This window comes from Puntigrus tetrazona, chromosome 22 (genome assembly GCF_018831695.1).
Source record: "Puntigrus tetrazona isolate hp1 chromosome 22, ASM1883169v1, whole genome shotgun sequence".
Classification (NCBI taxonomy): domain Eukaryota; kingdom Metazoa; phylum Chordata; class Actinopteri; order Cypriniformes; family Cyprinidae; genus Puntigrus; species Puntigrus tetrazona.
In genome coordinates, this window is record NC_056720.1 from 3,693,948 (window position 1) to 3,838,126 (window position 144,179).

Here is a 144,179-nt window from a genome sequence, read left to right on the forward strand (position 1 = left end):
CCGAGAATAACCGCATTAATAAAAAGGCGGTGAAAAGGCAGTTTTAGGAGATTGAAATCTACCAATAAGATCCAACTAAAGTAGTTTGAAGTTTACATTTGAAATACATTTAAAAATATCCTAAAGAACACAAATATTTGGATTAATAACTGAATCTCTGTAAAGATCAATCAGAAATGGTTTTCCTCACGAAGGTCTTTTTATTTACAATTTGTTTCAAGGCCATAATGTCGACTAATATTATTAATAATTATATTTTTGAGTCCCCTTTGGGCATTTTGGCCACTAGGTGTGAATAAAAATATGGCTTTTATTTCAGTTTTCCTAATGTTAAACTAAGAAGAGCTTTTCAGTTAGCTTATCAAAAGCGTCTGGCTTCTCTACTGAGACCACAAGAGGCGCACCAGGCGAAATATTCTTCAAAGCCTAATAAAAATAGGGACTATAGCTTTGAAAAAAACGCTAAATTTAAACTAGATCATATCTCTCCATTCGTTTCGCGCTAAAACTATCAGGAGGCTAAAAAAACCGGGAAAAGTCACGTGACATTCGATCAAGACAAACTTACTACAACGAAAGTAAAATACAACAGACCTATCAAAGTTATGAAACTGCACATTTCTGCAGTTTTCCCATTTGCCTTTGCGTTTCAATATCGTCAGTCTTTCCTCAAAATAAAGAAATCTTTTTCATTTAAAATGGGTATAAAACACTTTCCATACCAATAAACTCAAAGTTGGCAGCCTTGACATGTGTCCAAAAAGGCATATTCTGTGTTCGCAATATAAAATCAATACATGTAAAATAAAGACCTTTTTTTGGAACACCGAGAACGAAGAGCGCGGGGAAATCAGACAGGACTAATCTCTCCTGATAACAGGCTGATTCAGACTGAACCAGTAGATGATGTTGTTGATCCGCGGACAAACTCAGAGATTTAAAGAGTCATGTGAGCGGACTGCTTTGCATTGAAAACACCAATAGTACCCATAACAGCTGAAATAAATAGTTAAAATATCCATATACTTTATAAAGGAGGCTCTCCTGTTGAAAAGAAGAAGAAATATAGCTAATAAAAGATGGAAAGGCTCTGATCTTGTGCACCAAAAAAAATGACATTTCATGACACAATAAAAGTAGTATTTTTAAAATGTGCAAAATAAGTGGTGTTTTTCCACAGCAGCATGTTTTATTAATTAATTTATTTAGCCTCATAATAGGAAGAGTATGTAGACAGCAAGTGAAGAGGGCATGGGACATTGGGGCATTGGCACGTTCGCAAAGAGCTTGATTGATGGATCAGAACGCAAATATTATGCACTGCTGTTTCTATCCGCCATCTTGCCGAAAAATACTTAGAAATCCATGTTAAAATGGGACTAGTATGGCGCTTAAGTTAAAACACGACGTTAAATATTAAAATAATATGTTAAAATGTGTGATCTCATCACTCTGTGACAAAATCCTGTGAACTTCAGCCCGATCGGCGTCTGTTTATGCAGATCTGTTTTCTTTAAAAATGAATTTAAAAGCTGAAGTCTCGAGACCTTGTTTAACATCAGAAATAACCAGTTCGGTTTCCTCTTTGCGATGTATTTTTCACTGTGTGAGAAGCGTGTTGTGTGAGATGCAGAGATGTTTGAAAGCGACCCTTCTTCAGAAAGCCACATTTTGTATGCGTTAGTAAAACCACATATTTCCATCTCGAAAACATCTCTAAATTCGACAGAGCGCTTTCTTCGTCAAAAGTTCATAATGAGATCTCTGGCTTCTGATCGACTTTGTTACATACTCGTTTTCCGTAACTTTATCTAACTTCAAACCTGCAGAGCGGGTTTATCAAAATGTAATCTTTAAATCACGTTAAAAATACGTTTAATGATTTAAACGTTAAGATAATATTCTGGAGATATATATATATTCTATATATATATATATATATAAAAATATTTAATATACAACACAAAAACTTTATTGTAGTGGTCCAAGAGACGTATATAAAGTATATATAAAAGTTTTCATCTCAACTTTTATTCAAAACATTTTTCAAATGATATAATTCCTGATGTTTGTCACATATTAAAGCTTTACACTTTACACTTTATCTCTCACCGTCTGTCTCTTTATCATCACGAAAATCTGCTTGCGCTTTTGCCCAGATCAGACATTTTCAAATGTATTCTGGGCCTGTATGAAAGCTAATATCAGAAGAGTAAAACATTAAAATAGATATCAGTATTTGCTGATGTTATTTATATTTACATGTATTAGCAGAAGAAAACAAGAAACAGTTCACACACAGCGTCCAGCAGAAGCTGTTTAACAGATCAGACCACGATGTTGAAACCATGAAACAATAACATTAACTGAAAAGAAAAAATTATATATTTGATATTTATACCACACCCCTGCGCTAAAACCTACCCACCCCTGAACAATATAACACACACACACACTGGTAAATATGCGTGAAGTCACAGGTATTTATTGCAAAAACTGACCATAAGCAGTATAAAAGCATTACAAACAAATTAGTGTTGCAAATGTTGAAAAACGATCCGCTCTTTTACTACGCGCCCTCACGTCTCATTCAAAAAGATCATATTCATCATATTTGCATATAAATTATGCAAAAAGTGACCCGATCAAGCAGCTATATGTGAGATGTTGTGTGCTATAAATAATTCCACAATAAAAAAATTACGGTAACAAAATACGATAAAATTTAAATTTACAGTTAAATACCGTAATTTCATTAACTAATGTAATGTTAATATACCGACCTATTGAAGGATTGAAATCTGTTTTGTACCATTTTTGATGAAAGTCACACGATGAACCAAAACCCATCACAAGCAGCTTTTAAACATGAGCGTATATAGAAGCTCATGTCATTCACGCAAACACTAAACACCATCACGGTGAGCAACTGAAATATGCAATAAATATTCATTTAAAAACATTAGATGTAACATACAACCTTAATAAACATAACTGATAAGAAAAACATAGACGAAACATAGATTTTAAAGAAAAAACTTGCAATGCAGGGAATCCTGGGAACTTCAGTTTAAGTTTTCCCCTTTTAAATTTTACATTACCATTAAATTTTACATTTACCATTAATCATTTAACAGGTTTTTTCCTGTTGCATTTTCACAGTTTTTCTCTGATAAAACCAGTTATTAATACAACTGTAATAATAGAATTATTACACAAATGAACAGAGGTCTTCAACCCTGTTCCTGGGGACCGTCCCATACAGTTTAGCTTCAACCCTAATCAAATACACCTGATGCAGCTTGATGTTGAAAGAAAGAGTACAAACTCAGTCATTATGACAGAAACACTACAAGAATAAAAAAACACACATGAAGAGCCAATAAAGAGCAGCGTTCTGCTTTAGATTTCAATACTTTCTGAAAAAGACAAACATATAAATTAAATGTCACAATTTATAATGCAAAAACAATTGAGAAATGCGATCATCGGTCACGTACCTGTTGTGTGAATATGTGTTTGATGTTGTTTATCTCTTCTGGATCTTATGTCATAAACTAGAAGAAGGACGGTAGCCACGCCCACCAGTGCAGAGAGGGCCAATCGGATCACAGCTTCAGTAGAACCACAGCAGTGTTCAGAAACTGAGGAAAAAATACATCAATCTGAGATTAGCTCAGACAGTAAACACTAATATCAAGAATATTTAAAAAACAGGATAAACCGGGACACAGATTACACAGGGGACGGTATATATCATATAATTTAATACCATGTAAATTCGTCCTCTGCACTTGGTTTTTAAGAGGAAAGTGGCTTTTTGCGCTAAGTGTAAGTAGCATTTAGATGTGTTTAAGGGCTAGCCAAGGGCACTTGGGACAAAAATTCCACTTAATTGGACCAAAATGCCCCTTCTCAACATTTAGGAAATTTTAGTGAGGATGGGTAACTATTAATAACACTACTTTGTTTACATTTGCCATATGGTTTGATCCTCAAGATAGCACCCACTAGCTTCATATCCTCATTTACTACATCCATATACCTCCTCTTTGCCTCCTGCCTGGCAGCTCCATGAAACGTCAACATATCACTCTGATGTGCTCCTTCCTAATCCTGTCCAACTTTGTCACTCCCAAAGGAAAACCTCAACAATCTTCGGCTCTGCTACCTCCAGCTCTGACTCCTGTCTCTTCCTCAGAGACACTGTCTCTAAACCATACAGCATATGTCCAGTCTTAGCACTTTCCTTTAATTCTTGCTGATGTTTTCCTATAACACAGAACTCCAGAAACCTTACTCCACCCATTCCAACCTGCCTCAACTTGCTTCTGTACCTCTATCCCACAGTCTCATTACTCTGGACTGTTGACCCTAAGTACTTAAACCCCGTACCTTCTTCACCAGTCCATCACCAAAGCAAACAGGAAGGGCTCAGAGCCGATCCTTTTGTCTGACCTACAGCAAACCTCCCCACTGTCCTGCTCGTCTCATACATGTCCTGAATCACTCTGACATACTTCTGCTACTCCTGACTTCCTCGAACAGTACCACAGCTCTTGTCTTGGCACCCTGTCACACGTTTTGTCCAAACACACAGTGCAGCTCTCTCTCACCATCCCTATACTTCTTCATCAAAATTCTCAGAATTGCATCAGTTGTGTTCTTTCTGTCATTGAAGCCATACTGCTGCTCACAAATTTTCACTACCTTCCTTAATCTAGCCTCACTACTCTTTTCCATAAGCTTCACTGTATGGCTCATCAACTTTATCCCCTATAGTTGCTGCAACTCTGCTCGTATTCTTTAAGATCGGCACTAATACACTTCTTCTCCATTCCTCAGGCATCTTTTCACTGTCTATAACCCTGTTGAACAAACTAGTTCAAAATTCAGACACTTCCAGACCTCCACCAGAATGTCATCAGGATCTACTGCCTTTCAACTTTTCATCCTCTTCAAAGTCTTCTTGACTCATTCTTTCTAATCCATTTTCTGTTCCACAAAGTTCACTCCTTCTACTCCTTTTCTCCCTTTTTCTTCATTAATCAGCTCTTTAAACTACTTCTTCCAGCTCCTCTGTACACTCTCCTCACTATCCCTATCTTTCTTCACATCCTTCCCATCTTGATCCCTTTGCATGAAAACCTGTATGGATTAGTCTGTCTTTCCCTAGTGTCTAACCTAGTGTACAACTCATTGTATGTCTTCTGCTTCATCTTAGACACCTCCTCTTTACTCTGCGCTGTAACTCTTTGTAATCCTATCTATTCTACTCAGTCCTGTCCATGTCCCACTTGTTCTTGGCTAACCTCTTCCTCTGGATACTACCCTGAACTTCTTAATTCCATCACCAAGTCTCCTATCTACTTTCCTCCTTCCAGATGACACACCCGTAGCTTTCTTCCCTTTCACCTTGATATCTTCCGCTGTAATTTATCTATAATTTCTATACTGACTGTAAACTTTTAATTTTATAGTGTATAAAATTACCAAAGCCTTTATTCAGATAAATGCTGATCTTTGGATATTTCTATTAATCAAAGAATTCAGAAAAATGTTCTCAACCGTTTTACCATTAATAACAATTAAAATATATATTTCTTGTCGAACAAATCAGCATTTCAGAAATGTTTCTGAAGGATAATGTGACAAGACTGGAGTATGATACTCACCATAAACAGAAACTCTGAAATCTTTTAATGACTGTTCTAGTTTAAATATCTGCAGTTTATAATCTCCAGCGTGTTGAGTTGTGGTGTCTGTGATGGTCAGAGATCCAGTTTGATCGTTCATCTTCAGTCTGTCTCTGAATCTCCCGTCAAGAACATCATCAAATACAGTCATGCTGTCGGTCTGTTTGTTGATTTCAGCGATTATAGTATTTTCATTCCCAAACCTCCACTGAATCTCATCATCATCCTTTATTTCTGTACGACCAGAATTGAGAGTGACTGAATCTCCCTCCATCACTGATTTTATTTCTGTGTCACCAAAGACACACCGAACAGAGAGAGTCTGTTACAAATTCAGACATTCTTGGAAATAGTTAAGGCAATTTCAAATGAATAATTCTATAATAAAAACAGTACAGTCTCGAAAAGCAAAATTATGTTTTAATATTGCATCTGGTGATAAAAAAATAAAACAGGTGGGATAAATATTTAACTCACCATAGACAGTGAGAGAGAAGAACATTTTTATATACTCGATCTCTTGTTCATAAGTTCCAGTATGTTTTATTGTGGTGTTCATGATGGTCAGAGATCCAGTTTGATCGTCCATCTTCAGTCTGTCTCTGAATCTCCGTCAAGAACATCATCATATACAGTCATGATGTCAGTCGGTTTACTGATTTCAGCGATTAAAGTGTTTTTATTTCCAAACCTCCACAGAATACGTTTATTATTATAAATTTCAGTTTGCCAAGATTTGAGAATAGCTGAATCTCCCTCCATCACTGATATTTTTTCTGTTTAATCAAACACAATGAACAAACAGTCTGTTTATAAATTCCGACTCTTAAAATTCTTTAATTCTTCTTAAATAGTTTGAAAAAGTAATTTTCAAAAAAATAAAACAATAGGACTGTCACAAAAAAAGCAAAATGGTTGATTAACATTGCATTTTGTGATGAAAAATTAAAACAGGTGGGATGAATATTTAACTGACCATAGACATTGAGAGTGAAGAACACAGTTATATGGTTGATCCAAAGATTGTAAAGTCCATCATGTTTCATTGTGATGTTCATGATGGTCAGAGATCCAGTTTGATTGTCCAGCTTCAGTCTGTCTCTGAATCTCCGTCAAGAACATCATCATATATAGTCATGATGTCGGTCTGTTTATTGATTTCAGCGATTAAAGTGGTGTCATATGACTTCCACTGAATCACATCATTATCCGTTACCTTAGTAAGACCAGAGTTGAGAGTGACTGAATCTCCCTCCATCACTGATATTTCATCTGTATTAACAAACACACACACATACGAAGAGAAACAGATAACAGACTGATGCTATTTACCAAAGTACGTAGTTCAAACTTTAATTTTGAAATGAATGATATCATAAAATAACAGAAGTGGTGTTTGGATTCATAACTGTAATTGACCAGCCGTTGACCAAACAACAGAAACCAATGGTCTTTTATAAATTATTGTAAAATTCAGACTGATATTATTAATTTTAGTTTTGTTTAGTCTCTGTTCATTCGTAAAGGATTCAGTCATGAGCAGTTGAATCTGTTTCTGTCACTGTTTCTCCAGATTTGTAGATTTACTGAGTCATCACACATGGTTTCAGCTTTTGTGAACGTTCAGGGATTTTGGTCTTAATATTAAAATATAAAACAATTAAAAAATATTTAACTTACCGTAGACAACAAAACTAAAAGTCTTGTCCACACGGTTACCCTGCAGTTTATAGTTTCCGCTGTGATGAATTGTGGTGTTCATGATGGTCAGAGATCCAGTTTGTTTGTCCATCTTCAGTCTGTCTCTGAATCTCCCGTCAAGAACATCATCATATACAGTCATGATGTCAGCTGTGACATTGATTTCAGCAATTAAAGTGTTTTCAATCCCAAACATCCAACGAATCTCTTCACCATCCTTTATTTCAGTAAGAGCAGAGTTCAGAGTGGCTGAAGTTCCTATTTTCCTCAACAAGCTGTTAACATTATTGACATTCTCGTAGTTATAACCTGGAGAAAGATTAAATCTTTAACATCATTTGATGCTGATTTAATGAAACTCCACTGATATACTTTTAATGATTTAAATATGAAATTAATAATCTGGAGATGCACAAAGAGAAAACATATTGTATGAAAATATTTTGTTGCTGTACAGACTGGTGTCATTGTACAGAATTTTGTTGAGTTTTCTGCATTTTTATGAAGATGGAAAGGCCTGGTAGAGTTTAATCCTTTAATATTTAAAGTTATTTTGAACATTTAAAAGTGTATTTAATATAAAATAACATTTGTTAGGTGATTAGGTTGTCATTGTTTGTTATAAAGCGTAGAAATGCTGACCATGTAGACTGTCACAAGTCACATACTCAACTGGTTTATTTGGGGTTTTTATCTTATGGGAAAATATCAGACATATCAACACTTGATGACATGCTAAACAATACATCTGCAGTACACATAACGATTAAGTTCAAATGTTCTCAACCTGGCACATTCACAGCCTAACAACAAGGTCAACTGATCAACTCTATAACTGAACATCAAACTTTGAAAGGTCTTTCCTTTACTAAAAACACATTAAATAGCATTTAATTTCAACATTGATTCTACTGAAGTATGCTGGGAACTAGAAATACACTGCCCAGTTTCAATCAGTATAACGTAAATGATTTGTAAAAGATTTTTCATTTGTTTTAACTTATTTTATTCAAGTAAACTGAGCAAAATCAATGGTACCAGAACAGGAACAACTGAAAGAATAAAAAGCGCATATCAAACTCACCGGCCTCCAGGCGCCACAAACACAAACAGAAGAACACTAAGTTCAGAAACGTTTTCATTATTTCGCTAAAAAGCTTGAAATGTCTGAAAACACTCAGGACCGAAGTGAGATATTTATCTGCTGAATCCTCCCTCAAGATCAGTTGGTTTCCTCTCACACGTCTGTCTCGTTTATCATCACAAAAATCTGCTAGCTTTTGCTGATCTTACATTTTCAAATGAATTCTGGGCCTGTATGAAAACTAATATCAGAAGAGTGGGTAACACTTCATTTTAGAGTGTCATGATAGTGTTTAGGTACTTAGTAGTAGCTATCGGTTAGTAGCTATATATTTGTTGCAATTCGGCAACAAGCTGCGGTTTGCTTTTAATTCATTAGAGTTTTCCCTCTTTTTCTTCGCTTTCCTTTGCTTTTAAATGCCGTAGTTTAAAAAAAGAACTATGCGTATTTTACTTTTACTTTAGCAGAAATGTGACATCAAATGCTTGAATTCAATTCAAGATACAAAATACAGTGTAGAACACAGAACTTTTATCAACAAAACTAATAATACCCACTGGCAGATCAAACCAGACACACTTATGTTTGCAAGGCAAAAAACCCCCAAAAAACATCACAGGATATATCTTAATTCATAAACCGGTTTTGCCTCTGTGTCGCCATCCATGTTTGAAAACCTGAAACTACAGTCCCTTGTGGAATTATATCCCATATGCCGGGTTGTGCTGAATCTATCAAACATCTTCAATGGTTTCAATCCACAAAGAAGTCAGGACAAACTCTTCAGAACTGGTTCAGTAATAAAATAACAGATCAATAATCTGTTGTGAAGTCAGTCAGTCATCTTTAATAGGTTTGATGTGTTTTACATCATGTGATGTGTTTACATCAACTGAATTTCAACAATCACACAAATCACACAAATCAGTGGCAAAGACAGGGGCGAGACCCAAAGGCACTCGAGACATCAGACTATCACGAGTATCTCATATTGCCGCTGTGGCATCATCTACTGAGACATGGCCATGAGAAGGCTTGGAAAAACTGGTATTTACCACCCCTGTACAGCTCGAGAACAGATTTGAATCTTTAACGAATTTGGGTGAGGAATCCCCGAAAGTGACTGAGCAGGAGTCATATCAGCCAGTAGCTAACACCGCTACAAACAGGCACTCAAGGTCGAGCAGACAGCGGCGTTCAGATCACAGAGCAGCCGAGCCCAGAACTCTGATAGTCGGAGACTCCATTATCAGAAACGTCAGGAGCAGAACGACAACTACATGCTGCTTTCCTCAAGCGGCCGTCTCTGATGTAAACAATGGACTTCAGAACGTTCTAATGAAGCACAAGACTGCAAAACGAGTCATCATCCATGTGGGGAAGAATGACATTCGTAAGGAGCAGTCAGAACTCCTGAAGAGGGACTTCAGTGAACTTATCGAAACACTTCAAAGAGTTGAAGTCCAGTCGTTCATCAGTGGACCACTCCCAGCAAGGGGAACAAACATGTTTTCACGGTTGCTTGGACTGAATACTTGGCTACAAAGAACCTGCAGTCAAAAAGGAGTCAACTTCATCGACAACTTCAATCTGTTCTGGGGACACAGACAACTGGTTAAACTGGATGGCCTTCACCCAAACAAACTTGGTGCGAGAGTGTTAAAGGACAACATCTATTTTTCACTCCGTCATCCATCAGCAGAGTGTGCCAGTCCACTCAACATGAATGGCACACACACCCTGGACAAAGTATGGATGACGACAGGACTTCATATCAGCCTCAGAGTCATCATCTGGTCGACACATCCCACAAGGACACTGAAAAACACCACAGAGCCACAACAAGCACTGTTTGTGGACACTATCACGGTTGAGCCCTGCCCGCAGAGCCCATCACAGACACAATGTGATGCACAACAACGGCTCAGAGCCGAAGGGCGACTCTCTGGTAATCAGCCAGGGAAGCCAGGACAGCATAATTCTGCCACCAGAAACACCAATGCTCTGTTTACCAGAGACATTATCCCTCTCTCAAGCATCGCCACTTCTCAGCTTCTCACAAAAATGGAGGAACTGGTGGCTAAAACCAGACTCTCCCACTCCTTTGCTGCGAGCCCCTAGTTATCAACTACAAAGCGGCGGGCACCACCGCCTCCCAAGGCCGCTGGGCCCAGCTCGCCCTCCTCCAGCGAGAGCTCTTCGGCTGCAACTACAGCAAAAACTTTCAGAGATGTTTAGAAAACAAGCGGGAACCCAGTGTGTCTCTCACTATCTCCGTCTTATTACAGGATAGAAAGTCTAAGGCCTTCTCAAGGCGTACAGCTGACAAATCTAATCTATGGCCCATTAGACAACAAACTCAGACTTCTATAGAAACAAAAAGTACTACCATCAAGCTAGCATTATTAAATGTTCGATCACTAAAAACAAATCATTTGTGATCAATGATTTAATAATTACAAACAATCTGGATTTTATGTTTCTAAATGAAACATGGCTTGAAGAAAGCTGCAGTGCAACAGTGCTCAATGAAACAGCCCCTCCCAACTTCACTTATATGAATGTTTGCAGAGTTGACAAGAGAGGGGTGGGGTTACTGCTCTCTTTAAAGATGTCTTAAAGATGTCTTTCAGTGCAGACAAGTGTCATTTGGTCAGTACTTGTCATTTGAATATCTAGGGATTGTGTTGAAAGGTGCTCCACGCATCCTGTTTATCATTATTTACAGGCCTCCAAAATATTCTCAGCCTTTGTTGAAGAGTTCACAGAATTGTTATCAATGATTTGTTCAGAATTTGACTGTTTTGTGATTGCAGGGGATTTTAATATCCACATAGAAAATGCAGAAATCAAAACTACAAAAGAATTTGTAACCGTTTTAAACACTTTTGAGCCGATTCAGCATGTGCATGGACCTACACATCACCATGGGCACACGCTAGATTTACTCATCAGTAAGGGTTTACAGCTTTCGTCCATTGTTATCAAGGATGTAGCACTGTCTGATCACTTCTGTATTTTCTTTGATATATTGATCTCTGCTACCACTGAATCCAGATCTGTCACTGTCAGAAAGAGATGCATTAATGAGAACACAAGTGTGCTATTTATGAAGGCTGTTTCTTCAATGCCAAGCATTTCTGCCGACTGCGTTGATCTTCTCCTAGAGTCCTTTGACTCAAAAGTTAAGAATGTCATGGATGACATTGCACCTGTGAAAGTCAGTAAGAAGACTGGCAGACAAAAGTCATGTTGGAGAAAATCAACAGCAGTGCAGATCATGAAAAGGCAATGCAGAAAGGCTGAGCGGACGTGGCGGAAGACAAAACTTGAAATCCACTATAGCATCTATAAAGACAGCCTGCATGCTTTTAATGTGGAATTAGCCACAGCACGACAGAAGTTTTCTCAAACCTTATAAATAGTAACCTGAACAACACCCGCACTCTTTTTGCTACGGTTGAGAGACTGACAAACCCCACAAGTCAGATTCCCAGTGAAATGCTTTCTGACAGCAAATGCAATGAGTTTGCCTCATTCTTTTCTGAGAAGATCGAAAATATCAGAAAGGCAATTAAAACATCAGATGATGTAGAGATATGTCAGATTCAACCACAATCTCAAAAGGAGTCACTATGTGTGTTCTTGAAGCAATTGATAGCAAAACTTTGGAGGAAGTAGTACAGCACCTAAAATCCTCAACCTGCTGTCTAGACACACTCCCCACATCCTTTCTTAAAAGCGTGTTTGACTGTTTAAAAGCTGACATCTTAGAAGTGGTGAACACATCACTTCTTTCTGGGACTTTTCCAAACGCCCTGAAAACTGCGGTTGTTAAGCTCCTCCTGAAAAGAGAAATCTTGATAACAGTATATTGAGTAACTATAGACCGATATCAAATCTTCCGGTCATAGGCAAGATCATTGAAAAGGTAGTTCTGAATCAGCTGAACAGCTACTTGAACTCAAATGGTTATCTGGATAATTTTCAATCTGGTTTCAGACCGCACCACAGCACAGAGACAGCGTTAGTTAAGATAATAAATGATATTCGCCTAAACTCTGATTCTGGTAAAATATCAGTGCTGGTACTACTAGATCTTAGTGCTGCATTTGACACTGTCGATCATAACATTCTTCTAGATAGACTGGAAAACTGGGTCGGGCTTTCTGGAATGGCTCTAAACTGGTTCAGGTCATATTTAGAGGAGGGGTTATTATGTGAGTATAGGAGAGCATAGGTCTAAGTGGGCGTCCATGACATGCGAGTCCCACAAGGCTCAATTCTTGCGCCGCTCTTGTTTAGCCTGTATATGCTCCCACTAAGTCAAATAATGAGAAAGAATCAAATTGCCTATCACAGCTAAGCTGACGACACACAGATTTACCTAGCTTTATCTCCAAATGACTACAGCCCCATTGAATCACTCTGCCAATGCATTGATGAAATCAACAGTTGGATGTGCCAAAATTTTCTTCAGTTAAACAAGGAGAAAACTGAGGTCATTGCATTTGGAAATAAAGATGAAGTTCACAAGGTGAATGCATACCTTAACTCAAGGGGTCAAACAACCAAAGGCAAGTCAAGAATCTTGGTGTGATTCTAGAGACCGACCTTAGTTTCAGCTGTCATGTCAAAGCAGTGACTAAATCAGCGTACTATCGCCTAAAAATATTGCAAGAATAAGATGCTTTGTGCCCAGGCAAGACCTGGAGAAACTAGTCCATGCCTTCATCACCAGCAGGGTGGACTATTGTAATGGTCTCCTCACTGGCCTTCCCAAAAGACCATCAGACAGCTGCAGCTCATCCAGAACGCTGCTGCCAGGATCCTGACTCGAACCAGAAAATCAGAGCACATCACACCAGTCCTCAGGTCCTTACACTGGCTTCCAGTGACATTTAAAATTGATTTTAAAGCACTTTTACTCGTTTATAAATCACTCAATGGACTAGGACCTAAATACATTGCAGATATGATCACTATTTATACACCTAACAGACCACTCAGATCACTAGGATCAAGTCAGTTAGAAATACCAAAGGTTCACACCAAACAAGGAGAATCTGCTTTTAGTTATTATGCTGCTCGCATCTGGAACCAGCTTCCTGAAGAGATCAGATGTGCTGAAACATTAGTCACTTTTAAATCCAGACTCAAAACTCATCTGTTTAGTTGTGCATTTACAGAATGAGCACTGTGCTGCGTCGAACTGTGCTACTTTGCTTCTTTTATTTTAAACTGTTTTAAATCAATCCAGCTAGATACAGATACATCTACAGATAAAGTGACAAACCATAAGAGGTTTTAGTTTCACTCTCAAACCAACCCTAAAACTGAAGATTCAAATTTGTGTCTCGTCGCTGAATGTCATTGAAAGTCATCGATGTATACGAGTAACCCTTCTGTCTGGAATTGCCTTCTCCTAAAGGAGAAGTTCAGGTGCAGGGCTGATGACTGTGAAGATGGCAAGCTGAAAACAGGCAATTAAATCATTACTGCTTAGTTTTTTATTGTACCACTGACTGACATTCTACCTCTCAGCAAAACCAGTTTGCTTTTTATTTATTACTAAAATCTTACTATAAGTACTTCTAGCTTAGCTACTGAAGTCAGTTTTACAACAACAACTATTACGCGCATGCAACAAAGATTACAAGCACAGAAGAACAGTCTACAACATATAATTATAGGCTATATAAAAACGGTAAAAACTCTTCTAGTTAAAACATGACTTTACTTTTCTTCTGGAGAAACCAGATAATTCACCACAAAATGCACATTTGGTGTTATTGTTCTCAGCATAATAAACATAGCAAAACATGCAAAAATTCTTGAAGCTCTTTATTGATAAAGACAAAATACAGAAGACAAATGAACACCAGTATTAAAGAGAGATCTGTGTCTCTTTAGTCATCTGTTTTATGAATCTGAAGGAAATACAAACAATAAAGGCCCTGTGATGAAGAGAGAGTGCAATACTCAAGCAGTTATTATGACAAAAACACTACAAGAACAAATAACATCTGAACAACCTATAAAGCTTTAGAGTCCAATACTGTCTGAAAAGACAAACACATAAAGCCAAAAATTAGATGTCACAATTTAAAAACAGTTGAGAAATGTCATCTTTCACGCATTACCCGTTGTGTGAGCGTGTGTTTGATCTCGTTGAGCTCTTCTGGATCTGATGTCATAAACCAGAAGAAGGACAGTAGCCACGCCCACCAGAGCAGAGAGAACCAATCGGATCACAGCTTCAGTAAAACCACAGCAGTGTTCAGAGTCTGAGAACAAACACATCACACTGAGATCAGATCAGACAATAAACACTAATATCAAGAATACATGAAGAACACAAATGATCTCTACTCACTAGAGACAGAAACTCTGAAAGCTTTTAATGATCCATGTATCAGTAAAAGATAACGTCCTTCATGTTTCATTGTGATGTTAGTGATGGTCAGAGATCTGGTTTGATTGTCCAGCTTCAGTCTGTCTCTGAATCTCCCGTCAAGAACATCATCAAATACAGTCATGATGTTGAGCCGTTTATTGATATGAGAAAGTATGACGGTGTTTTCATTTATATACATCCACACAATCACATCATCATCCATTATTTGAGTAAGATCAGAGTTGAGAGTGACTGAATCTCCCTCCTTCACTGATATATCATCTGTGTCACCAAACACACACAGAACAAACAGAAAAGTGTCTGTCACTCAATAATACTGTTCAAATGCTTCATGTTTTTTATGTAATTACTTTAAAATCTCATTTTAAAATAACAATATAAAACAACAGAAGAAGTGAAAGCAACAAAACAGTGTGTGTATTAATATTGAATGTGGAGATAAAAACTATTATTTAACTCACCATAGACAGTGAGGAAGAAAAGCATGCTCATAAGGTTGAACTGCAGTTGATAAGCTCCAGTATGTTTCATTGTGGTGTTCATGATGGTCAGAGATCCAGTTTGATTGTCCATCTTCAGTCTGTCTCTGAATCTCCGTCAAGAACATCATCAAATACAGTCATGATTGCAGCTGTTGCATTGATTTCAGCGACTGCAATTATTTTAAATTCAAAAATCCACTGAATCTTATCATCATCCATCATTTCAGTAAGATCAGAGTTGAGAGTCACTGATTCTCCAATTTTCACAAACCTTATTTCTTCATCAAACCCACCTGAAGAAGAGTTTTCACAGATTAATGTTTTAAAATCATGATGTTGAATTTCACCAAAATACTTAAGATAGTGTTCTTCAGCAATAGTGGCCAAAAGCGATGTCAGGTATAAGTATTCAGAATATTTAATAAATGGTTTGTTACCGATTTTGCATATTTTTGTTACAGAAATGCATATGCATATACACCGAACAAAAACCCCCAGCATGTTTGTATGCATATTAAAAATAAATTTGAATATGCACACGAAAAGCCTTTTTAGTAACAGAACAGAATAATTATAGATGATGGTTAAACATGCAAACGTGAAAGAAAACCAAATCAGACACAAGAGCAGCTGTTCTCACACCTCAAGCTGCTTTTGCAGTACACTTCCTGTAGATCAGTGGTGTAGGAATAAATAAACGCATAACATGATCATTGACTGAAGTTAAAAGTGTCTGTGTCTTAAAAGTGAGCAGCGTTTGATCTGCTCATGAGATGCTGAGAATGTTTGAAAAAATACAAAAATATCGTATGTTGGAGAGTTTGTGTATGTGTGAAACACTCAGACATATAGCGGAAATACTGGTGCTGACTCACAAACAGGACATAAATACAGTAGATAACTTGAGATAACAAGGGGAGGAGTTAATCGGTTGTCAAGGGAACTAACAAGGGGCAAGGGAACATGAGGAACAAACACTTTGTCTTAAATTTTTATATAAGTGGTTTTAAAAAGGTCTGCAAAAGGTCTTAAATATATCTTGTACATATCTGTAAGCACCATGATGAAGTCCTTGAATTTGAGGGTACAGGACCTGGAAAGTCCCTGAAAGGCCCTTGAATTTGAAGTTAACTAAAGTGTGTGAACCCTGGTTCAGGCTTGTCAAAGAAACAAGGAACTAAAATCTGCATTCTGAGTCGGTTCTAGATCGTACCGTTTACTTAGGTACCGGTGCCATATTGGTACCGGGTTTCGGTAACCAACTCTACCTGGGACTGATTCTGGGTAACAATCATTAGCCAACAAAATATTAAAATGTTAGTTATTTTGTATTCATATGTCAATATGACGTGAGGTTCAGCTACCAGCGAGACACTAAAACAGGCAGTGATGGGTCTTCTTCTTCTTTTCTACTGCTAATGAGCGTATTGGCTGACTAGAGCTTTCCTTTGAGCGCGATCCAAGGCGAGGACTTCATCCCAGACAATTTCAAGAGCTTTCAGGGCCCCTGGGTGGGATCCATCCAAATGCTTTCTTTGGTATATGGGTGTCGTCCTCTGCAGCTATTCAAAGACGACACTTGATGTTGATTTCTGCATCACCAAGAAAACGAAGGGTGAGAGAACACACCCCTGCCTCAATGGTGAAAAAGTCTGAAGGATGCCATACAAATGGAGAACAATCCATAAGGAGTCTTGATGTTTTCTGTCAAAGGCCTTCTTGAAATTGATGAAACTGATAGACCGAGGTCGCTGGTATTCATCTAATTTCTCAATGATATTCTGAAGCACAAAGATTTGATCCACGCACAACCGTCCTCATTGTTTCTCCGACTGATGCTGATCGACAGCTGCTTGTTTAGTAATGGGTACTTTTAGTTAAGAACATGTCAGAGCTTATCCGTCTTTAACTTGAGTAAAATAAAGTGTAGTCAGTACTTCTGCTTTCACTGCAGCATTTTTAAACACGAGCATCTGTGAATTTAAGATGTGTGTATTCTTGCCATGTCTGTTACTGTTATAGTGACATGTTAAAGAGATCACTAAACATTTAAAAGTTTATTTTAAAATGCAAAGTAGCAGATAAATGTGATTCAAGGAGCCGGTTTGTACAGATGAACACATATAATGCTTTCCCTTTTGTCCCCTTTCCTCCTTTTTCTTTCTTACAGTTTTTAAAACTAACGGTCTTGAAAAATATTCTTAAACATTTTCCACTTTTGTCTGGACATTCAACTTTTCTCGGTGTCCTATGCGCCAAATGAAGAGTATATGCAATTTTCTTAAAAATGATTTAAAGTGTATTAATTTAAGGGACATGTTTTTAAATTTTGTTTTCATAAAACTCCTTACTCTTTTAATAATATTAAGTTGTGACTATGATCAGAAAACATATTTTAAACTCACCGACCAGACGCCATAAACACAAACAGAACCAAAATCTGTTAAACATCTTCAGGTTTCGGTCCACAGATATGACAAGACAAGCTGTTCTGATCTTGATCAGTAATAATATGATCGACGAGCTGATGTGAGGTCGAGTTTTAGAAAAGTCATGACAAAAACTTTTTTTTTGATTATTTCACAACATGTTAAGCTGCTTTTTCACCTGTAAACCACAGCTTCCTCTTCTATTCAGCGTTGATGTTTTAGTAACAAATGACTAGAGAAGTTAAAAGTGTCTTAAAGAACCCTTCGATTTCTCAAGAAATCCCGAGAGCGTTTGGCTCTACTCTCTCCTGTAACTGTATTCAGCTTATTTATTGTTTATTTATCATAAAATATGTAAATTGTTTCTCTTTTCAGTCCAAAAAAACAAAACTTGAGACTGTGTGCAATGATGTGTCACACGGCTTAGACAAGCAGCTAATGATGGTGACTTCTGAGTGGACAAAGATAAACTGTTTGTCTCTCTCTTGTATTCAACAGAAAACATAACACTGTGCATTATGGGAAGTGTAGTTAAATTAACAGCACTCATTTTGATTTCAAATGAAACCGTACCACCCTAAATCAAGACGTTATAATATAAGTTTACCTTGTTACCTTATTAGTGTTATATTAAAACTCCGAACATTCAAGGAATTGATTAAATATATGAACATAACTTTCAACACAAAGTTTGTGATGATAAGGAAGGAACGGTTTCACCTCTCAGATTGGCCTTTCATGATTCTGGATTCTGTTGTGTGTTCTGTCTTTCATCAAAATGAAATGATAGTGACATTTGTTTGGAGAAAGCTTCAGCCCGTGGACTCATAGCCTTCCATCATCTTCAAACGGTCAAGTGCGGCCTGCTCATACTTTCGGATGAGATGTTAGAGGTCCTGACTCTTTGTGGTCATTAAAAAATTCCCAGGATGTCCTTTGAAAAGAGTAGAGGTGTGACCTCGGCATCCTGGCCAAATTGTTAAAGAGTAAGCGAGTGAAATCACTATAGAGTTGCAGTCACTTTGCACTTCAGGGTTAGCCCTGACGAACGTCCTGTTGTACTGGCTCGCACTTCTTGCACAGCTAAGGCTCTATTGAAGGGGCTTCAAGGTTTAAAGTGCTTCATTACCGCAAAGACTGAGTCTCTGAGGGCAGCTTAAGTAGGAGAGCTGATGAGGAAGACTTGTGCGGGTGATTAGTCTCAGGTGCGGGGTATTGTGGGTAATGTAGTCCAAGGTGTAGTGCAGCTGAGGAGGTGAGGAGTCATCTAGTGGTTGCAGGCGGAAGCACAGAGATCAGATCATGACACTGAGAGAGGAAATACTTAAAGATTGAGTTAAAATGTCATATTTTACTGTCACAATGACTAAGTATTGTAGATGTATTTCACACTAAATAGTGGCTAAAACAACCCATTAATAGCTATGTTAACTTTATAATCAAGGTATAGTCTGATAAACATTTAATAGCAGCTATGTGGTGGTTTTGGATATAACCTTAGACCTAGTTTTGTCTCACGTAGTGCACCGTCTGCGTCTAAAAAAAGAGCTTTGTATAATATTAACAAACACGCACCAGGGGCGGCCATTTTCCTATATACCACCTGCGAGATGTATACAGTTTTATATTGAAGCATTGCTCGTTTTAAACTGTGAAAATCATCAAAGGTTTGATTGATGGTCCACGTGTGTGAAACTGATCTGAAGTCTAGATCTGGGCTGAGGTAAGTCAGTTGAATGCCATCTTATGCAACATACTGAGACGAAGTGTTTGGTACAGAGAAAAGTGAATCTTCACTGTAGTATGCTGATTGTTTTTGTTGGCATTTAAAAAACATACCATTAATTTCATCTGCAGTATCTGGGTCCAGGGTTGTATCTTCTCATCCTCGCCGTCGCCATCATCATCATCATCTGTGAAATCTAGTACCAATTAAATCTTCAGTCAGAATAAAATCAAACGTTCATATATTTCACTGGGTAAAATTAGGTTCCCTTCCGAGGGATCTTCAAGCCGCGTGCTCTATGGGTCTCTAAGGCACGGAGGGGAACGATCTTGTGGGGATCTCAGGTGGACTTGGCTGATGAGTCTTTCCTCTTCGCGCAAGTCAGTCAAGAGCAAGAGTGAGCTTCTGGATGATCCAGCTAGTTCTCTTACATCGTCAGATCTGCTAGTGCAGCTAGTGTTCTGCTGGCTCCAAGCCAGGAAGAGCAGATGTCTTAAGGATGAGGAAGTTGAGACTGAGTCCTCTCTGTGTACGCTTAGAGGTTATAAAATGTGCCATGTACAGTATATGAGGACATGAATGAACATGCATATAGGCATATTTTCATTATTTTTATTTATTTACTTTTACTAAACTTTGTATAAAGTTGATTCTCAACTGTTGTGAAATAATTATTTGACGATTTTAATTTCAAAATGCGTGTAAAGTGATCATGAGCAGATTCTCTCATCACGTACAATGTATCTATAAACTAAATGTGAATCTGCATGAGTAATGAAAAAAAAATTGCAAGTCATATTTTATTTAACGTTTTTTATTGGATGTTTATTTATGACACACAATTTAAAAATGACACATATTCATGTCATAATTACTTCATTAAATTAATTTCAGACATTTTAAAAGATGAAGCAAAGAGAACGATTCTGGTGAAGCAACCTATCATATAGTCTCAGAGAAATATAATGTCCTCATATGAGGTTAAACTTGATCGCAATAATAACAATATTAGAAGACATTTACATTGTACTAAATAATAAAATTAAATAATACCGGTAATCTGCATTTAATATAACAAACCACACGTGAAGAAGCTTTAAAGTTCAGCATCTGCTTTACATTTCAATATTTCCTGAAAAAGACAAAACATATGAAGCCATAAATTAATAAACTTTACAAATGTTTAAAAATGCAAACATATTTTGTCAGAAATGATATCATCGGTCAGGTACTTGTTGTGTGAACGTGTGTTTGATCTCGTTTAGCTCTTCTGGATCTGATGTCATAAACCAGAAGAAGGACAGTAGCCACGCCCACCAGAGCAGAGAGGACCAATCGGATCACAGCTTCAGTAAAACCACAGCAGTGTTCAGAGTCTGAGTCTGAGAATAAACACATCACACTGAGATCAGATCAGACAATAAACACTAATATCAAGAATACATGAAGAACACAAATGATCTCTACTCACTAGAGACAGAAACTCTGAAAGCTTTTAATGACTCTGTTGATCCAAATATCAGTAAAAGATAACGTCCTTTATGTTTCATTGTGATGTCTGTGATGGTCAGAGATCCAGTTTGATTGTCCAGCTTCAGTCTGTCTCTGAATCTCCCGTCAAGAACATCATCATATACAGTCGTGATGTTGGCCTGTTTACTGATTCCAGCTATTAAAGTGATTTCATTTCCAAACCACCACTGAATCTCATCATCATCCATTATTTGAGTAAGATCAGAGTTGAGAGTGACTGAATCTCCCTCCTTCACTGATATATCATCTGTGTCACCAAACACACACAGAACAAACAGAAAAGTGTCTGTCACTCAATAATACTGTTCAAATGCTTCATGTTTTTATGTAATTACTTTGAAATGTAATTTTAAAATAACAATATAAAACAACAGAAGAAGTGAAAGCAAATATTTAACTCACCATAGACAGTGAGGAAGAACAACATGAGCGTGTTGTTAAACCATAGCTGATAAACTCCAACATGTTTCATTGTGGTGTTCATGATGGTCAGAGATCAGTTTGATTGTTCAGCTTCAGTCTGTCTCTGAATCTCCGTCAAGAACATCATCATATACAGTCATGTTTCTAGAGCTCTGTCTATAAATGTAAGCTAGTACAGAGTCAAATCCAAACCCCACTGAATCTGATCATCATCCATTATTTGAGTAAGATGAGTGTTTAGAGTGACTGATTCTCCCTCCTTCAGTGGGATTTCATCTGTATCATCAAACACATGAAAGATGATTCTTCACAGATTGAGTGTTATTTGATGGTTTACAAGTAAATATTTAATAACTGCGTCTGATTCTGTAAGAGTCAACCACTCACCCAACAACAGAAACATTTCTAATAACTCTTAAACTGAGACTGATATTATTATTCTTTGCTTTGTTCTGTTCATTAATGGTTCTTCAGTTTGAAGGATTCAGTCGAGAGCAGGTTCATCAAATGACTTTGTGTCGCTGCTTCATGATCTCTTTGTAACTTTATAGTTTGATTGCATGGAATCTGTTTTTTGTTGGGTTTGGGTTCGCTCTTGTGTTTAGTTTTATCAGGAACGTCAGTCCCACGATTAAAATATAAAACAGGTGAAAGATATATTTAACTCACCATAGACACGGAGAAAGAAATTCTTGCTCATATTGTTGATCTCTAGTTCATAATCTCCAGCATGTTTCATTGTGATGTTAGTGATGGTCAGAGATCCAGTTTGATTGTCCATCTTCAGTCTGTCTCTGAATCTCCCGTCAAGAACATCATCATATAAAGTCATGATGTCAGCTGTGACACTGATTTCAGCGATTAAAGTATTTTTAAAAATCCACTGAATCTCATCATCATCCATCATTTCAGTAAGATCAGAGTTTAGAGTCACTGATTCTCCAGTGTTCACAAACCTTATTTCTTCACCAAACACACCTGAAGAGAATTTTTCACAGAATAATGTTTTGAAATCGTGATGTTGATTTGATGAAGTTTCATTAAAATACCTTTTGATCGTTTAAATCTGTTAATAATCTTCTTCAGCAGTCGTGGCCAAAAGTGATGTTAGATCTACAAAAATTGATTCAGATTTTAATCTTCAAATTTATTCAGAACATTGAAAAATGTTTATTTGTTCCCGTTTATACAAAATAAGCCTGCTCTTGGACCTGTTGCTATGACAACAAGCCTAAGATGAGCTTCGAAGAACCAAATCATCAACAATCAGATTCAAAGTGACAGAGATGTATGAAGTATGGGCCCCAGCACAGAATCTCAGAACATGGCCTAGATACCATCAGACCCGGCTAAACAGCATCTAAACAAGATATACGTTTAATACGTCTAAAAGTATTAATCTTAGTACTTATCAGGACACACCTCCTTCTCAACAGAACACAGTTCTACCAAGTTCTTTTCTATAATATAAGTTATTACTGTGAAATTGAGACCAATTTACCAATCGCACTGAGACCATTTAAATGAGACCAAACATGAAAGTGAAGACCAATAGGTTCACAAGACACATGAAATATAACGCCTTATTCCTAATGAACTTTAAGCCAAGTCTTTTGGGCAGAAGGAGGGGAAGCAGGAAGAGCAGAAGTGAAGAGGGGTCATAAACACAACAGGGGTGGTGGTGTTGTTTACTCTCTTTTTGAAGTCCTTTTGTTCCTTTGGATATCCCTTCTCAGATTAGTCTTATTCCATTTATATTAAAAAGAGAAGTATCTTGTGTTTTGTGTTAATGCCAAATATTGGCGATCTTGTTACTGTGCTAATTAATAGTGTTTTCACTATAGTTTGGGTTTAAAATATCCATGCAGAGTTGATGTTATACGGCTCGTTCAGTGATTCGCTGGCCGACTCAGTGATTAGCCGTAAAACAGTGATTCTGCTCAAATTCTCTGTAAAACTGAAAGAATTCCCTTTTGAGGTAATTCGCTCGTATCTGAACAAAAGCAACTGAAGCCATAAAAACAGGTGTCAAACTTACCCTCCAGAAGCCAGAAACGCAAGCAGAACAGAATTAATTTGAGAAACATTTTCTTCACTGATTCACTGAAAAGCTCTCGATAGTGAAGCTTAAAATGTGACTGTTCTCACGACTGAACTGTGATATTTATCTGTGGAACCCTCAGTTAGTTTCCGTTCACATGTCTGTCTCTGTTAACATTACGCAATTCTACAAACGTTTACTGATCTTACATTTTTCAAAGGAATGATGTCCCTATTCAAAACCAATAGAATAAGAAATTATTTTTGGATATGATATCCATATCTACTGCTGTGTAATTTAAGGTTGTGAGCATCAATCTTGTTTGACTTTTGACCTCTAAGGCCAAATATATGTTGTGTAAAAACACAGGAACTAAATGGAGATTCAAATAGACATACAGCGTTTATAGTGTAGAATGTTTTATGTGTAAAATTGTGAAGTTCGGAGGAGAGAAAAAAGAAGAAATGCTTCACACTCAAACTTCTGACACACAGCGACCACAAACATGAGCTGTTTTATCCACGGACAGATCAAACCAGATATACTGATGTGTGTACAGATAAATCAAAATGAAAAAGTATCAAGGTGTCCATTTTGACTTTAAAAAGTGGGTGAGAATACAGAGTAACCTATCAATACATCGGCCCTCTCACTACAAATACAATACTCTCACTGCGTAAATTCCCATGTCATGTCAAAGTGGAGTAGGTTTCACGGAATTATCAATCTGTTGCAGAAAAGAGAAGAAATAGCAAAGTAAGAGTAAGTGATGGATTATAAAAAACATGATGTTGCTGCATTGTTTCCTTTTCGGGACCTCAAACTGCGTCCAAAACGCTATGGGAATGCCTCCAGCGTGACCATGCTCTGAACCTGCTGTAGAATCTGTCCAGTGGAAGAGCTTGACGTCATGGCGGGTGACGTCAGCGACCAGGAAAGCATAAAGGCATCTCTCTCTCTCTCTCTCTCTCTCTCTCTCTCTCTCGAGCTCATTGCACTACGAGTGTCTCGCTATGCTCTGCTTCCAGAAGGCTTTCTTCTCGAGGAAAGGATCCTTCACCGACGTTCCTTCAACAGCTAGTTCAGCTGGACTCACGGGGATCACAGAGGTATCTGATAGATGAGATTGAGATAGCTGATAGTCCCTTTCTCCTTTTTTCTGTCCTCAATAGCACCAGTATGAGGAGAAAGGCAATGCCAAGGTTTGAAGAAACGCTTGCGAGATCTCTGTCAACCAGAGCGGCTCCACCTTTGCATCCCAAGAGGTTATGTGCTAGGCACAGGACTTCTAAGGGCAGGCCCCTCTGGGGTAGGCGGCATCCACCACAGTCTTCAGTGCCTGTCTTTCCCCAGTGCTTTAAAAGTGTTAATTACGTTTGAAATATGGATATTAATCTTTCAGAATCACATGGGTTCACTACAGGAGACCTTTATTAACCCCAGAGCCATGTGAGGTTTTACTATATTTGCCTGCACTTTATTTTTAAGGGACCCCTTTCCTGAAGAACAGTATCCAGAGGCCCTTGTTGAAGATTTAATGCGCATTCAGTCTTTTTCTTGTGTGACATTGTGAAAAGAATGACATCTACGCTAATATTAGTCCTGTCTCTTTCTAAATCTGTTTCACAGTTTGTATCCAGACTAGATGGTGGATCAGCACCTAGAGATTATGTTCATCAGAGACCAGAACACCTAGATGCGCCCGTGGACCGATCACCAGATCCTGATGCACACACACACACACAACTGAGTTTGGTTTCTCCCAAGGTTTTTTTTCTCTCCATTCTGTATGCATGGGGTTTTGTTTCCTTGCCGCTGTCGCCTCTGGCTTGCTTGGTTGGGGACACTTAACTTCTAGTGACTATCGTTGAATTGACTACAGAGACCGTCTCTGCATTTAATAAGAAATCGGTCACTCTCGTCATTATACATCCCTGTCATTATACTGTACAGTGCTCTGATGCAACCTGTGTTGTTAAAAGCGCTATATAAATAAAAATGATTGATTGATTGATTGATATTTAAACTCAGAGTTTAGTTTCAATTTTACCTAGCTCTGTGCTTAATCTGACTCCAATTTCAAGTGATTTTAGTTATATTAAATTGAAATCTAACTGCTGATCCTCTAGTTGTGATAAAATTAACTATAATACTTGCTAGTATCGACTTATCGTTCATTAGGAGTCTGGGTCGCTTCTACTAAGTTTTTATCGTTTTTGGGATTTCTGTAAAAGTACATCATGTATCATATTCTAAAACTAAATTGTGAGATTTTTACAGAGATCTTGTGATAGTGGAAATGTTTCAATACATAAGTTAAAGCTTAAAAATAATTTGATATTACTTATAATTTGATGATAAAATATAAAGAAAAATATAAGGTGTAGTGCTAAAAGTAGTCAGAAAAATAAACAGTAGTAATGTTGAATATTCGTACTTCGTTACTTTCCCAGCTCTGAACAGTAATTGTGGTGCTTCTGATGAAATTAATAAAATGTAGCTGCAAACGTTATACAGTTTAAACACATGCACCTTTAATATGTGCAATTCAGTGACAAATTTCTGTAGGATGCCATACAAATGAAGAATAATCCATAAAGAATTTTGATGTTTAAATGTAAACTACGATATTTTAATGCTGGATGTAAACATTTCAAAATTATTTTGTCATGCTGTATTGTTTTTACTTCCTCCTTCCTTCCTTCTGCTTTAGATTTCAATGCTTCCTGAAAAGATGAACATATAAAGCCATAAATTAGTAAACATCGCAAATATTTAGCAATGCAAACTTATTTTTTGAGAAATTGCATCATGAATCATGTGCCTGATTTGTGAATATGATGAGCTCTTCTGGATCTGATGTCATAAACAAGAATAGTGACTGTAGCCACGCCCACCAGAGCAGAGAGGACCAATCGGATCACAGCTTCAGTAAAACCACAGCAGTGTTCAGAGTCTGAGAATAAACACATCACACTGGGATCAGATCAGACAATAAACACTAATATCATCAGCTAATATCAGCTCTGCTGTACCTGAGCATGGCTGACAGAGTCTGCTGATGTCCAGATGTTTGGTCTGGTTTCTGATGGGGTTGTTGATCACACAGCTGTAAGTGTTTTTATCCTGATATTCCACCTCCAGAGGTAGAGAGAGACTGATGCTGAGATCAGACACACTGATGCTGGACAATAAACTGTTTCCTTTGTACCAGGAGAGAGTCACATGACTCACGTTCACCGCCGAACACAACAACGAACAAGATGATGACGAAAAGATGAAGAACAATCTCTGCTGATGACAGGAACAGACAGACGAGCTGAAAACACGAGAGAATAAAGATAAACGAGAAGGTATTCACGAAGAAACATCAAAAGGGACCAAGACTGATCATAATAATAAAAATAATCTATTCTACAGTAGAGTTAGACATAAGCATAGATGCTATAAATGTAAAAACAAATAGGCTAAATAGAATAAAAGAGCACCTAATTGTGTGTATATCACCTTTAAAGCAGTAATAAATAAAACAGGAAGACAATTTACCGTATACAACGAGACACAGGGAGGTCTGCTGTAAGTGTTTATCTCTAGTTCAAAACATCCAGTATGTTCAGGTGTGGTGTTCATGATGGTCAGAGATCCTGTTGGATAATCCAGCTTCAGTCTGCCTCTGAATCTCCGTCAAGAACATCATCATATACAGTGAATCTGCCCTCTGGTACATTGTGTTCAGCGATGAAATTGGTTTCATTTATAAACCACCAGTGAACCCGATCATCATTCAGTTCAGTCAGACCAGAGTTCAGAGTGACTGAATCTCCCTCCAGCACTGACACTGACCTCACTCCTGGAGAAGAGAGACTGAGGATTAAAGCCTGAAAAAACTACTGATTTTTATTTGAGAATAACTGTTTATGTTATTTATTATATGGTACCTGAACAAAAGTAAATAAAGCCATAAAACAGATGTCAAACTCACCCTCCAGAAGCCAGAAACACAAGCAGAACAGAACTAACTTCAGAAACATTTTCTTCACTGATTCACTGAAAAGCTCTCGATAGTGAAGCTTAAAATGTAAGACTGTTCTCACGACTGAACTGTGATATTTATCTGTTGAATCCTCAGTTAGTTTCCGTTCACATGTCTGTCTCCTTTAGCAACAAGCGTCTACTGATCTTACATTTTTCCGACTTGAAAACTAATAGCACAAGAAATCATTTTTGTAGATATCCGTATCTACTGCAGTGTAATTTCATTTTGTGAGCATCAGATCTCGGCTCTTAAACCAAACTTATGTTGTGTAAAAACACAGGAACTAAATAGAAATTCAGGAAGTTGTGTAGTTCGTAGTGTATAATGTTTTATGTGTAAAATTGTGAGGTTTTTCAGGAGAGAAAAAGAAGAAATGCTTCAAAGTGAAACTTCTGACACACACGTGAGCGCCACTTCAGGGCGAACAGTTTCCTCGTAGAGGAGCTCTCGATTGGAGAATGGTCTCAACTACCTCAGTTGAGAGACCAGCAGCTATGAGTTGTGCCCCTCTGGGACCACACCCACAGCTTCCATAAGGCCTGGCAAGGGGTACATGATGGTGCAAAGAGGTCCACCTCGGCCAAATAAAACACCCAGTATCCATTTCCGGGCCTTAGACCCTGTTTCAACAGGATGTTTAACAGTCCTTTTTTTTTACGGTGTATAGCTGCTGTAAGAAAAAGGTTTATATGTTTACAGACGTGACGTAATGACGCAGTGCCACGCTCAAATTTATCCCGAAAACCTACCCGCACTAATCAAAATAGAAAACTATTATAAGAAAAAAAAAATATTATAAGATAACCATTGTGAATCGGGCTGAAGTAAGAATAGATTTAAACACTAGCTGATTATGTATGTGCTCAAATATCGATCTCAAGACCTGTAAATAAAACTGTAAATGGAGAAACTGAGACGTTTAGATTTGTTACTAAGTATAGTCATGCTATCAGAGATGCTCGTCGATAGCAATCTTTCTTCAGAAAGCCACATTCTGCGCAGTTGTAAAACTGCTTCCTCCATCTTAAAACATCTCTACATTATGACACATGTTCTCAACGACAAATACGCCAAAGTTCATTCCTGCTTTCATGAGCTAAAGATGAGATTATTATAACGTTTTACTGCAGATTTAATAATCAAACTCCAGCGGATTGAGTTTTTAAAAGCAAGAAGCGTGATCATATTAGCCTGCTTCTGTCAGTACTGCATCGGTCCTCTGTTAAACATAATATTTATCTTCTGAATCCTCCCTTAACCTCAGTCGGTTTCCTCTCGCACGTCTGTCTCGCTATCATCACGAAAATCATTTGCATTTTCAAATTCTAGTAAAACGTTAGATTAGACAAAAAATTGGGTTTGTGCTGTTCAGACTATCATGATAACTGCTCATGGACGCATTTAAAAAAAAAAAAAAAACACTGTACAGATAGTTGGTAAAGAGCAGAAGTCAGAATGCTTGGTTCATATAAGTAGGAGAGAAAATGAAGAAATATAAAAGAAAAAATTAAGAAATGAAGAAATGCTCAAGCTACAAACCACTGACCGCATTCATCTAATAACAGACGACAGATGATGCAGAAGAAAACCCACATGAGGAAAAATCCGACCACAGCATTTGACTCACAATCTGAGCGTCTCACACTACATCCGGTAAATGTAAACCTTTTTTACTGCCATTTTTACCGTCTTGCTACAAAAACGGTAAAAAGTTCATTAGATCAGCAGCGTGTAAATCTGTTTTACAAACTAAGATGAAAAATAAGCATTTTGATGTGATATTTTGAGAGATTTTTGGATCGCACGTTTTGGTATTTTGGCAAATTCGTAAATAAAGATGCGAAGGTTTTAGAAAAAATACACTCTACATTTTTGAGTGAGTCGATATTGCACGAACATCTCTGTTGCATTTTGATGTACTGCTTTAAATGATGACGCTGACACAAGCTTTACTGCTGGTTCACTGGTATACAGGAAAAGTAGAGCAAAAAGTAGAGCGTTATGAGGCAGCGTAGACGCACCTATCACTGATCACAAGCCTATAAGAAAAATTGTCCCTCGAATCTGATTGGTTGATTGGAATCTCGTTCCTGGATCAACATGAGGTTTTTCATTTTTAAAGCAATTTACTATAACAATATATATACAGTATATTGTGTTATATTTCCTTGTCAAAGGAAAAGCTATCTAGTTGCGAGTGTCAATCTAGACTTCATAAATGTGATAAAATGTGATAAAATCTCCACTGAATTCCATCGTCCTTCAGGATTTCAGTAAGATCAGAGTTTAGAGTGACACTTAATACCAGGTACCACCAACAGTTTTTCAACCTGACAGTAGTTATGTTTTAGCTGTTGTTATTCCATGGTCTGTCTGAATACTGGATTCTGATTGGCTGGCAGGTATGCAGTAAAACCGTATAACGCACAGGCAGTTTCAAATCAGTTTATTCACCGTTTCATATTAATGCACTGCTTTAATTGAAGCACAGACAGAGAAAGAAGCCATCTTTGTTTACCTGCGGTATCTATCATTCAGGATGCAAAATGTACTAAAAATCACTTGAAAACATACAGATTAAAAATACTTGCTTACAGTAAGATGCAGTTATTACGATCAATATATGATTTGTGAGGAAACTGAATCACGGAGAGTTTGATCACTGTCCTGTGATGAAACGTGTGTACATCAGATTCCTGTAACACAAACACAACAAATGAATACAATTATTCACATTAAATAAATCAAATGGAGTATAATAGGCAGGCGCTTCCTGAGTTGTGTTCCTGGATAAACATATTTTGTATTCTTGACCATATTTCTACATCGAAACCTAGCCTTACCCACGAGTAATCAGATTTAATGATAGATGAATGACACTGATGTACAAGCACCAAACACTGACTGTAAACCTCACAAAAATACTTCTAGTACAGTAGTATGCAGGAGATGCAACATTTAAACAGTAATATATTATCGCTACGTGCTGTGCAGTTATTGATGGAGATGTGATGGAGGATGTGGAGTAGTCTTGGGTCTAAATGAATAAATAAATACTGTCTTTTAGTTGTTTGTTCTGATCATGTCTGAGAGAGTTAAGCTAGACTAGATCCGAATCTCCACTCAATCTCATCTTCTGTCTGTATCTCAGTAGGCCCAGAGTTTAGCATGTTAACAGCATGCTCACCTGATTTTGGCCTTGAGGCGGAGTTAAAGGCAACCATTTGTACCGCCTGCTGGACGGGCCGATACAGAGTTGAACACACTTCTCGTTTAGCTCTTCTGGATCTGATGTCATAAACCAGAACAGTGACAGTAGCCACGCCCACCAGAGCAGAGAGGACCAATCGGATCACAGCTTCAGTAGAACCAGAGCAGTGTTCAGAGTCTGAGAATAAACACATCACACTGAGATCAGATCAGACAATAAACACTAATATCATCAGCTAATATCAGCTCTGCTGTACCTGAACACGTGTGACAGAGCTGACTGATGTCCAGATGGGTTCTGATGGGGTTGAGATGAGATCCTGATGGAGATGAACAGTCTGTGCCAATGACAGAAACAGGCCGACGAGCTGAAAACACAACAGAATTAAGTGAACAGAGCATTTAAAAACAATCAGATATACAAAAAAAATAATAATAATAATAATAAAAAGAAATATAAAATATAAAATATACACATATAAATCAGTGTTTTTATTTTATTTTAATTTGTTTTATTGTTATTTAAATCTTGAATTATTTTATTTCCTCTTTTGTAAAGCACTTTGAATTACCATTGTGTATGAAATATATAAATAAACTTATACAAAATATACACATATTATTACAGGTAAAACAGAAATGTAACTCACCGTTAACAGTGAAAATATAACTCTTTTCACATTGTTGGTCCATACTTCAAAAACGCCAGTGTGGTCCGTTCTCATGTCTGTGATGGTCAGAGATCCAGTTTGTTTGTCCAGCTTCAGTCTGTCTCTGAATCTTCCATCAAGAACATCATCATATACAATGGATCTGTAAGCTCTTATGTTGATTTCAGCGATTATAGCGTTTTCAGGTACAAACCTCCACTGAATCAAATTATTAACGTACGCCATATCAGCATGACTAGAGCTTAAATTAAAATAACATCCCTCCGTCACTGATATTTCATCCACTTCACCAATTATGCATGAAGAGCAACCTGAAACAGGTCAGAAATTAAGGCTTTTAAATGGCTTCAAAATGGCTACTCAAGTAAACTGCTTGAAATTTATATTAGAAGAGAAACATCAAATGGAAACAGAAAGAGTTGTGTGTGGATGAAGTGCTCAATCTCTGTGGTGAATAAAATATGAATCAGGAGAAATATACAGTTAACTCACGGTTTACAGTGAGAATGAAAGTCTTTCTCAGACAGTAGGTCTGTAGCTCATAAACTCCCGTGTGTTCAGGTCCGGTGTTAGTGATGGTCAGAGACCCAGTTTGATCGTCCAGCTTCAGTCTGTCTCTGAATCTTCCATCAGGAACATAATTTACATCAATTCTTCCATCTGCTACGCACATTTTAGCTATGCTTTTGTATCCAAACATCCACTGAATCCCATCGTCATCCATCATTTTATGAAGACCAGTGTGTAGAGTGACTGGATCTCCCTCGGTCACTGACACGGACTCACCAAACACACCTGAAGAACGAACATAAACAGACTAAACTTAAACAACTCGATGCTTGTCTGAAGTTAATTTGAGCTCCACACAACATACAACTACAGATGAGAATCACTCACCGACAAGATAACACAAACAGAACCAAAATATATCAAACATCTTCAACGGTTTCAGTCCGTAAGTATGAAAAGACAAACTCTTCAGAGCTGGTTTGGTGACAGACAGATGCTCTGCTGTGAGGCAGATCTGTGGTAAAGTAAGGTCGGAATAACCGTCTATTTACGTGTGTCACCATCAGCTGCATTTTTAGCACTGTTTGTGCATTATTTCATAATGTTGGACCGCAACTTCCTATTTTCATTTTTAAAATTTAGTTTTGTGTGTCTGTTCAAATCTCACGGCAGATCGTTCCATTTTTAAACGTTAGATTCTATCCTTGTTTTTATTGCTTTATACGGCTCATTCCAGTGAAATCCGTGCTACGGCCATAACTTCTACCATGTACCTTTTTCCATCTCTTTGGAGTGTTAAATATACTACAGTACCAATATGACTTATCGACAGTGCCTGTAGATGAACAATGATGTGCAATCCAGTTGGTTCAAATATATTTTCGAGGGCCTTGTGGTGAGACAAGTTATTGTACAAGCGATTCACGATCTCCATGAGGACTAATAAACATGTTCTCATGTCTTCAAAAAATCCCATGCTTTCTTTGTTCATTAGGGACCAGGTATTGCTTAGGAATTAGACTTCTGAAAACTCATTGAGAGGGTGGTTATAATACTGCGTGACCACATGCTTATAACAAAAAGTATTTTACTTTCGATAAACATTTCTTCTTCTTTGCTGAACTGACTTTATTCTTCTATGTTTTATTGTACAGACATGAATTTAGTTTCTCTTCAAACTGAGGCTTTTCCAGAATGTGGCGGTTTTAACGAGCAAGTCACCCAATGGTCATTCCTTAACTTTGCTAATTATATACCATTGCATTCTTCTCGTGGGCATTTAATCACTTCTTACTTTTAGTTTGAGTTTTCTTGACTCATTTTATCTGGAAAAAGAAAACATGCATTCGGAACACCTGAGCATTATATTTTGACTTTCAGTCTTCCTAGGCAAATATATATCACTGTTATATGATTTAATAATAACATTTAAATAATAGTTATTCCGATTTACATGGTTTTGGATTGGTAAACATTATGAACAGAATTTCAGCTAGCATAATAATTCCAATTCCAATTCCAATCCCAATGACATGACATGACCGGCTGCCGCGCCAAAAAAATCAAACAGAAACAACAGACAGTCCCAGTGCTCCGAATTGGTCAATCCGTTACTAGGCAACCAGTAGTGAGAATGCCTACCGGCGACCGAACACTAGACAATGACGACAAGCCTCGTCAAAAATCGGCACATCTTCAGACATTTACAGCATTCTTAAAGGACGACAAACGGACAGGGAATATGGTTAACGTTTCTGTTATTTTCTGTTTGTGGTTGTCTCGTCTGCTTGGTAAGTTATGAATGTGTTTTTATATCTTTGCGTTGATGTTTTACTTCTGTTCCGAGATGTAACCATGGCTTATTATAATTAAACCATGATTTTGGCGTATAAACTGTATATATATATATATAAATTTCTTTATATCGTTCTTTATTTATATATATATTATCCTATATATTCTCGAATGTTTCTTTTATATATATATATATATATATATATATATATATATATATATATATATATATATATATATATATATATATATATATATATATATAGAGTATATAAACTATATAAGTTTAGGAGTGTGGTGACTAATTTTGCTGAAGAAATACAACTACAAAATATACCAAAACCAATTTTGTTGTAAACACTGAAAATTCACAACTTCGCAACAAATGGAGGTCAGATATTAACGTATTTTCAAAAGGCATCTAACTACTTTAAGGTGGTATCTAACATTTGATTTTCTCACTATATAAATACTGTAGTCTATCTAGTCAGCAACTGTAACCTGTCGACTGAATAACAATAAATCAGCTGATCCACGGATGCCGTTTCACTTCTGTTCGCTCATAAAAATGTGACAAGAATTGTGCCTGTTAATGAGGAACAAATCATTGCAGAACCACCAGAACCTTTTAAATGTCCGTGTATGAGAAATGCAGTATTGAAATGCTCTTTAATAGCACAGATCTTGTATAAATTATATTTATTCTACATAGGGGTGTATTATAGATTGGAACCAAAGCCCGGGGGCCTTTGACTGTGGGCTGCGTTGTCCGGGAATTGATTTAATTGGCTATGTATGCCTCAGAGAATCAATATTTTCTTAAAAATGTTTCCCTAAAAAGTTTTGTTTCAATTATACTGAACACCTTTAGGGTTCGCGTGTGGCATCTTTTACGCGCTCAAGTTCGTTATTTTCAAATGTAGCCGCGCTCTTAAACGGTCGTTACGCGAGTCATGTGACAAGAATCAACCAATCAGCGTCATCCTTTTCCGTAACGACATTGAAAGCTCAGCCAAAATAAAGCAATAGTTGGTTAAAGCTGTACAGGGATGGCCGCGGTAGTAAATTTTGTAGCAGATGTCTTGCAAGCGATTTTTATCGGTGGAAATGCATGTATCCTTTGCTGAAACTTTTGCGTTTTCACGGAAAGCTCGGATCGTGGTTGCTTAGCGACGGCAGACGCTAGCGTTGTTGCGTAATAGCAATATAGTTATCAGTATTTAACCTTTAGGCCGTGACAAAATACATTTCTGTTTTGTTTTCCAGATGTGACAGATGCAGTGAAGACGATATCAGTGATGAATGGGCATTTCGTCACTTTAAAACCTGGTGTTACTGAAGTACAGAAATATTTCTTTATACAGTGGATGTTCGAAAGTACAAGAATAGCGGAATTCAACAAGATGAGGCAAACCAGCTCGATCTATGATAGTCCTGATGGGAGATTCAGAGACAGGCTGAAGCTGGATCACACCGGATCTCTGACCATCACTAACACCAGAACCACAGACTCTGGACTTTATCAACTTACACTTGGCGGCACAGAGACCAGATACCAGAGATTTAACCTTACGGTCCATAGTGAGTAGGGCATTGCGGCACAATTTGCACTACTTGTTTTTTTATTACTCCTTACATCCACATTTTGTGATATTGTCCGCTTTAATTACCTTTAAATGCATTTCTGCGAATAAAGACCTGTGTGTTATGAGACTGACTTCAAGGTGTCATCTGTCGTTACCAGATTCTCCACACACTACACCATCAACGGAAAGATGGGCACATTTTGGGACGCTTGCGGTGGACAATTCAACCATCAATCAAACTGAGAAAAACAACAATACTGAGGTTCATCATCAAAGTTCAGGTACGTCAATATTAGGGTTGACTTACTGAGCAGAACTCTTCTCAGATAAGTGCGATATAGTAAAAAGGTAATTGAGAGTATCTCATACGTGAGCTAATAATAACTGGCACGTATATTCATAAGAGACTTAAATGCACAATTTTTCTGTATTTCAGACAAAACCCACTGTTGTGGTCACACCGGCTGTGATCCGATTGGCTCTCTCTCTGCTTTGGTGGGCGTGGCCACTGTTGCTGTGCTGGTTTATGATGTCAGATCCACAAAAAGTGAGCTCAATAGAACAGAAGACACTAGACGTCACCTCCAGACTCTTGTGAAATCAGAGCAGCAGTGTGAATTGAGCGGAACGATAATTTGCGATTATGTTGATATGTTGCCCTGCGGCTGAACGTCTCGTTCTCTTCTCAGCGAACACGTGTTTTGCGTAATCCTAAGACTTTTTGTGACAAGCCTGCAGCAATTCTTTGCACTTTATTTAGTTGACCTCAATTGTTGACCGGTCTATACTATACCATTCGCTATTGACATCGGAGAGGTATTATTGCTAAACTATTGTCAGATCTAAATGAGATCATTTTTAATGAACCTTGTTTTACTCTCACAGTTGAAGCATGCCAAAAATTGTTCTCTATATGTTCTCACTACTGTGCCGTTTTAATCTCTGTAAGCAACCCCACGTTACATAATGTGCATTAAAATCCTTCTACAATAATCAATGTTTTTTAACAAAAAATCTTTATAAGATGACTTAAAAGTTCTCTTTCAGAGTTTGCAATTGAAATTGTTCAATTGTGGCATATTAGGGACATTTATTATATAAAAATTCATGCAATGCAAAATGACTGCTTAACAAAAAACCTAGAAGGCAACGCAGCGCACTACAAACAAAGCAGTAACAATATGTGTAATAAACTAAATAATGCTCTATATATAATGCCCCTATATCATATATTAATCGATTTGATTTAATTTACAGAACAAATGCATTAATTGATACAATACTTGAGTCATTGCTTGCCTGCCTCAGTACATTTCTCACTTGCATCAATGCCATTTAACACACCATATTTTTATTACACATAAGATTTATGTCTTTCTAGAAATTTAATTCCAAACCGTCTTCATATTCATCAGTTACACTCATGTTTATTCGCACACATTCGTCATCTTTACAAGTTCAACTCCAAGGCCTCTAGAGAATCTCCAAGATGTTCTGCATTTTGAGTATCTTCTCCCACGATTCAGATCTTTGGGATTGTTTGGAAGAAAGTTCTCCATTTCCGTCTCGCTTCCATGCAATAAAATGTGATTTCACTTAATTTCAAAAGCCGATGAATCGTTCGGTCGTTCTCCTGTGAAACCTGAAAGAAACAGGCAGAAACAGTACGCACGCACAAATTGGTCAAATCAACTAATATTAACGGCGTTACTCTTAATGAATATTGAACTTTTAAGAAACCCGGGTTACTTTCCTTGGGTTGAATCAACAATATGCTTCTTCAGAGAAAGCCTCAATGCCAAGAAAGACCTTATCTGAAGTTTTTCTTTAAAATGAACATTTTTATCAGGCTCCATGTATAGGTTTCTACCCAAGTACTACTTCTAAATGGGCCAGGGCTGGTTTGAAGTGAAAGTGTTTGAGCGTAGAGCGTTCAATCAGTATCGTCAACTTATTTTTGACCGGTAGAGTCTTTTGCACTGGAAGTCTTCAACTACAGTTAGTGCAAGCGTTGTTCTACTCACCCGTGACGGTCACGCAGAATCTTCTGAACATGGTATGTTCGCTGTTGATGATTTGTAGTTTAAAATGTCCAGAGTCTGCGGCTGTGATGTTGTTTACAGTGAGAGATCCATTCGACGTGTCCAGCTTCACCCTGTCCGTGAATTTCTGACCGATATTAGTCGTTCCTGAATGATTTCTAACGACGAGAACGTTTTCGGGTCCGAATGTCCACAGTATCTCATCGTCTTTCTGTATTGTACCATCAATCTCTAGAGGGACAGTTTCTCCCTCCTTCACTGGCACTGTCTTCACTTCAAGTCGCAGCGACACAGAAATAAAGTGAATTAAGCATTTTCAACATCACAGATAACGTTTTAACCTAGTTAGCTTCACATGGTGCTGCATCATTGATCTACTCACTTCTGACGGTAAGAATAAACTTCTTCTTGATTCTCTTGGTGGTGCTGCGGTTGCTGATTTGTAGTATATAGAGACCGGAGTGAACAGTCATCGTGTTACTGATGGTGAGAGATCCAGTCTTATTATCCAGCGTCAGTTTGCTTCTAAATCTTTCATCAAAACCATCATGTATAGTTGTGTTCCCTCCACTGTATTCAGCAATGAGATCGTGCTCATCATGATACCACCATCGTACTTCATCGCCTGCCTGTAGGTCAGTTTCGATACCCAGAAGGGCTTCGTCTCCATCTGACACCGACACTTTCTTCTCTTCAAAGAGAAATTAACGAGATCAAGCTAAATTATGTAATCATACATCATTTTCACTTTGCGACAAAACGTAGATGTATACTCTGCAACTGACGTCCTTAAAACGTGTGTATCGCATACGATAAAGCGAGCTTGCATGCGTTTATACAAAAGCAAAACGCTGAAGAAATATGAATATATTTAAGTAGAACGTATACCCTAAAATGTTACATTTTTTAATTAGATTTTACTATATATTTTTATATTAATTGCTTTTCCAAGATTTATTACGGTACTTTTTGGGACTTGATATTAAGAAGCTCAAAAAAGTGCATCCTAAAAGCAGTCCGCGCCGCTCTAAAGGGTTAATAAAGGCCTTCTGAAGTGAAACAATGCGGATTTGAGAAACAAATTACTCGTTTAATTTAAAACATATTAGTTTGCGCCAAAAGGCAATATACTAGATTAGTTCCAACAGAAGACTGACCTCAAGCCTGTCCTCCAACAAAAACTACCCCATAAGTTGTTTCTGCAAGAACCTTAATAGCAACTATTTTTACATTTTAAAGCAAAGCGCCCTCTAATGGGCGTTAAAAAAAGTTTCTTTTCTTGTAATTTCTTGTACCTGTCACTTTTCCCATCTACTTATTTAATATGAACAGAACTGTCTTCGCCAAGTAACTAGCAACGATAATTACAAGTAACGATCATTACATCATGACAGTATCTTATTAAAGAACAATCCTAATAATGTGCATGTTATTGATTCCTCATAATTCATATTTTTCTCTTACCAAAAACAACCATGATTTATTACAGTATTTTTTTTTACATGATTAGTCTAGGGTTGCTGTAGCAAAACCAAGGTTAATTTGTTGTTACCATGGTTTAAATTTTTGTTATGTTATTTAATTATTGTCATTTAATATTGAATCATTCATGAATATCTTGAATGGTGTGAGGGTGAGTAAACCATGGGGTAATATTACATTTTGAGTTACTATCCCCTTAAATATGAGTCAATGTGGGAAATCTACCATTATTTGTGGTTATTATGGCAAATTCACAGAATCAGGATGGTACAACAAAAGAAATGAAAAAAAAAGAAGCACGCATACACCAAAATCATCAGCTCATATTTTCGTCCTGTTCTATCGGCTGTAATACTCACCCCTTTCTTTTTTTAGTTCAGAGATCTTGCGGCGATAGTAAAGCACAACAGAAGATACAACTGCAGCCAAAAGCAGCACAGCAACAACAATCACTGCTGTAAGACCCGGAGATGGGCCTGAATGTGGAACGGCTAAAGACATAGTTGACAATACAAAAACAGGATTGTCAATGAAGCTGTTTCTAAAAAAGACGGTGTATATGATAATCTTAAATATATATATATATATGTCGTCCTTTGCGTAATATAGAAAGACTTGCTTTATAAAGACTCACCACTGACAGAAACCAGGAATCGCTGCGAGCTCTCGCGGCCTCTGATCTGTACTTCATAAAGTCCAGAGTCTGTAGTTCTGGTCTTCTTGATGGACAGAGATCCGGTATGATCCAGCGCCAGTCTGTCTTTAAATCTCTCATCAGCGTCGTTTAATGACGTGCCGTTAGCTTCCACATCGACTGTAGCCAGGAGGACACCTTTATCTCCAAACCTCCACACTATTAGATCATCTCTCTGTATTTCAGAAACATCGATGTGTAGAATAACAGACTCTCCCTCCGTCACTGACAATGACTTCACTCCATCCGTCTCACCAACCACACCTGAACAAAAATCACATCAAAGCTGGAGTATTTTAATACCGTTTTTTACGGTATGCACTGTTGCGGGATACTCACCAACAACAGCGACTTCAAAGATCTTGATGGTAGTCTTTTGTCTAGAAATGGTGAGTTTATATTTTCCCAAGTGCCTGATTCTGGTGTTTCTGATGGTGAGAGATCCAGTCTTTTGATCCACCTGCAATCTTCCTCTGAATCTCTCGTCATCGCTGAAAAAAACTGAAGTCAAGTCATGCTTTCTCGTTATATGAGATATGATGGAGTCTTTAGGTCCAAACATCCACAGTATGGTATCATCGTTCTGTATTTCAGTGAGGTTTGTGTATAGAGTCACAGAATCTCCCTCCATCACTGCCATTGTCTCAACTGTTTCTGCACCGAACACACCTGCAGAGCATCAATTCGAATGTAAAGCTATTCCTCAATACAATAAAACACCTTACTTTCAAAAGAAAACCCTGCGTGGGACATACTTGTATAACTAAAGAAATTAGGCTATTATATGAGTTCGAAGCGATAATGCCAACGATGCAGCACAGATGTGTTAGCCTTAATTTGGAAATTATCTGAAAAGCCTGCTAAATAGAAAAAATATGACGCTAACTTGTTCACCTTATTCATAAAAGGGAAAGTAAGCGTATGGGTGAGGCTTCCGGTTTGTTAATAACAACGTGCGGTAAACGGTAAAACGGTTTGCACTACAAACCAGTGTGTTATAATTAGGATAACAAATTACAATAGATGCTGAGGGAATTACTTTTTTCTCAAATTCGGTAAATGTAGCGCCTAAATTTCAGTATGTGCGTGACTGTGAGACACAGGACCTGAATGTCAAGGATGGGCGGCTAATTGTGGCCCTTGAATGTTAGCATTAAGCCACAAATAAAACAGCGCATGGAAAACGTGTTAGTTGCAGTGCACTTTGCAACAAGCTAACGTTTTAAATCGCTAACGTAGCAGATTCGTGACCAAACAAAACAGTCTTTATGCGTTCGTGTTTTATCATCACTTGAATGCAGATAGGTTTAATCAAAAATACAACATGCATTGTATTGTGGATTGTGATGCATAACGATGTGTGCATTTGTGGCGCAGCTGACATCTAAAATGAAACCTAACATTCAAGAAATGGACTTACCGTCCAAATGGAATAAGGTAAAAAACAGCAGTAACATCCTGGCGCTGTAGAGCTGACTCTGAATGTAATGCAGACAATGAAGATCAATGGAGATCAATGGAGATCTCACAAAAACACGCTAAACTTTAAAAGAGTTTGTTACAGCAAATAAGAATCACGCTTTATCCGTATTGCCCTGCCCTTTAGTAGAAAGTGAAAATGTGTGTGAATTTAGGAACAGAAAACGGAAGTGTTTTTTTTAACTAAATGCACAATCATTTTTGTAGTTTTATGTTTTAACCCACCACTTTTACTGGTCAAATAAAGCTGTAACTTCTGTGACCTCTGCCAAGTAAGGCATTCCACAGATCTGCATTTTCTGATTCCCGATGGAGATCTACATCAACCAGGACTTTACTGTTCAATCCTGTATGGACCACCAGTACTCTTACAGCTTTATATTAGAGAAGAATCAGAATTAGAAGAGGACTGCAGCTTCTGCAGAAGTCCCTGGTTGGTCAACTATTTCAGGTACATTTGTGTATTAGTGTGCATCCGTGCACACTATAAAGGCTAATATCACACAATACATTGGATGCTTTGGATGAGGATTTGGTTCAGAACGGCAAACTCAAGCAAAAATTGTTTAAACACTACAAAACATGGCAGATGTGTGCATATGACAGATGTTTAGATTGTTGAGTGATTAATAATCTGTGTTGAACCTGATTAAAAATGTTTGTTTAATGTTATCCATCTTAATTTTGATCTGCAACATCAAAGGGAACTTTTATAGAAATTCATTTTGCCATAAACTGCCTACTATTCTGTTAATGTAAATTCTATTAATAATTTTAATGTAATAATTTAATCATAATAATAACCTTTTACCCACATTTTTTGATGAACTGAAAGAAAAAGATTTGCCTTAAGGAAGTACATTTTATATTCGGATTATTGTTTCAGCTGGACTTAATTCATCAGGAATCTTCAGCAGGTGATGGGTTCTTTTATCCTCCAGCATCTTCTCAATGCTCTTCAGAAGTTTCTGCACCTCTGATTGGTTTCCATTCCTCTGTAGACAATGGTTTGGACATCTATTGTAACATTATTGGTTGATAATGTTACAGTAGGGTTAGAGTTGCACACAAAAATTACATTTTAGTACTGTATGTAACTTTTTCCCTTTTGGAAGTCTTCCTTGCTGCTGAGAAGAATGGTCAAATCGTTGATGTTCTTCAAAGGTTCTCTCAAAGTTAGCATTCTTGCATAACATTAGTAGAACGTTTCCTTCTGAAATTGCAATTCATCTGCAATTGCTAAACTTTTTAAAAATGTTATCAGTAGAAACGTTGTGGAGTTGTTGGTGGAACAAAGTGTAGCCCCAACAGGGAATTGTGTATCTAAAAGTTAAATAAAAAAATGGAGCTTGTTTGCCCCAAACAACCAGAGTTTCAGCCTAGAGCTGCATAGAGCTCTAGGACCAGCTCATTTATTGATAAAGGAAAGAACATGCAAATGGCAAATGGCAAATGGCAAATGGCAAATGGCAAATGGCAAATGGCAAATGGCAAATGGCAAATGGCCCACAACACAGCATGGTAAGGCCTCTAGCGCTGGGAGAGTGCTAAATGCAGATTGAGCAGGAAGTGAATGGATTTTATATAGACACGATAACGAGGTAACAAGGGGGAGGAGTTAATCGTTAATAAAGAAACTAACCAGGTGAGCAAAGGAAGAAGGGAACACAGAAACAATGGGGGACAGACACTTCAAAATAAGAGTCCTCAAAAACCAAGAAAGGGAAACATAGACTGAAGACATGATAATCTACAATAAGCAATGAAATGTTTGCTAATCATAAGCATGTATTATGTCAAACTCTCACATTTTTTTAAATGGTAAATGAGAGAACGCATTGCCGTTTGTTCTCAAATCATCTTCAAGAGTGCAAAAGAATCACCTAAAATAAACAAATGTACCAGTATGTGAATATACAAAACCATTATAAATAAATTAAAATGCTAATAAATACTGAACTAAACAGTTTAATGAGAAAATATATAAATGGTGAAGTACCTGGTGTGTGAATATGTGTTTGATCTCGTCAAGCTCTTCTGGATCTGATGTCATAAACCAGAAGAAGGACAGTAGCCACGCCCACCAGAGCGGAGAGGACCAATCGGATCACAGCTTCAGTAAAACCACAGCAGTGTTCAGAGTCTGAGAACAAACACATCACACTGAGATCAGATCAGACAATAAACACTAATATTATCAACTAATATCAGCTCTGCTGTACCTGAACACGTGTGCTCCAGATGTTGAGTCTGGTTTCTGATGGGATTTAGATGAGATCCTGATGATGATGAGGGTGATGAGGATGATGAGGGACAGTCTGTGCTGATGACAGGAACAGGCAGGGAAGCTGAAAACATGTGAGGAAAAAAGAGAAATGAGGATTGATGAAACATTCAAACAGACGAGAATGAAACATTAAGAGGAACAAAAACTGACTATAACCTATAATACACTCACCACTGACAATGAGTCTATAACTCTCAGTCAGTTTGTTGGTCTGTCGTTTATAATATCCGGCATGTTGCATTGTGATGTTCATGATGGTCAGAGATCCGGTTCGTTTCTTCAGCTTCAGTCTGTCTCTGAATCTCCCGTCAAGAACATCATCATACACAGTGAATCTGCCGGCCAATTTATTGTTTTCAGCACATAAAATGCTTTCATTTACAAACCACTGAATCTCATCATCACCCACTTTGTTAGTCAGTTTAGAGTTGAGAGTGACTGAATCTCCCTCCATCACTGATATCTCATCTGTGTCACACAGAACATACAGGGTTTGCAGAAATGAATACTGTTGAATCACTTTAGGATGGTTTATACATATAAAAATGTGAAATGTATATAATACAGCAAAAGAGACACAAAAAAAGTAAAAGAGAGTGTCTGTTAAAGGTGCTGTATATGTAGGACATGTACAACATAACCGAATGTTTTGCCAATCGTGTTTCGGAACCTCCGGTTGCCAGTTGATGGAAAACACAGCTTATTTTATTCCGGTCATGGAAGTTGGCAACGAAAGGGGTGTGAATGGGGATCTGGCAACCTGCGTGTGTGTCAATCTGAGTAGGGTGAAAAAAACACCTCCAAGATTTTGAATTTGGACTGCAATACCTAGCTCAACCACTCGGTGTCAATCCTACATACAGCACTTTATTATTTCATCAAAAAAAATGTATAAATCAAGTAAAAAGGTGAAGTTTTTAACTCACTATGGACACTGAGAAAGAAAACAAAAGTCACATATCCGCTGTAAAGTTCATAAAGTCCAGAGTCTGTGTTTCTGATGTTCGTGATGGTCAGAGATCCGGTTTGATCGTCCAGCTTCAGTCTGTCTCTGAATCTCCCGTCAAGAACATCATCATATACAGTCATGCTGTTGGCTTTGACGTCTACTTCAGCGATTAAAGTGAAATCATTAAAAAAAAACCTCCACTGAATCACATCATTGTCCGTCATTTCAGTAAGACCAGAGTTTATAGTGACTGAATCTCCCTCCTTCACTAACAGTGACTTCAGTACTGTAAAACAGAACAGAAAGAATATTCAGAAACAAGGTTCATCACGGATAAATGAATAATGGTTTCCTAAGTGAATAGCTTAAGGTTTTAAATTGGAAATGGGTATCATCACAAATAAGCAGAAGCAAAAGTTAAAAGTATATACACACATTTTTTAATAACTCACCACCATAGACAGTAAGAATAATATACTTGATGACACTGTTGATCTGTAGTTTATAATGTCCAGTATCTTCAGTTGTGGTGTTCATGATGGTCAGAGATCCGGTTTGATTGTCCAGCTTCAGTCTGTCTCTGAATCTCCCGTCAAGAACGTCGTCATATACAACGAATCTGCCTCTCTGTTTACTGATTTCAGTCAATAAAGTATCATAAAATCTCCACTGAATCAGATCATCATCCTTCATTTCAGTAAGATCAGAGTTCAGAGTGACTGATTGTCCCTCCTTCACAGACACTGACCTCACTTCATCATCACCAAACACTCCTGAAGAACATTTTGTTCACAGAAAAGCTTTAAAAGTCTTGTTTTTTCACTAAAATACTTACAATTATTTAAAAGTGCAGTGAATAATATTCTACAGCCGTACAAAGACAAAGATGCAAGCAAAGATTTAAGTTTTACATTGAACTAACAACTAACATTAACGTTGTTCGCGATTGAATCGATTACCCCGAATAACGTCAATTCAAAGTTGTTCTCAGATTAATGTTATGGCGATATGAGCATAACAGTGAACGTTAATCTCATAAAAACAAGTTTCAGACTCACCATCCAGATGCCACAAACCCAACAAAACTAATTTGAGAAACACGGTTTCACTCAAAACCCCACAACAGTGATCTTTGAAAGGTCTGGAAACACTCTGAACTGAACTGTGATGTTTATCTGGTCGTCACAGTTTCCGTCTCCATTATCATCATGATAATCTTGGCCGATCTTGCATAAATGCATAAATAATGCTTTGAGATTGATGTTTTGCACACGACTTGGAGAATATTGAAAAAAATTAAAATAATGATACTTTACAAAACTAAGTATCCAGTGTGTGGAGGCAGGTCGTCACTGAATAATTCGCTCAAACGATTTGTTCAAAAGGTTTACTGATTCATGTGTTTAATGATTGGTCATTAAATCATTGACATGACTTTTTCAAAAATACAGATTAATTCAGTCACACATCACATCTGTCTGATTTATATAATATCCACTGTGCAAAAACAGACAACATTGTGCCTAAAACATAACTTTTTATATCTTCTTGTCTGTTGAACTGTTGCATAATATCAGTATCGCATATGCAATCACGCTGATGTTGCTTCTGATGTATGCTTCTCATATGATGCAAACATAAAAAGCTATTAAAAGTCATACAGAGCTCTTATCTTGACTTTTGTGGTAATTCTAACTTGCACAGCATAAAATACTTTACTATCAGTGCGCACAGGCAGTTTAACATGCTAGGAGAGAAAATAAAAACTACTACACACACACACACACACAGAGAGACCACAAACATCTAGCAGAAGCTGTTTATCTACTGGACAGATCGAACCAGGTTTTCTGCAGAACAAATTGGGAAAACAGTGACTGTGTAGTGAGCACTTTATTTCGGTAAGTTAAGCGTTAGCTGTTCTAACATTAGCTTTAGCTTGCGCTGACAAATTAAATTAGGCATAGTGTCGCTGATAGTGTCCTCTGTGGCGCTGGCTAACGTTGCTTAAGCTCTGTCCACAGTTGAGGCCTTTCCACGCTTAGCGCGATGCGAAAAAGCGAGGTGAAACGCAAACGAACCGAGCGCGAAACGAATGCTAATTCACGCCAGCATGCTAGGTGGCGCCGACCAGCAATGCGTTATTCCTTAGATTGTTTCTTGTATGGATGTCACATCTAAATTACGATAAACAAAGTTTTGTTCTACACCAGAAACACCACCTATCTATAATTTTTACAAAAATAGACTACATGATAAAAGATAATTAGAGGTACAACGAGCATCAAGCTACTACAAAACGGGTGTAATTCTTAATGTATTGCTTTTACGTAAGACTTTGAGTTATAGTCGATTCGATTAAAGTTTGAGTGAACTGGAAGTTTGCGACCGATTTTATTTCCGTCTTGAGACATACTTAAAATAGGGTCTTTTTTGTACCGCGAAACGATTGGATGTAGTCAAGTAGGCGTTTCCTTCATAAATGAAAGCTCAAAAACTGAACAAAAACACAAAAGTTATAACAAATTAAAGAGAAGAGTGCAAAAAAAACCGTCTGTGGAACGAAAGGTGTTTGTGGTTGCCAAATTCAAGCAGGATTTCAGCCATAAGAAGGGCTCGATTCCTGTCAGACAAACACAAAAAGTCAAAGGAGAGATACAATTATACAATAAATAACAATTAGTGAAAACATTGGCGCAAATTCATCGTGAGAATTGAACACAGATTTAATACGTGAACCTTAACTCTCGATCGTATTGGAAATACACCCTACACCAACAGTGTTAACAAATGCGAAACCAATATAAAACGCATTGTTGATGCAACTGTGTCATTTCAACTTCCTTTTGTCGAACCGCACTTACACGGGATTCAAGAACATCGCTAGTCCGAGATCTACCGAACAAACTACCGCCTACGAAAACTGAAAGTGCGATGCTAATCTTTAAAAGCATCAGTTTTTAAATCTCCCAGCATATTAATATCGTTTTGAAGTCATAGCATGATATTCTTCAAGTAATTGTGCAAAATTAGTCTTACTGCCTATATTGTTCATTTATTTTAGAAACTGAAGTGATATGTACTTATTGGTACATATTTTGCGTCCCAGGTACATGTGTTCCATGAGACCAGGTAGATATTAATGGCACAGTAGATATTAAATGGCATCGTGCGACTATTAAATGCTGCTCAACGTGTTTGAAAATGCATAAACGCTGTTGTTTACACATCGGATGCTTTGCATTTGCCATACGTGAATTGTTAAATATTTCAGTTTGGATGTTTTCATTATGATTGTGTGTTGGTTATTTTGGGCATGCACTGAAAAAATACTCATAGACACACTTTAGTTGTTGTTGTTGTCAGCGGTTTTGACATTAAAAGAAAGGAAAATATAAAAGGCAGGTAATAAATGACTGAATGGTTAAAATGTATGATAAATGATAATCTGATTAAAATGAATACATGGATGATTATGTGAATACAGATAAAGTAGCTCGCTCACCCCAAATATTTCAAAAATGCTTCACATGACATGACATGTGCTTTTCCTTCTTTCTTTTTCCTCATCATAGCATTTATCTATCTTCTCCTTGAGCTCTTTAACCTGTTGATCTACTTTCTCTCTGAAACTATTCAGTTCCTCTTCTTGTGCTCTGACTTCATCATCGTGTTTCTTCTTCATGTCCTCTAGTTCTTCTTCACGTGTTTTTTCACTCCATCACATGTTTTTCTTCTCTGTCTATTCTTTCTCTCTCTTCTCGTTCTCTTCTCCTGATCTCCTCGTCTTGCTCCTGTCTCAGTTTTTCCATCATTTTGTCCCATCTCTTTCTCTTCGCCTCTCGTCTCTCTTCATCCTCTTGTTTTCTTTTCTGTCGTTTCTTCTTTCTTCTCTCTTTCCAGCTGCTCATAATGCCTCTTCATTTCATTTTTCTTTTCTTCATATTCTCTATTCTTCTGTTCTCTCTCTCTTTCCTGTTGCTGTTTCTCCTCCTCTCTCTTTTGTCTTTCCTCTTCTCTCTCTCTTTGAAATTTCTTCTCCTTGTTCTCCAGCTCTTCTTGTTTTTCTCTCAGCTGTTCCTCGTGCCTCTCTTTTCTCTTTCTTTCATCCTCCTTTAGTTCTATCGTCTGTCTTTTCTTTTCTTCCTCCCATTCTCTCTGCTGTCGTTTGGTCTCTTCATCTTTTCCAGCCTCTTTTAATTTTCTCTTCCATTCTTCTCTTTCTTTCTCTTCTCTGTCCTTCCTTATTCGCTTCTCTGAATCTTTCTTTTCTATTTCCTCTTCCTGATTTATTTTTAACTCTGCCACGATGTGCTGATGATCATTTTTCATCTTTTCTAGATCTTGTTTATATTTTTCTTCTCTTGTTTCATCTTCTTCTTCTCTTTTTTTTTGCTGATCTTCACACCATTTTATCTGATCTTCATTTTCTCTCTTCATCTCTTCTAAGTTTTGCTCATATTTGTGTTTTTGTTGTTTTTCCAGCTCCGATTGTTTCTGATCCTCAATCTCTTGTTTCTCCTTCTCTGATTTTTCTTTCTCCTCAAACTCTCTCCAGAGTATTTCCTCTTGTTCTTTAAACTTCTTCTTCAGTCTCTCAATTTCCTCATCCATCCTTTGTTTTTTCTCTTCCAGCCTTTTTCTCATAATTCTGTCTTCCTTAATATACTTGGCTGTTAATTCATCAACATGAGCCTGATTTTTTCCTTCCTTTTCTTTGATCATTTTCATTCTCTGTTCAGTGGAGACCGCTGCCTCCTCAAACATCTCATTAGTGAAAAATCTACCCTGATTAGATTGGTTAATTTCTTCTATTTTTTTTAACAGCAGCTGAATTTGTGTCTGATCCTGCACTTTTGTGTTATTAAAAGCCAGGAATCTCTCTTACGATCTTTGATCAGTTTGTCAAGTTCAGCATTTTTATATTTCTCTACATATTGTTCTATTGTTTGGTTTTTCTTTAGGTTGTCTCCTCCAGTGTAAAGAACAATGCTGAAACCTGCAGCTTCTGGGCCAAATATCTTCAATATCATTTCTAAAGTGTCTTTCTCCTCCTTGGTGATTTTCCACATGTCAAAGACAACGATAAACACATGAGGTCCAGGGGCTGACAGTGAAATGCATTTCATTATTTCTTCCTGCACTTGCTCTTTTGTCAGTGAGGGGTCGAAGAGTCCTGGAGTATCAATAACAGCTACTGACCGACCGTTAACTTCACCCATGACCTTTGTACATGTTGTGGTCACTAAACATGAACTCTCCTTACTGTAAAAGCAAGGTTTTCCAAAGATAGTGTTTCCTGTTGAAGACTTTCCATTTCCTGTCCCCCCAAACAGCAAGATTCTCAAAGATTCTGGATCCGATGGTGAATCTTCTTCATCTGAAAATGACAATAATAAAGTTAACAGATTAACAAACAATTATTAAATGCAGGCGCGGACCAATAAGACTCAAACATAACATTTTAACTATTAGTTTACTAATAAAACTGTTTCTTCTTAATAATAATAATAATAATAATAATAATAATAATAATAATTAGATCAAAGACATTTTGTGACATTTTGCAAATAACCAAAAAAATAAGCAGTGCTGACTTATTTTCACAGCCTTCTTTTCTCATATTTAACAATATAGGGCGTAATTCTGATATCTCCAATCTCATCCAAGTCATTGAATATTGAGTATCTCTCTATACAGAGTACTGATCCGATTCCATATGAATGTATTTTTAGTGCACACTTCCAGTAAGGTTATTAAAATCAATCCATAAAAATTATGTATGATGTATGATGACAGTTGATGTAACATAAGTTGGGATTATATAATTCTAAGTAAAAAAATAATAATGATTACTCGACTGTCATTTTTAATCTGGATGCAATAAATGCCTTGTATGTTATGTGGGAGTAAGGGAGTAACATTTTTATCACAACGCACTGGATAGCCGGCCAATCAGAGCACACCCGCTTTTTTAGAATGATGAGCTTATATATATATAATTATTTACAAATTACATTCAGAATTAGCTAGTTATTGTTTGACTCACTCTTTGGAGCGCTGAGCGTCAGGACCTCCAGTAGGAAGTTCATTTAATCTATGTGTTTCTTTCTCTTCTTCCTCTCTTTGTCTTTCCAGTTGTTTCTGTTTCTCCCATTCCTCTCGTTCTGTCTTCAGCTCTTCTAGTATCTTTGTCTCTTGGTCCTCTATATTTTTAATCTCTCTTTTATATTGTTCCTCTATATATTCCTCTTCTATTCTCTTTCTCTCTGCCTCACGTTTCTGTCTCTCTTCTTTCATAATCATATTCAGTCTTTGATTATATTCATTCCACATCGCCTGTTCTTTTTCTCAATTTCTCATCCTCCTCTTCTCTCCTTTGTCTTTCCTGTTGTTTCAGTCTCTCCCATTCCTCTCGTTCTCTCTTCAGTTCTTCTCGTGATTTTTCTCTTTGTTCCTCTATGTCTTTAATGTCTCTTTTATATCGATCTTCTCTTTCTCTAAATTCCTCTTCTCTTCTCTTTTTCTCTTTGTTATGCTCTTCCTCCATCTTAGTCTTCAACTTTCTTTTCTCCTCTTTATGTTTCTTCATCAATTCTTCTTTTTCTCTGTTCAGGTTCTCCACTTTCTCAGTCAGTATCTTCTTTTGTTTCTCTTGTATTTCTCTTTCCATCTCTCTGAACATCTTGCATGAGTAGTAACTCCCTCCGTTTGCTTTCACCATTTCATCTATCTTCTGCAGTAGATCATTCACCTGTGTCCGGTCTTTGCTCTCATTATTGAACACATGGTATCTGTTTCCACACTCAGCAATGAGGTTTTTAAGAGCAATCCCAGAGTTTTCCAGGAACTGTTCGATGCTTTTGTTCTTCAGTTGGTCTCCGTTGGTAAACAGCACTATGGTGTACATTAATGAGTTTTCTCCAAACGTGTCTCGGATGATCTTTACCGATTTTTCTTCCTCTTGAGTGAATCTTCCCAGAGGAATCATTAAGAGAAACACATGTGGTCCAGGCAGGATCATGGAGATGCAATTTCTGATTTCTCTCTGAATTTCTTCACGTTACTGAGTTCAGTGTCAAAAAGTCCAGGAGTATCAATCACAGTAATGTGTCTGCTGTTGATTTCATCTGTCTCTTTCTGACACACTTTAGTAACAGAACTTCCAGAAAGGTCTGATATATACGCTTCTCTTCCTAAGATGGTGTTTCCAGTTGAACTCTTCCCAACCCCAGTTTTTCCGAGGAGTACAATCCTCAGTTCATCTTCTCTAGTTCCTGAATCTAAACATAGATAAAATAAAAACTAATTTTAAAGAGTGCCAATTGTATATAACACATACTAAATCATCAAATGACTTTAACTTTGCATATGTTATTGTTTTACCTTGAACAGTTATGAAAAGCGTTTAATTCATGCAGATTTTCTGGTCATTACCTTGTGTCTGAAACCACGTCTCTAACGAATGGATCCTCCTCTTCATTTCTTCAAATTTCTGCAGTTTTTCCATCTGTGCATCCAACAGTGTCTCTGTGGTGAAGCATTCACCACTATTTTCCGCAACCATCTTCTTAAGTTTCTCTACCAACTGAGACCCTTTCGTGTTCGGTCCGACAAAATGACGTCGTCCTCCAAAACTCTCAATGACAGACTGTGTTTCATCATTTCCTTCTGCCGTCTGCTCTTCTGTTTTCTGCTTTATGAGGATCATGATGTGCTTGTTGATTTCTGAGCTGAAGATCCTCTGGATCCTCTCGGTTTCTGCTTTATCTTCATTATTGATTGGACCATCAGGAAGAGCGAGGAGGAAAGCATGAACTCCAGGATGAAAGAGAGACACACAGCGGTGAGTCTGGCGCATCACTTCCTCCTCTGAGAGCTGAGTGCTGAACAGAGCTGGAAGCTCCACCAGACTGATCAGACGTCCGTGAAGCTCCACGTCTCTCCTCGCACACTCGGATCTCTCCTCGCTCTGATTCAGGATCAGGTTTGATATGAAGGATTTTAATTCATTGTTACTCCCACACACAACCAGATTCAGCTTCACACCCTCTGGAACTGTGTGAAAAGATGAAACAAGTTGATTTGAATACAGATTAATTTCAACATAGGACACAGCGCTTTTTTCTCCTCTTTTTGCATGCCTGTAACTAAGATGTGTTACAGATATCTTATTGCCTTTGTTTCAAACAAACTCGCCTTTGGGCATCTTAAATTTTAAGGCTTTCTGTAATTCAGTTCTAAAGACATTCCCAAATCATTATTTTCTTTTAAAAAGAGGAATGATCAAATAATGTTGAAACTAGGGATCTCACTTCCTTCTGTCAGGACAATTGCCAGACTGAGTGGCATAAATATACCTTTTTCAAAGTTTGCATGCCTTTAACTCGAGAAGCATTCAAATAATCTGGTTCCTGAGAAGCTTTTCTTTTGGAATCATCATTTTAAAGCCTTGTGTTGTTTAATTTTGGTGTAGCTCTATGTCCTACCTATTTTCACACCAAACACCATTTTGCGTTTATCTAGTCATCACTGTTGACAATGCCAATACGTAAATAACAACAGTAACCCATAAGTGTATTAATGTTTAGACTAAAAATGACCAGGATTAACTGTAAACTCTTAGTAAAGTATGAACAGTTGGGCTGCATCTCGTCAGTAAAGCCGGTTCCTTGATTAGCGTAATTTGGCGTAGAGTAAATATCCATCACCTGTTTTCAGATGGAGAGCATGTGATGGTGAACGTGACATTGATGTGAATGCAATCATCTGCAGGATTTGTTTAAAACGTGTTGCAATACTGCGTGTTTAAACTCTTTGTGTCGTGCATCTGGTTCGCGAACTTCCATCCAATTGCCAATAGAATATGCCTTTTTATTGACTATTACACATGTGCATTGGCTGGTCTAGTATTAAAATCAAGCTTTTATTTATGTATTTGAACATAATAAACACACTTCATAAGACTGCTTGTTGTTGTCATATTTCAATGGTGTTTTCAAATATAAAATATTGTTTGATTAGTCATCATTTTTTAGAATTTGATGTTTCTCCATTCAGAAAGATAGAAGCATGTCTGAGAGGTGTTCAAAAGATGGCAAAATGCTTAAATCTTTCATACTCCTTGTGTTATAGGCATGCAAACATTAAAAAAAACAATCCTTAAGAATACTCTGAACCAAGTATACTCTGTGTGAAATTTGTCATTTGTAACTCCCTATAAAAATGGCTTTAAATCTTGATTGAAAATTGAAAATCTGTAGTGAAAATTCTTCAATATTAATGTCCTATTTCATGCCTGATCGTGACACTTAAAAAAGTTAGATATCTTTGATTGTTTTTTCTTTGATTGTTTTGGCTACAATTGTTTAGGTGGTTGGTCTGAACCACTTTTTAACAGCTTTGAAAAGAAAAATGCCAACCATGGCTATAATGTATGGCTATTCCAGTATAATGCTGTACTGTAAATAAGCGGTAAATAGCCTGTAGATATAGAAATGTATCCAGAAAAAATTAATCCTCTCACCCAGCATCTTGATCTTCTGCTGTAACTCTTTGATTTCATTGTCTCTCGTGCTCAGTTTCTCCTCTAGTTCTCTGACTCTCCTCTCTCTGAGCTGTCGGTACATCTGAAGAGAGTAGGGTTCAGTCTTCATAATCTCTATACAGTTAAACAGGTTTGAGATCTGTTCTGGGCTTCTCTGGTCCTTTATCCCCATCACACTGTGCCAGCTCCCATAGAGTCTCACAATCCTCTGAGATTCTGTGGACTCTACAAAATCGAGTCACGCTTTTGTCAACCGTGAGATCCGTGAGTGTAAAGCACCATGAAGTGCTCTTTAGAGGAAATATTCTGTTAATCTTCCATTTCTGCTCTGTCTTCCATAGTAAGTGGACTGGACCGGAGTAACAAGGATGAACGCATGGACTCCAGGTTCACAGAGAGGACACAGAAAGGTGGGTCTGACGCATCACTTCCTCCTCCGAGAGCTGAGTGAGGACAGGAAGCTCTATTACACAGACCTGCCGCCCATTGTACCTTCTCTCCTCTTTCTTCACGCACACATTGCTCCTCTCTTTCTGAAGTAAAAGTTTGTTCTTTGGTTTATTGATGGTCCCTCGAATGACTTTAGACACTGACATCTTGAGCGTAGTATTATTTCCACAAATCACAAAGTTCAGTTTGGTTTTTCCAGTAGGCATCACTGAAAACAACATTTAAAGAAGTATATTCAATGTTGTCATCAGCCATTAGAGGAATAAATCACCAAACCTATATATTGGTACATATATATGCACATATAACCTATCTCGTATTATTATTTAAAAAATAAGGCTTTGACAAACCTCCTCCATTACGTCCCATTCTGGTGCCCTCAACAGGATCTCCACCCACTTCATCCACCGATGATCCATCACCTCCATCTTCATACATGTTACAGATGAGAAATTCTTCGTTTTCTTTCTTGAGTATCTCCTCTGTCATTTTCACAATCTCAGAGCGCCACGCTGAATTTTGAAATCAAATTTAAGATGTCCTCCTCCACATTCCTTTATTAAATTATAAACCGGATTATTCCATAGCTTGTTAATTTGAAATGATGTAATTTTGGATGCGAATGTATCTTCATCCGTTGTCACCACTATAGCATGTTTAATGGCCTGCTTACTGAAAAGGTTCAGCACATTATTTACTTTTTTCACGTCCTCTTCTGTGAAGTCATTGTACCGCAGTACGAGTCACGATTGAATGAGGTCCTGAGCAGACAGAGACACACTCTCTCACTCCATTTCTCATCTGAAGCTGTGAGAGATGTGGCTGCAGAAGGTAGGTTTTGACGACTGTGATGTGAATCTTCTCCACCGCTCCGCTGATTCTCTCATTGAGACGCTGTGAATCATATGGAGCTTTGCTCTGAAACGCTGTTGTACCCAGTATAATGTTTCCTACTTTGTTGTTTTCCATTCATTCTTTCCTAGCAGAACAATCCTCAAATCACTCTCTGAAAAAGCACAGACAGCACACACATGCTGGGTTTATACTATACTGTAATCACCTGCCCCTAAACAAATGTCACAGAAAACATTATGCATGTGCACATTATCAAAAAGCAACTCTTTGTGTGATTTAACAATTTAAAGTCAGTCTAGTAAGTCCAATAAACTAGATATTTGAACTTGGCAGAATTGACAGCTCTCTAATACACATATTAAGAATCTCCTCAAGATTTCATAAGAGACCTGCAACTATCCTCACCTGTTTCTGAGCAAAATGGGTTGAATCGCCCAGCCAAAGCTTTTAGTACCAGTATGTTTGGGTTTTAACGGAGCAATGGGATTCAAAGTAGACAAACATTTTTGATTGGAGCAATTAAAAAGTTTGTTCACATCTTGCATAGGAGATGACAGTTCGGGCAGAGGTGGACCGGTTATGGCGTAAGAGGCAGCAGATATCTTACATGACTCATGAGTATCAGTCATGAAAAAGTATCAGTCTGTGGTCAGAGAAACAGGTTTCACTGATTTCAATAAAACCAAGGCCAACGTATAAGCATGAGTAGGCTCTTACACCCACTGCGCAAAATAAGGTTTTTAAAATCCTTTGAAGTAAATAAGTTGTGCAAGATAAAAGTTTAATTGACCAGAGCAAACGCTTAGTAATCCCATTCTGTGTGCATTTCCAGAACAATGACGTAATCCTCGCCTATTAACCACCGTGGTACGATAGTAGTTTTGAAAAACGAACTACAGTAGCTAGCCGCAACTGTTTCCAGAACAAGGTCGCTTTAAACCACATTAGTTCAAAGACATGCGGTGGAGGAATAACTTTTATATATGATTAGAGAGATCTCTAAGATGCTGCTGTTTTGAACATGACACCTATTGACTAATTTACTGTTTTTGTTCACTGTATTTTAGGAAACGTGTAGTGAATTAGAGACCCTTAAAAGACGCAAAATGTAACTTTTTTGTCATTTAAGGAGTTTATTCTCAATTTTGATTGTGATTTTTTTCTCTCAAAATTTAACATTTTTCGCTAAATGTAAGGTTTTGCTTTGTTTCACAGAACTGGAGTCGCATAGGCTACGCACGTGCAGGGGTGAGCTGCCAAAATAGGGCGTGTCTGTTTGGGTGATTTCAAATATCGGCATTGGCTTCAGAAAATCGTTACCGTGCCTTTAAAATGTTAACCTATTGCTTAAGAAGAGAAAACTTTTACGTTAACGAGCTGGAGTCCACGTCAACCTTTAGAATGTATTATTAATGAAAGTTCGCAAACACAAATCATAAAGGAAACGTTTTTGCATATTTTGTATCTAATTTGATTCCTACCTAAAATCTGACGCCATTTTAACACCAAAGACTTGGAAATCAGAACCGAAAGATGAACACTGTAGGACGAGAGATAATCATCACATTCACTTTTTCTTTTTCTGTTTAATATTTAAGTGCTTCATTTCTGATCATGATATTCTATACACGTCGCTTTCTATGAGGATCCTCATTCGAACACAAAAATGTCTAAAATAGTAGTGCCATCGGTTCATTTATTGTTATTACGTTTTTCATATTTTGTATCTCATTTGATTCTTACCTGAAGCTGACGCCATTTTAACACCGAGGACTCAGAAATCAAAATCGAAAGGAAAACGCCGCAGGACGAGAGATCATCGTCTGTGCGGCTTCTGAGGCTAAAATAACGGGGATGACGGTGCTGAAGTCAAACCGAGGACAGCGGAAACTGACGAAGAGCGGCGAACGAATACGAAAGTGAAACTCGCGTGACAAAAGCATACAGACCGAGAGCGCGGGGAAGTCGGTTTAGTGAGAGAGCATATGTTACAAATGAACATTGTAACAAAAGCAATGAAGCCATGCTTTCAAAGTACATTGTTAAATAACCTGAAGTTATAGTATGTTTTAAGTCACATTTTTAAGTAATTTGGAATTCATTTCATTATTTGGACATACATTGCTTTCAGAAAGGTTGAAGCACATTCAGTAGCTTTAAGTTCTTAGCTGACAGGAGCGGCACCCTGTGTGGTCTTCTGCTGCTGTAGTCCATCCTCCTCAAGGTTTGACGTTGCGTTCAGGAGATGCTCTTCTGCATACCTCGGTTGTAAGCAGTGCTTATTTGAGTTAGTAGCCTTTCTATCAGCTCGAAAACAGTCTGGCCGTTCTCTTCTAACCTCTGGCATCAACAAGGCATTTGCGTTCCACAGACCTGCCGCTCACTGGACATTTTCTCTTTTAGGACCGGTTCTCTGTAAACCCTAGAGATGGTTGGGCGTGAAAATCCCAGTAGATCAGCAGTTTCTGAAATACTCAAACCAGCTGTTTGGCACCAACAACCACGCTACATTCAAAGTCACTTAAATCAGCCTTCGTCTTTGATCATGTCTACATGCATTGAGTTGCTGCTATGTGATTGGAAGCCGATTATAAATTTGCGTTAGCGTGCAGTTAGACAGGTGCAGCTAATAAAGTGGCCGGTGAGTGTAATCATGTCTCCTAAATCAGCATTTTCTGAGCTTACAGTAAACTCTAGGGAAGTTGTTGGTTTTATTGTGGATAATAAAATTAAAAATGAGCTTTATAATGTAAACATTGACAAATCTCTGTTTAAGTAACAGATTTTTTAGATATATATGACGATCAACTATTGAACATGTAGTTTATAGTCCTCCAAGTGAGGCACTGGACATTAATGTAATTAAACATGGAGACTCTGAACCTGAGAAAACTTTAGAAAGGCAAGAACATTCAAACAGCAAATGGACGTGACTAGTAAAATGATATCTGTGTGTCTTACCTGAGAAAAAAAGTGATGCTTTATAGGGAGAGCATGTTTTATTGTATGCATGTTCAGTGTGTAGATGAGCTCAGTATTAAATACAATCTAATATAATAATAAACAACACACTACCTTTATGAGTGATTTGAGGGTATTTCTCCAATCAAACATGTTACTTTAGTTTGCAAAAATATTTTTTTTTAAAAATACAAAAAGCATGTTAAAATTAATCTAATATAAGCAATGAAATATTTTATAATCATAAGCATGTATATAGCAAACTCTGAAATTTTTTTTAAATCGTTAATGAGGGAATACATTGTTGTTTGTCCTCAAATCGTTTTCAGAGGAAATTAACCCTAAAATAAACAAACATACCAGTATGTATGTAATATAAATACAAAACCAAATACAAATAAATGAACATTATTATAAATAATAAACAGCTTTATAGGAGAAACTGTATTATCAATGAGGTAACTGCTGTGTGAATATGTGCTTGATCTCTTCTGGATCAGAGATCCAGGACTGTAGCCACGCCCACCAGAGCGGAGAGGGCCAATCGGATCACAGCTTCAGTAAAACCACAGCACTGTGCAGAGTCTGAGAATAAACACATCACACTGAGATCAGATCAGACAATAAACACTAATATCATCAGCTAATATCAGCTCTGCTGTACCTGAACACGTGTGACAGAGTCTGCTGGAAGTCCAGATGTGTGGTCTGGTTTCTGATGGGGTTGTTGATCACACAGCTGTAGGTGTTTTTATCCTGATATTCCACCTCCAGAGTGTAGAGAGAGACTGATGCTGAGATCAGACACACTGATGCTGGACAATAAACTGTTTCCTTTGTACCAGGAGAGAGTCACGTGACCCACGCTCACCACCGAACCACAACAACGAACAAGATGATGATGATGACGAAGAACAGTTTCTGCTGATGGCAGGAACAGGCAGATGAGCTGAAAACGAGATAAAGATAAATGAGGATGAAGTAAAAACCATTAAAATAGTCTATTCTTTTCTTAGGACAAGAATAAAATGACGTTTCAAGCCCAAAGGCCTCTTTCAGTGTTAAAACCTTCACCGCAAATAAAAAGTTGTGATGTGTAGAATAAAATAAAAGATTATTATAAAAATTAAAGGACTAGCGACGTAAAAGAGTGTGGTGAAAGCAAAGTCATTTTTAAATAAATTAGTCACAATAAGAGGCTTCTTTAGATCTGCTTTCTTTAATCCATAATAACTAAAATAGGTAAACTTAGTTTTCAAATTCACCGTAGACTGCGAGATAATAAAAAGACCAGCTGTCATTGTTGATCTGCAGATAATAAACTCCAGTATGTTCATTTGTGATGTTCATGATGGTCAGAGATCCTGGTTAGATCGCCCATCTTCAGTCTGTCTCTGAACTCTCCGTCAAGAACATTATAGACAGTATTTCTGTTAACCTCTTTACTGATTATTATAGTTTTGAAGTAAGTTTTCAGTCCAAAACGCCCACTGAATAACATAATCATCCATTTCGCAAAAATCAGAATCTAGAGTGACTGGAACCTCCTCCATCGCTGATATTTCACCTTTATCATCAACCACACAGAGAACAGACAGAAAAGGGTTTGTCAAAATGTAAACTGTGAATGAATTCATTTCAGTTTGTGAAAAATACCATTGACTAACTTACGATAGACATTGAGAAAAAAATAAATTGTGACGTGGTTGATCAGTAATTCATAACGTCCATTGTGGTGAAACCTAGCGCCTGTGATGATCAGAGATCCGGTTTGAACATCCACCTTCAGTCTGCCTCTTCTGAAACTCCCATAAATGTGCTCATATACATCGATGCCTTTAGCGGTTACGTTAAGTTCAGCTATCAAAGTGTTTTCAATCCAAAGCTTCTACAAAATCTCATCATCATCCTTCATTTCAGTGAGACCAGAGTTCAGAGTGATTGAATCTCCTCAAGCTTAATCGCAGTAACGTGATCTAGATCACCAGACACAAAGACAGACAAGAGAGTTTTTCCCATAAATGAACAGTGTTCAAATAAAACAACAAAAAAATAAACGAAATGGTGAACGCATTGACTCACAATAGACAATGAGATATAAATAAATCCTGATATGATTGATCAGTGTTACATAAGCTCCAGCATGTTTCATTGTGATGTTAGTGATGGTTAGAGATCCTCTTTGGTTTGTCCAGCTTCAGTCTGTCCTCTGAATCTCCCGTCCAAGAACATCATCAAAGCCCACAGTCATGGATGTCGGTCTGTTTATTGATTTCAGCGATTAAGTGTTTCCAAACCACCACTGAACTTCATCATCATCCTTTACTTCAGTAAGATCAGAGTTGAGAGTGATTGAATCTCCCCTCCTTCACTGACACCATCTTTATTTCTTTTTCAGCAAACACAGAGAGAACAAACAGAAACATGTTTTGTTACAGTTATAAATGTTTCTAAAAAGCATAAAGTGAATAATTTGAAAATTGACAAAAAGTGGATGCTGTGTTTGTGACAAGGGAGAAATCTTTATCTTACCAGAGACATTAGAGGTAAAATGATGCTCGTGTGGTTTTATCAGTAATAAATAACGTCAGTATCTTCAGTTCTGTGGTGTTAGTGATGGTCAGAATCGGTTTGTTTGTCCAGCTTCAGTCGGTCTGTGAATCTCCCGTCAAGAAACATCATCATGCACAGCTATTCTATCAGCCTTTTATTGATTTCAGCCAATAAGTTATTTCTATCCCAAACCTCCACTGAATCAGATCATCATCAATTAATTCAGTCAGACTAGTTTTTAGAGTGACTGAGATCTCCTCCATCATGACACTAACCTGCCTTCATCATCCCAAACACTCCTGAAGACAAAGTTTGTCACGATGAAAGTAAAATAACGTGAGTCTTACTACGGTACCTGAACAAGCGTTTCAAACTTACCTTCCAGACGCCACAAGCACAAAAAGAGCAAAACAAACTAGAAACATTTTCCTCATCGGTTCTGAAAAGCCCACGATAGCAGGGCTAGGCGTCTCTGAAACACAATTGTACTGATGCAGATGTTTGTGGTGCTTCCCCAAACAGATTGTGCCTCATGCAGTTTATTTGCACAAACCACTGACCTCTTTCAACCACACCTGCAGACAAATACTTGCCAAGCTATTTTCCACGAAAACCGAACCAGTAGACCCTAGATAAATGAGACCACAGGAGGTTTAACTTTAACTCACAAACTGCTCTACATTCAGTGAATAACACTCAGTGTTTGCATTGCATATAAAGCAGTGAACTACTGTTCTTAAAACCACCAAAGAAGCGAGAGCCATCTTTGCGTTTGAAAGACCTCCTTAAGCTGCCGTCTCACTGTACCTGCAGAACATTTTATTGCGGTTTTCAAAGTGTAAAAACTCCCTCCCTCCGGGAAAATGCTGGTCATTCCGTCACAAACATATCCTCAATCCATAATTTCAGAAAGTCAAATATTGCAGCACCTGAAAAACAGAACTTTTGAAATTTAAAACGACTGATGAAGTGTCTCTAAAATGCTAGTCATTAAATGTAAAAAGGTACATGGTAACAAATTGAAACAACCGAAACCATAAAAACAGATTGCTTTCAAGGACTGCTATTTGTTGTATGATTTTTTCTTCGGAGAGGTTTTACATTTGAAAAACCAAGCAATAAAAAGTATTCTTGCAGGTACAGTGGAGGCGAGCGAAGGAGGTCTCAAGCGGCAAGATGGCCCTACGCTTCTCTTGTGGATTTCACAGAACAGCGGCTCATCAAAGGCACACATGCAATGCAACGCTGAGTGTTATTCATAGATGTAGAGCAGTTTGTGAGTTGAAGTTAAAACCTCTGTGGTCTCATTTATCTAGGTCTAATGTGGTTAGTTTTTCGGTGGAAAAACAGCTTCTCGTTAGTTTGTCTGTGTGGTTGAAAGAGGTCAGTGGTTTGTGCGAGAAATAGGCATGACAGAGGCACAATCTTGTTTGGGGAAGACCACAACCCACACGGCATCAATTACAATTGTGTTTCCAGAGACGTCCTGGCCCTGCTATCAGTGGGCTTTTCAGAAGAACGATGAGAAAATGTTCTCGAAATTTGTTTTGTTCTTTGTGCTTGTGACGTCTGGAGGTAAGTTTGAAGCAGCTTCTGTTCAAGATTACCGTAAAGACTAATGTTATTTTGGAGCTCATCGGTGACAAACTTTGTTCTTCAGGAGTGTTTGGGGATGATGAGCGAGGTTGAGTGTCAGTGATGGAGAGGAGATTCAGTCACTCTAAAGCTAGTCTGACTAATTAATTGATGATGATCTGATTCAGTGGAGGTTTGGGATAGAAATAACTTTATTGGCTGAAATCAATAAAAGGCTGATAGAATAGCTGTGTATGATGATGTTCTTGACAGAGGTTCACAGACCCATTCAAACTGGACAAACAAACCGGATCTCTGACCATCACTAACACCAGAACTGAAGATACTGGAGCGTTATTTGTACTGATAACCACATGAGCATCATTTTCCCACTCTCATCGTCTCTGGTAAGATAAAGATTTCTCCTTTTTATGCAAACACAGCATCCACTTTTTGTCAATTTACCAAAATTATTCACTTTATACTTTTTTAGAAACATTATAGCTGTAACAAAACATGTTCTGTTTATTCTCTCTGTGTTTGCTGAAAGAAATAGATGGTGTCAGTGAAGGAGAGATTCAATCCTCTCAACTCTGATCTTACTGAAGTAAGGATGATAGTGAAGTTCAGTGGTGGTTTGGAAACACTTTAATCATGAAATCAATAAACAGACCATTATGCGACATGGCTGATGATGTTCTTGACGGGAATTCAGAGACAGACTGAAGCTGGACAAACAAAGAGGATCTCAACCATCACTGTATCACAATGAAACATGCTGGAGCTTATGTAACACAGAATTAATCATATCAGGATTTATTTATATCATTATCTATTGGTGTTCACCATTCGTTTATTTTTGTTGTTTTATTGAACACTGTTCATTGTGGAAAAACTCTCTTGTCTTTGTGTCTGGTAGTCTAGATCGCGTTGCAGTGCTTGAGGAGATTAATCGCTCTAGCTCTAGTCTCACTGAAATGAAGGATGATGATGAGATTTTGTAGGCTTTGGATTGAAAACACTTTATTCTTTAGACTTAGCGTAACCTTCGAGGCATCGATGAGCACATTATGGGAGTTTCAGAGGCAGACTGAAGGTGGATGTTCAAGCCGGATCTCTGATCATCACAGGCGCTAGGTTTCTACAATGGACGTTATGAATTACTGATCAACCCGCGTCACAATTTATTTTTCTCAATGTCTATAAATAAGTTAGTCAATTATTTTTCACAAACTGAAATGGAATTCATTCACGGTTACATTTTGACAAACCCTTTTCTGTCTGTTTCTCTGTGTGGTTGATGATAAGGTGAAATATCAGCGATGGGAGGAGATTCGGTCCTCTAGATTCTGATTTTATAGAATGGATGATTATGTTATTCAGAGAGTGGGCGTTTTGGACTAGAAAACACTTCAAGAACTATAATCAGTAAAGAGGTTAAGCTTAGAAATACTGTCTATAATGTTCTTGTGGGAGGTTCAGAGACAGACTGAAGATGGACGATCTAACTGGATCTCTGACCATCATGAACATCACAAATGAACATACTAGGTTTATTATGCAGATCAACAATGACAGCTGGTCTTTTTATTATCTAGCGGTCTCACAGTGAATTGAAAACCAGTTTTACCTATTTTAGTTATTGTAGTTAAAGCAGATCTAAGAGGCCTCTTATTGTGACTAATTTGTTAAAATGACTTTGTTTTCACCACACTCTTTCGTGCGCTAGATCCTTGGTACTATAATAATCTTTTTATTTTATTCTACACATCACAACTTTTATTTGGAGTGAAGGTTTTAACACTGAAAGAGGCCTTTGGGCTGAAACGTCTATTCTTGTCCTAGAAAGAATAGACTATTTTAATGATTTTTACTTCATCCTCCATTTATCTTTATCTCGTGTTTTCAGCTCATCTGCCTGTTCTGCCATCAGCAGAAACTGACTATCGTCATCATCATCATCTTGTTTCGTTATTTGTGTTCGGTGGTGAGCATTGGGTCACGTGACTCTCTCCTGGTACAAGGAAACAGTTTATTGTCCAGCATCCAGTGTGTCTGATCTCAGCATCAGTCTCTCTACCTCTGGAGTGGAATATCAGGATAAAGCACCTACAGCTGTGTGATCCCAACAACCCCATGAAACCAGACCACACATCTGGACTTTGGCAGACTCTGTCTGCGTGTTCAGGTGCAGCAGAGCTGATATTAGCTGATGATATTAGTGTTGTGTACTGATCTGATCTCAGAAGTGTGATGTGTTTTATTCAGACTCTGCACAGTGCTGTAGTTTTACTGGCTGTGATCGGTGGCCTCTCCGCTGGTGGGCGTGGCTGCAGTCCTGGATCTCTGATCCAGAAGGGTCAACACATATTCACAGCAGTACCTCATTGATAATACAGTTTCTCATAAAGCTGTTTATTGTTATAATAATGTTCATTTATTTGTATTTAGTTTTGTATTTATATTCACATACTAGTATGTTTGTTTATTTTAGGGGTTAATTTTCCACTCAGAAAGCGATTTGAGACAAACAACAGTGTATTCCCTCATTAACGTTTGATTTCAAGTTTGCTATAATACTTATGATTAGCAAATATTTCAGCTATATTCGATTCATTTTAACATGCTTTTCTTTTGTATTTTAAAAAATATTTTTGCAAACTAAAAATGTATGTTTGGTGGAAATTACCCTCAAATCACTCATAAGGTATTATGTTGTTATTATATTAGATTGTAATTTAATACTAGGCTCATCCACACTGAACATACATACAATAAAACATGCTCTCTATAAGCATCACTTTTTTCTCAGGTAAGACACTGCAGATATCATTTTACTAGTCGTCCATTTGCTGTTTCAGATGTTCTTGCCTTTCTAAAGTTTCTCCAGGTTCAAGAGTCTCCATGTTTAATTACATTGTCAGTACCTCATGAGGACTATAAACTACATGTTCAATAGTTGATACGTCATATATATAAAAATCTGTTACTTAAACAGAATTTGTCCAATGTTTACATTATAAAGCTCATTTTAATTTTATTATCACAATAAACCAACAACTTCCTAGAGTTTACTATGTCAGAAAAATGCTGATTTGAGACATGATTACACTCACGTACTGTTGGCTGCCTGTCTAACTGCGTTAACGCAAATTTATAATCGTAATCATGGCAGCAACTCAATGCATGTAGACATGATCAAGACGAAAGCTGATTTGAAATGACTTTGAATGTGGCGTGGTTGTTGGTGCCAAACAGCTGGTTTGAGTATTTCAGAAACTGCTGATCTGCTGGGATTTCCGCCCAACCATCTCTAGGGTTTACAGAGAGCAGTCCTAAAGAAAATGTCCAGTGGCTGACAGGTCTGTGGGTATGATGCCTTGTTGATACAGAGGTTGAGAGAGGCAGGCCAGACTGTTTGAGCTGATAGAAAGGCTGCTCAAATAAGCACTGCTTTAACCGGTCATGCAGAAGAGCATCTCTGGTTTACCCAACACGTCAAACCAGAGGAGGATGGACTACGCGGCAGAAGACCACACAGGGTTGCTCACCAATAATGGAACTTAAGCTACTGGATGTGCTTCAACCTTTCTAGAAAGCAATATGTGTCCAAATAATGGAAATGAATTCAAATTAGCAAAATGTGACTTAGAGCATACTATAACTTCCAGGTTGTTAACATGTACTTTGGCATGCGTTTCATTATAGCGCATTACAATGTTCATTTGTAACAAATGCTATCTCACTAAATGCGACTTCCTCGGTCTGTTGCTCTTGTCACGCGAGTTCACTTTCGTATTCGTTCGCCGCTCTTCGTCAGTTTCACTGTCCTCAGTTTGACTTCCAGCGCCGTCATCCCCGTTATTTTAGCCTCAGAAGCCGCACAGACGATCATCTCTCGTCCTGCGGCGTTTCCTTCATTTTGATTGGAGTCCTCGGTATTAAAATGACGTCAGCTTCAGAGTAAGAATCCGATGAGATACAAAATATGCAACGTAACAATAAATGAACCGATGGCACTACTATTTGAGCATTTTCTGTGTTCGAATGAGAGATCCCTCATAGAAAGCGACGTGTATAGAATATCGCGATCAGAAATGAAACATATTAAATATTAAACAGAAAAAAGAAAAAGTAGATATGATGATTATCTCGTCACAGTGTTCATCTTTCGGTTCCTGATTTCAAAGTCTTTGGTGTTAAAATGGCGTCGGATTTTAGGTAGGAATCAAATTAGATACAAAATAACACCAAAACGTTTCCTTTATGATTTGTGTTTGCGAACAAGTAATAATACATTCCTAAAGGTTGACTGTGGACTCAGCTCGTTAACATGAGTTTTCTCTTCTTAAGCAATGGGTTAACATTTAAAGGCACGATGGCGAGATTTCTGGAAGCCAATGCCGATATTTGAAATCACCCAAACAGACACGCCCTATATTTTGACAGCTCCACCTCGTCACGCACGTAGCCTCGCACGCGACCCAGTTCTGTGAAACAAAGCAAAACTCATATTTCAAGGAAAAAATGTTAAATTTTTGAGAGAAAAAAATCACAATCAAAATTGAGAATAAACTCTAAATGACAAAAAGTTACATTTTCATGTCTTTTTAAGGGTCTCTAATTCACTACACGTTTCCTAAAAAATACAGTGAACAAAAACAGTAAATTAGTCAATAGGTGTCATGTTCAAAATAGCAGCATCTTAGAGATCTCTCTAATCATATATAAAAAGTTATTCCTCCACCGCATGTCTTTGAACTAATGTGGTTTAAACGACCTTTGTTCTGGAAACAGTTGCGCTAGCTACCGTAGATTCGCTTTCAAAAACTACGCATCGTACTCACGGTGGTTAATAGGCGGGGAGTTACGCACATTGTTCTGGAAATGCACACCAGAATGGGATTACTAAACGTTTGCTCTCTGGTCAATTAAACTTTTATCTTGCACAACTTATTTACTTCAAAGGATTTTAAAACCTTATTTTGGCGCAGTGGGTGTAAGAGCCTACTCATGCTTATATCGCTGGCCTTGGTTTTTATTGAAATCAGTGAAACCTGTTTCTCTGACCACAGACTGATACTTTTTCATGACTGATACTCATGAGTCATGTAAGATATCTGCTGCCTCTTACGCCTATAACCGGTCCACCTCTGCCCGAACTGTCATCTCCTATGCAAGATGTGAACAAACTTTTTAATTGCTCCAATCAAAAATGTTTGTCTACTTTGAATCCCATTGCTCCGTTAAAACCCAAACATACTGGTACTAAACCCCTAGCTTTGGCTGAACGATTCAACCCATTTGCTCAGAAACAGGTGCAAGGATAAGTTGCAGGTCTCTTGGCTGAAATGCGGAGAGATTCTTAATATGTGTATTAGAGAGCTGTCAATTCTACAAGTTCAAATATCTAGTTTATTGGACTTACTAGACTGACTTTAAATTGTTAAATCACACAAAGAGTTGCTTTTTGATAATGTGCACATGCATAATGTTTTCTGTGACATTTGTTTAGGGGCAGGTGATTACAGTATAGTATAAACCTCAGCATGTGTGCTGTCTGTGCTCTTTTCAGAGAGTGATTTGAGGATTGTTCTGCTAGGAAAGAATGAATGGGAAAACAACAAAGTAGGAAACATTATACTGGGTACAACAGCGTTTCAGAGCAAAGCTCCATATGATTCTAGCGTCTCAATGAGAGAAATCAGCGGAGCTGTGGAGAAGATTCACATCACAGTCGTCAAAACCATACCTTCTGCAGCCACATCTCTCACAGCTTCAGATGAGAAATGGAGTGAGAGAGTGTGTGTCTCTGTCTGCTCCAGGACCTCATTCAATCGTACTCGTGCTGCAGTACAAATGACTTCACAGAAGAGGACGTGAAAAAGTAAATAATGTGCTGAACCTTTTCAGTAAGCAGGCCATTAAACATGCTATAGTGGTGACAACGGATGAAGATGCATTCGCATCCAAAATTACATCATTTCAATTTAACAAGCTATGGAATAATCCGGTTTATAATTTAATAAAGGAATGTGGAGGAGGACATCTTAAATTTGATTTCAAAAATTCAGCGTGGCGCTCTGAGATTGTGAAAATGACAGAGGAGATACTCAAGAAAGAAAACGAAGAATTTCTCATCTGTAACATGTATGAAGATGGAGGTGATGGATCATCGGTAGGATGAAGTGGGTGGAGATCCTGTTGAGGGCACCAGAATGGGACGTAATGGAGGAGGTTTGTCAAAGCCTTATTTTTTAAATAATACGAGATAGGTTATATGTGCATATATATGTATCAATATATAGGTTTGGTGATGCATTCCTCTAATGGCTGATGACAACATTGAATATACTTCTTTAAATGTTGTTTTCAGTGATGCCTACTGGAAAAACCAAACTGAACTTTGTGATTTGTGGAAATAATACTACGCTCAAGATGTCAGTGTCTAAAGTCATTCGAGGGACCATCAATAAACCAAAGAACAAACTTTTACTTCAGAAAGAGGAGCAATGTGTGCGTGAAGAAAGAGGAGAAGGGTACACGGGCGGCAGGTCTGTGTAATAGAGCTTCCTGTCCTCACTCAGCTCTCGGAGGAGGAAGTGATGCGTCAGACCCACCTTTCTGTGTCTCTCTGTGAACCTGGAGTCCATGTTGTTCATCCTTGTTACTCGGTCAGTCCACTTACTATGGAAGACAGAGCAGAAATGGAGAAGATTAACAGAATATTTTACTCTAAAGAGCACTTCATGGTGCTTTACACCTCACGGATCTCACGGTTGACAAAAACGTGACCCGATTTTTTAGAGTCCACAGAATCTCAGAGGATTTGAGACTCTATGGGAGCTGGCACAGTGTGATGGGGATAAAGGACCAGAGAAGCCCAGAACAGATCTCAAACCTGTTTAACTGTATAGAGATTATGAGACTGAACCCTACTCTTTCAGATGTACATGACAGCTCCAGAGAGGAGAGTCAGAGAGCTAGGAGGAGAAACTGAGCACGAGAGACAATGAAATCAAAGAGTTACAGCAGAAGATCAAGATGCTGGGTGAGAGGATTAATTTTTTTCTGGATACATTTCTATATCTACAGGCTATTTACCGTTTATTTACAGTACAGCATTATACTGGAATAGCCATACATTATAGCCATGGTTGGCATTTTTTTTCTTTTCAAAGCTGTTAAAAAGTGGTTCCAGACCAACCACTCAAACAATTGTAGCCAAAACAATCAAAGAAAAAACAATCAAAGATATCTAACTTTTTAAGTGTCACGATCAGGCATGAAATAGGACATTAATATTGAAGAATTTTCACTACAGATTTTCAATTTCAATCAAGATTTAAAGCCATTTTATATAGGAGTTACAAATGACAAATTTCACACAGTATACTTGGTTCAGAGTATTCTAGAGATTGTTTTTTTTAATGTTTGCATGCCTATAACACAAGGAGTATGAAAGATTTAAGCATTTTGCCATCTTTTGAACACTCTCTCAGACATGCTTCTATCTTTCTGAATGGAGAAACATCAAATTCTAAAAATGATGATGACTAATCAAACAATATTTTATATTTGAAAACACCATTGAAATATGACAACAACAAGCAGTCTTATGAAGTGTGTTTATTATGTTCAAATACATAAATAAAAGCTTGATTTAATACTAGACCAGCCAATGCACATGTGTAATAGTCAATAAAAAGGCATATTCTATTGGCAATTGGATGGAAGTTCGAACCAGATGCACGACACAAAGAGTTTAAAACACGCAGTATTGCAACACGTTTTAAACAAATCCTGCAGATGATTGCATTCACATCAAATCACGCGTTCACCATCACATGCTCTCCATCTGAAAACAGGTGATGGATATTTACTCTACGCCAAATTACGCTAATCAAGGAACCGGTTTTACTGACGAGATGCAGCCCAACTGTTCATACTTTACTAAGAGTTTACAGTTAATCCTGGTCATTTTTAGTCTAAACATTAATACACTTATGGGTTACTGTTGTTATTTACGTATTGGCATTGTCAACAGTGATGACTAGATAAACGCAAAATGGTGTTTGGTGTGAAAATAGGTAGGACATAGAGCTACACCAAAATTAAACAACACAAGGCTTTAAAAATGATGATTCCAAAAGAAAAGCTTCTCAGGAACCAGATTATTTGAATGCTTCTCGAGTTAAAGGCATGCAAACTTTGAAAAAGGTATATTTATGCCACTCAGTCTGGCAATTGTCCTGACAGAAGGAAGTGAGATCCCTAGTTTCAACATTATTTGATCATTCCTCTTTAAAAGAAAATAATGATTTGGGAATGTCTTTAGAACTGAATTACAGAAAGCCTTAAAATTTAAGATGCCCAAAGGCGAGTTTGTTTGAAACAAAGGCAATAAGATATCTGTAACACATCTTAGTTACAGGCATGCAAAAAAAGAGGAAAAAAGCGCTGTGTCCCTATGTTGAAATTAATCTGTATTCAAATCAACTTGTTTCATCTTTTCACACAGTTCCAGAGGGTGTGAAGCTGAATCTGGTTGTGTGTGGGAGTAACAATGAATTAAAATCCTTCATATCAAACCTGATCCTGAATCAGAGCGAGGAGAGATCCGAGTGTGCGAGGAGAGACGTGGAGCTTCACGGACGTCTGATCAGTCTGGTGGAGCTTCCAGCTCTGTTCAGCACTCAGCTCTCAGAGGAGGAAGTGATGCGCCAGACTCACCGCTGTGTGTCTCTCTTTCATCCTGGAGTTCATGCTTTCCTCCTCGCTCTTCCTGATGGTCCAATCAATAATGAAGATAAAGCAGAAACCGAGAGGATCCAGAGGATCTTCAGCTCAGAAATCAACAAGCACATCATGATCCTCATAAAGCAGAAAACAGAAGAGCAGACGGCAAAAGGAAATGATGAAACACAGTCTGTCATTGAGAGTTTTGAGGACGCACGCCATTTTGTCGGACCGAACACTCTAAAGGGTCTCAGTTGGTAGACAAACTTAAGAAGATGGTTATGTGCGGAAAATAGTGGTGAATGCTTCACCACAGAGACACTGTTGGATGCACAGATGGAAAACTGCAGAAATTTGAAGAAATGAAGAGGAGAATCCATTCGTTAGAGACGTGGTTTCAGACACAAGGTAATGACCAGAAAATCTGCATGAATTAAACGCTTTTCATAACTGTTCAAGGTAAAACAATAACATATGCAAAGTTAAAGTCATTTGATGATTTAGTATGTGTTATATACAATTGGCACTCTTTAAAAGTTTTTATTTTATCTAGATTCAGGAACTAGAGAAGATGAACTGAGGATTGTACTCCTCGGAAAAACTGGGGTTGGGAAGAGTTCAACTGGAAACACCATCTTAGGAAGAGAAGCGTATATATCAGACCTTTCTGGAAGTTCTGTTACTAAAGTGTGTCAGAAAGAGACAGATGAAATCAACAGCAGACACATTACTGTGATTGATACTCCTGGACTTTTTGACACTGAACTCAGTAACGAAGAAATTCAGAGAGAAATCAGAAATTGCATCTCCATGATCCTGCCTGGACCACATGTGTTTCTCTTAATGATTCCTCTGGGAAGATTCACTCAAGAGGAAGAAAAAGCGGTAAAGATCATCCGAGACACGTTTGGAGAAAACTCATTAATGTACACCATAGTGCTGTTTACCAACGGAGACCAACTGAAGAACAAAAGCATCGAACAGTTCCTGGAAAACTCTGGGATTGCTCTTAAAAACCTCATTGCTGAGTGTGGAAACAGATACCATGTGTTCAATAATGAGAGCAAAGACCGGACACAGGTGAATGATCTACTGCAGAAGATAGATGAAATGGTGAAAGCAAACGGAGGGAGTTACTACTCATGCAAGATGTTCAGAGAGATGGAAAGAGAAATACAAGAGAAACAAAAGAAGATACTGACTGAGAAAGCGGAGAACCTGAACAGAGAAAAAGAAGAATTGATGAAGAAACATAAAGAGTAGAAAAGAAAGTTGAAGACTAAGATGGAGGAAGAGCATAACAAAGAGAAAAAGAGAAGAGAAGAGGAATTTAGAGAAAGAGAAGATCGATATAAAAGAGACATTAAAGACATAGAGGAACAAGAGAGAAAAATACGAGAAGAACTGAAGAGAGAACGAGAGGAATGGGAGAGACTGAAACAACAGGAAAGACAAAGGAGAGAAGAGGAGGATGAGAAATTGAGAAAAAAAAAAAAGAACAGGCGATGTGGAATGAATATAATCAAAGACTTAACCAAGAGATGGGGAGAATGAATATGATTATGAAAGAAGAGAGACAGAAACGTGAGGCAGAAAGAAAGAGAATAGAAGAGGAATATATAGAGGAACAATATAAAGAGAGATTAAAAATATAGAGGACCAAGAGACAAAGATACTAGAAGAGCTGAAGACAGAACGAGAGGAATGGGAGAAACAGAAACAACTGGAAAGACAAAGAGAGGAAGAAGAGAAAGAAACACATAGATTAAATGAACTTCCTACTGAGGTCCTGACGCTCAGCGCTCAAAGAGTGAGTCAAACAATAACTAGCTAATTCTGAATGTAATTTGTAAATAATTATATATATATAAGCTCATCATTCTAAAAACGGGTGTGCTCTGATTGGCGGCTATCCAGTGCGTTGTGATAAAAAATGTTACTCCCCTTACTCCCACATAACATACAAGGCATTTATTGCATCCAGATTAAAAATGACAGTCGAGTAATCATTTTTTATTTTTTTTTACTTAGAATTATATAATCCCAATCCTTATGTTACATCAACTGTCATCATACATCATACATAATTTTTATGGATTGATTTTAATAACCTTACTGGAAGTGTGCACTAAAAATACATTCATATGGAATCGGATCAGTACTCTGTATAGAGAGATACTCAATATTCAATGACTTGGATGAGATTGGAGATATCAGAATTACGCCCTATATTGTTAAATATGAGAAAAGAAGGCTGTGAAAATAAGTCAGCACTGCTTATTTTTTTGGTTATTTGCAAAATGTCACAAAATGTCTTTGATCTAATTATTGTTATTATTATTATTATTATTAAGAAGAAACAGTTTTATTAGTAAACTAATAGTTAAAATGTTATGTTTGAGTCTTATTGGTCCGACGCCTGCATTTAATAATTGTTTGTTAATCTGTTAACTTTATTATTGTCATTATCAGATGATGAAAATCCGCCACCGGATCCAGAATCTTTGAGAATCTTGCTGTTTGGGAGGACAGGAGATGGAAAGTCTGCAACAGGAAACACTATCTTCGGAAAAAAACTTGCTTTTACAGTAAGGAGAGTTCATGTTTAGTGACCACAACATGTACAAAGGTTATGGGTGAAGTTAATGGTCGGTCAGTAGCTGTTATTGATACTCCAGGACTCTTCGACCCCTCACTGACAAAAGAGCAAGTGCAGGAAGAAATAATGAAATGCATTTCACTGTCAGCCCCTGGACCTCATGTGTTTATCGTTGTCTTTGACATGTGGAAAATCACCAAGGAGGAGAAAGACACTTTAGAAATGATATCGAAGATATTTGGCCCAGAAGCTGCAGGTTTCAGCATTGTTCTTTACACTGGAGGAGACAACCTAAAGAAAAACCAAACAATAGAACAATATGTAGAGAAATATAAAAATAATGAACTTGACAAACTGATCAGTGATCGTGGAGAGAGATTCCTGGCTTTTAATAACACAGAAGCGCAGGATCGGACACAAATTCAGCCGCTGTTAAATATAATAAAAGAAATTAACCAATCTAATCAGGGTAGATTTTTCACTAATGAGATGTTTGAGGAGGCAGCGGTCTCCACTGAACAGAGAACGAAAATGATCAAAGAAAATAAAAGAAGAAATCAGGCTCATGTTGATGAATTAACAGCCAAGTATATTAAAGAAGACAGAATTATGAGAAAAAGGCTGGAAGAGAAAAAACAAAGGATGGATGAGGAAATTGAGAGACTGAAGAAGAAGTTTAAAGAACAAGAGGAAATACTCTGGAGAGAGTTTGAGGAGAAAGAAAAATCAGAGAAGGAGAAACAAGAGATTGAGGATCAGAAACAATCGGAGCTGGAAAAACAACAAAAACACAAATATGAGCAAAACTTAGAGGAGATGAAGAGAGAAATGAAGATCAGATAAAATGGTGTGAAGATCAGCAAAAACAAAGAGAAGAAGAAGATGAAACAAGAGAAGAAAAATATAAACAAGATCTAGAAAAGATGAAAAATGATCATCAACGCATCGTGGCAGAGTTAAAAATAAATCAGGAAGAGGAAATAGAAAAGAAAGATTCAGAGAAGCGAATAAGGAAGGACAGAGAAGAGAAAGAAAGAGAAGAATGGAAGAGAAAATTAAAAGAGGCTGGAAATGATGAAGAGACCAAACGACAGCAGAGAGAATGGGAGGAAGAAAAGAAAAGACAGACGATAGAACTAAAGGAGGATGAAAGAAAGAGAAAAGAGAGGCACGAGGAACAGCTGAGAGAAAAACAAGAAGAGCTGGAGAACAAGGAGAAGAAATTTCAAAGAGAGAGAGAAGAGGAAAGACAAAAGAGAGAGAAGGAGAAACAGCAACAGGAAAGAGAGAGAGAACAGAAAAATAGAGAATATGAAGAAAAGAAAAATGAAATGAAGAGGCATCATGAGCAGCTGGAAAGAGAGAGGAAAGAAGAACGGAAGAAAAGAAAACAAGAGGATGAAGAGAGACGAGAGGTGAAGAGAAAGAGATGGGAGAAAATGATGGAAAAACTGAGACAGGAGCAAGACGAGGAGATCAGGAGAAGAGAACGAGAAGAGAGAGAAAGAATAGACAGAGAAGAAGAAACATGTGATGAAATGAAACAAACACATGAAGAAGAACTAGAGGACATGAAGAAGAAACACGATGATGAAGTCAGAGCACAAGAAGAGGAACTGAATAGTTTCAGAGAGAAAGTAGATCAACAGGTTAAAGAGCTCAAGGAGAAGATAGATGAATGCTTTGATGAGGAAAAGAAAGAAGGAAAAGCACATGTCATGTCATGTGAAGCATTTTTGAATTATTTGTGGTGAGCGAGCTACTTTATCTGTATTCACATAATCATCCATGTATTCATTTTAATCACATTATCGTTTATCACACATTTTAACCATTCAGTCATTTATTACCTGCCTTTTATATGTCAAAACCGCTGACAACAACAACAACTAAAGTGTGTCTATGAGTATTTTTTTTCAGTGCATGCCCAACATAATCAACACACAATCATAATGAAAGCATCCAAACTGAAATATTTAACAATTACGTATGGCAAATGCAAAGCATCCGATGTGTAAACAACAGCGTTTATGCATTTTCAAACACGTTGAGCATTGCTTTATTTGCGTTCTCACGTCCGTTGTCAGTCGCACGATCCACCAATAAATGCACTCTGGAATGAATTGCATTTAATATCTACTGTGCCATTAATATCTACCTGGTCTCATGGAACACATGTACCTGGGACGCAAAATATGTACCAAGAAGTACATATCACTTCAGTTTCTAAAATAAATGAACAATATAGGCAGTAAGACTAATTTTCGCACAATTACTTGAAGAATATCATGCTATGACTTCAAAACGATATTAATATGCTGGGAGATTTAAAAACTGATGCTTTTAAAGATTAGCATCGCACTTTCAGTTTTCGTAGATGGTAAGTTTGTTCGGTAGATCTCGGACTAGCGATGTTCTTGAATCCCGTGTAAGTGCGGTTCGACAAAAAAGGAAGTTGAAATGACACGTTTGCATCAACAATGCGTTTTATATTGGTTTCGCATTTGTTAACACTGTTGGTGTAGGGTGTATTTCCAATACGATCGAGAGTTAAGGTTCACGTATTAAATCTGTGTTCAATTCTCACGATGAATTTGCGCCAATGTTTTCACTAATTGTTATTTATTGTATAATTGTATCTCTCCTTTGACTTTTTGTGTTTGTCTGACAGAATCGAGCCCTTCTTATGGCTGAAATCCTGCTTGAATTTGGCAACCACAAACACCTTTCGCTCCACAGACGCTTTTTTTGCACTCTTCTCTTTAATTTGTTATAACTTTTGTGTTTTTTGTTCAGTTTTTGAGCTTTCATTTATGAAGGAAACGCCTACTTGACTACATCCAATCGTTTAGCGGTACAAAAAGACCCTATTTTAAGTATGTCTCAATACGAAATAAAATCGCCATAAAACGCCCAGTTCACTCATAAACTTTAATCGAATCGACTATAAATCAAAGTCTTACGTAAAAGCAATACATTAAGAATTACACCTGTTTTCAAAGTAGCTTGATGCTCGTTGTACCTCTAATTATCTTTTATCATGTAGTCTATTTTTTAAAAATTATAGACAGGTGGTGTTTCTGGTGTAGAAAAAACTTTGTTTATCGTAATTTTAGATGTGACATCCATACAAGAAACAATCTAGGAATAACGCATTGCTGGTCAGCGCCACCTAGCATGCTGGCGTGAATTAGCATTCGCTTTCGCGCTCGGTTCGCTTATGCTTTCACCTGCGCTTTTTACCGCGATCGCGCTAAGCGTGGAAAGGCCTCAACTGTGGACAGAGCTTACAACGTTAGCCATCGCCACAGAGGACATTAATCCCATCAGCGACACTATACCTAATTTAATTTGTCAGCGCAAGCTAAAGCTAATGTTAGAACAGCTAACGCTTAACTTACCCGGAAATAAAGTGCTCACTACACAGTCACTGTTTTCCCAATTTGTTCTGCAGAAACCTGGTTCGATCTGTCAGTAGATAAACAGCTTCTGCTAGATGTTTGTGGTCTCTCTGTGTGTGTGTGTGTGTGTAGTAGTTTTATTTTCTCTCCTAGTATGTTAAACTCCTGCCTGTGCGCACTGATAGTAAAGTATTTTATGCTGTGCAAGTTAGAATTACCACAAAAGTCAAGATAAGAGCTCTGTATGACTTTTTAATAGCTTTTATGTTTGCATCATATGAGATGAGGATATTTTTCAGAAGCAACATCAGCGTGATTGCATATGCGATACTGATATTATGCAACAGTTCAACAGGCAAGAAGATATAAAAGTTATGTTTTAGGCACAATGTTGTCTGTTTTTGCAGAGTGGATATTATATAAATCAGACAGATGTGATGTGTGACTGAATTAATCTGTATTTTTGAAAAAGTCCAATCATTAAACACATGAATCAGTAAACCTTTTGAACAAATCGTTTGAGCGAATTATTCCGTGACGACCTGCCTCCACACACTGGATACTTAGTTTTGTAAAGTATCATTATTTTAATTTTTTCAATATTCTCCAAGTCGTGTGCAAACATCAATCTCAAAGCATTATTTATGCATTTATGCAAGATCGCCAAGATTATCATGATGATAATGGAGACGGAAACTGTGACGACCAGATAAACATCACAGTTCAGTTCAGAGTGTTTCCAGACCTTTCAAAGATCACTGTTGTGGGGTTTTGAGTGAAACCGTGTTTCTCAAATTAGTTTTGTTGGGTTTGTGGCATCTGGATGGTGAGTCTGAAACTTGTTTTTATGAGATTAACGTTCACTGTTATGTTCATATCGCCATAACATTAATCTGAGAACAACTTTGAATTGACGTTATTCTGGGTATTCGGTTTTCTGTGATCGATTCAATCGCGAACAACGTTAATGTTAGTTGTTAGTTCAATGTAAAACTTAAATCTTTGCTTGCATCTTTGTCTTTGTACGGCTGTAGAATATTATTCACTGCACTTTTAAATAATTGTAAGTATTTTAGTGAAAAAACAAGACTTTTAAAGCTTTTCTGTGAACAAAATGTTCTTCAGGAGTGTTTGGTGATGATGAAGTGAGGTCAGTGTCTGTGAAGGAGGGACATTCAGTCACTCTGAACTCTGATCTTACTGAAATGAAGGATGATGATCTGATTCAGTGGAGATTTTATGATACTTTATTGACTGAAATCAGTAAACAGACCGGCAGATTCGTTGTATATGATGATGTTCTTGACGGAGATTCAGAGACAGACTGAAGATGGACGATCAAACCGGATCTCTGACCATCATGAACACCACAACTGAAGATACTGGACATTATAAACTACAGATCAACAGTGTCATCAAGTATATTATTCTTACTGTCTATGGTGGTGAGTTATTAAAAATGTGTGTATATATTAAAAAAACTCTGCTTCTGCTTATTTGTGATGATACCCATTTCCAATTTAAAACCTCAAGCTATTCACTTAGGGAAACCATTATTTATTTATCCGTGATGAACTTTGTTTCTGAATATTCTTTCTGTTCTGTTTTACAGTACTGAAGTCACTGTTAGTGAAGGAGGGAGATTCAGTCACTATACACTCTGGTCTTACTGAAATGACGGACAATGATGTGATTCAGTGGAGGTTTTTTGAATGATTTCACTTTAATCGCTGAAATAGACGTCAAAGCCAACAGCATGACTGTATATGATGATGTTCTTGACGGAGATTCAGAGACAGACTGAAGCTGGACAAACAAACCGGATCTCTGACCATCATGAACATCAGAAACACAGAATCTGGACTTTATGAACTTTACAGCGGATATGTGACTTTTGTTTTCTTTCTCAGTGTCCATAGTGAGTTAAAACTTCACCTTTTACTTGATTTATACATTTTTTTGCTGAAATAATAAAGTGCTGTATGTAGGATTGACACCGAGTGGTTGAGCTAGGTATTGCAGTCCAAATTCAAAATCTTGGAGGTGTTTTTTCACCCTACTCAGATTGACACACACGCAGGTTGCCAGATCCCCATTCACACCCCCTTTCGTTGCCAACTTCCATGACCGGAATAAAATAAGTTGTGTTTTCCATCAACTGGCAACCCGAGGTTCCGAAACACGATCGGCAAAAACATTCGGGTTATGTTGTACATGTCCTACATACAGCACCTTTAACAGACACTCTCTTTTTGCTTTTTTTTGTGTCTCTTCTGATGTATTATATACATTTCACATTTTTATATGTATAAACCATCCTAAAGTGATTGAACAGTATTCATGTGAGATTCAGATGAGATTCAGTGGTTTGTAAATGAAAGCATTTTATGTGCTGAAAACAATAAATTGGCCGGCAGATTCACTGTGTATGATGATGTTCTTGACGGGAGATTCAGAGACAGACTGAAGCTGAAGAAACGAACCGGATCTCTGACCATCATGAACATCACAATGCAACATGCCGGATATTATAAACGACAGACCAACAAACTGACTGAGAGTTATAGACTCATTGTCAGTGGTGAGTGTATTATTGGTTTGATTTATTTCATTTATTTTGGTTCCTCTTAATGTTTCATTCTCGTCTGTTTGAATGTTTCATCAATCCTCATTTCTCTTTTTTCCTCACATGTTTTCAGCTTCCCTGCCTGTTCCTGTCATCAGCACAGACTGTCCCTCATCATCCTCATCACCCTCATCATCATCAGGATCTCATCTAAATCCCATCAGAAACCAGACTCAACATCTGGAGCACACGTGTTCAGGTACAGCAGAGCTGATATTAGTTGATGATATTAGTGTTTATTGTCTGATCTGATCTCAGTGTGATGTGTTTGTTCTCAGACTCTGAACACTGCTGTGGTTTTACTGAAGCTGTGATCCGATTGGTCCTCTCCGCTCTGGTGGGCGTGGCTACTGTCCTTCTTCTGGTTTATGACATCAGATCCAGAAGAGCTTGACGAGATCAAACACATATTCACACACCAGGTACTTCACCATTTATATATTTTCTCATTAAACTGTTTAGTTCAGTATTTATTAGCATTTTAATTTATTTATAATGGTTTTGTATATTCACATACTGGTACATTTGTTTATTTTAGGTGATTCTTTTGCACTCTTGAAGATGATTTGAGAACAAACGGCAATCACGTTCTCTCATTTACCATTTAAAAAAATGTGAGAGTTTGACATAATACATGCTTATGATTAGCAAACATTTCATTGCTTATTGTAGATTATCATGTCTTCAGTCTATGTTTCCCTTTCTTGGTTTTGTGACTCTTATTTTGAAGTGTCTGTCCCCATTGTTTCTGTGTTCCCTTCTTCCTTTGCTCACCTGGTTAGTTTCTTTAGTAACGATTAACTCCTCCCCCTTATTACCTCAAGCAGTATCGTGTCTCTATAAAAAAATCCATTCACTTCCTGCTCAATCTGCATTTAGCACTCTCCCAGCGCTAGAGGCCTTTCCATGTTGTGTTTTGGTCCATTTGCATGTTCTTTCCTTTATCAATAAATGAGCTCTATGCAGCTCTAGGCTGAAACTCTGGTTGTTTGGGGCAAACAAGCTCCATTTTTTTATTTAACTTTTAGATACACAATTCCCTGTTGGGGCTACACTTTGTTCTGCACCACTGTATGTTTTACCACTTTAAGACAAATATATTTGTTGGGTTTCGTATTCAAGAGATTATAATGAAGATGCAACATTTTTGGGTTCGCATCAATGTTCTTCGACTTTTATTCATAATATATTTGTTTATGAATAAAGATTGGTTATTTTCAAAGCCGTTAATCTGAGTTAGATGCCAAATGTCTTCCAAATATAAATTTGACATTAACTAGAGTTGTTGCACTATAGTTGTCACACAATCAAATGCGATTTTCTTAAAAAAGTAACAAAAACTTTGGGAAATAAATGCAGAACGTTCACATAGCACACTATTAACATGACTATATTCATGAAACCATTCAGAAAAATTTGGGCACAAATGGGTTCTGGTTCCATTTTGATTCCCGAACAGCGCAAACTTCTCGTGTTGTCTTACACTATTGTGAAGGTTTAAGTAACATTTCGTCTCAGATGCTAGAGAGGGCTCAGTCATCACGTCAGAGACACAGAGCAAAGCAGTTGTTATATCACTCCAATTGTATATTTCTTTTTTCTTGCAGAGGTTTGTCGATTTATTTTGGTCAGGCTATCGCAGCAAGAGTAAAGATAGCTGCTGCAAAGGTTTAAAGTCTTATGCACAATTGAGGAATTTAGACAAGTCCCAAATTAGCTTTGATCAAGTGATCAAGTTTATAGTTAAAAAACGGCTAAAACACATTGTTTCCTATCAATCTTAAGTGCTTTACTGTATAGAAATTACAGTGGTGTGAAGATGAACTGGTGAGTCTGATCCAATTTTTCTATGTGCAGTGCAAAACCAAACCAAATTCATGTTCTCTATTAAAGCGAGAGTTTTAAAATGTTCCACCAACAACTCCACAACGTTTCTACTGATAACATTTTTAAAAAGTTTAGCAATTGTGCATAACGTTAATGAAACGTTCTACTAATGTTATGCAAGAATGCTAACTTTGAGAGAACCTTTGGAGAACATCAACGATTTGACCATTCTTCTCAGCGGCAAGAAAGAAAGGGAAAAAGTTACATACAGTACTAAAATGTAATTTTTGTGTGCAACTACAACCCTACTGTAACATTATCAACCAATAATTTTACAGTAGATGTCCAAACCATTGTCTACAGAGGAATGGAAACCAATCAGAGGTGCAGAAACTTCTGAAGAGCATCGAGAAGATGCTGGAGGATAAAAGAACCCATCACCTGCTGAAGATTCCTGATGAATTAAGTCCAGCTGAAACAATAAACCCGAATATAAAATGTACTTCCTTAAGGCAAATCTTTTTCTTTCAGTTCATCAAAAATGTGGGTAAAAGGTTATTATTATTATTATTATTATTATTATTATTAAATTATTACATTAAAATTATTAATATAATTTACATTAACAGAATAGTAGGCAGTTTATGGCAAAATGAATTTCTATAAAAGTTCCCTTGATGTTGCAGATCAAAATTAACATGGATAACATTAAACAAACATTTTTAATCAGGTTCATCACAGATTATTAATCACTCACTTTAAACAGTTTTTTTAGCTTGAGTTTGCCATTCTGAACCAAATCCTCATCCAAAGCATCCAATGTATTGTGTGATATTAGCCTCTTATAGTGTGCACGGATGCACACTAATACACAAATGTACCTGAAATAGTTGACCAACCAGGGACTTCTGCAGAAGCTGCAGTCCTCTTCTAATTCTGATTCTTCTCTAATATAAAGCTGTAAGAGTACTGGTGGTCCACACAGGATTGAACAGTAAAGTCCTGGTTGATGTAGATCTCCATCGGGAATCAGAAAATGCAGATCTGTGGAATGCCTTACTTGGCAGAGGTCACAGAAGTTACAGCTTTATTTGACCAGTAAAAGTGGTGGGTTAAAACATAAAACTACAAAAATGATTGTGCATTTAGTTAAAAAAAACACTTCCGTTTTCTGTTCCTAAATTCACACACATTTTCACTTTCTACTAAAGGGCAGGGCAATACGTATAAAGCGTGATTCTTATTTGCTGTAACAAACTCTTTTAAAGTTTAGCGTGTTTTGTGAGATCTCCATTGATCTCCATTGATCTTCATTGTCTGCATTACATTCAGAGTCAGCTCTACAGCGCCAGGATGTTACTGCTGTTTTTACCTTATTCCATTTGGACGGTAAGTCCATTTCTTGAATGTTAGGTTTCATTTAGATGTCAGCTGCGCCACAAATGCACACATCGTTATGCATCACAATCCACAATACAATGCATGTTGTATTTTTGATGAAACCTATCTGCATTCAAGTGATGATAAAACACGAACGCATAAAGACTGTTTTGTTTGGTCACGAATCTGCTACGTTAGCGATTTAAAACGTTAGCTTGTTGCAAAGTGCACTGCAACTAACACGTTTTCCATGCGCTGTTTTATTTGTGGCGTAATGCTAACATTCAAGGGCCACAATTAGCCGCCCATCCTTGACATTCAGGTCCTGTGTCTCACAGTCACGCACATACTGAAATTTAGGGCGCTACATTTATCGTAATTTGAGAAAAAGTAATTCCCTCAGCATCTATTGTAATTTGTTATCCTAATTATAACACACTGGTTTGTAGTGCAAACCGTTTTACCGTTTACCGCACGTTGTTATTAACAAACCGGAAGCCTCACCCATACGCTTACTTTCCCTTTTATGAATAAGGTGAACAAGTTAGCGTCATATTTTTTCTATTTAGCAGGCTTTTCAGATAATTTCCAAATTAAGGCTAACACATCTGTGCTGCATCGTTGGCATTATCGCTTCGAACTCATATAATAGCCTAATTTCTTTAGTTATACAAGTATGTCCCACGCAGGGTTTTCTTTTGAAAGTAAGGTGTTTTATTGTATTGAGGAATAGCTTTACATTCGAATTGATGCTCTGCAGGTGTGTTCGGTGCAGAAACAGTTGAGACAATGGCAGTGATGGAGGGAGATTCTGTGACTCTATACACAAACCTCACTGAAAATACAGAACGATGATACCATACTGTGGATGTTTGGACCTAAAGACTCCATCATATCTCATATAACGAGAAAGCATGACTTGACTTCAGTTTTTTTCAGCGATGACGAGAGATTCAGAGGAAGATTGCAGGTGGATCAAAAGACTGGATCTCTCACCATCAGAAACACCAGAATCAGGCACTTGGGAAAATATAAACTCACCATTTCTAGACAAAAGACTACCATCAAGATCTTTGAAGTCGCTGTTGTTGGTGAGTATCCCTAACAGTGCATACCGTAAAAACGGTATTAAAATACTCCAGCTTTGATGTGATTTTTGTTCAGGTGTGGTTGGTGAGACGGATGGAGTGAAGTCATTGTCAGTGACGGAGGGAGAGTCTGTTATTCTACACATCGATGTTTCTGAAATACAGAGAGATGATCTAATAGTGTGGAGGTTTGGAGATAAAGGTGTCCTCCTGGCTACAGTCGATGTGGAAGCTAACGGCACGTCATTAAACGACGCTGATGAGAGATTTAAAGACAGACTGGCGCTGGATCATACCGGATCTCTGTCCATCAAGAAGACCAGAACTACAGACTCTGGACTTTATGAAGTACAGATCAGAGGCCATGAGAGCTCGCAGTCAGTGGTGAGCCTTTATAAAGCAAGTCTTTCTATATTACACATAAAGGACTGACATATATATATTTAAGATTATCATATACACCGTCTTTTTAGAAACAGCTTCATTGACAATCCTGTTTTGTATTGTCAACTATGTCTTTAGCCGTTCCACATTCAGGCCCATCTCCGGGTCTTACAGCAGTGATTGTTGTTGCTGTGCTGCTTTTGGCTGCAGTTGTATCTTCTGTTGTGCTTCACTATCGCAAGATCTCTGAACTAAAAAAAGAAAGGGGTGAGTATTACAGCCGATAGAACAGAGACGAAAATATGAGCTGATGATTTTGGTGTATGCGTGCTTCTTTTTTTCATTTCTTTTGTTGTACCATCCTGATTCTGTGAATTTGCCATAATAACCACAAATAATGGTAGATTTCCCACATTGACTCATATTTAAGGGGATAGTAACTCAAAATGTAATATTACCCCATGGTTTACTCACCCTCACACCATTCAAGATATTCATGAATGATTCAATATTAAATGACAATAATTAAATAACATAACAAAAATTTAAACCATGGTAACAACAAATTAACCTTGGTTTTGCTACAGCAACCCTAGACTAATCATGTAAAAAAAAATACTGTAATAAATCATGGTTGTTTTTGGTAAGAGAAAAATATGAATTATGAGGAATCAATAACATGCACATTATTAGGATTGTTCTTTAATAAGATACTGTCATGATGTAATGATCGTTACTTGTAATTATCGTTGCTAGTTACTTGGCGAAGACAGTTCTGTTCATATTAAATAAGTAGATGGGAAAAGTGACAGGTACAAGAAATTACAAGAAAAGAAACTTTTTTTTTAACGCCCATTAGAGGGCGCTTTGCTTTAAAATGTAAAAATAGTTGCTATTAAGGTTCTTGCAGAAACAACTTATGGGGTAGTTTTGTTGGAGGACAGGCTTGAGGTCAGTCTTCTGTTGGAACTAATCTAGTATATTGCCTTTTAGGCGCAAACTAATATGTTTTAAATTAAACGAGTAATTTGTTTCTCAAATCCGCATTGTTTCACTTCAGAAGGCCTTTATTAACCCTTTAGAGCGGCGCGGACTGCTTTTAGGATGCACTTTTTTGAGCTTCTTAATATCAAGTCCCAAAAGTTCATGTAATAAATCTTGGAAAAGCAATTAATATAAAAATATATGGTAAATCTAATTAAAAATGTAACATTTTAGGTATACGTTCTACTTAAATATATTCATATTTCTTCAGCGTTTTGCTTTTGTATAAGCGCATGCAAGCTCGCTTTATCGTATGCGATACACACGTTTTAAGGACGTCAGTTGCAGAGTATACATCTACGTTTTGTCGCAAAGTGAAAATGATGTATGATTACATAATTTAGCTTGATCTCGTTAATTTCTCTTTGAAGAGAAGAAAGTGTCGGTGTCAGATGGAGACGAAGCCCTTCTGGAGTATCGAAACTGACCTACAGGCAGGCGATGAAGTACGATGGTGGTATCATGATGAGCACGATCTCATTGCTGAATACAGTGGAGGAACACAACTATACATGATGGTTTTGATGAAAGATTTAGAAGCAAACTGACGCTGGATAATAAGACTGGATCTCTCACCATCAGTAACACGATGACTGTTCACTCCGGTCTCTATATACTACAAATCAGCAACCGCAGCACCACCAAGAGAATCAAGAAGAAGTTTATTCTTACCGTCAGAAGTGAGTAGATCAATGATGCAGCACCATGTGAAGCTAACTAGGTTAAAACGTTATCTGTGATGTTGAAAATGCTTAATTCACTTTATTTCTGTGTCGCTGCGACTTGAAGTGAAGACAGTGCCAGTGAAGGAGGGAGAATCTGTCCCTCTAGAGATTGATGGTACAATACAGAAAGACGATGAGATACTGTGGACATTCGGACCCGAAAACGTTCTCGTCGTTAGAAATCATTCAGGAACGACTAATATCGGTCAGAAATTCACGGACAGGGTGAAGCTGGACACGTCGAATGGATCTCTCACTGTAAACAACATCACAGCCGCAGACTCTGGACATTTTAAACTACAAATCATCAACAGCGAACATACCATGTTCAGAAGATTCTGCGTGACCGTCACGGGTGAGTAGAACAACGCTTGCTCTAACTGTAGTTGAAGACTTCCAGTGCAAAAGACTCTACCGGTCAAAAATAAGTTGACGATACTGATTGAACGCTCTACGCTCAAACACTTTCACTTCAAACCAGCCCTGGCCCATTCAGAAGTAGTACTTGGGTAGAAACCTATACATGGAGCCTGATAAAATGTTCATTTTAAAGAAAAACTTCAGATAAGGTCTTTCTTGGCATTGAGGCTTTCTCTGAAGAAGCATATTGTTGATTCAACCCAAGGAAAGTAACCCGGGTTTCTTAAAAGTTCAATATTCATTAAGAGTAACGCCGTTAATATTAGTTGATTTGACCAATTTGTGCGTGCGTATTGTTTCTGCCTGTTTCTTTCAGGTTTCACAGGAGAAACGACCGAACGATTCATCGGCTTTTGAAATTAAGTGAAATCACATTTTATTGCATGGAAGGGAGACGGAAATGGAGAACTTTCTTCCAAACAATCCCAAAGATCTGAATCGTGGGAGAAGATACTCAAAATGCAGAACATCTTGGAGATTCTCTAGAGGCCTTGGAGTTGAACTTGTAAAGATGACGAATGTGTGCGAATAAACATGAGTGTAACTGATGAATATGAAGACGGTTTGGAATTAAATTTCTAGAAAGACATAAATCTTATGTGTAATAAAAATATGGTGTGTTAAATGGCATTGATGCAAGTGAGAAATGTACTGAGGCAGGCAAGCAATGACTCAAGTATTGTATCAATTAATGCATTTGTTCTGTAAATTAAATCAAATCGATTAATATATGATATAGGGGGCATTATATATAGAGCATTATTTAGTTTATTACACATATTGTTACTGCTTTGTTTGTAGTGTGCTGCGTTGCCTTCTAGGTTTTTTGTTAAGCAGTCATTTTGCATTGCATGTATTTTTATATAATAAATGTCCCTAATATGCCACAATTGAACAATTTCAATTGCAAACTCTGAAAGAGAACTTTTAAGTCATCTTATAAAGATTTTTTGTTAAAAAACATTGATTATTGTAGAAGGATTTTAATGCACATTATGTAACGTGGGGTTGCTTACAGAGATTAAAACGGCACAGTAGTGAGAACATATAGAGAACAATTTTTGGCATGCTTCAACTGTGAGAGTAAAACAAGGTTCATTAAAAATGATCTCATTTAGATCTGACAATAGTTTAGCAATAATACCTCTCCGATGTCAATAGCGAATGGTATAGTATAGACCGGTCAACAATTGAGGTCAACTAAATAAAGCGCAAAGAATTGCTGCAGGCTTGTCACAAAAAGTCTTAGGATTACGCAAAACACGTGTTCGCTGAGAGAGAACGAGACGTTCAGCCGCAGGGCAACATATCAACATAATCGCAAATTATCGTTCCGCTCAATTCACACTGCTGCTCTGATTTCACAAGAGTCTGGAGGTGACGTCTAGTGTCTTCTGTTCTATTGAGCTCACTTTTTGTGGATCTGACATCATAAACCAGCACAGCAACAGTGGCCACGCCCACCAAAGCAGAGAGAGCCAATCGGATCACAGCTTCGGTGTGACCACAACAGTGGGTTTTGTCTGAAATACAGAAAAATTGTGCATTTAAGTCTCTTATGAATATACGTGCCAGTTATTATTAGCTCACGTATGAGATACTCTCAATTACCTTTTTACTATATCGCACTTATCTGAGAAGAGTTCTGCTCAGTAAGTCAACCCTAATATTGACGTACCTGAACTTTGATGATGAACCTCAGTATTGTTGTTTTTCTCAGTTTGATTGATGGTTGAATTGTCCACCGCAAGCGTCCCAAAATGTGCCCATCTTTCCGTTGATGGTGTAGTGTGTGAGAATCTGGTAACGACAGATGACACCTTGAAGTCAGTCTCATAACACACAGGTCTTTATTCGCAGAAATGCATTTAAAGGTAATTAAAGCGGACAATATCACAAAATGTGGATGTAAGGAGTAATAAAAAAACAAGTAGTGCAAATTGTGCCGCAATGCCCTACTCACTATGGACCGTAAGGTTAAATCTCTGGTATCTGGTCTCTGTGCCGCCAAGTGTAAGTTGATAAAGTCCAGAGTCTGTGGTTCTGGTGTCAGTGATGGTCAGAGATCTGGTGTGATCCAGCTTCAGCCTGTCTCTGAATCTCCCATCAGGACTATCATAGATCGAGCTGGTTTGCCTCATCTTGTTGAATTCCGCTATTCTTGTACTTTCGAACATCCACTGTATAAAGAAATATTTCTGTACTTCAGTAACACCAGGTTTTAAAGTGACGAAATGCCCATTCATCACTGATATCGTCTTCACTGCATCTGTCACATCTGGAAAACAAAACAGAAATGTATTTTGTCACGGCCTAAAGGTTAAATACTGATAACTATATTGCTATTACGCAACAACGCTAGCGTCTGCCGTCGCTAAGCAACCACGATCCGAGCTTTCCGTGAAAACGCAAAAGTTTCAGCAAAGGATACATGCATTTCCACCGATAAAAATCGCTTGCAAGACATCTGCTACAAAATTTACTACCGGCGGCCATCCCTGTACAGCTTTAACCAACTATTGCTTTATTTTGGCTGAGCTTTCAATGTCGTTACGGAAAAGGATGACGCTGATTGGTTGATTCTTGTCACATGACTCGCGTAACGACCGTTTAAGAGCGCGGCTACATTTGAAAATAACGAACTTGAGCGCGTAAAAGATGCCACACGCGAACCCTAAAGCGGTTCAGTATAATTGAAACAAAACTTTTTAGGAAAACATTTTTAAGAAAATATTGATTCTCTGAGGCATACATAGCCAATTAAATCAATTCCCGGACAACGCAGCCCACAGTCAAAGGCCCCCGGGCTTTGGTTCCAATCTATAATACACCCCTATGTAGAATAAATATAATTTATACAAGATCTGTGCTATTAAAGAGCATTTCAATACTGCATTTCTCATACACGGACATTTAAAAGGTTCTGGTGGTTCTGCAATGATTTGTTCCTCATTAACAGGCACAATTCTTGTCACATTTTTACGAGCGAACAGAAGTGAAACGGCATCCGTGGATCAGCTGATTTATTGTTATTCAGTCGACAGGTTACAGTTGCTGACTAGATAGACTACAGTATTTATATAGTGAGAAAATCAAATGTTAGATACCACCTTAAAGTAGTTAGATGCCTTTTTGAAAATACGTTAATATCTGACCTCCATTTGTTGCGAAGTTGTGAATTTTCAGTGTTTACAACAAAATTGGTTTTGGTATATTTTGTAGTTGTATTTCTTCAACAAAATTAGTCACCACACTCCTAAACTTATATAGTTTATATATATATATATATATATATATATATATATATATATATATATATATATATATATATATATATATATATATATATATATAAAGAAACATTCGAGAACCCCTTAGGAGAATTAAAACGAAATAAAGAACGATAGAAAGAAATTTACCATATATATATACAGTTTATACGCCAAAATCATGGTTTAATTATAATAAGCCATGGTTACATCTCGGAACAGAAGTAAAACATCAACGCAAAGATATAAAAACACATTCATAACTTACCAAGCAGACGAGACAACCACAAACAGAAAATAACAGAAACGTTAACCATATTCCCTGTCCGTTTGTCGTCCTTTAAGAATGCTGTAAATGTCTGAAGATGTGCCGATTTTTGACGAGGCTTGTCGTCATTGTCTAGTGTTCGGTCGCCGGTAGGCGTTCTCACTACTGGTTGCCTAGTAACGGATTGACCAATTCGGAGCACTGGGACTGTCTGTTGTTTCTGTTTGATTTTTTTTGGCGCGGCAGCCGGTCATGTCATGTCATTGGGATTGGAATTGGAATTGGAATTATTATGCTAGCTGAAATTCTGTTCATAATGTTTACCAATCCAAAACCATGTAAATCGGAATAACTATTATTTAAATGTTATTATTAAATCATATAACAGTGATATATATTTGCCTAGGAAGACTGAAAGTCAAAATATAATGCTCAGGTGTTCCGAATGCATGTTTTCTTTTTCCAGATAAAATGAGTCAAGAAAACTCAAACTAAAAGTAAGAAGTGATTAAATGCCCACGAGAAGAATGCAATGGTATATAATTAGCAAAGTTAAGGAATGACCATTGGGTGACTTGCTCGTTAAAACCGCCACATTCTGGAAAAGCCTCAGTTTGAAGAGAAACTAAATTCATGTCTGTACAATAAAACATAGAAGAATAAAGTCAGTTCAGCAAAGAAGAAGAAATGTTTATCGAAAGTAAAATACTTTTTGTTATAAGCATGTGGTCACGCAGTATTATAACCACCCTCTCAATGAGTTTTCAGAAGTCTAATTCCTAAGCAATACCTGGTCCCTAATGAACAAAGAAAGCATGGGATTTTTGAAGACATGAGAACATGTTTATTAGTCCTCATGGAGATCGTGAATCGCTTTTATTGCTTGTACAATAACTTGTCTCACCACAAGGCCCTCGAAAATATATTTGAACCAACTGGATTGCACATCATCGTTCATCTACAGCCACTGGCGATAAGTCATATTGGTACTGTAGTATATTTAACACTCCAAAGAGATGGAAAAAGGTACATGGTAGAAGTTATGGCCGTAGCACGGATTTCACTGGAATGAGCCGTATAAAGCAATAAAAACAAGGATAGAATCTAACGTTTAAAAATGGAACGATCTGCCGTGAGATTTGAACAGACACACAAAACTAAATTTTAAAAATGAAAATAGGAAGTTGCGGTCCAACATTATGAAATAATGCACAAACAGTGCTAAAAATGCAGCTGATGGTGACACACGTAAATAGACGGTTATTCGACCTTTACTTTACCACAGATCTGCCTCACAGCAGAGCATCTGTCTGTCACCAAACCAGCTCTGAAGAGTTTGTCTTTTCATACTACGGACTGAAACCGTTGAAGATGTTTGATATATTTTGGTTCTGTTTGTGTTATCTTGTCGGTGAGTGATTCTCATCTGTAGTTGTATGTTGTGTGGAGCTCAAATTAACTTCAGACAAGCATCGAGTTGTTTAAGTTTAGTCTGTTTATGTTCGTTCTTCAGGTGTGTTTGGTGAGTCCGTGTCAGTGACCGAGGGAGATCCAGTCACTCTACACACTGGTCTTCATAAAATGATGGATGACGATGGGATTCAGTGGATGTTTGGATACAAAAGCATAGCTAAAATGTGCGTAGCAGATGGAAGAATTGATGTAAATTATGTTCCTGATGGAAGATTCAGAGACAGACTGAAGCTGGACGATCAAACTGGGTCTCTGACCATCACTAACACCGGACCTGAACACACGGGAGTTTATGAGCTACAGACCTACTGTCTGAGAAAGACTTTCATTCTCACTGTAAACCGTGAGTTAACTGTATATTTCTCCTGATTCATATTTTATTCACCACAGAGATTGAGCACTTCATCCACACGCAACTCTTCCTGTTTCCATTTGATATGTTTCTCTTCTAATATAAATTTCAAGCAGTTTACTTGAGTAGCCATTTTGAAGCCATTTAAAAGCCTTAATTTCTGACCTGTTTCAGGTTGCTCTTCATGCATAATTGGTGAAGTGGATGAAATATCAGTGACGGAGGGATGTTATTTTAATTTAAGCTCTAGTCATGCTGATATGGCGTACGTTAATAATTTGATTCAGTGGAGGTTTGTACCTGAAAACGCTATAATCGCTGAAATCAACATAAGAGCTTACAGATCCATTGTATATGATGATGTTCTTGACGGGAGATTCAGAGACAGACTGAAGCTGGACAAACAAACTGGATCTCTGACCATCACAGACATGAGAACGGACCACACTGGCGTTTTTGAAGTATGGACCAACAATGTGAAAAAGAGTTATATTTTCACTGTTAACGGTGAGTTACATTTCTGTTTTACCTGTAATAATATGTGTATATTTAGGCAAGGCAAGGCAAGTTTATTTATATAGCACATTTCATACACAATGGTAATTCAAAGTGCTTTACAAAAGAGGAAATAAAATAATTACAAGATTTAAATAACAATAAAACAAATTAAAATAAAATAAAAACACTGATTTATATGTGTATATTTTATATTTTATATTTCTTTTATTATTATTATTATTATTTTTTTGTATATCTGATTGTTTTTAAATGCTCTGTTCACTTAATTTGTTGTGTTTTCAGCTCGTCGGCCTGTTTCTGTCATTGGCACAGACTGTTCATCTCCATCAGGATCTCATCTCAACCCCATCAGAACTCCATCTGGACATCAGTCAGCTCTGTCACACGTGTTCAGGTACAGCAGAGCTGATATTAGCTGATGATATTAGTGTTTATTGTCTGATCTGATCTCAGTGTGATGTGTTTATTCTCAGACTCTGAACACTGCTCTGGTTCTACTGAAGCTGTGATCCGATTGGTCCTCTCTGCTCTGGTGGGCGTGGCTACTGTCACTGTTCTGGTTTATGACATCAGATCCAGAAGAGCTAAACGAGAAGTGTGTGTTCAACTCTGTATCGGCCCGTCCAGCAGGCGGTACAAATGGTTGCCTTTAACTCCGCCTCAAGGCCAAAATCAGGTGAGCATGCTGTTAACATGCTAAACTCTGGGCCTACTGAGATACAGACAGAAGATGAGATTGAGTGGAGATTCGGATCTAGTCTAGCTTAACTCTCTCAGACATGATCAGAACAAACAACTAAAAGACAGTATTTATTTATTCATTTAGACCCAAGACTACTCCACATCCTCCATCACATCTCCATCAATAACTGCACAGCACGTAGCTTATAATATATTACTGTTTAAATGTTGCATCTCCTGCATACTACTGTACTAGAAGTATTTTGTGAGGTTTACAGTCAGTGTTTGGTGCTTGTACATCAGTGTCATTCATCTATCATTAAATCTGATTACTCGTGGGTAAGGCTAGGTTTCGATGTAGAAATATGGTCAAGAATACAAAATATATGTTTATCCAGGAACACAACTCAGAAGCGCCTGCCTATTATACTCCATTTGATTTATTTAATGTGAATAATTGTATTCATTTGTTGTGTTTGTGTTACAGGAATCTGATGTACACACGTTTCATCACAGGACAGTGATCAAACTCTCCGTGATTCAGTTTCTCACAAATCATATATTGATCGTAATAACTGCATCTTACTGTAAGCAAAGTATTTTTAATCTGTATGTTTTCAAGTGATTTTTAGTACATTTTGCATCCTGAATGATAGATACCGCAGGTAAACAAAGATGGCTTCTTTCTCTGTCTGTGCTTCAATTAAAGCAGTGCATTAATATGAAACGGTGAATAAACTGATTTGAAACTGCCTGTGCGTTATACGGTTTTACTGCATACCTGCCAGCCAATCAGAATCCAGTATTCAGACAGACCATGGAATAACAACAGCTAAAACATAACTACTGTCAGGTTGAAAAACTGTTGGTGGTACCTGGTATTAAGTGTCACTCTAAACTCTGATCTTACTGAAATCCTGAAGGACGATGGAATTCAGTGGAGATTTTATCACATTTTATCACATTTATGAAGTCTAGATTGACACTCATAACTAGATAGCTTTTCCTTTGACAAGGAAATATAACACAATATACTGTATATATATTGTTATAGTAAATTGCTTTAAAAATGAAAAACCTCATGTTGATCCAGGAACGAGATTCCAATCAACCAATCAGATTCGAGGGACAATTTTTCTTATAGGCTTGTGATCAGTGATAGGTGCGTCTACGCTGCCTCATAACGCTCTACTTTTTGCTCTACTTTTCCTGTATACCAGTGAACCAGCAGTAAAGCTTGTGTCAGCGTCATCATTTAAAGCAGTACATCAAAATGCAACAGAGATGTTCGTGCAATATCGACTCACTCAAAAATGTAGAGTGTATTTTTCTAAAACCTTCGCATCTTTATTTACGAATTTGCCAAAATACCAAAACGTGCGATCCAAAAATCTCTCAAAATATCACATCAAAATGCTTATTTTTCATCTTAGTTTGTAAAACAGATTTACACGCTGCTGATCTAATGAACTTTTTACCGTTTTTGTAGCAAGACGGTAAAAATGGCAGTAAAAAAGGTTTACATTTACCGGATGTAGTGTGAGACGCCAGATTGTGAGTCAAATGCTGTGGTCGGATTTTTCCTCATGTGGGTTTTCTTCTGCATCATCTGTCGTCTGTTATTAGATGAATGCGGTCAGTGGTTTGTAGCTTGAGCATTTCTTCATTTCTTAATTTTTTCTTTTATATTTCTTCATTTTCTCTCCTACTTATATGAACCAAGCATTCTGACTTCTGCTCTTTACCAACTATCTGTACAGTGTTTTTTTTTTTTTAAATGCGTCCATGAGCAGTTATCATGATAGTCTGAACAGCACAAACCCAATTTTTTGTCTAATCTAACGTTTTACTAGAATTTGAAAATGCAAATGATTTTCGTGATGATAGCGAGACAGACGTGGCGAGAGGAAACCGACTGAGGTTAAGGGAGGATTCAGAAGATAAATATTATGTTTAACAGAGGACCGATGCAGTACTGACAGAAGCAGGCTAATATGATCACGCTTCTTGCTTTTAAAAACTCAATCCGCTGGAGTTTGATTATTAAATCTGCAGTAAAACGTTATAATAATCTCATCTTTAGCTCATGAAAGCAGGAACGAACTTTGGCGATTTGTCGCTGAGAACATGTGTCATAATGTAGAGGTGTTTTAAGATGGAGGAAGCAGTTTTACAACTGCGCAGAATGTGGCTTTCTGAAGAAAGATTGCTATCGATTTGAGCATCTCTGATAGCATGACTATACTTAGTAACACATCTAAACGTCTCAGTTTCTCCATTTACAGTTTTTATTTACAGGTCTTGAGATCGATATTTGAGCACATACATAATCAGCTAGTGTTTAAATCTATTCTTACTTCAGCCCGATTCACAATGGTTAAATAACAGTATTGTACCGCAGCAGAGTTTACAGCCCTTTATTGTAATTTACATTACAATACCGATTAACTGAAATATCGGTAACACTTTATAATAACTACACACTATGAATGACGAAACAAGAGGCGTGTGTAGACAGGGCCGAGCAACAGTAAACAGGTATGGCACGGGCAAAGCACAAGAATGGTCCAGGGATCAAGTGAGGGTCAGTTTGCAGCAAATGTAATCCAATGAGGCAAGACAGAGAAGGATAATCCAGGCAAACGAGCAATAGTCCAAACAGAAGCAAACAGTATCCGAAAGGCAAGATGATGGGGTAAATCCCAAAAACAAAGGCTGGGTCAGGACACAAAAAAAAAACCCAGACAAGGTAAGTACCTGGGTAAGTGGAACTTGGCTAAGTAGAGTAGCTAAACAAAACAAAGACAATGCTAACAACAGCCTGCAGTGATCAACAGAAAGTCCAGCGTGTGTTTGATTGGAAGCAGCTGTATTTTCAGGTGAGTGTGTAAATAGTGGGATAAGGTGTGTTTGTATCGTCATTGCGATAGGAATTGAAGTCTGGAGTGAAACACAAAAGTCGTGTGGTGCGAGAGTCAATGTGGAGAGGGAGATGCATCTGGTAATGAGTGAACAGGAGTTTGTGGACCAGATTCATGACAAAGAATCGTTAGTCAAGCATTAGTAAATAGTCAATTTTTTCCTTATAAAGCAGTGTTCCAACATTTATAGGCATTGGTAAGCCATTTATGAATGCAGCTATAAATGTTTTGTTCTTCACTATATCTATAAAGTTTAATAACTGCAATTTCATACCTTATTAATGATCAATTTTTCATTTCTAAATTATTATGTTGTTTAAAAACCCGTTACTTATTTCAGTTTTTCATAGGGTCATTTAGAAAGTGTCACATCTTTGGACTTTTAGTTTGATTGTCCCACGTGCTCTGTGGTGTGCCCTACCTTCCTTTCCTCTGTTAATTGTACCATTGTCTTCAGGTGTGTCTTGTTAATTTAGTCAATTACTTTGTGTATTTATTCCCTGTGTGTTTCAGTTCAGTTTATATATGTGGTTTTTGTTCTGTGGACATTTAAAGCCTCAAGATGCAAAAACGAGCAACAAGCTGTCACCTCTCTTACAACAAGAGGTGTAGACCCTCATGAGACCCTTAGTAGACCGCTTTGCAGCATGGGAACTACCGCAAAATACGTCTCAGTGGGTACTGCACGCTGTACAAAATCCAGTTCGGATTGCCTCCTCCTCTATTCACATCTGTTCTGCCCAGAAATAGACAATGTTTTGAGAAAGGAGGCTTTTGAGGGCAAAACCTAACAATATTGGGATCTTCCCTTCGGCCTTGCACTCTCACCACACATGTTTACGATGCTGCACTCCAGGGCATCCGCATACTCAATTACATTGACGACAGGCTAATAATAGCACAGTTAGATGTGGTGGCAGAGTCGATCCTCACTACAGTTGCGAGAGTGAAGGAAGGGCAGTCACTCATTGTCAAGCAGTTTCAGAGACTGCTGGGTCTGATGGAAGCTGCGTCCAATGAAGGTGCCCCTTATACAATCTGGCACCAGATCCTTGTGTGGGCCTAGGAAAGACTCTTCTCGCTAAGAGACATCTACATTCCAAACATCCTGTTGAAACAGGGTCTAAGGCCCGGGAAATGGATACTGGGTGTTTTATTTGGCAGAGGTGGACCTCTTCGCACCATCATGTACTCTTGCCAGGCCTTATGGAAGCTGTGGGTGTGGTCCCAGAGGGGGCACAACTCATAGCTGCTGGTCTCTCAACTGAGGTAGTTGAGACCATTCTCCAATCGAGAGCTCCCTCTACGAGGAAACTGTTCGCCCTGAAGTGGCGCTCGCATGTGTGTCAGAAGTTTCACTTTGAAGCATTTCTTCTTTTTCTCTCCTGCAAACCTCACAATTTTACACATAAAACATTATACACTACGAACTACACAACTTCCTGAATTTCTATTTAGTTCCTGTGTTTTTACACGACATAAGTTTGGCTTAAGAGCCGGAGGTCAAAAGTCAAACGGGATCGATGTCACAAAATTAAATTACACAGCAGTAGATACGGATATCTACAAAAATTATTTCTTGTGCTATTAGTTTTCAAGTCGGAAAAATGTAAGATCAGTAAACGCTTGTTGCTAAAGGAGACAGACATGTGAACGGAAACTAACTGAGGATTCAACAGATAAATATCACAGTTCTGTCGTGAGAACAGTCTCACATTTTAAGCTTCACTATCGAGAGCTTTTCAGTGAATCAGTGAAGAAAATGTTTCTGAAGTTAGTTCTGTTCTGCTTGTGTTTCTGGCTTCTGGAGGGTGAGTTTGACATCTGTTTTATGGCTTTATTTACTTTTGTTCAGGTACCATATAATAAATAACATAAACAGTTATTCTCAAATAAAAATCAGTAGTTTTTTCAGGCTTTAATCCGCAACAGTCTCTCTTCTCCAGGAGTGAGGTCAGTGTCAGTGCTGGAGGGAGATTCAGTCACTCTGAACTCTGGTCTGACTGAACTGAATGATGATCGGGTTCACTGGTGGTTTATAAATGAAACCATTTTTATCGCTGAACACAATGTACCAGAGGGGCAGATTCAATGTATATGATGATGTTCTTGACGGAGATTCAGAGGCAGACTGAAGCTGGATTATCCAACAGGATCTCTGACCATCACAAACACCACACCTGAACATACTGGATGTTTTGAACTAGAGATAAACACTTACAGCAGACCTCCCCTGTGTCTCGTTGTATACGGTAAATTGTCTTCCTGTTTTATTTATTACTGCTTTAAAGGTGATATACACACAATTAGGTGCTCTTTTATTCTATTTAGCCTATTTGTTTTTACATTTATAGCATCTATGCTTATGTCTAACTCTACTGTAGAATAGATTATTTATTATTATGATCAGTCTTGGTCCCTTTTGATGTTTCTTCGTGAATACCTTCTCGTTTATCTTTATTCTCTCGTGTTTTCAGCTCGCCTGTCTGTTCCTGTCATCAGCAGAGATTGTTCTTCATCTTTTCGTCATCATCTTGTTCGTTGTTGTGTTCGGGCGGTGAACGTGAGTCATGTGACTCTCTCCTGGTACAAAGGAAACAGTTTATTGTCCAGCATCAGTGTGTCTAATCTCAGCATCAGTCTCTCTCTACCTCTGGAGGTGGAATATCAGGATAAAAACACCTACAACTGTGTGATCAACAACCCCATCAGAAACCAGACCACACATCTGGACACCAGCAGACTCTGTCACACGTGTTCAGGTACAGCAAAGCTGATATTAGCTGATGATATTAGTGTTTATTGTCTGATCTGATCTCAGTGTGATGTGTTTATTCTCAGACTCTGAACACTGCTGTGGTTTTACTGAAGCTGTGATCCGATTGGTCCTCTCTGCTCTGGTGGGCGTGGCTACAGTCACTATTATTGTTTATGACATCAGATCCAGAAGAGCTCATCATATTCACAAATCAGGCACATGATTCATGATGCAATTTCTCAAAAAATAAGTTTGCATTGCTAAATATTTGCGATGTTTACTAATTTATGGCTTTATATGTTCATCTTTTTTTCAGGAAGCATTGAAATCTAAAGCAGAAGGAAGGAAGGAGGAAGTAAAAACAATACAGCATGACAAAATAATTTTGAAATGTTTACATCCAGCATTAAAATATCGTAGTTTACATTTAAACATCAAAATTCTTTATGGATTATTCTTCATTTGTATGGCATCCTACAGAAATTTGTCACTGAATTGCACATATTAAAGGTGCATGTGTTTAAACTGTATAACGCTTGCAGCTACATTTTATTAATTTCATCAGAAGCACCACAATTACTGTTCAGAGCTGGGAAAGTAACAAGTACGAATATTCAACATTACTACTGTTTATTTTTCTGACTACTTTTTAGCACTACACCTTATATTTTTTCTTTATATTTTATCATCAAATTATAAGTAATATCAAATTATTTTTAAGCTTTAACTTATGTATTGGAAACATTTCCACTATCACAAGATCTCTGTAAAAATCTCACAATTTAGTTTTAGAATATGATACATGATGTACTTTTACAGAAATCCCAAAAACGATAAAAACTTAGTAGAAGCTTACCCAGACTCCTAATGAACGATAAGTCGATACTAGCAAGTATTATAGTTAATTTTATCACAACTAGAGGGATCAGCAGTTAGATTTCAATTTAATATAACTAAAATCACTTGAAATTGGAGTCAGATTAAGCACAGAGCTAGGTAAAAATTGAAACTAAACTCTGAGTTTAAATATCAATCAATCAATCAATCAATCATTTTATTTATATAGCGCTTTTAACAACACAGGTTGCATCAGAGCACTGTACAGTATAATGACAGGGATGTATAGTGACGAGAGTGACCGATTTCTTATTAAATGCAGAGACGGTCTCTGTAGTCAATTCAACGATAGTCACTAGAAGTTAAGTGTCCCCAACCAAGCAAGCCAGAGGAGACAGCGGAAAGGGAAGCAAAACCCCATCCATACAGAATGGAGAAAAAAAACCTTGGGAGAAACCAGACTCAGTTGTGTGTGTGTGTGTGCATCAGGATCTGGTGATCGGTCCACGGGGCGCATCTAGGTGTTCTGGTCTCTGATGAACATAATCTCTAGGTGCTGATCCACCATCTAGTCTGGATACAAACTGTGAAACAGATTTAGAAAGAGACAGGACTAATATTAGCGTAGATGTCATTCTTTTCACAATGTCACACAAGAAAAAGACTGAATGCGCATTAAATCTTCAACAAGGGCCTCTGGATACTGTTCTTCAGGAAAGGGGGTCCCTTAAAAATAAAGTGCAGGCAAATATAGTAAAACCTCACATGGCTCTGGGGGGGTTAATAAAGGTCTCCTGTAGTGAACCCATGTGATTCTGAAAGATTAATATCCATATTTCAAACGTAATTAACACTTTTAAAGCACTGGGGAAAGACAGGCACTGAAGACTGCGGTGTGGATGCCGCTCTACCCCAGAGGGGCCTGCCCTTAGAAGTAACCTCTTGGGATGCAAAGGTGGAGCCGCTCTGGTTGACAGAGATCTCGCAAGCGCTTTCTTCAAACCTTGGCATTGCCTTTCTCCTCATACTGGTGCTATTGAGGACAGAAAAAAAGGGAGAAAGGGACTATCAGCTATCTCAATCTCATCTATCAGATACCTCTGTGATCCCCGTGAGTCCAGCTGAACTAGCTGTTGAAGGAAAGTCGGTGAAGGATCCTTTCCTTGAGAAGAAAGCCTTCTGGAAGCAGAGCATAGCGAGACACTGTGTAGTGCAATGAGCTCGAGAGAGATAGAGAGAGAGAGAGAGAGAGAGATGCCTTTATGCTTTCCTGGTCGCTGACGTCACCCGCCATGACGTCAAGCTCTTCCACTGGACAGATTCTACAGCAGGTTCAGAGCATGGTCACGCTGGAGGCATTCCCATAGCGTTTTGGACGCAGTTTGAGGTCCCGAAAGGAAACAATGCAGCAACATCATGTTTTTATAATCCATCACTTACTCTTACTTTGCTATTTCTTCTCTTTTCTGCAACAGATTGATAATTCCGTGAAACCTACTCCACTTTGACATGACATGGGAATTTACGCAGTGAGAGTATTGTATTTGTAGTGAGAGGGCCGATGTATTGATAGGTTACTCTGTATTCTCACCCACTTTTTAAAGTCAAAATGGACACCTTGATACTTTTTCATTTTGATTTATCTGTACACACATCAGTATATCTGGTTTGATCTGTCCGTGGATAAAACAGCTCATGTTTGTGGTCGCTGTGTGTGTCAGAAGTTTGAGTGTGAAGCATTTCTTCTTTTTCTCTCCTCCGAACTTCACAATTTTACACATAAAACATTCTACACTATAAACGCTGTATGTCTTAAACTATACAACTATTTGAATCTCCATTTAGTTCCTGTGTTTTTACACAACATATATTTGGCCTTAGAGGTCAAAAGTCAAACAAGATTGATGCTCACAACCTTAAATTACACAGCAGTAGATATGGATATCATATCCAAAAATAATTTCTTATTCTATTGGTTTTTGAATAGGGACATCATTCCTTTGAAAAATGTAAGATCAGTAAACGCTTATAGAATTGCGTAATGTTAACAGAGACAGACATGTGAACGGAAACTAACTGAGGGTTCCACAGATAAATATCACAGTTCAGTCGTGAGAACAGTCTCACATTTTAAGCTTCACTATCGAGAGCTTTTCAGTGAATCAGTGAAGAAAATGTTTCTCAAATTAATTCTGTTCTGCTTGCGTTTCTGGCATCTGGAGGGTAAGTTTGACACCTGTTTTTATGGCTTCAGTTGGGAATTCTTTCAGTTTTTACAGAGAATTTGAGCAGAATCACTGTTTTACGGCTAATCACTGAGTCGGCCAGCTTAATCACTGAACGAGCCGTATAACATCAACTCTGCATGGATATTTTAAACTCCAAACTATAGTGAAAACACTATTAATTAGCACAGTAACAAGATCGCCAATATTTGGCATTAACACAAAAACACAAGATACTTCTCTTTTCAATATAAATAATGCAGTAATGCATTTGTAAGGAGCTGAATCAAAACCTGTAAATGGAATAGGACTAATCTGAGAAGGGATATCCAAAGGAACAAAAGGACTTCATCTCTGCTCTTCCTGCTTCCCCCTCCTTCTGCCCAAAAGACTTGGCTTAAAGTTCATTAGGAACAAGGCATTATATGTCATATGTCTTATGAACCTATTGTTCTTCACTTTCATGTTTGGTCTCATTTGAATGGTCTCTGCGATTGGCAAATTGGTCTCAATTTCACAGTAATCACTTATATTATGGAGAAGATTAAGAACTTGGTAGAACTGTGTTCTGTTGAGAAGGAGGTGTGTCCACCTTTGGGTCTCTGAACGTGTCTGATAAGTACTAAGATTAATACTTTTAGACATATTAAACATATATCTTGTTTAGATGCTGTTTAGCCGGGTCTGATGGTATCTAGGCCATGTTCTGAGATTCTGTGCTGGGGCCCATACTTCATACATCTCTGTCACTTTGAATCTGATTGTTGATGATTTGGTTCTTCAAGCTCATCTTAGGCTTGTTGTCATAGCAACAGGTCCGAAAGCAGGCTTATTTTGTATAAACGGGAACATATAAACATTTTTCAATGTTCTGAATAAATTTGAAGATTAAAATCTAAATCAATTTTTGTAGATCTAACATCACTTTTGGCCACGACTGCTGAAGAAGATTATTAACAGATTTAAACGATCAAAAGGTATTTTAATGAAACTTCATCAAAGCAACATCACGATTTCAAAACATTATTCTGTGAAAAATTCTCTTCAGGTGTGTTTGGTGAAGAAATAAGGTTTGTGAACACTGGAGAATCAGTGACTCTAAACTCTGATCTTACTGAAATGATGGATGAGGATGAGATTCAGTGGATTTTTGAATTTAAAATAATTGCAATAATCGCTGAAATCAATGCAACTGCTGACATCATGACTGTATATGATGATGTTCTTGACGGGAGATTCAGAGACAGACTGAAGATGGACGATCAAACTGGATCTCTGACCATCATGAACACCACAATAAAACATGCTGGACTTTACGGAATTAAGACCAACAATATGAGCAAGGATTTCTTTCTCTCTGTCTACGGTGAGTTAAATATATCTTTCACTTGTTTTATATTTTAATCGTGGGACTGACGTTCCTGATAAAACTGAACACAAGAGCGAACCCAAACCCAACAAAAACAGATTCCATGCAATCAAACTATAAAGTTACAAAGAGATCATGAAGCAGCGACACAAAGTCATTTGATGAACCTGTTTCGACTGAATCCTTCAAACTGAAGAACCATTAATGAACAGAACAAAGCAAAGAATAATAATATCAGTCTCAGTTGAAGAGTTATTAGAAATGTTTCTGTTGTTGGGTGAGTGGTTGACTCTTACAGAATCAGACGCAGTTATTATTAAATATTTACTTGTAAACCATCAAATAACACTCAATCTGTGAAGAATCATCTTTCATGTGTTTGATGATACAGATGAAATCCCACTGAAGGAGGGAGAATCAGTCACTCTAAACACTCATCTTACTCAAATAATGGATTATGATGAGATTCAGTGGAGTTTTGGATTTGACTCTGTACTAGCTTACATTTATAGACAGGGCTCTAGAACCATGACTGTATATGATGATGTTCTTGACGGGAGATTCAGAGACAGACTGAAGCTGAACAATCAAACCGGATCTCTGACCATCACTAACGTCACAATGAAACATGTTGGACACTATAATCTATGGTTTAACGACATGCACATGTTTTTCTTCCTCACTGTCTATGGTGAGTTAAATAATATTTTTTTATCACCACATTCAACATTAATACACACGCTGTTTTGCTGCTTTCACTTCTTCTGTTGTTTTATATTGTTATTTTAAAATGAGATTTTAAAGTAATTACATGAAAAACATGAAGCATTTGAACAGTATTATTGAGTGACAGACCCTTTTCTGTTTGTTCTGTGTGTGTTTGGTGACACAGATGATATATCAGTGAAGGAGGGAGATTCAGTCACTCTCAACTCTGATCTTACTCAAATAATGGATAATGATGTGATTCAGTGGATGTTTGGAAATGAAATCACTTTAATCGCTGGAATCTGTAAACAGACCGACATCATGACTGTATTTGATGATGTTCTTGACGGGAGATTCAGAGACAGACTGAAGATGGATGATCAAAATGGATCTCTGACCATCACAGACATCACAATGAAACATGAAGGACATTATCTTATTGTGTTTGGACCAAAACATTCATTAAAAGCTTTCAGAGTTTCTGTCTCTAGTGAGTAGAGATCATTTGTGTTCTTCATATATTCTTGATATTAGTGTTTATTGTCTGATCTGATCTCAGTGTGATGTGTTTATTCTCAGACTCAGACTCTGAACACTGCTGTGGTTTTACTGAAGCTGTGATCCGATTGGTTCTCTCTGCTCTGGTGGGCGTGGCTACTGTCCTTCTTCTGGTTTATGACATCAGATCCAGAAGAGCTAAACGAGATCAAACACACGTTCACACAACAAGTACCTGACCGATGATATAATTTCTGACAAAATATGTTTGCATTTCTAAACATTTTTAAAGTTTATTAATTTATGACTTTATATGTTTTGTCTTTTTCAGGAAATATTGAAATATAAAACAGATGCTGAACTTTAAAGCTTCTTCACGTGTGGTTTGTTATATTAAATGCAGATTACCGGTATTATTTAATTTTATTATTTAGTACAATGTAAATGTCTTCTAATATTGTTATTATTGTGATCAAGTTTAACCTCATATGAAGACATTATATTTCTCTGAGACTATATGATAGGTTGCTTCACCAGAATCACTCTCTTGCGCTTCATCTTTTAAAATGTCTGAAATTAATTTAATGAAGTAATTATGACATGAATCTGTGTCATTTTTAAATTGCGTGTCATGAATAAACATCCAATAAAAAACGTTAAATAAAATATGACTTGCAATTTTTACTCATGCAGATTTACATTTAGTTTATAGATACATTCTGTCACGGGAATCAAGAGAAGGATTCAATTGCGTGAATGACAGTTTATTAAAAGATAAACAAAAGAGAGAGTCACTGATGGCGGTGGAGCTCGTGCAGCGCAAGGGTGGAAAGCGGGTGCAGGAACGCAGTGGGCCGTCAATCCAAGCGTAATCCTCTGAAGCAGGAACAATCCGGAATACCGATAGACAGAGCAACATCAGAACAGGAACTCAGGACAACGGTGAGGATCTGACAATGAGAGCGGTGTTAGCTGGTCTTAAATAGCCCTAATAATGAGCCACAGCTGGGGCTGATCAGATCGCAATCACGAACTTAGACACACCCACACTCAGCACATAACAGACAGACACACAAGATGAGACAATGAATCCATGAACCGTGACAGTACTCTCTCCCTAAGAGCGCCCCTGGCGCTCCCAGCCAACCTTACCCGCTGATTGTAATCATCGATAAGAGAGTGATCCAGAATGTCCCTGGCAGGAACCCAACTTCTCTCCTCTGGACCGTAACCTTCCCAGTCCACCAAGTACTGGAATCCACGCCCCTCCGCCTTGAGTCCAGAATGCGATTGACAGAATATGTTGGTTCCCGTCTACGACGACGCGCAGGGGCGGTGGAGGAACCGGGGCCGGCAGATTAAGGGGTGAATGAAAAACAGGTTTTAATTTAGAAACATGAAACACGGGATGAATTCTCCTGTACGCTGGAGGAAGTTTGAGGCGGACTGTCACCGGACTAAGAACTTTGGTGACAGGAAACGGGCCAATGAATTTGGGAGCAAGTTTATTACAGACGGGGCGGAGAGGAATATTCTTAGTTGAAAGCCACACTTTTTGACCAACGACGTATACGGAAGGCTTTGACCGGTGGCGATCGGCCTGAGCCTTAGTGCACCCCACCCGGAGGAGGGTCTCTCGGGCCCTTCTCCAAGTGCGACGGCACCTCTGGACGAATGTGTGGGCAGAGGGAACCGCAACTTCGGATTCCAGACTAGGAAAGATAGGTGGCTGGTACCCTAGACTACATTCAAATGGTGAGAGGCCCGTGGATGACACTGGTAACGAGTTATGTGCGCATACTCAACCCACGAGAGTTGTTGACACCAGGAAGCGGATTCTGCGCCACCAAACATCGCAACACCCTTTCCAGATCCTGGTTGGCCCGCTCAGTCTGTCCGTTGCTCTGAGGATGGAAACCAGAAGACAGACTAACGCTCGCCCCTAGCAAACGACAAAACTCTTTCCAAAATTTGGATACAAACTGGGGTCCCCTGTCGGAAACCACGCCCATCGGGAGGCCATGAATGCGAAAGACGTGATCAACGACAGTGACCGCTGTCTCTTAGCAGATGGTAATTTAGGTAAGGGGATGAAATGAGCCGCTTTCGAGAACCGGTCCACTACGGTCAAAACAACCGTATTGCCCAGGGAGGGCGGGAGGGCCGTGACGCAAATCTAGTGCGATGTGGGACCAGGGTCTCAAGGACAGACAGCGGTTGAAGTAATCCTCTGGGGTCGATTGGAAGTCTTACCATGAGCGCAGACTGAACAGGCCAAAACTAAATCCCGAATGTCCCAAGCCATGGCGGGCCACCAGAATCGCTGGTTAACTAGAAACCCTAGTGCGTCCAATTCCTGGATGGCAAGCCACATTGGTACAATGACCCCACCGGATAACGCCGGACCTTAACCCCTCAGGCACGAATAACCGTTCGGTGGGCACCGGACGGAGGCGTTACTCCTTCTAAGGCTGTGCGAACCTTTCGATTCGATCTCCCACGTGAGTGTAGAAACAATGAGTTTCTCAGGTAGTATGCACTCAGGAGACGACAGGCATTCTGAAGAATCAAAGATACGGGACAGCGATCGGGTTTGATGTTTTTGGACCCGGCGGTATGACAACGAGAAATCAAAACGATCAAAAACAGTGCCCATCGAGCCTGCCTGGAGTTGAGGCGCGAGCCGATCTGATGTACTCTAAGTTCTTATGATCGGTCCAGACGATGAAAGGTACCCCCGACCCTTCTAACCAATGACGCCCTTCCTCCAAAGCAAGCTTAACCGCCAACAACTCTCTGTTACCAATGTCATAATTGTGTTCAGCAGGGGATAATCGATGGGAGAAACACGTGCAAGGGTGCATCTTATCATCCGAGGAAGCCCGCTGGGACAGCACCGCACCTACCCCACCTCTGAGGCGTCGACCTCCACCACAAACTGACGTGTGGGGCCGTGGCGGATGGGAGCCGAAACAAAGCGGCGCTTTAATTTGGTAAATGCAGCCTCAGCTGCATTGGACCACCTGAACGCCGTCTTGGTGGAGGTCAAGGCCGTCAGAGAGGAGCGGCTAGTTGGCGAAATTACGAATAAACGTCGGTAGAAATTGGCAAACCCCAGAAACCTCTGTAGGGCCTTTACGGGAATCAGGGGTTGGCCGATTCACCACAGCCTTGATCTTGTCGGGTCCATGCGAATTCCCTCGGCCGAGACGATGTACCCCAAAAAGGGAACTGACTGTGCATGGAACGCGCACTTCTCCGCCCCTTGACAAAAGCCCATTCTCCAACAGCCTCTGGAGCACTCGCCTGACGTGCTGCACATGTTCCTGGAGAGATGAAGAAAAATCAATATGTCATCCAGGTAGACATATATGAACTGATCTACCATGTCTCTCAGCACATCATTGACGAGTGCTTGGAAAACTGCGGGCAATTAGACAGCCCAAACGGCATGACCAGATACTCCACCCGACAGTAACCTCAATTCTACCGCCGGCTTGTGCTTTTACCAGGCAATCCACCAAAAATGGCCTGATGCCCCACAGTACATGCAAAGTCCTTTGGCTCTCCGACGATCTCTCTCTCCCGGGAAAGCGAGCTCTACCAACCTGCATGGGTTCGTGTCAGGTGAGTGACTGATCATGCATCCAGAGTCAACAGGAGAACATTCCGTAACTGGTGGTGATCGCTGACGACATGCTCGCTGGTCACGTTGCTGTAATCGCGAATCCGCACGGAGATCAAGATCAATCAGTCCATCCAAGCTGTTGGGTAACTCTGTTAAAAATCTCTCTCTGGATCCGGTCAGCCAACCCATGCAGGAACATGTCTCAACTTCCTCGTCCTTAAGACATCTGCTCTTCCTGGCTTGGAGCCAGCAGAACACTAGCTGCCGGACCTGACGATGTAAGAGAACTAGCTTGATCAATGTAAAAACATGTCCCTTAAATTAATACACTTTAAATAATTTTTAAGAAAATTGCATATACTCTTCATTTGGCGCATAGGACACCCAGAAAAGTTGAATGTCCAGACAAAAGTGGAAAATGTTTATGAATATTTTTCAAGTCAGTTAGTTTTAAAAACTGTAAGAAAGAAAAAGGAGGAAAGGGCACAAAAGAGAAAGCATTATATGTGTTCAGCTGTACAAACCGGCTCCTTGAATCATCTGCTACTTTGCATTTTAAAATAAACTTTTAAATGTATAGTGATCTCTTTAACGTGTGACTATAACAGTAACAGACATGGCAAGAAGTACACACATCTTAAATTCACAGATGCTCGTGTTTAAAAATGCTGCAGTGAAAGCAGAAGTACTGACTACACTTAAGTTAAAGACGGATAAGCTCTGACATGTTCTTAACTAAAAAGTACCCATTACTAAACAAGCAGCTGTCGATCAGCATCAGTCGGAGAAACAATGAGGACGGTTGTGCGTGGATCAAATTTTTGTGCTTCAGAATATCATTGAGAAATTAGATGAATACCAGCGACCTCGGTCTATCAGTTTCATCAATTTCAAGAAGGCCTTCGACAGAAAACATCAAGACTCCTTATGGATTGTTCTCCATTTGTATGGCATCCTTCAGACTTTTTCACCATTGAGGCAGGGGTGTGTTCTCTCACCCTTCGTTTTCTTGGTGATGCAGAAATCAACATCAAGTGTCGTCTTTGAATAGCTGCAGAGGACGACACCCATATACCAAAGAAAGCATTTGGATGGATCCCACCCAGGGGCCTGAAAGCTCTTGAAATTGTCTGGGATGAATCCGAAGTCCTCGCCTTGGATCACGCTCAAAGGAAAGCTCTAGTCACCCAATACGCTCATTAGCAGTAGAAAAGAAGAAGAAGACCCATCACTGCCTGTTTTAGTGTCTCGCTGGTAGCTGAACCTCACGTCATATTGACATTTTAATATTTTGTTGGCTAATGATTGTTACCCAGAATCAGTCCCAGGTAGAGTTGGTTACCGAAACCCGGTACCAATATGGCACCGGTACCTAAGTAAACGGTACGAACTAGAACCGACTCAGAATGCAGATTTTAGTTCCTTGTTTCTTTGACAAGCCTGAACCAGGGTTCACACACTTTAGTTAACTTCAAATTCAAGGGCCTTTCAGGGACTTTCCAGGTCCTGTACCCTCAAATTCAAGGACTTCATCATGGTGCTTACAGATATGTACAAGATATATTTAAGACCTTTTGCAGACCTTTTTAAAACCACTTGTATAAAAATTTAAGACAAAACCTCTGATGGAAATCACATATTTTACACAATATAATCTGATAATTAATTTGTAACAGTTAATACATAACAGTTATGAAAGCCTATTTCAGCTTTAAATAATTGTACCGTTTTTACCCAAATATAAGGCAATGTTTGGTCACACTTTATACAAGGTGGCCTTGACCATTATATACTGACATTCAAATGAATAATTTGACAAGCTGGAGTGTCCAGGAACTTTTTGTGCTCCACTGTCTGTGTTTTGCTTTAAAGACTCTTATTGTGAAGTGTTTGTTCCTCATGTTCCCTTGCCCCTTGTTAGTTCCCTTGACAACCGATTAACTCCTCCCCCTTGTTATCTCGTTATCTTGTGTATTTATGTCCTGTTTGTGAGTCAGCACCAGTATTGACTTTGTCGTATAAAGTATTTCCGCTATATGTCTGAGTGTGTCATACATACACACGTAAATGTATTCCTCTCCAACATATACGATTTTTTTGTATCAAACACTCTCAGGATCTCATGAGCAGATCAAACGCTGCTCACTTTTAAGACACAGACACTTTTAACTTTAGTCAATGATCATGTTATGCGTTTATTTATTCCTACACTACTGAACTACAGGAAGTGTACTGCAAAAGCAGCTTGAGGTGTGAGAACAGCTGCTCTTGTGTCTGATTTGGTTTTCTTTCACGTTTGCATGTTTAACCATCATCTATAATTATTCTGTTCTGTTACTAAAAAGGCTTTTCGTGTGCATATTCAAATTTATGCAAATTTATGCAATAAACTTGCAGGGTTTTTTTGTTTGATGTATATACATATGCATTTCTGTCACAAACATATGCAAAATCGATAACAAAACATTTATGAAATATTCTGAATACTTATACCTGACATCGCTTTTGGCCACTATTGCTGAAGAACAATATCTTAATTATTTTGTTGAAAATCAACATCATGATTTTAAAACATTAATCGATGAAAACCTCTTCTTCAGGTGTGTTTGGTGGAGAAATAAAATTGGAGAATCAGTGACTCTCAACTCTGATCTTACTGAAATGATGGATGATGATAAGATTCAGTGGAGGTTTGAATTTAAAATAATTGCAGTCGCTGAGTCAGTTTAAGAGTTATTAGAAATGTTTCTGTTGTTGGGTGAGTGGTTGACTCTTACAGAATCAGACGCAGTTATTATTAAATATTTACTTGTAAACCATCAAATAACACTCAATCTGTGAAGAATCATCTTTCATGTGTTTGATGATACAGATGAAATCCCACTGAAGGAGGGAGAATCAGTCACTCTAAACACTCATCTTACTCAAATAATGGATGGGGGGGTTGGTGGGGTTGGTTTGCATCTCCATCTGTACTAGCTAAGGAGACATTCAGAGACAGACTGAAGATGGACGATCAAACCGGATCTCTTACCATCATGAACGTCACAATAAAACATGTTGGAGTTTATCAGCTATGGTTTAACAACATGCACATGTTTTTCTTCCTCACTGTCTATGGTGAGTTAAATATTTGTTTTTTATCACCACATTCGTTATTAATACAGACACTGTTTTGCTGCTTTCACTTCTTCTGTTGTTTTATATTGTTATTTTAAAATTACATTTCAAAGTAATTACATAAAAAACATGAAGCATTTGAACAGTATTATTGAGTGACAGACACTTTTCTGTTTGTTCTGTGTGTGTTTGGTGACACAGATGATATATCAGTGAAGGAGGGAGATTCAGTCACTCTCAACTCTGATCTTACTCAAATAATGGATAACGAGATTGCGTGGATGTATATAAATGAAAACACCGTCATACTTTCTCTTATAAATAAACGGCTCAACTTCATGACTGTATATGATGATGTTCTTGATGGGAGATTCAGAGACAGACTGAAGCTGGACAATCAAACTGGATCTCTGACCATCATGAACATCACAATGAAACATGAAGGACGTTATCTTTCACTGATATTTGGATCAACAGAGTCATTAAAAGCTTTCAGAGTTTCTGTCTCTAGTGAGTAGAGATCATTTGTGTTCTTCATGTATTCTTGATATTAGTGTTTATTGTCTGATCTGATCTCAGTGTGATTTATGTGTTTGTTCTCAGACTCTGCACACTGCTGTGGTTTTACTGAAGCTGTGATCCGATTGGTTCTCTCTTCTCTGGTGGGCGTGGCTACTGTCCTTCTTCTGGTTTATGACATCAGATCCAGAAGAGCTCAACGAGATCAAACACACATTCACACAACAGGTACCTGACCGATGATAAAATTTCTCAAAATATGTTTACTTTTGTGAGGTGGAATAATCTATGGCTTTATATGTTCATCTTTTTCAGGAAGCATCTAAAGCATCTAAATCTAAAGCAGACTTTAAAGCTGGTTTGTCATTAAATGCAGATCACTAATATTAATTAATTTATATCATTCAGTACAAGCTTTTCGTTTGTAATTTTTTAATATACACTTCATATTTGAATCAGGTTTTACAGACTTCTAAAATTGTTATCGTTCAGATAACATTTAACAGGCTTATTGCTTATATTTATTTTTGTTTTTAAAGTCTCTTTGTTTTATTGTATTTATGTCGAGCGCCTTCTGGAGGAACTCAGAAGAATTACTGCATGATAAAATTGAAAATATACTGATATACTGATAATATACTGATAAAAAGTGTTGAAAATGTCTGAATAAATTTTGGTTTGATTCCATCTGCAAAACTTTGAAGAGAAAACCATGTACACAGCTAAAACATGAGCTTCTTATTGTCACTGGATGTTGCATAGTAAAGTTTATTTTATGGACACTTTTCACATGTGTTTCTCAGAAGCTGAAGTTTTTAAAATATGAAAAGTTTATTGTGTAAATGCATCATAACAAACCTTGTATTTTAACAAACAGAAGATCAAGGTATACTTCTGTGCGTTATTTTGCAATCAAAATCAATCTCGTTGCTGACTCAAGGAGTATGATTTTCACTAAATCAAATCTTAGAGGCAGCCAAATACAACTGTTGGTAAAGAGCATGGACAGGTTTATGTCCGTGCTCACAGCCAGTGAAGTTTTCAGTCTCGGGCCAATGATTGAAGGCCTCATTAGGCGACACAGAATGCCTGGGTTGGCTCCCCCTGAGATACTGTATGTCACCTGAGACTGCTGTGGAAAAACTCTTCTGAGGAGGATGTTTGAAGAGTGGGAGAAAATGACCATTTGGTTAGATGTATGGCACTTCATGCGGAGGTTTGCTGTGTGTTGCACCACTGACTCTCATCCATTGTACACCACATTTACGAGTCGCCTCAGCCACTGTATTTTTGTCACGTTCGCGGTTTCGCGGAAGGAGCACTCGAGAAACAAAATAAACTTAAATGGGTTTAATCCATATAACGGGCAAAATAAAAATAAACAAACAGGCAGGCAGAACATTAACCACACGTAAGGACCTTGACACGGCTGAAGACAATAATACAATTAACTGAAGGGAAGGTAGGGCACAGAGAGCATGTGGCACGGGACAAAAACTGTAACAAAAGAGTCCAGAGACGTGACATTACTCCCCCCTTGCGGAACGTGCGTCCTCGCACCTAAAGTAACATAAAAAAAAAGACAAAAAACAAAACTAGAGGGGGTAGGCAGACAGGAGTCCAGGGAGGTGCAGACGGAGGGAGGGGAGATCCAGAGCCCAGCCATGATGGTCCATGGTGGCGCCGACGGAGGAGCCATGGAGGAGGAGCGGCCATCGACTCCATGGGGCAGACTGCCGGCGGCGGAGGAGACTGAGGCAGAGGCGGAGAGCCGAAGAACCAGAGTGATGCCGAGGCGCTGGAGGACCAAAGTGACGGCGCAGGCTTCGGCAACCGGCGCAGAGACGGGGGACAGGAAGGACGCGGTGGAGCCAGAGCGACAGAGGACTGAGGTGGAGCCGGAGGGAAAGGAGGAGCCTGATAGACCTGGAGGGATGGAGGGACGAGGCGAAGCTGGAGGAGAGGACGAATGGTCAATGACTGACCAGGGCGGAGCCGGAGGGACGATGGAGCCTGGTGGACAGATGGACCACGGTGGAGAGGAGGGAGCTAGGAGCCAAGGGGGAGCCGACTGTCTACGAGCCGAGGTGGAGTCCGGGACTCTGAGGCGGGACTCGGAGGCGAGGGATCCTCCACCCTCGACGGTGATGGAGACCAGCAGACCCGTGGCAAGCTCCAGATGGTTAGCTGAGGATGAGTGCAGGGGCTGCTGGGATCCATCGTCAGCGTGTGGCAAGGGTGGAAGGGTGGGAAAACTTGAGGCGGCGCTGGCTGTGCAGACACTGGAGGGAGTGCACATGGTGCGCTTTTGTACGCCGTTGTTTTGTTGTTGTAACCTTGTTTGCACCGGGTAAAATTGAAGGGCCTGTAATCCTGTGAAAAATCTTAAGGAAAGTTGTTATTTTGTTTCTGGAGACCACTGACATTAGTTAGGTGGTTGTCTCTGTAAACTTATTTATTTTTATTTTCTTTACTTTGTCTTACCCTGAATTAAACCTTAATGCTGAGTTTCCTTTTAAGCTCAGTCAAGAATAAAAAGAACCCTTATTTGTTAGATGTCCTGGCGTGTGTTTGTGTTTTTTTATTTAGTACAAGTACACTTGCCCGGCCACACATTTTGTTAGGAAAATGCACCAAGGAGATTGCTTTGAAAAACACACAAATTGTACATTGTTGCAATCGGAGGCCATGATGGTCCGTGGCCAATGGGTGGGTTTATTAATGACCACAAAAGGTCAGGAAGTCGGTTTAACATCTCAACTGAAAGACTGTGCTTTTGTCAGTATAGTGCCGCTATCACTACACTGGAGCATTAGGACCCACACACCACAGGGTGATCACCTCCTGCTGGACTCCTGCTGGACACACACCTCTTCCAGCAGCAACCGAGTTCTCCCAGGAGCTCTCCCCATTCAGGAACTGACCAGGCTTAGCTTCAGTGGACAACTAGTCTTGGGCTGCAGGGTGATATGTCTGTGTTACATAAACATTCTTAAAATATTTAGCCAGACTGAATATGTCACACTTGACCGTTTGAAGATGATGGAAGGCTATGAGCCCATGGGCTGAAGCTTTCTCCAAACAAATGTCACCTCTCTACATGGGAGTTCATTTGAAATTTTATTTCAGTGGATGTATTCCTCAGACACAACTTTCATTTCATTTTCATTAGAAGACAAAGCAGACAGAGTTATGTGATGTCATCCATTTAAAGTTTGTGAGAGATGTGTTAAAGCCACTTGGAGACAACAACCATTACAAGTGAGACATATATTTATAGTTTGTGAGACATGTGTAAGATGTGTTAAAGCCACATTGGAGACAAAAACTATTTCAGGTGAGCCATATATTTATCGTTTGTGAGAGATGTGTGATAAGTGTTAAAGCCAAATTGGGGACAACAAACATTACATGTGCACAAGGAGAAATGTGAATTTTTCACCTTTCAGTTGAATATCTGGGCTATGTCATTGATTTCTCTGGTCCGCATATGTCTTCATCAAAGTGTAAGACCATTGTGTGGACGCTCCAGTGGACTTTTCTTAGCTTGCTTCATTATTATCAGACTGTCCAGACTCTCTCTTTCTGACAGAAATTAAACCTCACCCATGGCTGAAATGTTTTGTTTCAGTCAAGAGTGAAGAGGTCCTGTAACAGCTGTGCAGGTTTAAGGACACACAAAATGACAAAGTGCTGTCCAGAATCATGGAAATTATCATGAAAGAGAGAGATCTGAGAGAGGTGATCTAGAGATGAAACTGTGTGGAAACTACTGCCAATTGTTTCTCGTTGGGTCCTGTAGAAAGAGGCTACAAAATCCTGTTCGGATTTCCACCGTCGTGATTCTGTTCTGGCTCTGGTGATGGAACAGGAAGTAGATATTCTCCTGAAGAAGGAGACCATCAAGATGGCCCCTATTTACGAACAAGAGTACTACAGCTTCTACAGCCAGGACCTCATAGTTCCATGGAAGGATGGAGGGCTGAGGCCCATTTTAGATCTCAGGCTCCTGAACTGCTCAGTGATGAAGCTGAAGTTCAGCATGCACATTATCAAAAGGTAGTGTCTCAAATCAAGTCAGAGGATTGGTTTGTCACAATTTAAAATATGTATTTTCACATGCCCATCCATCCTTCTCACAGGAAGTTCTTGAGGTTTGCTTTCAGAGGCATTGGCTCCTCTGCGACTCCAGAACACTAGCAAACCCAATTACATCGACAACTAGTTGATTTTAGCACAATCGATGAGCTAGGTGATCAGATATAAAGATGTCTCTGTCTTTCACATGAAAGGTCTGGCGTTCAGACTGAAAGCCAAGAAAAGCGTACTTTCTCCAGCTCAGAGAACCAATTATCTTGGTGTAGTGTGGGATTCGACCACGATGCAGGCCCGAATGACCCCTGCTTAGATTGAGTCAATCCTCACTGCAGTCGCAAGAGTAGAAAAAGACTGGTCACTCACTGTGACCTAGATGGTTCTCCAGGGAAGATTCCAATCAGGAGGAACCTCCTCTCACAGGCAGGGTTCACCATAGTCCACCCTCACCCGGAGTTGTGGAAACTGTAGGTGTGGCCTCTGAAGGGGCACAACTCATAACTTCCGGTTTCTCAACCGAGGTTGTTGAGACCATCCTCCAATTCAGAGCTCCATCTAAGAGGAAACTGTACTCCCTGAAGTGGAAATGGTGTAGGGACCGCCAGCTTGACCCAGTTAACTGCCTAATTGGTACAGTGCTGGAGTTCCTGCAGGCCAGATTCTCTACAGGGGTCACTCACTCCACCCTGAAGGTTTACATGGCGGTGCCTACCACGCCTCTCTCTCTGGTGAAGACCCCCTGGTGACACGTTTCTCCTCGTTGCTCTAAGGTTGATGCCTCCAACCTTTGTGGCCCTCTTTTAATTTAACTACACTTCCCATAATGCACAGTGTTATGTTTTCTGTTGAATACAAGAGAGAGAAAAGGAGCCACTCAAGCCTCAAAGTCTTTGTTCATCTGAGAGGAGAAACAATTGAAATATTTTATGAGAAATAAAGAATAAATAAGCTAAATATAATTACAGAAGAGAGTGAAGTCAAACACTCTGAGGATTTGAACACTTTTATCTTTTCTAGTTACTGATCATGTTATGGGTTTATTTCTGTTTAAAACATCAACACTCAATAGAAGAGGTAGCTGCGGTTTACTGGAGCTAAAAATAAGTATGTTAACATGCTGTGAAATGGATGTTGTCATGCATCAACATTTATAGATGTGCAGTTAATATAGCTGCCAGAACAGTTTACTAAAACTCGACCTCACATCAGCTCGTCGGTCATATTATTACTGATCAAGTTCTGAACAGCTTGTCTTTACATATTTGTGGACCGAAACCTGAAGATGTCTAACAGATTGTGGTTCTGTTTGTGTTTATGGCGTCTGGTTGGTGAGTTTAAAATATGTTTTTACTTAAGATCCTGCTTGGTGAACAGTGTGACAAGTGTGAGAAAAAAAAAAAACTAAAAAAACAGGTGAAGCATTAAAACTACATAGATATTTCTGCTTATAGTTACAACTTATTATTATTAAGAGTGTTACAAAAATCTTCAGTTTTCCTTTTCAGTCTCTTCACTTTCCGTTATATCTCTCTACATCTCACTTTGCGTATGTTCCCTTTTTTCACTCATTTTCTTACCTGTCACTTTTCCCATCAGCCATCTACTGTTATGAACAGAACAGCCACCTCGTTGAGTTCCATTATAATCAATTCTAATAACATAACTTAATGTAGTTCAATTTGTAGTATCAGGTATGACCATGCGTTGTTATCATTCTATCATATAATGATTTATATACTGTAGATTTCATAAAACTATCTTTCTAAACTTTCTAAATTGCCTAAAATTCAAAATCAGAAAGTTTTTTAACATAGTTTTTGTATGCATTACATGGACGGATTATGGTTATTATTGCATCAACTTGTTGTTACCATGATTTTACTAGCAATGTTTTTGTTAGATTATTTTTGTAAGGGTTATGTTGTTATTTGCAGGGGTGTTGATTATGTGCCACATGATATGGATCATTATAATTGGTTATTGTCCAGTAGCGATCTCATTAAAGCCAATTAAGCCAATTAAAAGCTAGAAATAATAGAAAAGTCATTGTATGGCATTCAAATTATTGAACACAGATTGTTTTTTTTTAGACGTCTCTTCCATTCATCAAGCATTTGAAACATTTCTACTATTTTAATAACTATATATTTTAAATGCCATTTATTGTGACTTCAAAAATCTCTTCTTCAGGTGTGTTTGGTGGAGAAATAAAGTTTGTGAAAATTGGAGAATCAGTGACTCTAAACTCTGATCTTACTGAAATGATGGATGATGATGAGATTCAGTGGAGGTTTAAAAATACTTTAATCGCTGAAATCAATGCAACAGCTGACATCATGGCTGTATATGATGATGTTCTTGACGGGAGATTCAGAGACAGACTGAAGATGAACGATCAAACTGGATCTCTGACCATCACTAACATCACAAGGAGACATGCTGGAGATTATGAACTAGAGATCAACAATATGAGCAAGGTTTTCTTTCTCCGTGTCTATGGTGAGTTAAATATGTCTTTCCCCTGTTTTATATTTTAATCGTGGGACTGACGTTCCTGATAAAACTAAACACAAGAGCGAACCCAAACCCAACAAAAACAGATTCCATGCAATCAAACTATAAAGTTACAAAGAGATCATGAAGCAGCGACACAAAGTCATTTGATGAACCTGCTCTCAACTGAATCCTTCAAACTGAAGAACCATTAATGAACAGAACAAAGCAAAGAATAATAATATCAGTCTCAGTTTAAGAGTTATTAGAAATGTTTCTGTTGTTGGGTGAGTGGTTGACTCTTACAGAATCAGACGCAGTTATTATTAAATATTTACTTGTAAACCATCAAATAACACTCAATCTGTGAAGAATCATCTTTCATGTGTTTGATGATACAGATGAAATCCCACTGAAGGAGGGAGAATCAGTCACTCTAAACACTCATCTTACTCAAATAATGGATGATGATCGGATTCAGTGGAGGTTTGGATTTGACTCTGTACTAGCTTACATTTATAGACAGGGCTCTAGAACCATGACTGTATATGATGATGTTCTTGACGGGAGATTCAGAGACAGACTGAAGATGGACGATCAAACCGGATCTCTGACCATCATGAACACCACAATGAAACATGTTGGAGTTTATCAGCTATGGTTTAACAACATGCACATGTTTTTCTTCCTCACTGTCTATGGTGAGTTAAATATTTGTTTTTTATCACCACATTCAATATTAATACACACGCTGTTTTGCTGCTTTCACTTCTTCTGTTGTTTTATATTGTTATTTTAAAATTACATTTCAAAGTAATTACATAAACATGAAGCATTTGAACAGTATTATTGAGTGACAGACACTTTTCTGTTTGTTCTGTGTGTGTTTGGTGACACAGATGATATATCAGTGAAGGAGGGAGATTCAGTCACTCTCAACTCTGATCTTACTCAAATGGATGATGATGTGATTCAGTGGATGTATATAAATGAAAACACCGTCATACTTTCTCATATCTATGAACGACTCATCATGACTGTATTTGATGATGTTCTTGACGGGAGATTCAGAGACAGACTGAAGCTGGACAATCAAACAGGATCTCTGACCATCATGAACATCACAATGAAACATGAAGGACGTTATCTTTTACTGATATTTGGATCAACAGAGTCATTAAAAGCTTTCAGAGTTTCTGTCTCTAGTGAGTAGAGATCATTTGTGTTCTTCATGTATTCTTGATATTAGTGTTTATTGTCTGATCTGATCTCAGTGTGATGTGTTTATTCTCAGACTCTGAACACTGCTGTGGTTTTACTGAAGCTGTGATCCGATTGGTTCTCTCTGCTCTGGTGGGCGTGGCTACTGTCCTTCTTCTGGTTTATGACATCAGATCCAGAAGAGCTAAACAAACACATATTCACACAACAGGTACCTGACCGATGATAACATTTCTCAAAGTATGTTTACTTTTGTGACGTGGAATAATCTATGGCTTTATATGTTCATCTTTTTCAGGAAGCATCTAAAGCATCTAAATCTAAAGCAGACTTTAAAGCTGGTTTGTCATTAAATGCAGATCACTAATATTAATTCATTTATATCATTCAGTACAAGCTTTTCGTTTGTACTTTTCTAATATAGACTTCATATTTGAATCAGGTTTTACAGACTTCTAAAATTGTTATCGTTCAGATAATATTTAACAGGCTTATTGCTTATATTTCTCTCAGATACGGCATATATTTTAATTTATTTTTGTTTTTAAAGTCTCTTTGTTTTATTGTATTTATGTCAAGCGCCTTCTGGAGGAACTCAGAAGAATTACTGCATGATAAAATTGAAAATATACTGATATACTGATAATATACTGATAAAAAGTGTTGAAAATGACTGAATAAATTTTGGTTTGATTTCATCTGCAAAACTTTGAAGAGAAAACCATGTACACAGCTAAAACATGAGCTTCTTATTGTCACTGGATGTTGCATAGTAAAGTTTATTTTATGGACACTTTTCACATGTGTTTCTCAGAAGCTGAAGTTATTAAAATATGAAAAGTTTAAATTCAAATTCAAATTCAAATTCAAATTTTATTTGTCACATACACATACATACATGGTACGACATGCAGTGAAATGTTGTTTACAACCGTCCAGCATCAAAATAGAAACAAAATTTAAATGTATATATAAATATAAAATATAAGAAATATATATAAAAAGAAGTGTACAAAGTAGAATATAAAAATAAAATAAAATAGAATATAAATATAAGTATAAGATATAAAGTGTAGAGTGTAAGTGTAAAGTGGCTGTGCAATGTCCAGTGCAAAGTGGCTAGTGCAATTGTCCAAATGTAAGTGGCGAGTATCTGGGGAAGAGGGGTGCACATGGGAATTCCGGTATTTAGGTGCTGGGTGTTCTCTGGTTCAGACTCCGAATGGCCTGCGGGAAGAAACTCCTCCTCATTCTCTCTGTGTTTGCCTTCAGGGAGCGAAAGCGCTTTCTGAACGCAGCAGAAAAGAGTCCATTGTTGGGATGGCTGAGGTCTTCCACGATCTTCCTGGCCCTGGTACAGCACCGCTTGTTGTAGATGTGCTGCAGCACAGGGAGCTCAGTGCGGATGGTGCGCTCAGCTGACCGCACCACCTTCTGAAGGGCTCGCCTGTCCTGCATGGTGCTGTTTCCAAACCAGGAGGTGATGTTTCCCGTCAGGACACTCTCGATGGTGCAGGTGTAAAAGTTCCTGAGCACCTGAGATGGGAGTCTGAAGTCCCTAAGCGCCTCAGATGGTATAGACGCTGCCGGGCCTTCTTCACCAGGGTGTTGATGTGACAGGACCAAGACAGGTCCTGCGTGATGTGAACACCCAGGTACCGGAAACTGTCCACTCTCCACTGGGGTCCGTCGATCTTGATGGGATGGTAAGAGCGCACCTGCCTCGTGCTGAAGTCCACTATTAACTCCTTTGTTTTGCTGACGTTCAGGAGAAGATTGTTCTCCTGACACCATCTCTCCAGGTTGTTGATCTCCTGAAGGTAGGCCATCTCATCGTTGTTGGAGATCAGGCCCACCACGACAGTGTCGTCAGCAAATTTAATGATGGTGGTGGAGTTTGTAGTGGCCACACAGTCATGTGTGTACAGCTGAGTACAGCAGGGGCTCAGAACACAACCCTGAGGGCTCCAGTGCTGAGAGTGAGGAGGATGAGGTGTGTTTTCCCATCCGTGCGGCTTGTGGTCTGTCTCGGTCAGGAAGTTGGTGATCCAGTGACGCAGGGGATGGGCTGAGTCCCAGGACCTCCAACTTCCGAGGTGAGCGTGGAGGGAACTATGGTGTTGAACGCTGAACTATAGTCCACGAACAGCATTTTCACATAGTTCCCTTTCCTAAAATCCAGGTGGCTTGTGGTTGTGTGGAGGAGGTGTGTGATGGCATCCTCCGTAGACCGGTTTTGGCGGTAAGCAAACTGTAGTGGGTCGAGTGTGTCCGGTAGTGATGCGGTGATGAAGTCTCTGACGAGTCTCTCGAAGCACTTCATCACTACAGACGTCAGAGCTACAGGGCGGTAATCATTAAGGCAAGATGGTTGAGGTTTCTTCGGCACAGGAACAATGATGGACTCTTTGAAACACGAGGACTACAGACTGTTTCAGGAAAGATTAAATATCTCAGTGAACACCGGTGCTAGCTGGTCAGCACAGGCTCTCAGAACCCGACCTGTGATGCCGTCAGGTCCTGCTGCCTTCCTGGTGTTCACTCTCCTGAATGCCCTCCTTACGTCGTGCTCGAAATGGTGAACGCGATTTCCTCTCGGCTCTCTCGGCGTGCGTGCTTTTCATCATGCGCTAGCGGCGCTAAGCGTGATTAGCTGCAGCCTCGAAACGAGCATAAAAGGTGTTTAGCTCGTCTGCCAGAGAAAGCATCCGCGCTCTCCACTCTGGAGGTTGGCGTTTTATAGTCCGTGATGTTTCTCAGTCCCTGCCAAAGGCTCCTAGAGTCACTGTGTTGAAACTGTGACTCAAGTTTCCTCCCGTAGCGCCTCTTTGCCTCCTTTACCGCTTCATGCGCACGCTGCACGACGCAGCCTTGTATTCAGACATATCCCCGTTGACAATCCCGTATTATAGGCTGCGGAGCGGGGATCTCAGAGAGTCGCGGATAGTTTTGTCTACCCACGGCTTCTGGTTGGGAAACGTCCTGATGACGGTTTTCTCTACGTGTCATCCGCTAGTTTCGATGAATCCCACCACCGCTTCCATGAACACGTTGGCGCCCTCGGGCTACACCTGAACATGGCCCAGTCTGCGTCATCCAAAGCGTCCTGCAGAGCGGCCACCGAATGGTCAGTCCAGCGTGACACCTCCCTCTGTACCGGGCTTCCTGTTTCAGCCTCTGTTTGTAAACAGGTACGAGGAAAATGGCGGCATGGTCCGATTTACCAAACGGTGGGCATGATTTTGCCTTGTAGCTCTCTCTGAAGGGTGTGTAACAGTGATCCAGTGTCCTTTCGCCCCTGGTGGGGCAGGTGATGTGCTGGTGAAAGTTCGGCAGTCGCGCTGAGGTTTGCACTGTTAAAATCCCCAGCACAATGAGTGCGGGCGTCCCGGTGCTGTGTCTGGTGTGTTGTGAGGTGGTCGTGTAAATCCCATATTGCAGCGTCCGTGTCCGCTTGAGGTGGAATATAAACGGCGCTGACTATGACCGAGCTGAATTCCCGTGGAAGATAGAAAGGGCGACATTTGATGGTCAGAAGTTCCAGGTTTGGTGTGCAGGAGCGTGAGAGAGGAACAACGCTCGCGCTGTCGCACCAGCGGTTGTTCACCATCAGACACACTCCACCTCCCCGTGTCTTCCCCGACTCCATTGTTCTGTCCATGCGGTAAACGGAGAAAAACTCGGCCGGTTGTATGGCGTGGTCCGGTACCGCTGGGTTCAGCCATGTCTCGGTGAAGCAGAGGAGGTTGCAGTCCCGAATGTCTCTCTGGAACTTGATCCTTGCCCTGAGGTCATCGAGCTTGTTTTCCAGAGACTGGACGTTGGCTAACAGGACACTAGGTAGGGGAGCGCGGTGTGAGCGTGCCCTCAACCTGTTCCTGACGCCGGCTCGTTTCCCTCGTGGACGCCGGTGTGGGTCGCGTCCTTTTGTCTTCGTCAGGATCTCGCTCGGCCAGCATGGGTCCGGGTTTAAAAACGGCGAAAGTTGGGTGCATTGTACACCAATAGATATAAGAGTGGCTCGGTCGTATGTAATAATAGCCATCTTATATAAAGAAACCGCAGACTGTCTAAAATATTAACAATTAAAAGAAAAACAAAAAGTTTTGCAGGAGCGGTCGTGGATGGCAGCGAACTCAACGGCGCCATCTTGCTACCAATGTGTAAATTCATTGTGTAAAATTATTGTGTAAATTCATCATAACAAACCTTGTATTTTAACAAACAGAAGATCAAGGTATACTTCTGTCTGCGTTTCAAGAGTTATTTTGCTCAAATTCACCAAAATACCTGCAATCAAAATCAATCTCAAGTTACTGACTCAAGGAGTATGATTTTCACTAAATCAAATCTTAGAGGCAGCCAAATACAACTGTTGGTAAAGAGCATGGACAGGTTTATGTCCGTGCTCACAGCCAATGAAGTTTTCAGTCTCGGGCCAATGATTGAAGGCCTCATTAGGCGACACAGAATGCCTGGGTTGGCTCCCCTGAGATACTGTAAGTCACCTGAGACTGCTGTGGAAAAACTCTTCTGAGGAGGATGTTTGAAGAGTGGGAGAAAATGACCATTTGGTTAGATGTATGGCACTTCATGCGGAGGTTTGCTGTGTGTTGCACCACTGACTCTCATCCATTGTACACCACATTTACGAGTCGCCTCAGCCACTGTATTTTTGTCACGTTCGCGGTTTCGCGGAAGGAGCACTCGAGAAACAAAATAAACTTAAATGGGTTTAATCCATATAACGGGCAAAATAAAAATATACAAACAGGCAGGCAGAACATTAACCACACGTAAGGACCTTGACACGGCTGAAGACAATAATACAATTAACTGAAGGGAAGGTAGGGCACAGAGAGCATGTGGCACGGGACAAAAACTGTAACAAAAGAGTCCAGAGACGTGACATTACTCCCCCCTTGCGGAACGTGCGTCCTCGCACCTAAAGTAACATCAAAAAAAAGACAAAAAACAAAACTAGAGGGGTAGGCAGACAGGAGTCCAGGAGGTGCAGGCGGAGGAGGGGAGATCCAGAGCCCAGCCATGATGGTCCATGGTGGCGCCGACGGAGGAGCCATGGAGGAGGAGCGGCCATCGACTCCATGGGGCAGACTGCCGGCGGCGGAGGAGACTGAGGCAGAGGCGGAGAGCCGAAGAACCAGAGTGATGCCGGGCGCTGGAGGACCAAGGTGACGGCGCGAGCCCGGCAACCGGCGCGAGACGGGGACAGGAAGGGCGCGGTGGAGCCAGGCGACAGAGGACTGAGGTGGAGCCGGAGGGAAAGGAGGAGCCTGATAGACCTGGAGGGATGGAGGGACGAGGCGAAGCTGGAGGAGAGGAATCCCGAGGCGACGAATGGTCAATGACTGACCAGGGCGGAGCCGGAGGGACGATGGAGCCTGGTGGACAGATGGACCACGGTGGAGAGGAGGGAGCTAGGAGCCAAGGGGGAGCCGACTGTCTACGAGCCGAGGTGGAGTCCGGGACTCTGAGGCGGGACTCGGAGGCGAGGGATCCTCCACCCTCGACGGTGATGGAGACCAGCAGACCCGTGGCAAGCTCCAGATGGTTAGCTGAGGATGAGTGCAGGGGCTGCTGGGATCCATCGTCAGCGTGTGGCAAGGGTGGAAGGGTGGGAAAACTTGAGGCGGCGCTGGCTGTGCAGACACTGGAGGGAGTGCACATGGTGCGTTTTGTACGCCGTTGTTTTGTACGCCATTTTTCCGTTTTTGTAACCTTGTTTGCACCGGGTAAAATTGAAGGGCCTGTAATCCTGTGAAACCTCTTAAGGAAAGTTGTTATTTTGTTTCTGGAGACCACTGACATTAGTTAGGTGGTTGTCTCTGTAAACTTATTTATTTTTATTTTCTTTACTTTGTCTTACCCTGAATTAAACCTTAATGCTGAGTTTCCTTTTAAGCTCAGTCAAGAATAAAAGAACCCTTATTTGTTAGATGTCCTGGCGGTGTTTGTGTTTTTTTATTTAGTACAAGTACACTTGCCCGGCCACACATTTTGTTAGGAAAATGCACCAAGGAGATTGCTTTGAAAAACACACAAATTGTACATTGTTGCAATCGGAGGCCATGATGGTCCGTGGCCAATGGGTGGGTTTATTAATGACCACAAAAGGTCAGGAAGTCGGTTTAACATCTCAACTGAAAGACTGTGCTTTTTGTCAGTATAGTGCCGCTATCACTACACTGGAGCATTAGGACCCACACACCACAGGGTGATCACCTCCTGCTGGACTCCTGCTGGACACACACCTCTTCCAGCAGCAACCGAGTTCTCCCAGGAGCTCTCCCCATTCAGGAACTGACCAGGCTTAGCTTCAGTGGACAACTAGTCTTGGGCTGCAGGGTGATATGTCTGTGTTACATAAACATTCTTAAAATATTTAGCCAGACTGAATATGTCACACTTGACCGTTTGAAGATGATGGAAGGCTATGTCCAAACAAATGTCACCTCTCTACATGGGAGTTCATTTGAAATTTTATTTCAGTGGATGTATTCCTCAGACACAACTTTCATTTCATTTTCATTAGAAGACAAAGCAGACAGAGTTATGTGATGTCATCCATTTAAAGTTTGTGAGAGATGTGTTAAAGCCACTTGGAGACAACAACCATTACAAGTGAGACATATATTTATAGTTTGTGAGACATGTGTAAGATGTGTTAAAGCCACATTGGAGACAAAAACTATTTCAGGTGAGCCATATATTTATCGTTTGTGAGAGATGTGTGATAAGTGTTAAAGCCAAATTGGGGACAACAAACATTACATGTGCACAAGGAGAAATGTGAATTTTTCACCTTTCAGTTGAATATCTGGGCTATGTCATTGATTTCTCTGGTCCGCATATGTTTTCATCAAAGTTACACTTTGTCCATTGTGTGGACGCTCCAGTGGACTTTTCTTAGCTTGCTTCATTATTATCAGACTGTCCAGACTCTCTTTTGACAGAAATTAAACCTCACCCATGGCTGAAATGTTTTGTTTCAGTCAAGAGTGAAGAGGTCCTGTAACAGCTGTGCAGGTTTAAGGACACACAAAATGACAAAGTGCTGTCCAGAATCATGGAAATTATCATGAAAGAGAGAGATCTGAGAGAGGTGATCTAGAGATGAAACTGTGTGGAAACTACTGCCAATTGTTTCTCGTTGGGTCCTGTAGAAAGAGGCTACAAAATCCTGTTCGGATTTCCACCGTCGTGATTCTGTTCTGGCTCTGGTGATGGAACAGGAAGTAGATATTCTCCTGAAGAAGGAGACCATCAAGATGGCCCCTATTTACGAACAAGAGTACTACAGCTTCTACAGCCAGGACCTCATAGTTCCATGGAAGGATGGAGGGCTGAGGCCCATTTTAGATCTCAGGCTCCTGAACTGCTCAGTGATGAAGCTGAAGTTCAGCATGCACGTTATCAAAAAGGTAGTGTCTCAAATCAAGTCAGAGGATTGGTTTGTCACGATTTAAAATATGTATTTTCACATGCCCATCCATCCTTCTCACAGGAAGTTCTTGAGGTTTGCTTTCAGAGGCATTGGCTCCTCTGCGACTCCAGAACACTAGCAAACCCAATTACATCGACAACTAGTTGATTTTAGCACAATCGATGAGCTAGGTGATCAGATATAAAGATGTCTCTGTCTTTCACATGAAAGGTCTGGCGTTCAGACTGAAAGCCAAGAAAAGCGTACTTTCTCCAGCTCAGAGAACCAATTATCTTGGTGTAGTGTGGGATTCGACCACGATGCAGGCCCGAATGACCCCTGCTTAGATTGAGTCAATCCTCACTGCAGTCGCAAGAGTAGAAAAAGACTGGTCACTCACTGTGACCTAGATGGTTCTCAAGGGAAGATTCCAATCAGGAGGAACCTCCTCTCACAGGCAGGGTTCACCATAGTCCACCCTCACCCGGAGTTGTGGAAACTGTAGGTGTGGCCTCTGAAGGGGCACAACTCATAACTTCCGGTTTCTCAACCGAGGTTGTTGAGACCATCCTCCAATTCAGAGCTCCATCTAAGAGGAAACTGTACTCCCTGAAGTGGAAATGGTGTAGGGACCGCCAGCTTGACCCAGTTAACTGCCTAATTGGTACAGTGCTGGAGTTCCTGCAGGCCAGATTCTCTACAGGGGTCACTCACTCCACCCTGAAGGTTTACATGGCGGTGCCTACCACGCCTCTCTCTCTGGTGAAGACCCCCTGGTGACACGTTTCCTCCTCGTTGCTCTAAGGTTGATGCCTCCAACCTTTGTGGCCCTCTGTTAATTTAACTACACTTCCCATAATGCACAGTGTTATGTTTTCTGTTGAATACAAGAGAGAGAAAAGGAGCCACTCAAGCCTCAAAGTCTTTGTTCATCTGAGAGGAGAAACAATTGAAATATTTTATGAGAAATAAAGAATAAATAAGCTAAATATAATTACAGAAGAGAGTGAAGTCAAACACTCTGAGGATTTGAACACTTTTATCTTTTCTAGTTACTGATCATGTTATGGGTTTATTTCTGTTTAAAACATCAACACTCAATAGAAGAGGTAGCTGCGGTTTACTGGAGCTAAAAATAAGTATGTTAACATTCTGTGAAATGGATGTTGTCATGCATCAACATTTAAAGATGTGTAGTTAATATAGCTGCCAGAACAGTTTACTAAAACTCGACCTCACATCAGCTCGTCGGTCATATTATTACTGATCAAGTTCTGAACAGCTTGTCTTTACATATTTGTGGACCGAAACCTGAAGATGTCTAACAGATTGTGGTTCTGTTTGTGTTTATGGCGTCTGATTGGTGAGTTTAAAATATGTTTTTACTTAAGATCCTGCTTGGTGAACAGTGTGACAAGTGTGAGAAAAAAACTAAAAAAACAGGTGAAGCATTAAAACTACATAGATATTTCTGCTTATAGTTACAACTTAATATTATTAAGAGTGTTACAAAAATCTTCAGTTTTCCTTTTCAGTCTCTTCACTTTCCGTTATATCTCTCTACTTCTCACTTTGTGTGCGTTCCCTTTTTTCACTCATTTTCTTACCTGTCACTTTTCCCATCAGCCATCTACTGTTATGAACAGAACAGCCACCTCGTTGAGTTCCATTATAATCAATTCTAATAACATAACTTAATGAAGTTCAATTTGTAGTATCAGGTATGACCATGCGTTGTTGTTGTTCTATCATATAATGATTTATATACTGTAGATTTCATAAAACTATCTTTCTAAACTTTCTAAATTGCCTAAAATTCAAAATCAGTACAACAATAATTACATCGTGATAATATCTTAAAAAAACAAAACAAACCTAATACTGTGCGTTTATTGTATCATCATGAGTCATATTTTTCTTTTACCAAAATTAACCATTGTTTATTACAGAAAGTTTTTTAACATAGTTTTTGTATGCATTACATGGACGGATTATGGTTATTATTGCGTCAACTTGTTGTTACCATGGTTTTACTAGCAATGTTTTTGTTAGATTATTTTTGTAAGGGTTATGTTGTTATTTGCAGGGGTGTGTGTTGAGACTATTTCACTCAAACGGCTCTTTACCAGGAAGGATCAACTCAAAGCGAAATAAAACACAAGACAAGTTTTTATGGATTTTAAGGCTTGCAAAGATTGTGCTGTCGGTTGCAAGCGGGAGAGAAGCAGGTTTCTCCTTAACCTCCCTTTTGTCTCTCCAGACGGATCACAGTCCGCCTGAGGCCGGGGCCGGGCAGGCCCCGCCTTCTGCCTCCTTCCTGCTTTGCCTCCTCCCGCTTTGCCTCCTCCGAAGCTCAGATCTCAAGTCACTTTATTTATAGAGGAAAAGACAAGATACAGTAAATGAAAACAATTGGCCATTTTCTTGTGCGTCAGAATCTTCACTCCTTCAGATTCTTCCGGTGGCCCTATCAGTATTCTCACGGAGGCCATGTTATGACCAAGAATCAAACTGAAACTAAAAGGCCACAGGTGCATAACCGTCAACATTTAACTCCAACATTCCGTTCTCATCAGGCTGACAAAGCCTGGCACCCGATGGAAGCTGTAACTGAAGGATCAAAGTTGCAAAATGTCAATACATAACCCTAACATATCCCTCCTCTTTGGCTTTTAGCACCTGAAAATAACATAATAAGGCATATGCATATTGAACTACATCTCTACTGATTACTTGATTAAATAGTCGATGCTTACTTTAAACAGCAAGGTTGGGCGAAACCCCAGTATCTGAGGAAAAATTCCCAACCGACCCCAAAATGTTACCTGGGTGATCACCTGTAAGGCTTGCATCTTAATCATAATGTATACAATATAAAATTTTAAAACTTGAACATAGGAGGAAAATGTGAAAATAAACTGAAAAGGAAGAATGAAATAAAACAGTGCCTCTTGTTCTCAGCACGGCTACTGTAGCTTATCAGTGTACCTTTTGTATCATAACATCAGCACTCAGCCATGTCACAGCTGTGGTTTTAACTGAGACTTCACACATGATATTAAAAGCTCTCCATTTCTCTCTTGGTGGAGAAGCATGGTAAAACTGGAAAAGTCTGGCTAATCATTTTAGTAATCATTGCCCTTAAACATGGTAAAACACAGATCATGCATAAACATGTTCAAATCAAAATGAGTCTTTAGTTCATGTTGTTCTATGAACCAGTCAAAATTCAATTAGTTTCAGTTCCCTTTGATCGTCTCTCATATGGCCACCAGTGTGACGTCACTGCTGCAGTCAGGTTTAGAGCAACTCTCCAGCCCTCCACGTGCTCCCATTGGGGCGCTATAGCTGGGAGTAAGGGATTAGTTGATTTCTTCAGCAGCCAAAGGTTTTGATACCGGCCGACTTCCACCCTTACTCAGCGTCCTCCCAAGGTGTTAGCAGTTTGCAATGGCTTTGATGAATCCACGTAGATCTCTCAGCGATCTTAACTGCAGTCGGTGTGGCCAGGATAACTTTGATCAGGATGCTGTCGCCTGGTTTCACTCTTGAGATGCCTGTGGGGACAGAGGTATATCGGGCAGATCATTTGCTCTCACAACATCTTTAAATTTCAACATTTTGTTCATCCATTCTGCTAGTGTATGGATGTATGCTGCTCTTGTGGTTTCTCACACACATCATCACACAGCGTAAACTGAACATCGTCTATCATACAGTATTTGTACTGTTGGCAAGGTGTCAGTTCAATAAAATCCATGTGGATAACCTGAAAAGGTAGTCTGGCTTTGGAAATTGACCTCTCTTAGGTCTGCAGTTATGTTTACAGCAGATCAAACAAGATTCACAAAATTTTTTTAGTAGTTATTAAACCCTGGTGCATAACACCTGGTGCATAAAACCCTATGCACCATCATCTCTCCTGTTGACACATGTTTACCATATGTCAAAATTGTTGCTGTTTTGTGCACCTGTTGTTAACCACATCTGCTTCTTGGACGCTGGTGCTTGCCTTTGCATGTCTGATATCACTGACATGTCTAATGGAGTTTCCAATGATGTTACTTTTTATGTATTTCACATATCTTTGCATTGCCATGTGAAACTGGGTCAGTACCCTTTGTGTGTGTGGCGCATTTACACACTGGAATTGTACGAGGGAGTTGAATGGCTTTTAATAAGTCTGTAAGAAGGGCGGCGTGTTTCACGCTTTGACCACTAGCAGTTTTCATGCCCTTCGCGCCCATTGTGCTGCAAAATGGTGTAAGGTAGAAAATGCATATTGGCTATCTGTGTAGATTGTGACGTCTTTTCCTCGCGATACTTGGCACGCTTTGTTAACGCTATAACTTCGGCTGCCTGGGCTGAATAATGAGAGGAAGTTTCCCTGCAGTCACTATCTCTTTTTCTGACACAACAGCATAACCACATTGATTTTCACCTTGACTATTTTTAGAGCATAAGCCATCTACAAACAGTGTCTCTCCCTCCGTTAATGGAACATCTCTCAAGTCAGGCCTAGGTTTGCAATTCTGTTCTGTGCTGGTCAAACAACAGTGTGGTGTGCCGTCATTACAAGTTGGCAACAGAGAAGATGGGTTTAATGTCGTACATCTTTTGATGGTGAGATGTGGCTGTGCATACTATTTTTTTAGTCAGATGGGCTCTGGGGTAAGTGTACACATCTAGTTCACTGTTTTGGAATAGAGAGCGCCTCTCATTCACTTCCCACCAATCTTATCTGCCTTAGACAAAGATAAATGTGGCGGTCTGCCTTGACCTTCAAAAAGTCGCTGTGCCCGCTGTGAAGTTTCACAGAGCAAACAGCATTTCCTTTTCTGTCTGTGTATAGTGTGCTCAATGTCATGTAATACTGTTCTGTCTGCCCCAGAGTCACAGAGAAATTTTACTCTATTTTATTATTTTTACTCACTATTAGCTCTCGTTCGGGTAAGCGAGTGCTTCTTGACAAAGCTAAAAAAAGCCTTGATACTGCTCTGCAAGTCTAGGTCAGTTTTGGGGTCATTGTCAGCCTCGCCTAGATCGGAGTCATTTTCTGCGTCATCTATGGGGTCATTATTGGTCTCACCTAGTCATAATTGATCATTAAATGGGGCTGGTCTGTGGCTTTCTTCGGGGCTTCTACCCTATGTTCTGGGCTTTAGCGGTTCTGGGCATTCTCGGATATAATGGCCTTCCTTGTGGCAATTAAAACACCTATCATATTCTCTGTCATCGTGTCTCTGTCTCAACACCTCTCTCTCTCTACCTCGACCACATGCTTCTTTCCCTACTTAACTTAACTTTTCTTGCCGATACAATGCCTCTGGTCTCCCAACATAATCTGCTGGGTCTTCTTCTTTCTGCACTGCAATCAATCTTTCTTGTTCCTTTCTCTTCGACTTCCGCATACCTTCTATCTACCTGCTCTTGCCATCTCGTCGCTTCAATCAATTGACGTTTCAACAGATCACCCTTTTTCCCTTGGATAAGATAAATCAACCTTTATTTTGTTTATTAAGAGAGCGCAGTCCCTTTGACTAATTTACCACTGAAATCATATTTTTTATTCCACTCATTGAGATCGCACACTGTCTGCCGAATATGTATGCATAAACTTTAGATCTCCCTTCAATTTACTATTTTCTGCGCCCATGTTTGCTTTTTGGTAAGAGTCAACGATTAGTCACACGTCTGATCAGATCGTCCACTGCACCAAGCTTCTACAGACACTAATTTGTCTGCGGATACAGCCGTCTGAACAAACCAACTTTTCAATTTTGACTCAAACCCAATATAAATTTTATGTTTGAACAACACAACTCCCCTTCTAGTGGGGAAAAATATCAGTTGTGTTATTCCTAAACCACAACAACCACCTTATTCACCGTAAATCCTAGTGATTCACAATGACGTTCATACAACACATTCATACCATTCATACCCTGCGCGCTTAGAACAATTTTTGTCGACAAACCAATGTCCCAGACTATTGGTCGACAGAATTCGTCTGTCGAGATTACTGTGCTTCCAAAGCAGCTAGTAATCTTGGCTTCACTGTCGATACAGATCCTTCACCTTAACAGGCAAATCACTGGCTACGAACTCGAGCCGGTACCTATTATACTGCAGTCTCATCCACATACTTCAGCCATAAAAAAAACAATACCGTATATCACCTGATCAGTGCGTTGAGTTGTCCTTCCAACGGCTCCCGTCAGACAGCCCGGAGAAGTTGATTTTTCCAGACGAAGAATCACCGACCCCCCTCGAATTCACGCGGTGGATTTTTGCAGGCAGCTATTGCCTGGCTCTGATCAGAGACTGTCTCTCGCTCCTCTTCTTCGCCTCTCTCTCCTCCGCTCTGTCGTGTTGGGATCCGCTCGAAGGACCAAGTAAATGTTGAGACTATTTCACTCAAACGGCTCTTTACCAGGAAGGATCAACTCAAAGCGAAATAAAACACAAGACAAGTTTTTATGGATTTTAAGGCTTGCAAAGATTGTGCTGTCGGTTGCAAGCGGGAGAGAAGCAGGTTTCTCCTTAACCTCCCTTTTGCCTCCAGACGGATCACAGTCCGCCTGAGGCCGGGGCCGGCAGGCCCCCGCCTTCTGCCTCCTTCCCTGCTTTGCCTCCTCCCTTTGCCTCCTCCTCCGCTCAGATCTCAAGTCACTTTATTTATAGAGGAAAAGACAAGATACAGTAAATGAAAACAATTGGCCATATTTCTTGTGCGTCAGAATCTTCACTCCTTCAGATTCTTCGGTGGCCCTATCAGTATTCTACGGAGGCCATGTTATGACCAAGAATCAAACTGAAACTAAAAGGCCACAGGTGCATAACCGTCAACATTTAACTCCAACATTCCGTTCTCATCAGGCTGACAAAGCCTGGCACCCGATGGAAGCTGTAACTGAAGGATCAAAGTTGCAAAATGTCAATACATAACCCTAACAGTGTGGATTATGTGCCACATGATATGGATCATTATAATTGGTTATTGTCCAGTAGCGATCTCATTTCTAAGCCAATTAAAAGCTAGAAATAATAGAAAAGTCATTGTCAAGTCAAGTCACTAACTTTTTTATGGATGTTCGTATATACATTATGTATATTCATTTCTCTGGCAAAAATATGCAAAATCTGTAACAAATTTAAAATATTCTGAATAAATATTGTCATGAACCGCGTTACTGTGGCTCTCTCCGACGGCCACCGGAGGGAACCCTCCCCAGAATATTAGTCCTCAGAACTCCATTTCCCATCATGCCATTTTCCAGCCCTGATTACTTGCCCAGGTGTTCCCCATTATGACTACTATATAAGCTGCTACCAGATTGTACTCTTTATGAAGTCTTATCCTTGCTCTGGCTGGTAATGGCTAAGTGTTTGTACTGGCCTGTGGTTTAGTTTGCTGTCTACCTATTGCCTGTACCTTGACTCTGATTCTGTCTGCCTGCCTGCCTGCCTGCCTGCCTTGACCATTTTCTGACTCTGTTTTCGACTCTGCCTGCCTTGTGTTATTTCAGCTATTGTTACCGAACCTTGCCTGTTTGACTATTCTCATTAAAGAGCTCGCGAATGGATCCGAATGCTTCTGACTCCTCATTACAAATATAACTGACATCACTTTTGGCCGCGACTGCTGAAGAAGATTATTAACTTAAATTTTAAATGATTAAAAGTATTTTAGTGAAACTTCATCAAATTAACTTCATGATTTTACAACATTAATCTGTGAAAAACTCTTCTTCAGGTGTGTTTGGTGGAGAAATAAAGTTTGTGAAAATTGGAGAATCAGTGACTCTCAACTCTGATTTTACTGAAATGATGGATGATGATAAGATTCAGTGGAGGTTTAAAAATACTTTAATCGCTGAAATCAATGCAACAGCTGACATCATGACTGTGTATGATGATGTTCTTGACGGGAGATTCAGAGACAGACTGAAGATGAACGATCAAACTGGATCTCTGACCATCACTAACATCACAATGAAACATGCTGGAGATTATGAACTAGAGATCAACAATATGAGCAAGAATTTCTTTCTCCGTGTCTATGGTGAGTTAAATATATCTTTCACCTGTTTTATATTTTAATCGTGGGACTGACGTTCCTGATAAAACTGAACACAAGAGCGAACCCAAACCCAACAAAAACAGATTCCATGCAATCAAACTATAAAGTTACAAAGAGATCATGAAGCAGCGACACAAAGTCATTTGATGAACCTGCTCTCGACTGAATCCTTCAAACTGAAGAACCATTAATGAACAGAACAAAGCAAAGAATAATAATATCAGTCTCAGTTTAAGAGTTATTAGAAATGTTTCTGTTGTTGGGTGAGTGGTTGACTCTTACAGAATCAGACGCAGTTATTATTAAATATTTACTTGTAAACCATCAAATAACACTCAATCTGTGAAGAATCATCTTTCATGTGTTTGATGATACAGATGAAATCCCACTGAAGGAGGGAGAATCAGTCACTCTAAACACTCATCTTACTCAAATAATGGATGATGATCGGATTCAGTGGAGGTTTGGATTTTACTCTGTACTAGCTTACATTTATAGACAGAGCTCTAGAACCATGACTTTATATGATGATGTTCTTGACGGGAGATTCAGAGACAGACTGAAGATGGACGATCAAACTGGATCTCTGACCATCATGAACACCACAATGAAACATGTTGGACATTATATTCTACAGTTCAACAACATGCACATGTTTTTCTTCCTCACTGTCTATGGTGAGTTAAATATTTGCTTTCACTTCTTCTGTTGTTTTATATTGTTATTTTAAAATTACATTTCAAAGTAATTACATAAACAAACATGAAGCATTTGAACAGTATTATTGAGTGACAGACACTTTTCTGTTTGTTCTGTGTGTGTTTGGTGACACAGATGATATATCAGTGAAGGAGGGAGATTCAGTCACTCTCAACTCTGATCTTACTCAAATAATGGATGATGATGAGATTCAGTGGTGGTTTGGAAATGAAATCACTTTAATAGCTGGAATCAGTAAACAGGCCAACATCACGACTGTATATGATGATGTTCTTGACGGGAGATTCAGAGACAGACTGAAGCTGGACAATCAAACTGGATCTCTGACCATCACAGACATCACAATGAAACATAAAGGACGTTATCTTTTACTGATATTTGGATCAACAGAGTCATTAAAAGCTTTCAGAGTTTCTGTCTCTAGTGAGTAGAGATCATTTGTGTTCTTCATGTATTCTTGATATTAGTGTTTATTGTCTGATCTGATCTCAGTGTGATGTGTTTATTCTCAGACTCAGACTCTGAACACTGCTGTGGTTTTACTGAAGCTGTGATCCGATTGGTCCTCTCTGCTCTGGTGGGCGTGGCTACTGTCCTTCTTCTGGTTTATGACATCAGATCCAGAAGAGCTAAACGAGATCAAACACACGTTCACACAACAAGTACCTGACCGATGATATCATTTCTGACAAAATATGTTTGCATTTCTAAACATTTGTAAAGTTTATTAATTTATGGCTTTATATGTTTTGTCTTTTTCAGGAAATATTGAAATGTAAAGCAGATGCTGAACTTTAAAGCTTCTTCACGTGTGGTTTGTTATATTAAATGCAGATTACCGGTATTATTTAATTTTATTATTTAGTACAATGTAAATGTATTCTAATATTGTTATTATTGCGATCAAGTTTAACCTCATATGAGGACATTATATTTCTCTGAGACTATATGATAGGTTGCTTCACCAGAATCACTCTCTTTGCTTCATCTTTTAAAATGTCTGAAATTAATTTAATGAAGTAATTATGACATGAATATGTGTCATTTTTAAATTGTGTGTCATAAATAAACATCCAATAAAAAACGTTAAATAAAATATGACTTGCAATTTTTTTTCATTACTCATGCAGATTCACATTTAGTTTATAGATACATTGTACGTGATGAGAGAATCTGCTCATGATCACTTTACACGCATTTTGAAATTAAAATCGTCAAATAATTATTTCACAACAGTTGAGAATCAACTTTATACAAAGTTTAGTAAAAGTAAATAAATAAAAATAATGAAAATATGCCTATATGCATGTTCATTCATGTCCTCATATACTGTACATGGCACATTTTATAACCTCTAAGCGTACACAGAGAGGACTCAGTCTCAACTTCCTCATCCTTAAGACATCTGCTCTTCCTGGCTTGGAGCCAGCAGAACACTAGCTGCACTAGCAGATCTGACGATGTAAGAGAACTAGCTGGATCATCCAGAAGCTCACTCTTGCTCTTGACTGACTTGCGCGAAGAGGAAAGACTCATCAGCCAAGTCCACCTGAGATCCCCACAAGATCGTTCCCCTCCGTGCCTTAGAGACCCATAGAGCACGCGGCTTGAAGATCCTCAGAAGGAACCTAATTTTACCCAGTGAAATATATGAACGTTTGATTTTATTCTGACTGAAGATTTAATTGGTACTAGATTTCACAGATGATGATGATGATGGCGACGGCGAGGATGAGAAGATACAACCCTGGACCCAGATACTGCAGATGAAATTAATGGTATGTTTTTTAAATGCCAACAAAAACAATCAGCATACTACAGTGAAGATTCACTTTTCTCTGTACCAAACACTTCGTCTCAGTATGTTGCATAAGATGGCATTCAACTGACTTACCTCAGCCCAGATCTAGACTTCAGATCAGTTTCACACACGTGGACCATCAATCAAACCTTTGATGATTTTCACAGTTTAAAACGAGCAATGCTTCAATATAAAACTGTATACATCTCGCAGGTGGTATATAGGAAAATGGCCGCCCCTGGTGCGTGTTTGTTAATATTATACAAAGCTCTTTTTTTAGACGCAGACGGTGCACTACGTGAGACAAAACTAGGTCTAAGGTTATATCCAAAACCACCACATAGCTGCTATTAAATGTTTATCAGACTATACCTTGATTATAAAGTTAACATAGCTATTAATGGGTTGTTTTAGCCACTATTTAGTGTGAAATACATCTACAATACTTAGTCATTGTGACAGTAAAATATGACATTTTAACTCAATCTTTAAGTATTTCCTCTCTCAGTGTCATGATCTGATCTCTGTGCTTCCGCCTGCAACCACTAGATGACTCCTCACCTCCTCAGCTGCACTACACCTTGGACTACATTACCCACAATACCCCGCACCTGAGACTAATCACCCGCACAAGTCTCCCTCATCAGCTCTCCTACTTAAGCTGCCTTCAGAGACTCAGTCTTTGCGGTAATGAAACACTTTAAACCTTAAAGCCCCTTCGATATAGCCTTAGCTGTGCAAAACAGGACATTGTAAAACATCAGAGATTTTCGTCAGGGCTAACCCTGAAGTGCAAAATGACTGCAACTCTATAGTGATTTCACTCGCTTACTCTTGAACAATTTGGCCAGGATGCCGAGGTCACACCTCTATTCTTTTCGAAGGACATCCTGGGATTTTTAATGACCACAAAGAGTCAGGACCTCTAACATCTCATCCGAAAGTATGAGCAGGCCGCACTTGACCGTTTGAAGATGATGGAAGGCTACGAGTCCACGGGCTGAAGCTTTCTCCAAACAAATGTCACTATCATTTCATTTTGATGAAAGAGAGAACACACAACAGAATCCAGAATCATGAAAGGCCAATCTGAGAGGTGAAACCGTTCCTTCCTCATCATCACAAACTTTGTGTTGAAAGTTATGTTCATATATTTAATCAATTCCTTGAATGTTCAGAGTTTTAATATAACACTAATAAGGTAACAAGGTAAACTTATATTATAACGTCTTGATTTAGGGTGGTACAGTTTCATTTGAAATTAAAATTAGTGCTGTTAATTTAACTACACTTCCCATAATGCACAGTGTTATGTTTTCTGTTGAATACAAGAGAGAGACAAACAGTTTATCTTTGTCCACTCAGAAGTCACCATCATTAGCTGCTTGTCTAAGCCGTGTGACACATCATTGCACACAGTCTCAAGTTTTGTTTTTTTGGACTGAAAAGAGAAACAATTGACATATTTCATAAGAAATAAACAATAAATAAGCTGAATACAGTTACAGGAGAGAGTAGAGCCAAACGCTCTCGGGATTTCTTGAGAAATCGAAGGGTTCTTTAAGACACTTTTAACTTCTCTAGTCATTTGTTACTAAAACATCAACGCTGAATAGAAGAGGAAGCTGTGGTTTACAGGTGAAAAAGCAGCTTAACATGTTGTGAAATAATCAAAAAAAAAGTTTTTGTCATGACTTTTCTAAAACTCGACCTCACGTCAGCTCGTCGGCCATATTATTACTGATCAAGATCAGAACAGCTTGTCTTGTCATATCTGTGGACCGAAACCTGAAGATGTCTAACAGATTTTGGTTCTGTTTGTGTTTATGGCGTCTGGTCGGTGAGTTTAAAATATGTTTTCTGATCATAGTCACAACTTAATATTATTAAAAGAGTAAGGAGTTTTATGAAAACAAAATTTAAAAACATGTCCCTTAAATTAATACACTTTAAATCATTTTTAAGAAAATTGCATATACTCTTCATTTGGCGCATAGGACACCGAGAAAAGTTGAATGTCCAGACAAAAGTGGAAAATGTTTAAGAATATTTTTCAAGACCGTTAGTTTTAAAAACTGTAAGAAAGAAAAAGGAGGAAAGGGGACAAAAGGGAAAGCATTATATGTGTTCATCTGTACAAACCGGCTCCTTGAATCACATTTATCTGCTACTTTGCATTTTAAAATAAACTTTTAAATGTTTAGTGATCTCTTTAACATGTCACTATAACAGTAACAGACATGGCAAGAATACACACATCTTAAATTCACAGATGCTCGTGTTTAAAAATGCTGCAGTGAAAGCAGAAGTACTGACTACACTTTATTTTACTCAAGTTAAAGACGGATAAGCTCTGACATGTTCTTAACTAAAAAGTACCCATTACTAAACAAGCAGCTGTCGATCAGCATCAGTCGGAGAAACAATGAGGACGGTTGTGCGTGGATCAAATCTTTGTGCTTCAGAATATCATTGAGAAATTAGATGAATACCAGCGACCTCCGTCTATCAGTTTCATCAATTTCAAGAAGGCCTTTGACAGAAAACATCAAGACTCCTTATGGATTGTTCTCCATTTGTATGGCATCCTTCAGACTTTTTCACCATTGAGGCAGGGGTGTGTTCTCTCACCCTTCGTTTTCTTGGTGATGCAGAAATCAACATCAAGTGTCGTCTTTGAATAGCTGCAGAGGACGACACCCATATACCAAAGAAAGCATTTGGATGGATCCCACCCAGGGGCCCTGAAAGCTCTTGAAATTGTCTGGGATGAAGTCCTCGCCTTGGATCGCGCTCAAAGGAAAGCTCTAGTCAGCCAATACGCTCATTAGCAGTAGAAAAGAAGAAGAAGACCCATCACTGCCTGTTTTAGTGTCTCGCTGGTAGTAGCTGAACCTCACGTCATATTGACATATGAATACAAAATAACTAACATTTTAATATTTTGTTGGCTAATGATTGTTACCCAGAATCAGTCCCAGGTAGAGTTGGTTACCGAAACCCGGTACCAATATGGCACCGGTACCTAAGTAAACGGTACGATCTAGAACCGACTCAGAATGCAGATTTTAGTTCCTTGTTTCTTTGACAAGCCTGAACCAGGGTTCACACACTTTAGTTAACTTCAAATTCAAGGGCCTTTCAGGGACTTTCCAGGTCCTGTACCCTCAAATTCAAGGACTTCATCATGGTGCTTACAGATATGTACAAGATATATTTAAGACCTTTTGCAGACCTTTTTAAAACCACTTATATAAAAATTTAAGACAAAGTGTTTGTTCCTCATGTTCCCTTGCCCCTTGTTAGTTCCCTTGACAACCGATTAACTCCTCCCCCTTGTTATCTCGTTATCTACTGTATTTATGTCCTGTTTGTGAGTCAGCACCAGTATTTCCGCTATATGTCTGAGTGTTTCACACATACACAAACTCTCAACATACGATATTTTTGTATTTTTTCAAACACTCTCAGCATCTCATGAGCAGATCAAACGCTGCTCACTTTTAAGACACAGACACTTTTAACTTCAGTCAATGATCATGTTATGCGTTTATTTATTCCTACACCACTGATCTACAGGAAGTGTACTGCAAAAGCAGCTTGAGGTGTGAGAACAGCTGCTCTTGTGTCTGATTTGGTTTTCTTTCACGTTTGCATGTTTAACCATCATCTATAATTATTCTGTTCTGTTACTAAAAGGCTTTTCGTGTGCATATTCAAATTTATTTTTAATATGCATACAAACATGCGAGGTTTTTTTGTTCGTGTATATGCATATGCATTTCTGTAACAAAAATATGCAAAATCGGTAACAAACCATTTATTAAATATTCTGAATACTTATACCTGACATCGCTTTTGGCCACTATTGCTGAAGAACACTATCTTAAGTATTTTGGTGAAATTCAACATCATGATTTTAAAACATTAATCTGTGAAAACTCTTCTTCAGGTGGGTTTGATGAAGAAATAAGGTTTGTGAAAATTGGAGAATCAGTGACTCTCAACTCTGATCTTACTGAAATGATGGATGATGATAAGATTCAGTGGATTTTTGAATTTAAAATAATTGCAGTCGCTGAAATCAATGCAACAGCTGCAATCATGACTGTATTTGATGATGTTCTTGACGGAGATTCAGAGACAGACTGAAGATGGACAATCAAACTGGATCTCTGACCATCATGAACACCACAATGAAACATACTGGAGCTTATCAACTGCAGTTCAACCTTATGAGCATGCTTTTCTTCCTCACTGTCTATGGTGAGTTAAATAATAGTTTTTTATCTCCACATTCAATATTAATACACACACTGTTTTGCTGCTTTCACTTCTTCTGTTGTTTTATATTGTTATTTTAAAATGAGATTTTAAAGTAATTACATAAAAAACATGAAGCATTTGAACAGTATTATTGAGTGACAGACACTTTTCTGTTTGTTCTGTGTGTGTTTGGTGACACAGATGATATATCAGTGAAGGAGGGAGATTCAGTCACTCTCAACTCTGATCTTACTCAAATAATGGATGATGATGTGATTGTGTGGATGTATATAAATGAAAACACCGTCATACTTTCTCATATCAATAAACGGCTCAACATCATGACTGTATTTGATGATGTTCTTGACGGGAGATTCAGAGACAGACTGAAGCTGGACAATCAAACCAGATCTCTGACCATCACTAACATCACAATGAAACATGAAGGACGTTATCTTTTACTGATACATGGATCATTAAAAGCTTTCAGAGTTTCTGTCTCTAGTGAGTAGAGATCATTTGTGTTCTTCATGTATTCTTGATATTAGTGTTTATTGTCTGATCTGATCTCAGTGTGATGTGTTTGTTCTCAGACTCTGAACACTGCTGTGGTTTTACTGAAGCTGTGATCCGATTGGTTCTCTCTGCTCTGGTGGGCGTGGCTACTGTCCTTCTTCTGGTTTATGACATCAGATCCAGAAGAGCTCAACGAGATCAAACACACGTTCACACAACGGGTACGTGAAAGATGACATTTCTCAACTGTTTTTTAAATTGTGACATCTAATTTTTGGCTTTATGTGTTTGTCTTTTTCAGACAGTATTGGACTCTAAAGCTTTATAGGTTGTTCAGATGTTATTTGTTCTTGTAGTGTTTTTGTCATAATAACTGCTTGAGTATTGCACTCTCTCTTCATCACAGGGCCTTTATTGTTTGTATTTCCTTCAGATTCATAAAACAGATGACTAAAGAGACACAGATCTCTCTTTAATACTGGTGTTCATTTGTCTTCTGTATTTTGTCTTTATCAATAAAGAGCTTCAAGAATTTTTGCATGTTTTGCTATGTTTATTATGCTGAGAACAATAACACCAAATGTGCATTTTGTGGTGAATTATCTGGTTTCTCCAGAAGAAAAGTAAAGTCATGTTTTAACTAAAAGAGTTTTTACCGTTTTATATAGCCTATAATTATATGTTGTAGACTGTTCTTCTGTGCTTGTAATCTTTGTTGCATGCGCGTAATAGTTGTTGTTGTAAAACTGACTTCAGTAGCTAAGCTAGAAGTACTTATAGTAAGATTTTAGTAATAAATAAAAAGCAAACTGGTTTTGCTGAGAGGTAGAGTGTCAGTCAGTGGTAGAATAAAAAACTAAGCAGTAATGATTTAATTGCCTGTTTTTAGCTTGCCATCTTCACAATCATCAGCCCTGCACCTGAACTTCTCCTTTAGGAGAAGGCAATTCCAGACAGAAGGGTTACTCGTATACATCGATGACATTCAATGACATTCAGCGACGAGACACAAATTTGAATCTTCAGTTTTAGGGTTGGTTTGAGAGTGAAACTAAAACCTGTTATGGTTTGTCACTTTATCTGTAGATGTATCTGTATCTAGCTGGATTGATTTAAAACAGTTTAAAATAAAAGAAGCAAAGTAGCACAGTTCGGACGCAGCACAGTGCTCATTCTGTAAATGCACAACTAAACAGATGAGTTTTGAGTCTGGATTTAAAAGTGACTAATGTTTCAGCACATCTGATCTCTTCAGGAAGCTGGTTCCAGATGCGAGCAGCATAATAACTAAAAGCAGATTCTCCTTGTTTGGTGTGAACCTTTGGTATTTCTAACTGACTTGATCCTAGTGATCTGAGTGGTCTGTTAGGTGTATAAATAGTGATCATATCTGCAATGTATTTAGGTCCTAGTCCATTGAGTGATTTATAAACGAGTAAAAGTGCTTTAAAATCAATTCTAAATGTCACTGGAAGCCAGTGTAAGGACCTGAGGACTGGTGTGATGTGCTCTGATTTTCTGGTTCGAGTCAGGATCCTGGCAGCAGCGTTCTGGATGAGCTGCAGCTGTCTGATGGTCTTTTGGGAAGGCCAGTGAGGAGACCATTACAATAGTCCACCCTGCTGGTGATGAAGGCATGGACTAGTTTCTCCAGGTCTTGCCTGGGCACAAAGCATCTTATTCTTGCAATATTTTTTGGGCGATAGTACGCTGATTTAGTCACTGCTTTGACATGACAGCTGAAACTAAGGTCGGTCTCTAGAATCACACCAAGATTCTTGACTTGCCTTTTGGTTGTTTGACCCCTTGAGTTAAGGTATGCATTCACCTTGTGAACTTCATCTTTATTTCCAAATGCAATGACCTCAGTTTTCTCCTTGTTTAACTGAAGAAAATTTTGGCACATCCAACTGTTGATTTCATCAATGCATTGGCAGAGTGATTCAAT

The 144,179-nt window shown here is 38.7% G+C and overlaps 13 protein-coding genes, 1 long non-coding RNA gene and 2 pseudogenes across 18 annotated transcripts; 11 read left to right on the forward strand and 5 right to left on the reverse strand.

Annotated features, from left to right (window-relative positions):
- Positions 1-26,349: 26,349 nt before the first annotated feature.
- LOC122328129 lies at positions 26,350-27,597 on the reverse strand (annotated as a pseudogene).
- A 5,996-nt stretch (positions 27,598-33,593) lies between these two features.
- LOC122328130 lies at positions 33,594-36,009 on the forward strand. The gene is made up of 4 exons (XM_043223840.1): positions 33,594-33,750; positions 35,021-35,335; positions 35,499-35,621; positions 35,777-36,009. Exons 1-4 carry the CDS (start codon positions 33,594-33,596, stop codon positions 36,007-36,009), a joined length of 828 nt encoding a protein of 275 aa, XP_043079775.1.
- Positions 36,010-36,563: 554 nt separating this feature from the next.
- Positions 36,564-42,043, reverse strand: LOC122327357. Its single transcript, XM_043222665.1, has 7 exons — positions 40,979-42,043; positions 39,898-40,227; positions 39,499-39,822; positions 39,224-39,355; positions 37,765-38,073; positions 37,365-37,655; positions 36,564-36,982 (listed from the first exon to the last, which is right to left on the reverse strand). The coding sequence occupies exons 1-7, from the start codon at positions 41,013-41,015 to the stop codon at positions 36,933-36,935; spliced, it is 1,473 nt and encodes a 490-aa protein (XP_043078600.1). The 5' UTR covers positions 41,016-42,043; the 3' UTR covers positions 36,564-36,932.
- Positions 42,044-42,193: 150 nt separating this feature from the next.
- LOC122327402 lies at positions 42,194-47,975 on the reverse strand. 3 transcript variants are annotated; one of them, XM_043222746.1, is made up of 6 exons: positions 47,779-47,975; positions 44,726-46,896; positions 44,251-44,559; positions 43,496-43,792; positions 43,260-43,385; positions 42,194-43,180 (listed from the first exon to the last, which is right to left on the reverse strand). In XM_043222746.1, exons 2-6 carry the CDS (start codon positions 44,964-44,966, stop codon positions 43,065-43,067), a joined length of 1,089 nt encoding a protein of 362 aa, XP_043078681.1. In that variant the 5' UTR covers positions 44,967-46,896; positions 47,779-47,975; the 3' UTR covers positions 42,194-43,064. The 3 variants fall into 3 exon arrangements, with proteins under 3 accessions (XP_043078681.1, XP_043078680.1, XP_043078679.1); XM_043222745.1 differs by lacking the exon at positions 47,779-47,975 and having other exon boundaries at positions 42,194-42,920; positions 43,037-43,180; positions 44,726-47,075; XM_043222744.1 differs by lacking the exon at positions 47,779-47,975 and having other exon boundaries at positions 44,726-47,075.
- Positions 47,976-48,299: 324 nt separating this feature from the next.
- On the reverse strand, positions 48,300-50,573 carry LOC122328131 (immune-associated nucleotide-binding protein 9-like; the record flags this gene model as incomplete). The annotated part of the gene is given in 3 exon segments (XM_043223841.1): positions 48,300-49,159; positions 49,162-49,667; positions 50,323-50,573. Coding segments are annotated over 3 exon segments (1,617 nt in total), but the record flags the coding sequence as incomplete, so codon positions are not given.
- Positions 50,574-50,598: 25 nt separating this feature from the next.
- LOC122328132 (GTPase IMAP family member 9-like) lies at positions 50,599-53,857 on the reverse strand. Its single transcript, XM_043223842.1, is given in 4 exon segments — positions 50,599-51,330; positions 51,333-51,556; positions 51,711-52,331; positions 53,800-53,857. Coding segments are annotated over 4 exon segments (1,584 nt in total). The 5' UTR covers positions 53,807-53,857.
- Positions 53,858-69,207: 15,350 nt separating this feature from the next.
- On the forward strand, positions 69,208-71,214 carry LOC122328133 (GTPase IMAP family member 8-like). Its single transcript, XM_043223843.1, has 2 exons — positions 69,208-69,265; positions 70,736-71,214. Exons 1-2 carry the CDS (start codon positions 69,259-69,261, stop codon positions 71,212-71,214), a joined length of 486 nt encoding a protein of 161 aa, XP_043079778.1. The 5' UTR covers positions 69,208-69,258.
- Positions 71,215-71,300: 86 nt separating this feature from the next.
- Positions 71,301-72,272, forward strand: LOC122327521 (GTPase IMAP family member 9-like). The gene is made up of 2 exons (XM_043222943.1): positions 71,301-71,361; positions 71,507-72,272. The coding sequence occupies exons 1-2, from the start codon at positions 71,316-71,318 to the stop codon at positions 72,214-72,216; spliced, it is 756 nt and encodes a 251-aa protein (XP_043078878.1). The 5' UTR covers positions 71,301-71,315; the 3' UTR covers positions 72,217-72,272.
- A 222-nt stretch (positions 72,273-72,494) lies between these two features.
- LOC122328136 lies at positions 72,495-74,781 on the forward strand (annotated as a pseudogene).
- A 2,843-nt stretch (positions 74,782-77,624) lies between these two features.
- LOC122327609 lies at positions 77,625-78,607 on the forward strand. The gene is made up of 3 exons (XR_006247690.1): positions 77,625-77,779; positions 78,079-78,398; positions 78,566-78,607. It is a non-coding gene; the product is annotated as an uncharacterized LOC122327609 (long non-coding RNA).
- Positions 78,608-83,636: 5,029 nt separating this feature from the next.
- Positions 83,637-85,729, forward strand: LOC122328138. Its single transcript, XM_043223845.1, has 4 exons — positions 83,637-83,877; positions 83,951-84,277; positions 84,397-84,525; positions 85,674-85,729. Exons 1-4 carry the CDS (start codon positions 83,655-83,657, stop codon positions 85,727-85,729), a joined length of 735 nt encoding a protein of 244 aa, XP_043079780.1. The 5' UTR covers positions 83,637-83,654.
- Positions 85,730-91,349: 5,620 nt separating this feature from the next.
- On the forward strand, positions 91,350-92,678 carry LOC122328139 (the record flags this gene model as incomplete). Its single annotated transcript, XM_043223847.1, has 4 exons — positions 91,350-91,395; positions 91,498-91,800; positions 91,984-92,316; positions 92,611-92,678. Coding segments are annotated over exons 1-4 (744 nt in total), but the record flags the coding sequence as incomplete, so codon positions are not given.
- Positions 92,679-95,816: 3,138 nt separating this feature from the next.
- Positions 95,817-98,911, forward strand: LOC122328140. Its single transcript, XM_043223848.1, is given in 7 exon segments — positions 95,817-95,888; positions 96,787-96,952; positions 97,132-97,271; positions 97,654-97,741; positions 97,877-98,182; positions 98,408-98,692; positions 98,772-98,911. Coding segments are annotated over 7 exon segments (1,197 nt in total).
- Positions 98,912-102,808: 3,897 nt separating this feature from the next.
- On the forward strand, positions 102,809-104,974 carry LOC122327419. The gene is made up of 5 exons (XM_043222776.1): positions 102,809-103,116; positions 103,511-103,810; positions 104,012-104,317; positions 104,413-104,556; positions 104,657-104,974. The coding sequence occupies exons 1-5, from the start codon at positions 102,870-102,872 to the stop codon at positions 104,671-104,673; spliced, it is 1,014 nt and encodes a 337-aa protein (XP_043078711.1). The 5' UTR covers positions 102,809-102,869; the 3' UTR covers positions 104,674-104,974.
- Positions 104,975-116,854: 11,880 nt separating this feature from the next.
- LOC122328141 lies at positions 116,855-119,094 on the forward strand. The gene is made up of 4 exons (XM_043223849.1): positions 116,855-117,015; positions 117,878-118,186; positions 118,582-118,820; positions 119,080-119,094. Exons 1-4 carry the CDS (start codon positions 116,970-116,972, stop codon positions 119,092-119,094), a joined length of 609 nt encoding a protein of 202 aa, XP_043079784.1. The 5' UTR covers positions 116,855-116,969.
- Positions 119,095-128,047: 8,953 nt separating this feature from the next.
- Positions 128,048-136,720, forward strand: LOC122327394. Of its 3 annotated transcripts, XM_043222735.1 has the most exons (7): positions 128,048-128,208; positions 134,602-134,910; positions 135,306-135,390; positions 135,481-135,605; positions 135,763-136,071; positions 136,161-136,310; positions 136,411-136,720. In XM_043222735.1, exons 1-7 carry the CDS (start codon positions 128,163-128,165, stop codon positions 136,425-136,427), a joined length of 1,041 nt encoding a protein of 346 aa, XP_043078670.1. In that variant the 5' UTR covers positions 128,048-128,162; the 3' UTR covers positions 136,428-136,720. The 3 variants fall into 3 exon arrangements, with proteins under 3 accessions (XP_043078670.1, XP_043078668.1, XP_043078669.1); XM_043222733.1 differs by having other exon boundaries at positions 135,306-135,605; XM_043222734.1 differs by having other exon boundaries at positions 135,306-135,605; positions 136,167-136,310.
- The last annotated feature ends 7,459 nt before the right edge of the window (positions 136,721-144,179 follow it).

Coding starts and splice junctions, on each gene's coding strand:
- LOC122328130 (XM_043223840.1), top strand. CDS start 33,594: ATGCCTACCGGCGACCGAACACTAGACAATGACGACAAGCCTCGTCAA. Junction 33,751..35,020: donor GTGGTTGTCTCGTCTGCTTG/GTAAGTTATGAA, acceptor TTTGTTTTCCAG/ATGTGACAGATGCAGTGAAG. Junction 35,622..35,776: donor GGTTCATCATCAAAGTTCAG/GTACGTCAATAT, acceptor TCTGTATTTCAG/ACAAAACCCACTGTTGTGGT.
- LOC122327521 (XM_043222943.1), top strand. CDS start 71,316: ATGAAGAGGAGAATCCATTCGTTAGAGACGTGGTTTCAGACACAAG. Junction 71,362..71,506: donor GACGTGGTTTCAGACACAAG/GTAATGACCAGA, acceptor TATTTTATCTAG/ATTCAGGAACTAGAGAAGAT.
- LOC122327402 (XM_043222746.1), bottom strand. CDS start 44,966: ATGAAGGATGATGATCTGATTCAGTGGAGATTTTATGATACTTTATTG. Junction 44,560..44,725: donor TATTCTTACTGTCTATGGTG/GTGAGTTATTAA, acceptor TCTGTTTTACAG/TACTGAAGTCACTGTTAGTG. Junction 43,386..43,495: donor TTATAGACTCATTGTCAGTG/GTGAGTGTATTA, acceptor ACATGTTTTCAG/CTTCCCTGCCTGTTCCTGTC.
- LOC122327394 (XM_043222733.1), top strand. CDS start 128,163: ATGTCTAACAGATTGTGGTTCTGTTTGTGTTTATGGCGTCTGATTG. Junction 128,209..134,601: donor GTGTTTATGGCGTCTGATTG/GTGAGTTTAAAA, acceptor ACTCTTCTTCAG/GTGTGTTTGGTGGAGAAATA. Junction 134,911..135,305: donor TTTCTTTCTCCGTGTCTATG/GTGAGTTAAATA, acceptor TTGATGATACAG/ATGAAATCCCACTGAAGGAG.
- LOC122327357 (XM_043222665.1), bottom strand. CDS start 41,015: ATGTTACTGCTGTTTTTTACCTTATTCCATTTGGACG. Junction 39,823..39,897: donor CTTTGAAGTCGCTGTTGTTG/GTGAGTATCCCG, acceptor ATTTTTGTTCAG/GTGTGGTTGGTGAGACGGAT. Junction 39,356..39,498: donor ATTCCTGGTTTCTGTCAGTG/GTGAGTCTTTAT, acceptor CTATGTCTTTAG/CCGTTCCACATTCAGGCCCA.
- LOC122328138 (XM_043223845.1), top strand. CDS start 83,655: ATGTTTGGACCTAAAGACTCCATCATATCTCATATAACGAGAAAGCAT. Junction 84,278..84,396: donor GGTGAGCCTTTATAAAGCAA/GTCTTTCTATAT, acceptor CTATGTCTTTAG/CCGTTCCACATTCAGGCCCA. Junction 84,526..85,673: donor TGAACTAAAAAAAGAAAGGG/GTGAGTATTACA, acceptor TTCTCTTTGAAG/AGAAGAAAGTGTCGGTGTCA.
- LOC122327419 (XM_043222776.1), top strand. CDS start 102,870: ATGATGGATGAGGATGAGATTCAGTGGATTTTTGAATTTAAAATAATT. Junction 103,117..103,510: donor TTTCTTTCTCTCTGTCTACG/GTGAGTTAAATA, acceptor TTGATGATACAG/ATGAAATCCCACTGAAGGAG. Junction 104,318..104,412: donor TTTCAGAGTTTCTGTCTCTA/GTGAGTAGAGAT, acceptor TCTCAGACTCAG/ACTCTGAACACTGCTGTGGT.
- LOC122328141 (XM_043223849.1), top strand. CDS start 116,970: ATGTCTAACAGATTGTGGTTCTGTTTGTGTTTATGGCGTCTGGTTG. Junction 117,016..117,877: donor GTGTTTATGGCGTCTGGTTG/GTGAGTTTAAAA, acceptor TCTCTTCTTCAG/GTGTGTTTGGTGGAGAAATA. Junction 118,187..118,581: donor TTTCTTTCTCCGTGTCTATG/GTGAGTTAAATA, acceptor TTGATGATACAG/ATGAAATCCCACTGAAGGAG.